At 49.7% G+C, this 144,179-nt stretch overlaps 2 protein-coding genes across 2 annotated transcripts; one reads left to right on the forward strand and one right to left on the reverse strand.

Annotated features, from left to right (window-relative positions):
- The first annotated feature begins 34,994 nt into the window (after positions 1-34,994).
- Positions 34,995-73,892, forward strand: LOC138504945 (uncharacterized). The gene is made up of 3 exons (XM_069625333.1): positions 34,995-35,048; positions 73,108-73,320; positions 73,431-73,892. Exons 1-3 carry the CDS (start codon positions 34,995-34,997, stop codon positions 73,890-73,892), a joined length of 729 nt encoding a protein of 242 aa, XP_069481434.1.
- An 848-nt stretch (positions 73,893-74,740) lies between these two features.
- LOC138504679 (fatty acid-binding protein 2, liver) lies at positions 74,741-100,816 on the reverse strand. Its single transcript, XM_069625253.1, has 4 exons — positions 100,666-100,816; positions 83,050-83,222; positions 78,446-78,535; positions 74,741-74,861 (listed from the first exon to the last, which is right to left on the reverse strand). The coding sequence occupies exons 1-4, from the start codon at positions 100,730-100,732 to the stop codon at positions 74,811-74,813; spliced, it is 381 nt and encodes a 126-aa protein (XP_069481354.1). The 5' UTR covers positions 100,733-100,816; the 3' UTR covers positions 74,741-74,810.
- Between the last annotated feature and the right edge of the window lie 43,363 nt (positions 100,817-144,179).

Genomic DNA, 144,179 nt, shown 5'->3' on the forward strand with positions numbered 1-144,179 from the left:
TGCCACATCGGACCTCCGCTCTGCTCCTGCTCATTCCACTGTCGCTGCCCGGCACCAGCCCAATTAGCTGCCATCCTTCCTTGTATTGCAATTTGCCCCTCCTCCTCTTCATCCCCCTCCCTGCCGTGTGGGAGCGCGGCTACTGCTGCTGCGACCTTCACCAACTTTGTCTGTACTAGCTTCGCCTCGTCTGCCAATCTTTTCTGAGCCACCTCCTTCTCCCTCTCTTTTATTCTCTTACAATTGTGCACAATTATGCTCTGGATCTCTGGCCACCCCTTTGCCTCAATGCCTGCTATCTTATCGAGCGCCTTTTGCACCTCTTTTGGGAGCCCTCTTTTGATAATGAAATAAAATAATGATGTCGATTGATACCAGGGCGTACCCGTTTCCGCTCTCCACATCTCTTGAACCCTAAATTGTAATCCATAGCATCTTCCCCGTCATTCATGGTACACTGCATTACTGACTGTAAATCTGGAGTATCTGGGAACGTTTCTCGCAGAGCATCCCACACCCTGGCACGTACTGTATTAAATGACGCCCCATCATGGCGGTCACAATCCACTGTTACGCCTGGAAAACCAGCTTTTACCCACACTCTGTCGGCCTGGTCTCCCACCGCTGACACAAGCAAACTCTTCACATCACCTATTGCTAGGGGCACCCCAGCAGTGTGTTTCTCAAACGCATATATCCACTTGCTTGCCCCTCTGGATAACGGGGGTAGTAGTTTTAACAAATGTGCCTTGTCCATCTGCGCCCATGGGATATAATTTGGTCTCCCCCCCCCCTCTATGTATCAATGGGAGTTGTAACTTTCCTTTTGTGGTCGTGTCTGCTCCCAATTTGGCCGCTGCTGTCCCTAATGACGCCATCTTCCCCACCCTATTTCTTAGCCGTCCCGTCCATTCGTCATCCAGCGTTCCTAGCGAGCCTGCACCATCCAACCCTTCACTTTCCCCTCCTATCGCCATACTCAACCTGTCACTCTCCTCCATTTCACCCCTGATATCACATAGTAGTTCTTCTCTGCTCTCTGTGGGCCGTCCTTCATCCCCAGTACTCCCTTCTGATGCTCCCACTTCTATTATTCGTGTTGGCTCCTCCTCAATTCTAAACAGTATTTCACCTTTCTTCCAACCATCTTCAATTGTTCTACTCTCGCTCAGTGCTCTAGATGTGCGTCCTGATCTTGCTGGAGTGAGTGCTGTGCGTTCGCATATGTCTTTTATTCTTGTCAGCTCATCCTTTGCTATTGAGAGCCTGGATTCTACATCGTCTGCCAATTTCTCTATATCCACCCTATGTGTACTTGTTTGTGCTCGTTCTCTCATGTTTTCATACGGCGGGGGTGCCGTTGGTCGTTGGCGTGTAGTTGCTGTCGGGGGAGGCACATAAGTGGGATCGCTGTACCCTTGCGCGGGCATGGGTTTATTTAATATTGGGTATAAACTTATCACCTCTACTTGTGGTTCTTCAATTGGCGGTACCTTACCGTCTCTTGGTATCATTAGTGGATTATCAGTGGTGGATGGTAGGTCAGGGTTTCCTGCTGGGACTTTGGGTGGTGGTATCTCTTCAAATAACCTCCAGAGGTCTAGTATTTCTCTCCTATTATGCAATTTTTTCCCCTTATATTTGATACAAATGCACGTCACTACCATGTCCAAAACGCTTTTATCAAATGATCCCCCTTCTGGCCATATCTGGGGCAACCCCTCCCCCTTTAACTCTGTGACCCACTGATCATGGTATTTCTTAATCCGCTCTGCATACCCTGGCAGGTTGTTACAAATATGTGATAAGGGTGTTTCTGCCCCCATGCTTTCTACCCTTCTGGTATGGGGGTACCTGTGGGTGTTTCAAGATCGTAATGCGAGCGTGTCACCAATATGCTTTTAGTCTTTACCACAACAATAGCTGCACATATACTCTATTATGATCTCGGTGGGGGCCCATACAAAAGCAAACCAATCAGTGATCTCGACAATACTACGCCAAAAATTTAAGGGGTACACACACATTCCTCTTATCATTTATCTCTTCATGAAGCTTCAACCCGTTACAAGTGTGACAACCATTAAATTATTACACATGTATGATCACCTTACACACTCACAACACCAAAATATCTCCTTACGCGCACGGCGTGCACACACCTCTTTGCAACACTCTCTCCACACTTCACTTTACCCTCCCTGTCCTCCCTGGCCGGCTGTCCCTATCTGTTTTATTCAGTTGTATTCATACACATATACATATATGCATCTATTTTTAATCTCTACTTCTGCAGTGAACCTCTCTGTCTCTCATTTTATCTCTATTGTCTGTATTACTCTTCACTTGTTACTCTTCTCCCCCACCCCTAAAGAAAAAGAGGATAGAAAAAATAGCAGTCACTAATATATTCTCCGTGTCCCCCTTTGCCAGACACTTTTGTCTTATTTATTCACTTCTTCATATATTCCCAGTACTAGTCAAGATAGCACTATGCGGCGCCGCCTTCTACCCCCACGAGGAGCAAGGTTCCCTTCAATTCTATCGCTTGTTCACCTCTTGATCCTAATGGCTAGGTTCCCGTCACTTCTATCTCTTGTTCACCTCTTGATCCTAATGGCCATATGCAAAAGAATAAAGCAAAGAAAGTTCAAGATGGTCTTTAGTAGACCTACGTTATTCCCCCCTTTCTACCTGTCCTCGTCCCCCTTCTCTAAATCTCCTCTCCCACTCCCTTTTATGATCACTCGCACTCAGTACTCACGTACCCGTCTTGAACCGATAGTCTCCGAAACTGGGTCCGTCCAGGCAGTGTTACCGTCCGCTCAACAGTCAGCCCCGGCTCCGGCGAGCGGTACTCAAAGGGGATTTTTCAACCGGGATCCCGTACCCTTTCTCTGTTGAGTGCACACTTCTTAGTGTACCGGTCGCCGTTGGCGGGCAGCCGCCCGGAGCCGGCGCACCGTGCGTATCCCTTTTCGACCGGAGATTCTCGTGCCAAAAGGGGACGGTAATGTTGGGATTTAGGAGAAAAAATGCAAAAGAGATCACGTCGGGGTCACCACTGAAAGCAAGCGTCCCCAGCCAGCACGATCCTCCCCGCAATGAGAGAAATAATGGACACTCCCAACGTGGGAATAAAGCCAAGACAGAGTGCGGGTGAGCTTAAGTGGGAGTTTATCAATCAAATAGGGCATGCAAAGAACTCTGCAAACTCTGAGAGCGCTCTGCCTGACAATAGCAAAGACAGGCGTATATATTTACAGAAAACGTCATCAAAACCTACATACTATAGGGGGCACAAACTCAAGGGGATTGGGTGCCGTCGGCTAACTATAGGTGCTGCTGCGGTGTGGTTGGTCTTGGCTGGACGACGTCACTGGTCAGCCTCGTGGGTTGGGCTGGGCCTGGCGGGTTGGCTTGAGTTCATCCGGACGGTGTTGTTGTGGCACTGCGGCCTGTAGCAGAGATGAATGCCTTCCTTGACCTGTTTGCCCTGGGCCATGCACACCGCAGTCATTCAAGCATTGTAGTATCATTCTCTTGAGTAAATCTTTCAATAGGTTATTCTACAGGTTAATGCAACACAGGAGGAATGCACCTTGTCAGTGGTCTGGTGGTCGTTTGTCAGGGCATGGTTACCTGTGTCCTGTTGACCGGTATCATAGGTCGAGGGGCCAGGTCTAGGGGCATGGGATGGGCAGTATATGTCTTCCTGTCTTGTTAGAAGTTATTATGAATGGGCCGCTGAATGTTACCATAGTGTTAGATGTCTTGGTCACCCCGAGCCATAAGTCTTAAGGTGGTCTGGTGGACTGTGGGGTTTACGATGGGCCGCTGGTGGGTCTGTGTATTCAAGCAGAGGTTTACTGCCGTGTTGTAAATAACGCAGGTGGCGGCTAGTGGCCTTGGGGGATACAGAGGGGGCTACAAATCTTTGAAGCGGCTCCAGTCTGGTCGGGGGAGGTGGAGGAGTGCGGCGCAGGCCTCTGCTTTCTTGCTGGGCAGCCTTCGTACCGTGGGAGGGGGAATGACCTTGCACGCAGTCTCAAAGGCATTTTCCTCGTGTGCTGCCTACTTTTCAGGCGAGAAATCTACAAATGTTTAAACATTTTATAACAACGTTCTATAACACTTATTGAAATCATTTATCACTATTCATTTCATTGTACTACATGTGTTTTGCAGGCGCCCAATTTGAGCAACTTATTCATACGCTATGTTGAAACAACTACAGCATTTGGCGATATGTATATGCAGTTACAATTAGTGAGGTAGTCCTGAGGTTGGTGGAGTACATGAGAGATTACTCGCCACTGCGCGTGACGGTAGTGGCACACAAGGAGCATTGGCATGCACACGTGAAACATACATTCTCGCATGAGCCCTTTGTACTGTTATATTCATTCTCTCTTGTACTCTAGCAGCATTAATACGATTATAGCGCAGGGTTATGGAGTGTTGGTTTTTCAGTGACACACCTAGCAAACAGCCCTTGATCATTTCTTTCAAATGTTCACATCCCACTGTAAGGGTGTGGGTTCTTGTATCGTTCAGAACCATGGGGGAGTGTATTTTACCATGGTTATGCGGTTGGCAGGGTCTCATGATAGCGGAGGGGTTATGGGGAAGCATGCATGTTTTGTAGATGGTCTTGTCATTAATATTTTGGGGGTTTTCAGCCACCTGGTGATCATTTTGCAGTTCTTTCTCATCATTTAGGCCTTCAGGCTGGGTTAAGCTGGGAGCAATGGCACACTGTGGAGGGAAGAATGCTACAGTGTAAGTATCGTGCGCTACCTCATGTCCGCCTTGTTCGTGGGAACGGGCTCTCAGCGGATCTGCCAGGGTGTTGCAGCACCAGGGATAGTTGAAACTTTCCAAGGGTGGGGGCCGCGCTGCAGTGCGCGGAGCTCACACCATCTTTGCTAGACAAAATTCGTTTCTGAGGCCTTTCTAAATTCAACGTGTGAGCAATGTCTTCAGTAGGCGAGCCCCCCACCGTCTGGGCCCTGGCGGTCTGGAGGAGCGCCCAATGAGCCATGGCTTTCACCTGGGGAGGGATGTAGGTAAGGGGGGTCTTTTTAGACCTTCCCTCCCCTACATTTCCCCCCTTTCGTTACTTAAGTAACGAATACTTCAAATCCTCTATCCTCCTACACTCTGCCTCGTCCAATTCTGCCTCCTCCCATGCTGGTGTTCCTTTTATAGGCATCCATGCTCTGCACACCCCCCCCAAGCTCTCACCTCTCCATAAGCATAGTGTGTGCTCACAGGTGGATCTGACAACTTGGGACTGTAGAGGATTCTCACATCTGCTCCAGCCTGGAAGTGTGGATCTGTTTAAGTATGACTTGTTCGCCCTCCAAGAGTACTGGTTGTTAGAGGCACCCGTCATAGATGGGTACGCTGTCGTTATAACTCCAGCCATTAGAGGAGATAGTGGGATCCTTGCAACAGGGCTGTTGATAGGCGTTTCTAAAAAGGTATGGACAGAGGTAGAGAGCTTGGCCAGCCCAAATACTTAAGTCCAGGGAATAAAACGTATTCAGAACAAGGATAGCTTCCCGGGTAGAACTGATACCTTGTTAATAAATATATATTGGCACAACATAAGAATTAGCCAACAGGGTATGTTGGAAGCAGTTGAAGAGATCCAGTTTAGTTCGGTTAGCAGAGGCCTAAATTCTACCATAATATGTGGTGACTTAAACTGCAGGTGTGTGGACTGGCCAGCGGGTAAAAGTGACTCCAGCCCAGAAAAGCTAAGTATAGGCAGGGGGATGGCCTAGGGGGACCTCATGGAGGAATGGGGTTTAAGGAACATTAAGGGTGATGAAGTGCCAGGGTTGGGAGGCTCTCAAAGTAATATTCTAGTTTATGTGTATGTCTTGGAGGACATATACTCAGAGTTTAAATCACTAGCCATGTTGGAAACCACGGCAAGCAACCATATTTATCTCTTTAGGATTTATAAAGCGCAAACTGTGGCCCGAAAGCAACATGGCACTGCCACTTAGTATGGAATGGTCAGTGCCCTCTATGCAGCAGAACCAGGGATGTTACACCTTTGAACTAGAGGTGAGTACGGGAGGGAACAAAATAAAATGTAATGAATACAAAATGACAGCCTTTAACACAATCCTGCCCTCTGGGGAATTTAATTGCTATTTTGAGGAATGGGTTGTTGGGTAGCGTATGCGTGCTATTTGGCAGCAGATCTATAAACGGCTGCCCCACAGACATACATTTGAACGGGTTAACTTACTTAAAAAGAGAGAGCTACGGAAATCGCTTAAGGAGACAGCCAAAGAAGATATGTGCAGCAGGCTACGTCTGAAGGTGACTTACAAGGGTTGTCTACTATACTATGGCCATCAAATGATCCTGAGGGACAACCGTAAAATGTTGGTGGTCATTGCTAGTAAAAACTCACATGACTTCTGGAATCTAATTAAAGATGATGACATGGTCCAAACAGGGTCCCAAATAAACCTGATATCGGAAGCAATGTGGGGAGCCCACTTCACAGAGATTTACAAACCAGTTGGCGACAGTGAGCAAGTGTGGAATGGGGATAGGATAAAAAAGGTTGATTGGGGGTTAACTTGGGACTTAGATGACTTGCTTTATCTAATCTCTATGAGCATAAAATCTATGGCCCTGGGTCCAGATGGACTGGCTATGTGTTTCCTGAAGAATAGCCTAGATACTTGGGTAGGTGTCCTAGACAGGATGTTTAGAACCATACTCGGGGAGAAAGCAGTACCAGTGTCTTGGCTAACAGCTATTGTCGTTCCAATTTTTAAAAAGGGGTTTCGTTAAGTCCTTCAAATGATATATCCAATCTCCCTTTTGGACTTCACAGGTCTAGTACAAAGAGACCTGCGAAAATGGGCAAAGGAGAATGGAAGAATGGACATCTTCCAAACAGGGTTCTGTCAGGGAGTGGGGACTGAGATGAATGGCTGTGTACTGGAACTGTAAAAGAAGGGGGTGATGAAAGACAATAAACCACTTTTGGCCGCATTCATAGATTTTTCTATGGCTTTTGATACTGTCCTGCGGAACAGGCTATGGCGAAAATGAATACATGGGGTTGTCCTCCTGTTCTTCTGGCAATCCCAATTGCGCTACACACGGATACCAGTTTGTGCATCCGTTTGGACAGAGAGTGTAGCCTATCTGCTCCAATCAATTCGGCAAGAGGTCTGAAGCAAGCGTGTCTATTGGCCCCACATCTATTCCTTCTTTTTTTGTCTGATTTGGGTGAAGCCACCTCTGATGTTAAACCTTCCCCCTAAATTAAACCCTAAATTAAATGACAGAATGATCAATTACCTACTGTACACTGATTACCTGATTTTAATGGGCCATATGCCAAAAGGGTTGCAGCGGCAGTTGGAGTCTCTGGAGACATATACAAAAATGAACATGCTAATGATAAGTGCCTCTAAATCGAAAATTATAATCTTGCACAAATGTCCGGGAAAAGCAGGAGGACAATTCAAGTGATCCATAGGAGGTAATCCCGTAGAGAAAGTCGATTGTTTTGTGTACTCGGTTTCTCAATATTCCCGAAGGATACCAGAGCGCAGCGGCTTGCAACAAAAAAACTAAAGGTCAAGGCATTGGCCACTCAGGGAAGTTGTTTAAACAAGAAATTCAGGTGCTTCTCGATAATTCCCATATGAGAGTTCTATTGCAAAAAGGTGGTCCCAGTGACGACATATGGTGCTGGGACATCATTCTTTGCCCTCAAAGGGCAATGGTTTAAGCTTGAGGGAGCTTTCTGGAGGAAAGTTTTAGGTTTGCCAGTTAGTGTTCCCGCTCCCATGCTAAGGTATGTATTGGGTCTGGTGTCGTTGGAATCGTTGGTCAAATGGAAACATTTAAATTTCCTACGAAAGATTTGTTTGGCGGAGGAGGGTTTGACCTGGGGGATGCTAAAGTGTGGGTTAGAGTCCAACTTCCCGGCCGGTCTCACAGAATGGTTCCGCAGTGTCTTGAAATATTAAGTGCCGCTGATTACTCGGTGGAGTACCTAGTAATGTATCCATTGAAAGTAAAAAAGAGGCTATGGGAGGTCGACTGGATTGACAAAATCGATCGTGTCAGGAAGTACCATTTATTTACAGGTTTGTTGTTAGACGCCAGAACCTATAACACCATGCCACATTACTTGTGGAAATGTCCTGGCAATACTGGCATAGTCAGTGTCTATGCCTTTGCATGAATTTGCTCCCCACCAATGAACATTCGGGTGCGCGAGGCGGTGTAGCTCGCTATTTAAGATGTTGTAGATTCTGAAAAATTGAGAATTCTATAGAAACCCTAAAGCACCTGTTGGTAAATTGCAGTGAATTGACTATGATATGGCAGACACATTTTTTGCACCTTTTAAAGGACTTTAAGGTCGTACACCTGGGCTGGGTTTGGCAACATATTTTTATGGATAAATCTTTTAAATGGTCGTTGGCTGCAATATGCTTTATGAAAGAGGTCCTAGCATCCAAATCAGAATGCCTCCTGGAGAGTTGTGCCTCAGATGTTTACTGATTAATTTAGATGAAGCCTTTTAGTACCATTTACTGTAAGTCACTTTCAACTAATTCTCATTTTTATATATATATATATATATGTGTTTTAAATATTATTTCTGCATTGGAAAGATAAATTGGAAGGTTTTGTAAAGACTCCTTGTTTTTGTATGTATGTATTGTATAGCGCCGGTAGCCCGCGGGCATCAGGGCGCTTTGAGATAAAAAACACAATGAACATAACACAAAACGCAGCCTAGCCTAACCCAAGTATAAGATGCGCCCTTGGCATCCTTGCACGCTGTAAGAGAGGAAGTCTGAGAATTCCTACTGATAGATGAGTGTCTTGAGGCGTTTCCTGAAGGTCAGGTGGTTTTCCTCCATTCTCAAGGTCTCAGGAAGTCTGTTCCACATTTGAGGGGCCAGTACCACGAAGGCTCTGCCCAGCCCTGATTTTCGTCTGTGTTTGGGAATGACCAGCAGTCCAGTGCCCATTGATCTCAGACTTCTTTGTGGCGCGTATGGAACTATACAGTTCTTTAGATACCCAGGCGCCTTCCCATATATGCACTTATGAACGAGCGTAAGAGATTTAAAACGTATCCGCTCGCCCATTTTTAGCCAATGCAGTGTACCAGCAAAGTGCAAAAAAGTGTTTTTACCTTGCCTGAAATAGGTTTGCTTATGCAATACTGTTAAAGTGCTAAAGCAGGTTTTAACTCTGCCTGTGATAGTTTCTTTTATGTGATTTCTCTTGTGTGTATATGTGAAAGGTTCCTTGAGAAATATAACACATCAATAACATTTTGTATCTCCCCCTGAGCATTGATCTGGATTCAGAGATCATGGATATTTCACACCCAAAGGATGGGTGACTGGAGAAGGAGGGGACAGTTTGTGGTCTGATTATCCAGTTAGACTTAAGGGAACAGATCCTACTGATGACAGACTGTGCAGGTGAGAAGATTTAAGGATGTCTCCAGGCATTTGCTAATAATGGCACTCCCACATCAAGACCGTGCCAAACATAAAGGTTGGAGACAAGGATCCATTAACAAGAAGGGATATTAAGGACATACTTGGAGAAAGTATGGTGATGAGGGTGGAAATCCAACCATTGATAAGAGAGCTGAAGAGTAGACTGGAGAAAGTGGAAGATAGGGTGAACACAGACAGGGTTGAAGCAGATAGGGTGGAAGCGTTGGAGAATAATCAGCTGTCAACAGATTCTCATAGGATTAAATAATGAAAAGAGGCTGGAAGAAAAGGACAAACAGACCAAGGAATTAGTGCTCAAACTGGGTGATGCAGAGAACAGGAAAATGAGGTGTAACCTTTGCATTTCTGGAGGGCCAGAGACTCAGTGCGAATTCCCAGAACAGGCAACGACGATAGTGGTACATCATCAAATGGGTGCTCTGTTCAAGGATGCTGAAGGGGTACCATTGAAATTGGATTGATTCCACCAAATGAGGGGTTGCACGCAATTGTCTTGTGCTGTCAGAAATTCAAGGAAATTTGAAAAGTACTGAAGAGAGCTAGGGAGGTAGGTCCGCTCGAGTATGTCAGGATCCTTTTTATTCAAGACTTTTGAGCTCTCGCCCTAAGCAATATGAGAGAGTGTAGATTATTGACAGCCAATTCTGGAATCTGCAAGGATTTTGCAGCTACCAATCATGGGCAGATTCCATAGGAATCCACGTAAAATGCTGCCTGCAAAGCATTATTTGAAGTAGAGCTTTGCAAAGGCTGTTTTACTCTTCACCTTTCCCCTCCATTTTGGAAATGACCACAGAGCAGGACCTTCGGCGCATAAGTGCAAACAGACACAGTCTCGTTCCGTGCAATTCCGGTGCTCTATAAAGTCACCCACAATATCGCTACCTTAGATAGCTCTTTAGCCGCCTTGTTTAATATCTCCTACATGACTTCTTTCTTACCATAACAGTTGAAAAAGACTTGCATTCTGCCCTTGCACCCTCTGATGAGTCCTTGCAAATCACCACCCCATTGAAATCACCCCGTTCATTGCCAAGATCCTGGAGAAGATGGCCATGGCACAAGTCCTGGGATTCAGTGACACAAACAACTTTTTCCACGACCATCGACATGTGTTTCGGCTGGGCCAGAGGAACTGAGTCGGCTCTCTTCATCATTAAGGGTGAGATTTCTCAGACCCTGGGCAGTAGGTGGCTAGCGGTTCCCACCCTCCTGGACTTGTCTGGCACTTTTGTGAGGGTTAACCATACTGACAAATCTTTTGCCATTGAAGACGGTGCCCTTAAATCTCCATCTTCTCCACTGGGCTCTTTAACACCTACTAACATCGGCTGGTCAAACTGATTACACAATTATCCTGCCCATTGTAGATGTATGCTGATGATACACAGACTGCTTTCAAGCTGGTTGGTGACTCCGCTCTAGCCCATTGCTTGACCGTACTTGTCTTTCCTGTGTCCAGGACTGGTTGTTTGAAAAGGACCTATGCACTAATGTATCTCAAACTTGGATCATTTACATGAGTTTCACCATCCCTGATCTGCCGTTTATCTCACCCACTTCTGTGGACACGCCTTTCCTTTGCCCAGCAAGTCAAGACTTAAACAATAAACTGCTCTTCCAACTGCACTTGCCCAAGCATATGCTTCTGTTCCTCACCTTTACTCACAAGTTAGAAGTAACAGGGGCCTTAGTTGTCTCCAGGATAGACTACTGCAACTGCCAGTAACTTGGTCTCCCTAAGACTCTTCTCCACCAGTTGCAGGTTCGTTAAAGCAATGCAGCCAAACATGTTATCGGGGGTAGACCGTGAGACCAAGGACCCTGGGCTTAAACTGACTTCTGTGACTCCCATCATACGTCCGGATCTCCTTCAATGCTCTTTGTTTTATTCACCAGGTCTATTGAAGCAAGGACCATGGGCCCCTCCAGTGCAAGGTGACTAAGTGCAGTCCTCCCAGGCCTTTAGGATCTGCCTCTTCCACATCCCAGAGAAATAGGTTTGGTGGTAGGACTCTTAGCGCTGCGGAGGCATGCCTCTGAAACAACCTACTCACATCTCTAAGAGATGAAGGAAAACACGTACCTTTCGGAAAAGGCCTCATGGCTCTCCTCTTCACAATGGCCTTTGGCCTCTTATTCTCTCCCTCCTGAGGGGGCTGGCCTACTCTTCTTGGGCCTAACTGCTCACGTCTCTCACTTGATGGGATCTTTATCTGAGCTGAATGTTCCAAAGCTGTGAAGGTCAGTACTACTCGCTGCCCCCTTTCCTCTTGGGGCGCTAAAAAGTGACTGTGTTCGCAGCTGGCTAGCTTGTAAATCACCAATAAATAACTAAATTAAAAACAAATCAATTACTGAGGTCTTTGAAGCTGGCATATGATGATACCACATGCAGGTGGTGAGGCTGTGTCTTACCTGTGATGACTCTGCCAGGCAATGACTGGCAATAGATGCCATTACTGTAGTGTAGACGAAGTTGTCAAATGATGGCAGCATCTGCACATGTGAGGCTGTATTATTTTATTGTTGGCTTTAGATTGCTTTTATTTTGGATTTTTATCCACATTTCCAGACCTCTTTCATTGTCACTTCTTATGATATCAATAGTGTCAAAGGTCAAGTGACATCACTTCCTGCAATTTCATTGGTGTCACATGTAAGATGGCGTCACTTTCAGTGTTTATCTGAGAACCCATCTGTTTCCATATCCACTGGGGCCGGGATGGTTAATTTTCTGCGTCACTCCTTCATGTCATCTGATTTCATCACGTTTTTTAAAAAAAATGGACTCAACTGAGCATGGGCCCAACAAATCACACACTCTTTAACCTTTGCCATATTGTCTGCTATTTTTAACAGCAAATGTGCAAATGCTGCCCTTCTAGCAACGTAAGTGGATTTGCTGTCTGATAAGTTGTTTCCAAGGTCAGTTGCCTGTTACATTTCAATTCCAGCTTATAAAACTAGTATTTTAATTTTGTTGCTTCTTCTCTTCTTAGAATGCATGGTAAAATTTGCTCACATTAATTATATTGCCTAACTCTAATTAGCACATGGAAATCCTCTCAGCCAATCGGAATGTTTACAGTGCGGTCAATACTATAACTACGGGTATTGACCGCATTGTGAACTTTCTGGGCCCGATTCATGGACTTTTTTGCACGGTTCAATGTGACTTTGCACTGCTGAAAAGTGACTTTGCACTGCTGACACAAACCCTGATTCATGGAACTTTGCAAAGTGTATTTTTGCAGTGCAAAGTCAGTACAAAGTCATGTTTGCAGAACAAAATGACTTTGAACTCCAATAATACATTTTGCACAGTTCCATGATTAAGGATTTGCGATAGCAGTGCAAAGTCACTTTGAACCATGCAAAAAATTCCATGAATCGGGCAGCCTCTGTCTTCAGAAGCAGACAGGGAAACAACAGTGCAATTTCCAGGTAAGATTTTGTTTCAATAAGAAAATCCTCTTGTCTATGCAAGGACCTGTTTTGGCTGGAGAATGCTAATTAGCACAGGAAAGAGAAAGAGAAAACATTGGAACATGCTTTTACTTTCTTATAGAGAAACATTTTACTTTTACATGATACCTAATGCATGCTCATGTTAACCCTGTTGCAGTTCAACCAAGTTGCAAACGTACAGAGACAGCAATGTTATTTAAATACTAAAAAATAAAACCATATTTACCAAGTAAGTTTTTCTGTTTACTTTACTCACTCTTAAAGCACTATTTTTAACTTCATCATGGAAACTCCAAAGCATGTTTTGCTGCTACTGCCATGTGCTAAAAGCCTTATAGAAGTCTGGAGGGGTCATTATCGCTTTGGATAACAACTCTTCCCCCAGCTTATTGCCCTTAGCGTGCTGGCGGCTCATTATCCCACAATAACAATCCCTCCCCCAGTATATAAGGCTATAATAGGATTTTTAGTTTCAATCCTACATTGCAATTAATCTTTTTTTAATTATGGAAAAATTTGCTAAAATAGTACACAGCCAAAAATAAAAAAAGAGCAAACAGACTGAAGGCCAGGTTGGTTCTAGGTGTGGGCAGTCTGTGGGACCCACACCCCCTCTATTCTAGCTGCTTCCTTTATTCTTTCCTGCAGCAAACAGCCGCTTCGCGGGCTCCCTACTACTCAGTCACGCACCTTGCGCATTCTAATTGGTCCATGTGAGGAGCTCTGAGGCTTCATTAACTGTGTCCTTGACAGTACACAACAGCCCTGTACTTCCTTTTGTACAGAGTGAGTGATTTACGGGTTATTAACCATTGTTGAAGAGCGATTCCCACATGGTTTGCATTGAAGCCAAAATGTGTTATGTATAGCACGAAATTGGTGTCACTGGTGGTGGGTGCATACACAAGATTTAATAGACACAGTGACATGAGATCATGGGGAGAATCAAGAGTTGGCAGAAGACACAACTTAGTGGGGTTTCTTGTTTAACACACCTTAGTTGCATATTAATTATACATTTATGACTGTAGTGTTAATGCACTTTAATATAAAGTGATACCAACGTCAACTTATTTTATGTTCGCTGCTACTTGGTGTTCACTTTATTAAAAGTTCCTGCTTGATTTGAGATCCACAACACCCCATGCTTCCCCTTTCCTCTGTTACCTATTCTGACATGGTTTTCAAAGATACATCAGTGTAATTGATTTCTAAATCCGGCAAGTACTTTGGCCATAGGGCGTAACAACAGCTGTGAAGTCTGGAAACTGAGAATGCTCTGGAGAGCGTGACAGGTGCACAGAGAGGTAGCTGATCTCTCTCCCTTGCAACTTGAGCTGTTGGTGTCTGACAATGGCCTCACGGAGTGCACCTACATTGCAATGCACAGCTGTTAAGCTTGTCTGCTGAGGGCTATGTGTGACAGGAATGTCTGTTAAACGTGAGACTTAAGAAACGCGCGGCTGAATTACTGAATCTTTGCACAGGTGCAAGGACAATTTTGCATGGAATTAGGCCTAGCGTAAAAATGGTCTTAGTGCAAAAATTGTATTCTTTCTCTGCATGATTGAACCATGGTAAGGCTTCCATTGCCCTAACAGCGTTCCATATCAGCACTAGTGCAACCATAACCCTGCTCAAAAAATATAATGAAAGAATACTTTTATAACTCTAGGGACATTTCTGCCTAGTACCGCTACCATGCAGAATTGCATCCATCTGTACCGTTGCAAAGTTTCTGTTATGAAATGGGTAAGATAACGTTTGCACACAGTATCTTACTATAGGTGACCTATGAGAAGGCAGGTAGGTGCCTTATAAAAATGTATAGGAATCTTATGCCATATTGTCTGCATTGTCGGCAGGGGTGTTGCTAGGTCTGGAAAAGACCCGGGGTTATGCTGATGTTGGAACTGTCGGGACTCGGGGCTAGCTAGTCTTTTGGCTGTATCTCCTGAGAATCTATCCGGGGCTACAACCAAAAGACCAGGGGCTATAACCCCCTTAGCCACCCCCTAGCAACGCCTCTGATTGTCAGACCTGGGGAAGGACCATCAGCCAATCAGGTGGTTGAAACAGAGGGTGAGAATACACAATCCCTGCCCACTGTTCCAGCCATTCAAGGCCCTTCACTGAGTGGCGCCATTTTAAAAACAATTTTTAACTTGGGGAGGCAACAGGGTCTCTCACCCTGTTGCCTCCCCACCCCACCCCTCCACCCCCCAAACAATCTAATCCTCTTCTCCACCTCATCCCTCCACACTTACCTGCTGGGGTCCCGGCGCTCCTCCCATCTGGCTGCCATGGAAATGGAAAAGGTACTTAGTGCCTTTTCCATACAGCGGCAGCCATCTTTTTTTTCCTTCGAGATCGGCTGGGCAAGCAGCCTGCATCTTCAGAGGAAAGAAAAGAAAGCCATTCACACCCCAGAGGAACCCTCGGGTGTGAATGGCTTTCATGCCCGTTGTGGGGGGTGGACATGTGTGAGGGCGGACATGGCCTGTTTAACGGCCCACATCCTGAACAGAGCCCCTTGCATCGCCCGGACCTTCCATGGCTTGTGCTGGCTTGCCGTTAAAGGCCATGCCCACCCCCCACAGCAGGCATGAAAGCCAAATAATAGTTTCAAACCATCAAAGCAATGCATATCCTATGTTAATATGGCCACTTTTTAATTTTTTCGGAATGTTCAGCATGTGCAGTGTGGAACCATGTCAAGATTTTACTTTTCAATTCAACTACACCTTTATATCAATTTATAAATATTTCATCCCCGAATGTCGTTAGGATTAATTTGTAAACTGATCAAATTTTGCATGCCATGTTTTTGTATATTAGCCTTAAGGACCGGGGAAAGGAGTAATTGCCTTATAGAACAAGGGATGGGTTATTATTGCTGGATAATGACCCACCCCTATGTTATTGCCAAAGGCGATAATTTAGTGTCGGGTCATGGAATTGTGCAAAGAAAAAGGAAAGCACATACAAATATCAATTTGATGGACATGAAACCAATAGCAATAAGCTTTACACATATACAGGGTAATTCATAGAATTTCGCACAAAAGTGGCGCACGCGGCTGGCGCACAGTGTGCACGTGCGAATGTCTGCGCCAACCGCGTGCGCTAAAATCGATTTCTGCGCACAGCGTATTAATGGATTTTAGCCTCCAAAACCAGCCGTGGCAAAGAGTGGCGCAGCGACCCTGCAGCAATGCAGTTACGCCCCCAAGAACGCCCTCGCGCAAGGAAAAGCCATCAAAATCCCCAATCCAACGCAAAGGGCTGCGCTAACCCTAGACCAGTTTACAGGGCTGCCAAACAGCAAAGCCAAGCGGGGAACGTGTATTACTGGGGTTCGCGTGAAGTTTCACACACGATTGGAGCAGAGTGCGTGTATTTCAGGGGTGCACGGGAAGTCTCACACGCGAAAGGGCCTGTGCGAGTGGGATACGTGTATAACTGGGGTTTGCGGGAAGTTTCACATGCCATTTCTGCAGGGTACGTGTATTACGGGGGTTCGCGGGAAGTCACACACGCGATTGGATCTGGGTACATGTATTTCGGGGGTGCACGGGAAGTTTCACACGCGAAAGGGCCTGTGCGAGTGGGGTACGTGTATAACTGGGGTTCGCGGGAAGTTTCACATGCCATTTCAGCAGGGTACGTGTATTACGGGGGTTCGCGGGAAGTCACACACGCGATTGGATCCGGGTATGTGTATTTCGGGGGTGCGTGGGAAGTTTCACACGCGAAAGGGCCTGTGCGAGTGGGGTACGTGTATTCCTGGGGTTCGCGTGAAGTTTTAGACGCGAAAGGGCAACGCCCGTGCGCGATACATCACAGACGCGCTTACGCACTAAGGGCCTTTGGTCCAATGAAATCGCGCCTACGTGTGCTGACCCGCTTACACGCTAAGGGCCTTTCCTCGAATCACATTTTTCACGTGCCAAATCACTCCGTATCAAGCTGGCCACACATACACACACGGAAGACCATGCTCCTGCCCTGAAGGCCATTTTCCTGCCCCACCAGAGCCCCGAGCACGCTCCCACCTGCCATCTGCTGCTGCCTGACTGTCTGCTGCCCACGTGCCCTGCTATTTGGTGCCTGCACATCAGCCATCTGCAGGGGTCCAGTTGCTGTATCCACCCCTGCTGGAACAGAAGACTCCCGACTGGGATACCATCGCTCCACAGCCCAGCCCCAGGACCCAGTTGCCCACCCACTCCTGCCTCTGGGGTTGCCATGTCGGGCACATCTCCATCTGGCACCACTGGCAACCCCCAGCCAGAGAGGCAGAGGGCCACCAGATTCACTGCCACCGAAGTTGGTGTCCTGGTGGAGCATGTCCTTGGGCATTATGATGCCCGCTTCGGAACATTACGCACCAACAAGGAAGGACGGGAGAGGATCTGGGACGACGTAGTGGTTGCCATCAACGCAGAGGAAGTGGCAACCCATGACATCAAGCACGTCAAGAGGCGCTGGGAGGACTTCAGGGACAGGACCCTCCACAAGGCCCGGTGCCTCGCGGAGGGGGGCCGGGCACGCATGAGTAACATCCAGATGAGGGTCCTGGAACGCGTAGGCCCAGCGCTCCACGCCCAGATCCTTCGGAGGCAGACCCGTCCGGAGTTGAGCGGTAAGTGGCCAAGCATTGCTGTATGAGACAGGGCATGTTGCAGTGTGCTGCTAGTCTGATGCTTGTCTGTATGTGTGACATAGGCCATGTATGGATGTGTGTGTGCAGGGACATCATGGTCATGCATGTGAGACCAGTTATGTGTGAACCACATGGTTGGTGCATGTGTTTTAATGCATCATGGGAAGCTCTATGCGGAATGCACACATGAAAGCATGGCTGTCTGTGTTCCTGGACATGAAGGGGGGGTGAGGAATGGGTGCTGATGTCATGTACATTTATGGTGCACATGTGTGTGTGTGTGTGCCAGAGAAGTGTGTGTGTGACTTTGAAACGCCATGGCTGCATGTGACTTTGAAGGCAACATCTTGGTTTACAGGGGCCCTTCTACATGGATGTTGATGTTGATTGCAGGCGCCAGGACTGTTTCTGCATGTGTGTTGTGTGCATTCACCCATGTGTTGTGGAATGACAGGATGGAAGTGACATTTCACAGTGCCACTCATGTGTAATTGCTTCCAGTCTAGGGTATTTTGTACTGTACCCTGATGCTTGTGTTCTATGTCTCCCTCTACGCAGCGTCAAGTGAAGAAGAGGGCGGAGACGGCGCTGTTAGCCAAGCGGCGGGGATGCCTCCACTGGGCGGCGACGCAAAGCCCAGCCACCCTCCCAGGAATTACCATCATCCGGGACCGAGGGGGCTGGTGCTGCGTCTGCCACAACGGCTGTGGCGGAAGGGTCGGGTGAGCCCCCACAGGGGCTTCCAATGGCGGAAGATGGTGTGGAGACATCCAGGTTGGTGGTCTCCACAGAGGAGGAGGAGCCCGCTACTGAGCCGCACATGGGGCCTGGTGGGGGTAGTACCACTGGTGCAAGTGGTGCAGTCCAGGGCCAAGGTCAGGAGGCAGCACAGGTCACCGCGGAGGGGCCTGTGCATGTCGCTGTCCCTGACCCTGTGACTGCACCACCATGCACCAGCAGGGAGGCCCCGTCCCAGGCCCGTCCGCAGTTAGAGGAGAGTGCCATGTCATATACCTCTCCACTACCTGCGGACGAGGGGTCCCACGAAGGTATGGGCTCCGTCCTGGTTGTTGGGTCCCTACATGTGTCGTGCACTCTGGCGGATCTCTCCTCCTCTGTGGAGATTATGCGCCAGTCGTTCTCCACACCGTCTTCCGGCCCAGATTCCACCAGGGCCCCCTGTGGACCTGGCCTGACCAACACAGCCAGCTTGGTGGAGCTCACATCCCTGCCACAGTCGGGAGTCGGCGGCCCAGCAGGGGTGGACACCACAACTGGAGACCAGCTGATGGAGGATGTGCAGGCACCATCAGACATGGCACATGGACAGCAGCAGCAGGAGCAGGCTCTAGGTGGGAGCCACCATGGCTCGGGGCCTTCGACATCGGAGGGGCAGGCATCGGCCAGAGGGCAGGAGGACCCAGGACTGGAAGTGTCTTCCGTGTGGTAGCGGTTAGGCCATGCCATAGATGCGGGGCGGCAGTGGGCAGAAGAGGCCCGGCTCATGATGGTCAGGGCGGAGAACTCCATGCGGAGGGCCCTGAGGCGGGCCGAGTGCCTCGAGGCAATTCGCAGGGAGTTGGAGGAGAACATGTCGTCATCCCTGCGAACCCTCGGGCCATGGAAGAGGACCGCCTCCAGGACATGAGCTGCACTACTGATCAACAACGCATGACCCCCCTGCACCCCCCTCCCCCAGCAGTGCAGGGCCCCTGCCAGCAGACCCCCACTCATGTCCCACTCATGTCCCCCTGCACCCTCACCCCCCAGCAGTGCAGGGCACCTGCCAGCAGGCCCCCACTCATGTCCCACTCATGTCCCCCTGCACCCCTACCCCCCAGCAGTGCAGAGCACCTGCCAGCAGGCCCCCACTCATGTCCCAATCATGTCCCCCTGCACCACCACCCCCAGCAGTCAGGGGCCCCTGGCAGCAGGCCCCCACTCATGTCCCACTGCACCCCCACCCCCCAGCAGTGCAGGGCACCTGCCAGCAGACCCTCACTCATGTCCCCCTTCACCCTCACCCCCCAGCAGTACAGGGCACCTGCCAGCAGGCCCCCACTCATGTCCCACTCATGTCCCCCTGCACCCCTACCCCCCAGCAGTACAGGGTACCTGCCAGCAGGCCCCCACTCATGTCCCACTCATGTCCCCCTGCACCCCCACCCGCAGCAGTCAGGGGCACCTGCCAGCAGGCTCCCACTCATGTCCCCCAGGCACCCCCATCCCCCAGGAGTGCAGGGCACCTGCCAGTAGGCCCTCACTCATGTCTCACTCATGTCCCCCTGCACCCCCACCCCCACCTCCAGCAGTCAGGGGCACCTGCCAGCAGGCCCCCACTCATGTCACACTCATGTCCCCTTGCACCCCCACCCCCCAGCAGTGAAATGCTGATCTCATGACACAAACCAAAAGTCAACTATGTACATCAACACATGTCCGTCACACACATACACTGGTTGGCATTGCTTGTGTAAACCCACATTTTCACATGCATCAACCCAATGAGCGAATCCCAAACATGGAACTAAAAAATGAAAATGTATTATGTACATGAAATCAAAAATGAAATGAAAGCATACCAAAATATGAAACATGAAATGAAAAGCATGTGAAAATGATGACTGAATGAAAATGCTAACCAATCCATATACATTTGAAAGACAAACAGTCCAATGTCAGCCTCCAACAACGCAAATCCAAAGGAAATGTTAAAAAAAAAAGAAATCCATTAATTCATGTTCATAACCAAAAAAAAGAGAAAAATCAATCCATAGTCAAACTATTTGCAATCCATTGTCCGGGAAAAAATAATTCCATTGCTCCATGTCCGTAATGCAAAAAAAAATAAAAAAGGATACATGATGAAACTATATACAATCCATTCTCCAAGGATGTAAAGGGTCCATGATCCCAACCAAACAAATGAAACCTACCTACCTAACTACCTAAAAATATGACTATATACAAATTTGGGTGGCATTGTCCATTTACCACAAATAAAAGAAAAACATAAAGGAAACCTAACTCTAAAAACTATTTACAGGGGCAGCGGGCTAGTCCGACGGCTCACTTTTGGATGTCCCGGGCCAGGGCATCATCGAACTCCTGCTCAATGTCCTGGAGGCGGTCCTCTTCCATGGCCCCGAGGGTGCACAGGGACGACGACATTTTCTCCTCCAACTCCCTGCGAATTGCCTCAAGGCACTCGGCCCGCCTCAGGGCACTCCGCATGGAGTTCTCTGCCCTGACCATCATGAGCCGTGCCTCTTCTGCCCACTGCCGCTCCGCATCTATAGCATGGCCTAACCGCTGCCACACGGAAGACACTTCCAGGCCTGGGTCCTCCTGCCCTCTGGCCGATGCCTGCCCCTCCGATGTCGAAGGCCCCGAGCCATGATGGCTCCCACCTCTTTGCTGCTGCTGCTGTGCCTCTGCCTGTGCCCTGGCTCTTGCTGCCTGCACATCCTCCTCCGGCTGGGGTGCAGTTGTTGAGGTGGCCACCCCTGCTGGACGTCCGACTCCCGACTGTGGCAGGGATGTGTCCTCCACCAGCCTGGCCGCAGGGTCAGAGGCAGCTCCACAGGGTACCCAGGTGATACATGGGTGGGAAGATGGCATGGAGGACGACTGGGGCATAGGGGGTTCAGTTGAGGAGGGGGTCGGAACAAGGTCCAGAAAACTGAGGAATCTGGCCCTGGTGAGCTGTCCCAGTAGGTCAACGCGGTCAACGAGCCATCCGAGAAGACGTGCAGTCTCCTCATGAAAATACTGCAGGTCAGCTCGCATGGCCCGTTGACGCAACGCCACCCCACCCAGGACAGGCTCAACCCGGTCCCGGATAGCCACGTCCGCAGGGAGAGGAAGGCCAGTTGTTGTAAGCGGATCCCCTCCCTGAAAACGGGTGTGGACGTAGGCATCCCTGCTGGTGCGGGATGATGCAGTCACAGGATCGGGGACAGGATTACACACAGGCACCTCCGCGGTGGCCTGTGCTGCCTCCTGTCCCTGCCCATGCACTGCACCACTAGCACCAGCGGAATCCCCACCTCCAGACCCCGTGTCTGTCCCTTGCACGGCCTCCTCCTCCACCAAACCCCCCACCAACCTGGATGACTCCGTTCCATCTTCCACCGTCGGACCCTGTGGGGTCTCAGCTGCCCCATCTGCTGCCGAGGAGTCCAACTCTGACCTCCGCCTCTTGGACCTACCCTCGGCAGCTGCGGCCTGGGACGCGGCACCGGACTCCTCACTCCCCGACGAGATCACAACCTGGGAGGGGAGCCGGGCCTTGCGTCTCCGGCTGGCGGTGCGATCCCTGCCGCTGTGCTCCACAGCACACTCTCCGCCCTCTTCATCAGTTGACGCTGCAGACAGGGAGAGATAGGAGACAAGCATCAGGTCACTGTACAATGGACTGATACACACATGACATTTCCACATGAGTGGCAGGGTCAAACTTCAGACATGGCATCGCAATCCCCAACACACATGTCATTTCAACTCACACACATGAGCTATTCCACAGCCATATTACAACAGCCAGCAACATCCATACACATACAATAGCATGAGCAGCCAAAGGTGAGCCAGACATCACATGAAACACAGGGAGCGCACTAGACATGCACACACGCCACCACACTTACATGCATGTCTACATCTCCTGCAACTGTTTCAGTGAAGAGATCGCCATACATGTCTGCCATTCATCCTTCTCCATATCAGTGTCACGTGCATCCATGATGCATTACATTTGCACACTTGTGAAATACACATGCATGCACATGTACACAGTGAAGATACATGAATTATGAACCACCATCTGTGCCACAACCATGCCAATGTACATACGGAGAGATTGAAACCTGTGTGCTCCCACACCTGCATATGCCCAGCATGCTTATCAACACATACACCATCAATGTGTCTCACACCTGAGAGGACTCACATGTGGCAGCCACACGCCCATGTTCATACACATCCCTACATGGCCCTACATAAACACATGTGCAACCTGCACACTACTGGCACAACACGACACGCACAGCATACCATCAATATGAATGTTAGCTTACCGCTCGACTCCAGGCGGGTCTGCCTCTCAAGGATTTGGACATAGAGCACTGGGCATATGTGTTCCAGGACCCTCATTTGATGGTCTGACAGCTGGCCCCGTCGCCCCTTGGAATCCGCTGCCTTAGCGAGGCGCCGGGCCGTGTTGATGGTCCTGGACCTGAAGCGCTTCTTGACATGTTGTAAGTCGCGGACTGCCACCACCTCCGCGTTGATGGCAGTCACAATGTCCATCCAGATCCTGGTCCGTCCTTCCTTGTCGGCGCGCAATCTTCCAAAGAGGGCATCATACTGCCCCAGGACTTGCTCCACCAGGACACCAACTTCGGTGGCACTGAAGCTGGTGGCCCTCTGCCTCTCTGGCTGGGGGTTGCCAGTGCTGCCAGATGGTGTAGTGCTGGACATGGCAACCCCAGAGGCAGGAGTGGGTGGGCAACTGGGTCCTGGGGCTGGGCTGTGGAGCGATGGAATCCCAGTCGGGAGTCTTCGTTTCCAGCAGGGGTGGTCACAGCAACTACACCCCTGGCTGCCGTGCAGGCAGCAAATGGCAGGGCACATGAGCAGCAGGCAGTCAGGCAGCAGCAGATGGCAGGTGGGAGAGTGCTCGGGTCTCTGGTGGGGCAGTAATTCGGCCTTTTGGGCAGGAGTGTGGTCTTCCGTGTGTTTTCGTGTGGCCAGCTTGATACGGAGTGTTTTGGCACGTGAAAATCTTGCACGTCAGCGTGTAATTCGAGGAAAGGGCCTTAGCGCGTAAGTGCGTCAGCACACGCACGCGATTTCGTTGGACCAAAGGCCCTTAGCGCGTAAGCGCGTAAGTTACATTACGCACGCGGGCGTTCCCCTCATAGCATGTGATGACAGAGCACACATGGAAAAACTGCACGTCCGAGTGTCATCACATGTAAATGGAGGAAAGCGCCCGCGTACACGCGTCTCTGACGTGTACATGTGGGCCGGTTTAAAAGCTGCGTCTAGGACGCCATTTCCTTGTACGTGCTTTTCGTGGAGAGCGAGTGGGTGAAATCTGTACTTCTTGTCGCTTCACACGCGATTACTTCACAGCGTATCTAGTTCGTACTCCCTGTTACCTCTGACAGCTCTTTTCTGATTTTTTGTTGGGCCTGTTTCCTCAAACAGAGTTCACTTCTCCTTTTGTCCTGTCTCCTCAGACAGCGCACAATTCTTCTTTTGGCGGGGGTGTTGCCAATGCGCACACGCGTGTATTTTTCACATTCTTTTTCCAGGCAGACTTTGAGTTCCGCACATACTTAGCAACTGTGCTTGCCCCGTGTGTCGCGTTCCCCTTCAGAGGTCATTGTAGGCTGTGTGTATTACGCGTATGCTTATTTCTGTGTTTCTGGGTGCCACAGCGTAGTGCGGGTTCATTTTGTCACGCATCTGGTCTACGAGGGGTTGCGTGCACGTTTATTTTTGATTTTGGGCTGCCTGTGCATTGCGTGACCCGTCATCTTCCCCCAGGGGTCACAGACAACCTTGTTAGAGCACTAGGGTACGAATTCCATCTGGTATCCTACCCCTTTGACCCCCAATTGCCCAGGACAATAGTTTACTGCAACTCCCATACGCACAACAACATCATTGCCATGGTTGGGAGGCGACCAAGCGGTAAGTGAGGCAAAGGTGGCCGACCCTCAAGAGGTGGGCGTGGTGGGTGCGGTAGGGGACGTGGCCAGGATTTGCACGGTGGACCTATGCCCCCATGTGTGGAGGAACAATCAGGGACACCCATGTCCCCCCCATGGTTGAGGGAAACGTGGCTGACACCATCCAAGCTCAGCCCCTGTGGAGCAGCCCATTGTGGCACCTGACCTGGCACAGGATGACTCCCTGACTGACTTCCAGGTCAGCAAGTCTAGGCCACGTGTGGTGGTGCAAGTTGTTGTCACCAATCCACATGGATCTGGGGCAGCTATGTCATCTGCTGCCCCAAGTATGCAGGGTGGGGAGGCTGCAGGGGCAGCTGCAGCTCCATCCGCCCCAGCTCTGACTCTCCCAGCCAGGACAGTGTCAGTCCCAGTCCATCAAACTGACGTTCCCCCTGCCAACATTACCCTCCAACCAATGCCTGCATCAAGACCTATGGTCATTGTGCATTCCCACACTCCTAATACCCAGTCTACTGGTAATTCTGCCCCTACTGACCAGAGCGGCGTAAGCCACTCTGGCTCTGCTCCACCTTTAAAGAAGAGGAAGAAGGGTGCTCCGGCATGACAGGCTGAGACCCCAGACATGGCTACACATTCCGGTACCTCAAGGAAGCCTTGCTTCAATGATCCGGAACTTGATGCACTTGTGGGCTATGTGTCGGCACATAGCCACTAAATGCTGGTGACTGCAGGGTGCAAGACCACACCTGGTCAACGTAAGGCACACTGGCAGACCATCGCCGACCGCATAAGTGCCCTTGGATTTGTGAGGCGCACAGCTGATGATTGCTACAAGCGGTGGAATGACCTGAAACGCAGAGCAAAGAACAAGCTGGCCTCAAATCATGCCGCTACTCTGGTGACTGCCGGTGGGTCTCCACAAGAGGACAATGAACTCGCTGAACATGAGTCTGTTGCTGGGGCCTTTGTCACAGAGGAACAGATCCAAGGTGTGGGAGGACTACCTGATTATGATGCATTGTCCGGTGAGTGCCCATGCATGTGTGTGTAATGCATGTGTATGTTGTTTGGGTGACAGGTTCTGATTGAGTGCCAGGTGAGGGTGTGTGTGCCTGAATGGTATGGGTCACCCATGTGCTTAATACAAAACATTCAGCGGCCTTGGATTTGGGTGTGACAATATCCCTTCAGCCCACATTAGTAATTTAGAGCAACATTACGGCAGTAGCCCTTGAAGTGGCATCTTGCAACAACATTGTTTGTATTTTTCAGTGTTCGTTCAGGCTGATTGATTCAATTCTCCCACTTTTGCTATGCATTCCTCAGCCCTATTGTCACATGCTTCTGTCATTGAAGAACCCCACATTGGCCCACATGTGTTACCCTGTTAGGTGAATGATTTGACCATTCAGGCTAATTGAGTATTGGCCTGCTCACAGGAATTTTTGGGGCCTGTTTGAATGTGTAATATGATAGTTCTTTCCTGTGATGTTGAAGTGCACAACCATTGATGTGTACATCGGCCTGCAATCACTGTATTTTTGTACACTGGATGTGTTGCAGTGTGTGGCACATGCCTATTTTGTCACACTATGTAGCATTTTTCATCTCATCATGTCCATCTCACATGGATGGCTGGCAGTATTCATTCACTGACATCTGGATGTACTTGTGGAATGTACCATGGCTATGGTACATTCCATCTGTGTGGTGGCATGTGTCATGTATGTGTATTGGACATGCCACTCACAGGCCAATGTGTGATGGCAGTGCTACCCAGCATGCAGAAAATGTGTTGCTCTTCCATCTTGGTGTCATCAGTGTCTGCCTTTTGCCTCCCCTTCCAACTCTGTGACAGTGCATGCATGGGAGGGTTATAGTCATGTTGGACATGTGTAAATCATGTACTGGTTCTGTAGCTTGTCAGGCCTATTTGTTTGCTATGGTGCTAATGCCTGTTTCCATTTTTGTCTTTCATGTTTTTGCAGGGAATGACGCACTTGATGCTGTTGAGGTTGAGGAGATGGTGCAGACTCGGAAGGAATCTCAGGCACGACCGGGCACCAGTGGGGGACGTGGTGTGGTGGTGGGTGAGAACCCAATCTTGTTGCAGAACTTTCTGTCGAGGGGTGCCTCTGGGTGCACCTCCCCAGTCCTCTATTCAGGTGCTGATTCGGATGATGTGACCTATGTGGCATCGCAGGTGTTTCTGGCAGGGATTCTGTTCTGTCCAACCCACCTGTACCAGGGGTAGAACCCTCTATGGGGATGCCAGTGTTGGTAAGTCCACCTTTGGCGGTTACGGATGCAGGGTCACACTCCACAACATATGATCCTGTTCCTGGGCCAACAGATCAGAGGGGGAATGCAGTCCTGCAGCCTCAGGCAGTGCCGGCACAGCAAGGCGCAGATCGCCTTGCCCCAAACAGGTGTGGTGCCCGCCGACGCGGTGGCCGTACGCCACCAGGCAATACCGCATGGGAACAATCCATGTACGGTATGGCAACCCAACAGGCAGCATCAGTTGAGATGATGGCTCAAGCAATGGAGAGGGTGGCCACTTCCATTGTCCCCCATGAAAGGCAGATGGAGCAACTACAGCAGGCAACAGACTCCATTTGCCAATCACACAGGGAGGACATGTTGGCGTCCAACAGGGACAGACGGGCGGCACTGGAGACTCTACACCAATCGATATCAATAGAGTCCCAGGGCCACAGGGAAGCCCTGAGGGTAGAACTCCATCACCTCAGGGAGACTCTTGTTGACCTTGAGGCTTCCACCTACTTGAGGACAGAACAGCAGCTGGAGCGGCTCACACCTTCGCTCTCAGCTGAGATGCAGGCAACTCGGGAGGAGATCGGGCATCACGTCAGGTGCTGCATGGGGATCTCCGCACTATAATCCTCCAGAACGAGACCTTCCACACCCGGATGCTTGCTGCCATGGAGGACCATACCAGGGCTTTGCGTGGGCTGCTTTCCATAGCACCACCACCTCCTGTGGCAGCAGCAGAGGGTGATGAGAGTGACAGCAGCAGTTCTCCCACATTGGCATAGCCGTGCAGGCCATGAGCCCATGAAGGTGTTTTTTTTCCCAACATCCACACAGGTGGGTGTTGGTGCGCACCCTGTCCTCGGAGCTCCTGGGTGCCCCCCCCCCCTACATGGCCATTTTTGATTTTTGATTTTTTTTTACAGTGTGTTGCCTTGTGTGGATCCCGTGGCCATCCACTGTATTCCAGGTGGGCACATGCAGGCTTGTCCTGAGTTTGGGTTAGATGCTTGGGTTCGTGAGACACACACCCCTCCTGCTTCCCGTTACCATGGGCTTGCAAAGGGTGTGCCCAAGTGACAGTGACTTACACTGTGACGTTGGACTCCCATGAGCTGTGTGGGCAGTCTGTAGTCAATACTGTGTATACATTCCTAGTGGATATTGTTGTTGAATTGTACACTGCATGGTGTATTGCTATGTGCTTGTGCATCCATGTCTTTCGCCTAATTTGCAGGTTAATTCCTCATGTGTTCACAAGGCCGTCTACTTTGGAGATGGAGTTCATGTTGTAAGCAGTGCACTTAGACATTTGCGTGGCAGCAGCACTGTACAGTTGGAAGTGGCTGATGTGCTGGCATGATCAGGTTGTAAGACTACCACTACTTTAACTTAGTACTGTCATGTTTATGCTATGTTTGAGGTTGTGTAGGTGCATTGTATTGTTGGTAAGTATTTGGTCATGTGTGTTGTTAGTTCTACATTACTGGGAGCATATTGTGTGTGGGCAGTTTCCATTAGGGACACTGTACTTTGACACTTGTGTCATGTTTTGGGGATTGCTTTGTTTGCTCTCACATAGCATGACATGCCATGGTGTGTTGGGTGGCAGTGCTGGGGAGGGGTTGGGTGACATGGCACTGTTGTCATGTATTTTGCAAGGGGGTAATGATTTTAGCAGCATAGAAGTGTGTCTTTTGATGACACAGCATTGGTGGTTTTTGTGTAGGTAGGGATGCACACAATGTAACACTTCCATGTGACCAATCTCAGGCTGGTATGGTTGTGACAGTTGACTGTCCCTTATGTCATCATCATTGATTGTCAGATGGTATGTGCCAGGGCTGTGTGTACTCCACAGGGGTGTGATTTTAGGTGAAGTAATTAGCCACCAGCTGAGTACGGGCTGCCTCACCACGTGCCCTTTCCCCTCCCATGCGCAGCGGCCGTGCATGTGGTTGGGGATGTGGGGGCACCACCATGTCCACCGGCAGACCCCGGCGTGTTGCAACGTTGTGCAGGACACATGCTGCCACTATGATCCTGCACACTACTGGGGGAGCGTATAACAGCTGCCCGCCAGAACGGTCAAGGGAGCGAAAGCGTGATCTGAGCACTCCGAATGTGCGCTCCACTATGCCCCGGGTTGCAATATGGGCTGTGTTGTATTTTACCTCGGGTGGCGTGGTGGGGTTCCGAATTGGCGTCATCATGTGGGTGCTCAGAGGGTAGGCACTGTCCCCTGGGGAGGTGGTGATGGGTATCATTAGTGGGGTTGTGACATTACTCAGTATGTGACATGCATACATGTGCTGTGGCATTTATACTCACCGAGCAGCCATGTATCGCCATGCCGCCCAGCTTCTAGGTACCGGTTTAGGGTTGACATTCCGTAAATAAAACTGTCGTGGGTGGACCCTGGATAGTTGGCATATACTGAAGTGATGATACCCTTGGCATCACATACTACCTGGACGTTGATGGAATGCCAGTGCTTGCGGTTTCTATAGATGTGCTCAGATGCCATGGGAGGACGTAGAGCCACATGGGTGCAGTCAATGGCACCTAGCACTTTGGGGAAGTGTGCCACCCCGTAAAAATCCTGGACGACAGCCTGCCTTTCTGCAGGTGTTCTGGGAAGGTATATGTGCCTGCAGACTGATGGGCGTGCAGTCATGATGGCCAAGACCTGGTGTAGGCAGCGTGACTGCGTGGCCTGTGACACCCCCCGCCCCACTATGGCACTTGTCCGCTGAAATGATCCAGTGACCAAGAAGTGCAGTACATTGAGGACCTTATGCAGGGGGCTGAGTGCTTGGGAGCACAGGGTGGGTGATGTGAGGTCATCCTCCCACTCACTGACCAGGTTGAGTATTATGTGAGGTGGAAACCTGTACCTCCCATACACCTGGTCATCAGGCATCCCAAATAGGCTGGTTCTGGGTGTAAAAATTCTGGGCCTGACTATCCTCCTCCTCCTCCTGCGGTTTCCCACGACCACTGCTGCTAGGAACGGTATATTCATCCTGGCGTCTGTGCTTGTTTGTTGTTTGCACGCACTTTTATGCTGTGCGGGTCCACGTACACCTGCTTCCTGCTGGCGTATGTGTTTCCTGATTAGCGTGTCTTTTTTGGCGCACACCTTAGCCCCGTTAGTTTCCATGAATACGTGTTTTGAACGTGCGTGTGGGCGTTCCGCGCACTTGCCTCCTGTACTTCCCCCGTGATGCCCACATTTTCATGAGTTGTTCCCCATTCCGCGTGTCACGCCCCCTGTTCCTCCTACTTTTGTTGTGTGCGCCGTGCTATGTGCGATTTCGCTGTGTGCGTAGCGCATGCTGTTTGGAGACGTGTGCGCCAGCGTGCGCCACGCAGAATTTTGGAGCACATCCTGGAATTTCCACGCGCACAGACTTCCATGAATCGCTGTGCGCGGGTTTCGCTGCGATTTTCTCACTGGCACTGCGATTCGCACGCTTTCGCACGCTTGCGCTGAAAATTTCAGTGCACATTAATTCCATGAATCGGCCTCTTTGTGTTTCAGCGCAGTGTGTTAGTGTGCTGGATTAAACTGCACATGCTCTTCTGCCTTCTGCATGGCGGAAGACAGTCCTTTTGTGCTGCTTCTGGAATGAAGTCTATACCAGAGATCCTAGACTGGATTCCGAGCATTCCGATTGGCTCAGAGGAGGACTATAATGGAATCCAGGTGCTAAGTCAATTGGCTCAGAGGAGGACTATAATGGAATCCAGGTGCTAAGTCAATGTGTAGAGACTCTGGCCTGCTGTGGGTGGGGCTTGAATTCTAGAAAAACGTAGTAAATAAACAAATAAATGATATGCAGGAGATAGTTCACTCTCTCTTCTGGTTTGCCCCCTAGCTCCCTGACTCCCACCTAACAATTATGTCGATTTCATTGCCCCCCTCCTTCTAACATCTACTCATCTACTCTAACCATCCCTTCCACACCATACACTCCTCTTTCCCCTTCCACTTTTCGCATCTGGAGTGCCTGCGTGTCTTGCCTGAGTTTGTTATAAAACACCAATAATTAACAGGTTTAGTGGTATACCAAGCAGGAGGGGTGGGTGGGTGGCAGCTTGCCCCCCTAAATCTCCCCGCCAGTGGCTCATTCAGTAGCCAGACCGGAGGAAAATGAATCATTTTGCCCAGCGGCCAGCCCAAATGTCCTGGCAGCAGGACACCTCCCGTTCGGCACCGTCCCTCATTGACAAGGACGGCGTCCGGCTGCCAAGACCTGGACGGTGAGCAGGAGCACACCACATGGCAAATAGGTGTCCGTGTCCCACCCTCTTCTGCGGCACTGCAGCAGCGGAAGCCTGGAGCAGTGCAGGACACGGACACCAGACAGTGCTCCTGTGTGGCCCTCCTGCTCCAGCCCTAAGTGCACTCACTACTCCGACTTAAGAAAGAAGTCAGATCATTTCTTTGTGGAGTCAGAAAGAAATGATTTGACTTCTTTCTGAAGTCGGACGAGTGAATGCACTCAGGACTGGAGCTGGACAGGCACACAGGAGCACTGTCTGGTGATTTATCATACATGCCAATAAAAAAAAGAAATCATGCTACAGTAAGAAAGGGCTAGACTGGCTACCCCCAAATGCCAGTCTAGCCAAGTAATAACGCATAGCATACTTGGTTTAAAACCAAGTATTATTTGTGTTACTACTTGGCTAGACTGCATTTGGAGGCAGCCCAGGGATGGCATCAGGGCATTCTAACCTTTTCAAATAAAAGAGGCATGAGTCTCTGCACCCTCCATTCACAATGCAGGACATTGTGAGTAAAAAGCTCTGTGCCCCACTCCAGGCTGTTGACTGCACTGCAGGCCCAATAAGGTGCAGACCAGGAGCACACAGCTCCATGTCCCACTCTTGTCTGAATGTTGTAGGGAGAGGGTACAGGGTCAAGTCATCATATGGGGGGCAGGAACAATTGTGTGTCAGTTTAGCATTGATTTTCTAAGGTGCATTTTGGTGGGAAAAGTAGCAGGACATTTGTCGTGGCTCGTCCCCCACTCTTGTAATGCTCGAAACATCCCTGCAAGTGTTTATACACAATATTATTCTGAGAGCAGTACTAGCTTGCTATGCATGTTGGTCAACAACGCAAGAGTTTGGGGGAAGTGCTTCCTGGGCATAAATCCCAAACTTTGGAAACCCCCCCCCCCCCCCCCCGCCCCCCCACTTCCAATGCACCGTTGCTACCAGTTATCTTAAATGCCCTTTCCTAATGGATTTCTTCCTTCTGGCCTTTAATGAGACTGATATTCTTTCAAGCATGTGTTTTTGTTTGAAATTTATTTTTCTAAAATAATTCTTTTTGAAAGTGTTAGACTTTCCCTTTAAACGGTATTGAATGTTTTACTGTAAAACAAAACAACTGAAACTCACCATTCATTCCCATTTAATGTACAATGCATTGTATTTGTTTAGTACACGTATCCCCTTGTAGGCACTTCAGAGCACTTGCTCCAAAGCTTTAGTTAACATTTTGGAGAGGAAGTCATAACATTTTGTGCCCGAACAGGTGGAAGCCATTGCATGGTTATGAAATGATAATACTTCATTGTTGGTTGTTGGGTTGGCATGGGATAGTCATTTTCCAGGCACTGTCATAATGGAACTACCTGGGCACAAGATGGCAACAGCTGGCAAATGGTGTTAGTACCTGGGCATATTATGGCGGTGCCTTGCAAAGGCCTTTATATTGCCTATGCAAGAGCCAAAACTGTTTGCTATGCATAATATTCGTTTTAACCAGAATTCAGTGCCTGGCGTCTATGCATGGATGCATATATTGCTTATACATCTTGTGGCTTAAGGAACCCTTGGTTAAGACATTCTAATTAAACCCGGAGCTAGCTGGGTTATAGCTGTAATTAGGTCATTGCATTTCAGAAGACTGCTTACAAATGAAACTAGATCTCTGGACTTAAAGCACAGAGCTAGCTGAGAGAGATCCTGGGCAGTGTGGGGTGCAGGGGCAGAAGGGTTGGACAGGGAAGGTAAGGCACTGGGTGGGAATGGATCTGAGCAACACCCACAGGCTCTGTGCCCATCCTCACATACCATATCTCTCATATTTGGCTATCATGCCAATAGTTTTGGCCTGTAGGCAGTGCTAACAAATCCTAGTAATAGACACAAATAGAAATGGAAATCAATCGTTAAGCAAAAAGACAGACCTGATTCTCGTGTCTTCTGTTTTTCAAGCCTGGGAACAAAATGGAAGACAAAGTGGCAATCAGAACTATTAGGGGGGCAATCTGGCAACAGTGTATTTGTATTTGGTTTATTTATACTGCGCCCCCTGCCCTTGGGCATCTGGGCGCATATCTTATAAGGTTACAAGGTAGACAAACTCAAGTTATAATACTTGACGTACAAGGTACAAATCATCATGACAAAGATGTCACATATATGTCAATGAATACACAGGAAATGAGATAAGGCGTACATAAGCAGTTATACTATATAGCTAATACTATCTGCATAAAAGGTCTTGGCGAGCAGGCATAGCTATGGCGGGCATGTGCATACAATTATGCCCCAATGGTGGCAAGCTCTTGCTCGAAGAACCAGGATTTTTCTTATTTCTTGAAAGTGGTGTATCGGGGTTCAGATCTCCGAGTGTTGGGGAGTGTGTTCCAAAGTTTGGAAGCAAGAACTGGGAAACTGGATCTGCCAGCATTCTGTAGTTTAAATCTGTGCAGGTGAGTGAATGAGCTTGGGCAGATCTGAGTGGTCGGGTAGCTGTGTGTGCGCTGTGAAGCGGTTAGCCACGTATTCAGGTGCTTGATGGCATTATTCTGGGTTACTTGGAGCTTATTGATGTCCTTTTAGCTAGTACCCAAGTAAAGGGCATTGCAATAATCAATTTTGGACAAGGGTTCTTGCCAAAATGATGCAGTTGGGGGTGGTGATGAATGGTCTGCACGCTGTCACCAGCTTGCAGGTGTATGCTGATGCTGAGACTACTGCATTGATTTGTTTAGTCAGCGATAGGGTTGAGTCTAAGTGGAAGCCGAGGGTTTTGGTGTTGTTAGAAACCTTAATGGTGTTTCCATCGATGATGAAGGTTTGGAAAGCAGTGTCCAATTTGCTAAGTCATGGGACAGAGTCTAGGATGAGTAGCTCGGTCTTATTGTCGTTTAAACAGAGACCGTGATGTGCCATCCACGCTTGGATAACTGAGTAGACCTTATTGAGAGCGTTTGAGTCCATTGTGTAGTCCCCTGTGATGGGGATGAGTATCTGGGTGTCATCCGCATAGTTAGTGTAGGTGACACCCAGATAGTCAAGAATATCAAAAAGAGGTTTGGTAAACACATTGTATAATGTGGGGGATACACAAGACCCTTGTGGGACTCCACAGGTAACAGGTAGAGGATCAGCTGAGGCGGTTGGAGAGAAAACACGCATGGTTCTGTTTGCAAGGAGAGACCTGATCCACGATGTGGCCTCGACTGAGAAATGGGCAGTGGTTTTTAGGCTGTGGCATAGAATTTGATGATCGACTAAATCGAACGCTGCCGATAGGTAAAGTAGTAATAGTAGAGCCATCTTACCTTTGTCTTTAATATCCTGTATTTTAATTTTAGGGTCTAGGAGGGCTGACTCAGTACCATGTTTATGGCGGAAGCCTGATTGACGGAGCTCGAGGAGTCTATTGGATTTAAGATACTCCTGAATTTTTAAGTAGGCTGCTCTGTCTTGAATTTTCAAGAGGAAAGGACAGTGGTGATTGGTCTGTAGTTAGAAGGGTTACAATGAGCGGATGGATGGGCTCTGGGAGTTGATGAAATAAAATAAAAGGACAACCAGCATATTCAAAACCAACCCTGAGACTCCACAACTAGAAGTCAGAATTCAAACACAATATATAAAAGCCCTTGACAGCCTTGCTCCCCTTGTCCTGGATTAAAAAGGTGGAAAAAGGGTTAAACTGCATTACTGCATTCCTCCATTGTGGGTGGTGTCGGGGTAAAGGCACAAGTCCCACGTTGATTACTCATTTTGTTTGTAGACACACAAGCAGATGTTTTCACCAGAAAACCTCAAATACATTCCTAATGCACCTTTCAGAACAATTCTCTTTTATTAATGAATCAGGTAAAAGGCACATTGTCACTCTAGATAAACCACTTTCTTACATATTCTGAATATTTGTAATGAAATGAGTGTGGTCTAGTATATAGTGCAGCTTCTGCCGTTCCTGCTTTAAGTGGCATGCAAAATCAAGCCAGGCTCTTACGCGGGTGTGGCCAAAAAGGAGGGGCATGGGTTTGGCACTGAAGGCCATGCCCCTTTTTGGCCATGCAAGCCACAGCTCGATTTAGCAAAATGCTTTGTCAAACATGCAGCATTCAGGTAAGTGTTGCCACTTAATTGGGTGCTGATCCCTTGCCTGGCATCCCTTTGCATCGATCATCACCCCTTCACTTGGGGTGCGAGGGTGATGACACCACATCAAAGGGGTGCCCGGAGGGGTCAGTACACAAGGAATGTATATCTATTTTATTTACAACTGCATTTTGCCATTTGATAGCCAAGCTATGGAACTCGATACTGAAGGAAATAAGTATGACAGAAGATCTCCTAACCTTCAGAAAACGACTGACTACTCGTCTATTCCATACACTGAGACAAGCTTAAAAACTTGCACCCCACAACGCACACCCCAGACCCAAGGCAATCATGGGACAGTACAGATCATGGAACAGACAATACAACAACCACACGCCCTAAGCCAAACTCTACTAAGCTACTAACCACCCCTGCTCCTTTCTCCTCTCCAGCATACCCCCCGTGTACCACACATGCCCAAAAGGCCAGCCATACGACATACACAAACATACAAGCCACACATCCACCATAAGAACTAACAGCCACAAACAACAAACAATCCAGACACTGGACGTTTACCCATGCTGACACAAGCCCAGTGCTCACAATCAAAGCACCCTCAGAAAGTCAACACACACAGACGCCAGTTTCTCTTGGATCTGCGAGCATCAACAGAAGAGCGCAGCGTCTATCCTATCCCTCTGCCCTCACTAAGCAACCCCGCCCACTTTCTTGCAGAGCCATGTGAGCGCCTGGAGTTCATGCACATGGCAGCGCTGTGCAGTATAAATCAACATAACAAAACATACATCCTGCTGAGTATATACACCTGACCTAGACAAGTTTTGCGATTTTAAAGAAGGAACATAAGATGTGTCAGTCTTGAGAGATTGTATAGTACCAATAGGGAAGCCAGCAGACTTGCCATACAACCATTGAGCTGTACTGGGAAAAAGTACCTTCCTTCCTTCCTTTTTAGGTTTTTGAGACCTATTTCCATTCCTTTCCACCATTTTCTCCTGCAACACAGGTTAGAACTTTATCCAAACACTGCAGCCCCTACACCACCATCTACTGTTTTGAAATGGATGACCCTCCATTTCAGGATACAATGTCACAATATAACTCTGAATAGATACTTGGGCCTGTGGAGTGGAGAAACATAATGCCCCTCAGCTACTGCCTTGTTCCAAATAAGGCGGGTGGAGAAAATGACCGAGCAAAACGTATCCTGAACCTTTCTTCCTGTCCACCAAATTCTCTTTCGATTCACCACATGGAGGGTAATCTTGTGAGGAAAGTCCAAACCAGATGGATTCATTGCACAATGCCGTGCCGGCCATGGGGGCCCACCCGCCTCCCATATTCCTTTGCCAATCACTGCTGCATGCAAAGAATTATGGGAATCCAGCAGAGTCTCACTGGCACAAGAAAGTGTAATGCTGTTGAGCTCTTTCTACCAGATGTTCCTGCACATCGAGAATGAGCCGCCTTGTAGGTAGGGGACTAGCATTGGTTGGAATGTGTGAAATCCAGCTGCTCCACTGTGGCTGCAGGAGGAAGAGTTGGTCAGCAGTTCCATGTGACCTGTGGACTCTGGCGCATTATAAACAAATAAACATAAACATAAACTTGTCTTTACATCAAGCAACTTCTGCATCGTCGCGCAATTCCATCAGTGCATTTGCATCATTTTTTTTTTCAGAAGTGGACACACTCTTCTGTACCCCTCTATTTTTATTACAACCCATACTTTCCCCCTTTCATACTATACCCCATACCCTTAAAAACATGCTTTGCTTGTTCCCTTGTCGGAATAGAAACAATATTATGCCTCCTATTGTAATAATTGCATGTGTATTGGCCTACGCCAAGTTGTCTAAACATCATGTGCGAACAAACTCCACGACAAGGTCTTGAAATTAGAAAAATGAATGTAGGCCGCCATCTTGGATTAAACCGCCATTTTAGGTTCTTTTGTTATGTAGAAGTCACCCTGAACATCACAATGGAGGCCAAATCACATCCTGAATAAGATTCTGGCCGTTGTGACCTCCGTACAACTGAATAATTAATATGCCTGCAGGCCACTTGTCGGGGTCGCGAACAGAGACCTTGTCCTACTGTTGACCTATATGTAAATGTACTACTTATATCAGCGAAACTAATCGAAATGCATATATTAAAGGATTGACCTGGCAAGGAACCCTAAGACCAGAATTATATTTCGCAGAATGGTTAACCCGCAAGAGGGTTGGCCAAGGGCTGGACAAATTGTATAAAAGGCCCGGGTATTCCAATATGCAGTCTCTCACTAACACATCGAACCCTTGTTGAAGTTCGTTATGTTATACTGAGAGCCGAATAGCTATCCGTTTGTCAATTGACTTGGTAACTGTTCTAGCTTGAAATAAAGCACTTGTATGTTTCTTTGTAACCTGTGTTGGTGTGTTTCTTTTTGGGCTTCCCGGCCTCATATTATTGTTCTGTTTTCACAGTTGGCGCCCGAATAGGGACCCTCAAGATTGATGCCGGATCATTGAAGGTTGACGCAGACTATCGAACCGGGATCGGACGGTGTGATACTGCGGGCCCGACCGAACGAGACGCGATACATCGGCAGCGCTGCACGATCCGATCGTTGGACGATAGTCGTGTGGTCTGACACGGCATCTTGACGAGGGTCCATTTTTGAGGCGGGCAGATTTGTCGAAACCACCAAACACAAGGTAAAATTTGTTAGGTAAGTTCTTTGGTAAACTGTACGGTCCTCTTTAGGTTTGGTCAGGTGTAGTCGTGACCCGACTCTTAATTTAACCCTGACAATTTGAATTTGGCATATTGTATCTGCAGACACAATTATTGACCAGGTAACACCAATTTTTTGTGAAATGCCTGGGAAATTGTCTAGCTGCTTTAGGGCTCTGTTCCGCAGCGATCGACAATCTTTGGAATTTAGTCGCCCGGCACTACAGGAGGGGTCGCCGGCGTGTACTATATACTGTAAGCATGGCATTGGAAATATAGTATTTAATGATATTTGGCACAGACAAACCAGACATGCCTCCGAATTTCAGTGGCCAATCAATGGTAGTTTAGAGATCCCCGTATTGAATACCTAGAATCGGTCTTGTTAAAGAAAAAGGCCAGACCTGCAGCATTTGATGTTTTGCAGAATTGGAAAAAAGAAGCGTTGCAGCAGCTTAAAAGTAGGGATAAACATGCACGCCGTCATAGAACGAATGCTGAAAAGGCGTTGTTATATGATAAAGAAAAACATTCAGAGTCCGTCAGGAGTATGGATAGGGCTTTCTCACTCGGTATCCAGAAAATCTATCCCTCTAAAGATTTTCATGTTTCCGAAGAATTTATTGATAAATTGTTAAATGAGCGAAGGCCTGGTGCCTCTGCGCCACCTCCGTATGCTCCTCTCCCTGGTGCTTTGCCCATTCCTGCTGTTATTCCTGCCGTTATTCCTGTTCCCCCTGTACAACCTATTGTTCCTGTTCCTCTAGTTGTTGGTCCTCCACCTACTCTACCACCCCTTCCCCTTGCGCCGATAGTCGCACCTCCATTGAATTTGCCCGCACCTCCGCTCCCGAGTGGTTCTGTACTGACTGAAGTTGATCAGGGTGCGGTGTTGGGGGGAAATTCTCCCGGGGTCGGCTGGGCCGTCCGCGGACCTCCGGGCAGGGAGGCCCCAACTCCTCCCGTATATCCCAAAAAATTGAGTATGAGACACACGCAAGAAGCAAGGTGGTTCTGCTGTTTATTAAACAAAACGGCAGGGATGGGTCAAGGATCGTACGCGTCCGTCCTGACATTCTCTCTCAATCGTGGGGCTCGCAGGCCCTTTTTACCTTAGTATGACGCGCTACTTGCGTCACCTGGGAAAGTTTAGCAAAAAACCTATCGCCACCCTGGATTGGCTCCTCGAGTGGTAGGGTTAGTATAGCATACGTATAGAGAGCATTATTAGTGGTCGAGGGTTAGTCAGGTGGTATACTTGGGTTGTCCCTTCAAATTGATACATGAAAATTGTTACATGAAGACCCCTGAGGATTGGTCAATGTTAATGGCGTCAGTGATAAGAGCCCCATGTTCTGATTGGTCCACACACGAGCCCCCCAGTCTGGGACTATCGCTGTTTCCAGCTCGCGGTGCACCTGTCATTTGCAACAATGTTTCACTATGTGAAGATTTATTCATATGCTGGAAGGCCGACTACTCCCACCGCCGCAGATGTCCATTGAGTCACTTAATTGTATCTGCCTGTGTCTTGAAACGTGGGATCCAGGCGCCCCCCTCCTCCTGGGCCTGGCACCCTGTCAGGTTCGGCTTGGTCACGTGAGGTGGGACCGTGGTTGAGGCAGAATTCTGCACAATTAATATTGCATTTTCCACTGTGTGCCTGGTTTAATTTGCAGGTGTGACCTTGGCGTCGGCTTGCGGCATGCGAGTTTGCAGCATTGTGCCCTTGACTGTCTGCTTTCACCGGGCTCATTCTGCAGGGTCAGCAACTGTACTCTTGCTCATTCAATGTTCCTGGAAGCTCTTGCTTGCAGCCTACTTGGGCCTGGTGTATAGGTGGAGCCGTTCATGGAAGCTCTTGTTTGCGGCCTACTTGGGCCTGGTGTATAGGTGGAGCCGTTTGGTACACAGGCGCTTTAGGTTATGATATCATCTTGCTTTATCCCCAGTATCGTGTCTTCGTTATATTTCTCATTATGGCGCATGGGTTTAGGAGAAGCGTGAGCAAGCTTTTTAGATGAGTTCATTGTGCGCCTTGCGTTTCTGCATTTTGGAAAAGCCTATGTGAAAAATAATAAAGGTGCGCGTCTGTGGGTATGTCCGTCACCTACGTCATAGCACTGAGTATGTTCTTCGTGTGGATTGGTGTGGGAGTGTCCAGTGTGTGTTTGCGCGGGTGTGCTGACCGTTGGCTAGGTCGTCATGGCATCTCTAACGATGTGTTGATTTAGTGCTGGATGGTTCAGTCGAGTCCATCCATGCCGCAGGCGTCGGCATGGGCATGGCAGGCTGGTGGGCAGGCGGGTGGGCACGCGGGTGGGCACATCCGTATGTTCCTGTACCAGGGTATTTGGTCATCTGGTAGATGGGCAAACTCCTCTCGTGGCGGGTGCCTGGGCCGTGATCCTCTAGGCCAGGGGTGAGAGGGGATTGGTGGGAGCCTTTTGTTCCATTCTCCCACTTCAGTCCCCCCTCTGGTCGACTTGTCGACCACAAACATATCCTTTTCCTTATCTCCTCTCACTCTCCATATTTGAGTTACTCCTCCCAAATGTCCATAGTGGTTAACATGGTCTTCAAATGACCAATACATATATACACAGGTTCCTCCAGGTGTGCAGTATACCCACTTCCCTATGTAGCTCCTTGGGTTTCTTATGTTTTCGAGCTTCACAGATGGTGGGTCCAGGTGGTTGGTGATGATATGGTTGCGCAACTTCTCTCTCTCTTTTATTATTGTGCCTGTGTGTTGGCCGTCATCTGCTGGCATCAAGGGGTGCATACCAACCATTTCGATCATCTCGTCTGTGGTGCGTGCCTTTCGGGCCTTCCAAAATCTTATTATGATCAGTGCAGCTCCAGCCAAGATAATGCATCCAACTATAATCTTCAGTCCATCTGACAGCCAAGATGGCATCCACGACCATAATATTGAAAACCAGCTGTCGTCCTTTTTCACACCTTTACTTTCATCCATCATTTTGGAGTGCATCTGGGCCAATTGTGATACTGCCTCTGTCAGTGTACCATTGTCAGCATCGTTAGCAGGAATGAATGTGCAGCATGATTGTCCTATCTTTGCTCAAACTCCTCCTTCCATTGCTGTGAGGAGGTCCAGTACATATCTGTTCTGTAGTGCTACCATCCGCACTGCTCGCAGTTCCTCTTTTATTGCGTTGAATCCATTTACTGTAGAATTAATTGTCATCATTAGTTCCCACCTAGTTATCTGGAGCCATTTTGCGTTTGCGTAAGCCTGTAGTCCCGGATGTATTATTGAGGAGAAGAACATTGCTGCTCTGCTGAATAGTCTGTGTTCTGGCGGGATTGAAGTGAGTGCTGTTTCCGACCTTCCCCATAGGTAATTTCCTGTCAGAGGTTCTCCTTGTCTTTTCTTTCTATTCAGGACAGTGTTGTTGCCGTTGTTTTGGTTCTCTGGCTCCTTCTGAGGGTGTACAGATCTTTTCTTCCTCTTGTTCCCTTCATCCATTTTGGGAAAGTTCGCCACATTCACATGTTTCTGGGGCACCACTAGTGATGGTACATTGACGTGTACCATTGTGCATATACCATTCCACAGAGGGGGCAGTGTGTGGTATGCCTTGTCTCCGCAGGCCCAATAATGGTCCATCACCACTGCTGTTCCTGCTCCCCCCTCAGGTAACTCCGTCACGCTTGCACAGTTGGTGTTGTATCCCACGTCCACTTCTCCTTTATGTTGGTAGCATACTTTAGGCGCAGTCAGTGGCAGTATTGTTATTGGGTCTTCATCCTTCTCTATCCACGTTAGCATGGGTACGTACTTTACCCAAATCATCCAACATCTGTCGTTGTGTTCAGCAATAGTTTTAGTATCCTCTCTCGTTACCATGTTGCTGCCAACCACTCCTATGTCCCATTTGTCACCCAGGTACACCTTCCCTGTTATTATTATCAGTGGTCTTTCCCAACATCCTTGTTTACCAGGAACTTCAGTGGCGTACCAATCACATGGTAGGTACTGTAGTGTTACTTTCTTTGTTTCTCCTTTTTCAGGGCCGCTTGTTATGTATCGGAATGCTTCAGCATGCAAACTGGCCTTGTGGTAACTCAAATAAACCTTGAGGAAGTTGTTTTCATACGGGTACGTGTCTCGCGTTTTCCATACCAGGTGCACCGTGTTCCCTTGAAATCTCCCTTTCGTTTGGAACAGTGCCAGGTATATTATACATCGTGCTGTCTTTTCATCAATTTCCGTGGCAACGAAAGTTCGGGAAGCGCTCATGGCGTATGGGATCAATGAGCAGACGTAGCAGCTGTCTTCTGTTGTCTGCTTACCTATTTGAGTCATGTGTTGGTACCACTTGTTGTTCGAGACGTGTGCTGAATCTTGTATGTAGTTGTCAATACCTTTATGGTCTGAGTATGTGCTGCGTTTAACTCTACTTCCCTTGTGTGGGATTTTGCTAGTACCACCTGACGTAACACCTGTTGCAGCCGGGGGTGGGGGTATGTTAGGTTTGGGTACAGCCAAAATATTGATAGCATAACTGTTCTGCCATACAGAGGCAGCCAAGAACCCGGTGATCATCAAAATCCCTATCATCTTTATTACAGAGGCTAATCTCACCGGCATTTTGCTCTTACCTTGCTGCAGTCCGGCAGCTAATTCTTGCGACGTTAAAGTTGCCCGCCTGAAAATTCTCAATATGCTTGTTATTAGTGTTAGTTGTTGCTTTCAAGCTCTCCCTATCAAGTAGTCGTTCAGTGCCCAGGCGAAGAGCTGTTCCCACGCCAATCTAAGTGATCTATCTCTTAGGACAGGCAAGTATGGGTGGAGGTGGGGCATTGATTGTTCTATGGCCAAGAGAAATGCTGTGTAGTAGACACGTACCCTCCTCCTTTTCAGGTACTTTGGTCTTTTTATGTGATAGACAAATTGGTGTGATAATTCTTCAGGGTAGTTATCGTCTGAGGGTAGCATCTACTCCTGGGCAGTGAACCTTGTTAGTTATCTGTTTTCTTTAGCAGTACAATAATACACGGTGCCTGCATGTGCGAGAGAAAAAAAGAGAACATTCAAGTGTTTACATGTGTATATGTGCAAAATAATGTCCTTCAGTTGGGCTATTGCTGCAGTGGGAGGGACGTCGATAGGCAGGGGGTTTAGGGCTCAGCTGGCGGAAGTCTCTTTACTCTTTGATCGTGTGACAATGGGGTGGGCGGTATGGGAATTACCCTTCTCTATTTCAGTAGTTGTCTCTGGGGAATCTGGGGGGTGGTAGCGTAGGGAAACACTTAGGCCGTTAGCTGTGGTAGAAGTCTCTTCCTCCGTTGATGACGCTGTTGCTGTTCTTCCAATGGCCCTGTCGGTGACGCTAGGGCGGGTCTGGCGTTTGCAGATCTTTACGTCGTGTAAGTGGTTCCAGGTTCCAGGTGGTGGTCGGAGCCTGGTCTATTCCTCAGCTCAAATAGGGCTAGCGGAAGGCAATATAACCAACTCTTCTTTGTTGTTTGCTGTATTTTTGCAATTGCCTCTTTTAGTAGGCCATTCAGGCGTTCACATATACCGCTGGCCTGCGGGTGATATGCACATGCAAATTTATGCTTGATGTTCAGTAAGGATGTAATGTGCTGCAACATTTCATTGGCGAAATGCGGGCCATTATCTGACCGCAGTACCTCGCACACTCCCCACCTGGGGAAGACCTCCTGCACTAGAAATGTAGCTGCTCTGAATGCATCTGGGTGTGAGCAGGGTCCTGCTTCAATCCACCTGGAGAATGGGCATACTACTACAATCATATACCTATTTCCTTGACATACGTTGATCATATCAACATAGTCAATATGGATGTGTAGGAAGGGTCCCTCTGGCCGGGGTATAGTACCTTTATCACCTTCAGCGTGTGACCAGCCGTGAACTGTTGACATGTGAGACAATTGCTGATAAAATTTGTCACATGGGAATTTAACTCGGGGCACAACCAGTCTTCCCTAATTCGTGCTGCAATGACCTCCTTGCCTGTGTGGGCTGGGTGGTGTAATTAGCTCAGGGCGGTGTTTAATAGTGCCAATGGCATTACCATCTTTCCAGTGTTACCCTGGCGCCATAGTGCGTCAGTTGGTGACATTGTACATCCTCTTTTTACCCATATTTCTTTTTCTGCCATTGGTGCAGCCGCTTGTAGTTCCATTATCTGTGTGGCTGGGAGATGGGTATACCCTTCTCTTATCAACATCTCTTTAGCTATCCCCCTCCCTCTCCCTCTCTCTGGCTCTGGGGGGTTCCATATCTCACCAAAATATGCAGCATACTTCGCATGTGCGTCTGCTGCTGCATTTCCTTTTGAGATATGATCTTCTCCATTAGTGTGTGCGGTGCATTTGACCAAGGCTAACTCTTGGGGGTCATTTATTACTTCAATTAGTTCAGCCAATAAGAGAGCATGTTGCACTGGAGTGCCGTCAGCTCTCCTAAACCCTCTTCTCCTCCATTTGGACAATCCTGAGTGGACAGTAGACGTGACATATGCGTTGTCAGAATCTATGGTCACTCGTTTGTCAAAGCTTTCCTTCAACGCCAAGATCAGTGCAACTAATTCAGCTGCTTGAGCAGAGTAATGCTGTGGTAATTGTACACATTTCATTGCCACACACACCAGTACCTCCGTCATTTTTACCACTGCCGCCCAAGTTCTCCTTATCCCATCACTTTGGTCAATTGTTGATGACCCATCAATGAACAAGAGCTCACCTCCATCTAGTGCGTTCTCTTCAACCTTGCTAGTACATGCGTACAGTTCAGTAGTCTGCGTACAATCGTGTGCATAGTCTCCTTCCTCAATTACTTCTGCTATAAACCTTGCAGGGTTAACCGTGCTGCATCTAACAATTGATAGTTCTGGTCTAGATAAGATGATCTCATAACCTGATGCCCTCTGCGTGGTTAGTGTGGACTTAGGCTTGTTCAATATTGCAAATAGTGCATGTTCCACAAATAGTGTGGTTGGGCACCCCATGGTTATTGCTGATGATTTCTCTACCGCAAAGGCAGCTGCGGCGAGACCTTGTTCGCAGGGGAAATGTCCTAACATCACAGGATCCAAGTGGCTGCTGTAAAACGCTACTGGTTTGTAGCCCATGCTTGTTTTTTGAGCCAGCACTGCTTTCATCAATGCTGAGTCGCAATGTGAAAATATAAAGAATTGTCGTTCATAATCTGGGGTGGCCAGTACCGGAGCAGTTGATATTGCATCTTTCAGTTCATTAAAAGCCTCTTTCATTTCCATTGTCCACACCAACTTTTTCTCCCCTTTGTTAGCTTCTTTTAATGCCTCAAGTAGGGGTCCTATGTACGAGCTGTAGTCAAATACCCAGGCTCTACAGTAGTTGCACAGTCCCAGGAACTGCTGTAGTTCCCTCACTGTTTGTGGCAGTGGCGTTTTTGAAATGGCCTGTGCTCTTTGTGGTGAAATCTTTCTTTCGTATTGGGATATGAGCTGACAATGTAAAGTACCTGTTCCTGACAGTACTGTAACTTTTCCTTGTCTACCTTGTAACCTTTCTCGGCCAATATTGTCAGCATCTTTAATGAGTCCTCTCTGCATCTTCCTTCGTTTGTGCTGCAGATTATTATGTCATCAACATACTGCAACACTGTGCTCTCCACTTCAATGTTACCCAAATCCATCTGTATTACTCTGTTGAATATTGAGGGTGACTCACAGTACCCTTGTGGCAATCTGGTGTGTTTCCACTTTGTGTTTCTGTAAGTGAAGCTTGTCAGATCTTGTGAGTCTGGGTGCAGGGGTATTGAGAAAAAGGCATTTTTGAGGTCTATCACTGTAAATCGTGATGCCTCTGATGGAATGCCGCACAATATTGTGGCCGGGTTTGCTGCTATAGGGTATTCTGCTTCCACTATGTTGTTCAAAGGCCTGAGGTCCTGTATGAAGCGCCAAGACCCCCCTTTAGCCTTGCGCACTGGGTATACAGCTGTGTTGCATGGTGATTCTGATGGGACCAATATGCCATTATTTATAAGGGCCGTTATTGTTTCATATATGCCCTCATCTGCCTCTTTTGATAGTGGGTATTGTTTCACCCTGGGGAGTATTGCACCCTTTTTCAATTGTATTCTTACTCCCCCTATGCTTTTTATGCACCCCACGTCATAGGTACTAGTAGTCCATAATGATGTGGGTACTTTTGCCATATCCTCCTCAAAGAAGGGAACTGGGGTGGATGTGGGTGCCTCAAGTGCCACTGCAATTTTCTGTGCCACTTGTTTGTACGTCACTCTTAGCCATATTTCTACACTCATCATAAACACCATTTCACCTTCTTCCTTTTCTTCTGAGAAGAGCTCCTCATCTGACACCTGGGTGAGTCTACATCCCTCTGCTAGGGCTATCACTGCCCTCCATGCTCTTCCTTCTCTGTCTTGGGCATGTACTGCGATATAATCAGCAGTTGCTATTATGCTCTCTATGTTCACTGAAATTACCTTTCCTTCTGGTTCATTTGCTGGCGTTTCTGGTCTAAACAAATAGGCTGCTGGCCTCCTCCAAATCTTTCCTTCTATCCCTGGCATCCATGCAAATGCCATGTCTGTCCCGTACTGGAACAGTTCACCATCTACTGGCTCAGCCCTAATCACTGTCTGTCCACAGTATGCTTGCATAATTTGTCGTGCAGTAAGCATGTTAATTCCTGGAGTGGAGCAAATTATGCCGTCCTCCGTAAAGGAGATCGTCATATTCAGCCTGCTCATTATGTCTCTCCCCAGTATATTTACTGGTGAGGCCCTAGAATACAAAAGTGGGACTGACATGTCATAATCCCCTATTGATAAGGGAATGTTATCAGTAAAGGGAACCAACCCCCTACCCCCAGAGAATCCTTGGGTGTTCATGGCTTCACCTGACATCTTAAATTTACCTTCCCTTATGCAAGACCGGGTCGCCCCGGTGTCAACAAGGAATGATAATTTTTTGTCACCTATCGTTACCGCTATGCGTGGTTCCTCCGCACTATTAGGTGTTACCGACAGGATGGGACACACCAAGGCCGTCTGTGGGCTGTCATATTGGGGGTATAATGATTGACCACTTCCTGTGTAAGGGTTGTGTCCCAAGACCGTCACCCTACCCAGTTGTGTTTGCTGTAGTTGTGTATTGGTAGAGGATATGTTATTGTCTTGGATTTGTGCAGGTTGCTGTACTTGCTGTACTTGGGGTTGTTGTGCTATCGCTACCTGTTGTTGTGGTAGTGGATATGTCTCTGGCTGTTGTTGTGTTACTAGTTGTTGCTGTCCATTTCCCTGTTGCAATGTCTGCTGTTGCTGGATGCCCTGCTGTTCCTGTGTGTGCCCTTGTTGTCCCTGTTCACTCCATGATGGTGTGCCTGGTCTCACTCTGCATGTGCGTGACATGTGCCCTACTAATCCACAAATCCAACACACCGGTGGTTCCCTGTTCTGCCATGGAAAGTTTCCTGTGTTGTCCTGGTATACTGGTTGCCCGGTGGGGTAGTAATTTCTAAGTCCTCCCACCTGCTGTTGTGTGTTATATCCGTATCCTCTCCCTCTCATTATTCCTCCCCTCCCCCTGTTGTAATTATAATACCCAGCTCCTGGCGTTGAGTATCCTCCTCCCATGTTAGTCGTGTATGGTTGGAGTGGCGGCAGTTGTTGTGTTACAGTCTGTGATGATTGTATTTGGGAGGGATCTTGTGCAGCCACTACTTGTGTGGGGCTTTGAGTCACTGTTGCAGGTGTGGTTATTAGTGCGCCTTCCATCGTATATTTAGTAAGTTTTTTCTGTACTAATTTAGCCTCTTCTGTTTTTCTATCCTCTTCCTTTTGTTTCATCTTTTCTTGCCATGTCCTACAATGATGCACTATTGTCAGTTGTATTTCTGGCCATGCTTTTGCTTCCATCCCCACTACTTTCTTCAGTTGTTTCTGAACTGCTTCTGGGAGCCCTTGTACTAGTATATGGTAGAATATTGCTGGTGTCTTGTCCCATTGTTCTCTAGTTTCCATGCGCCACTTCTCTTGAATTTCCTGGATATAATCAACAGGATCTTTGTTCTCACGCATCTTGCACGAGGTAATTGCTCCTATGTCTGATGTGTCTGGGTACTGTACCCTCAGTGCCTGCCATAATGCATGTCTGCAGTTTGCGAATGGTGCCCCATCGTGTGATGTGTTTGTTATTGTGACCCCGGGGAAGCCCGCTCTCTTCCAGATGTCATCCGCTGCATCCCCTAATATTGATATTAGAAGGCCCTTTACATCCCCACTGCCAATTTCTGTCCTGCGGTGTGCTTTTCCATTTCATATATCCATTTACCCGCACCTCCACTTAATGATGGGAGTCTGCAATTTATATTTTCCTTGTCTGCATGCTTCCAGGGAGCGTATTGTGGTCTAACCCCTCCCCTCTCCAGAAGTGGCATTAGGTTGTGTCCTTGTTGGCCCTTTGGGTCCCACACAATCGAATCCGTACACCCCTCCTCTTCTTCTCTGTCTTCTACGCCGTCAATGGGGTCCATATTGCTTGTAACTTTTTCTCCTCCCTCTCTTCCCTTTCTTTTATCGTTTCCTCTATTTAATGTGGGCGTGTGTATTCGTTCTCCCTGCCTGCGTCCAGGGAGGTCTCTAAGCCTACCTACATAGGGTGTCAGTTCGTTTGGGAAGGGCGCGAGTTTAGATGGGCATGTTGCACGTAATGAGCGTGAGGTAGTGGAGCATGTAGGACGGGATGGTGACGGTGTGGCTGCACGTCTCTGCCTTTCTGCTATTCCTTGCTCTTCCTCCTCACTTCCCTCCAGTTCTTCCTTTCTCCTGCAGATCCATGGTGATTCTCCGTTTGTCCGGGTGATGTATAATTTATCTAAGCTTTCCCTTTCACTGTCTCTCCCTTCCTTCTCTATCCCTTCTCCTTCCTCACTGCAGAAGTCCTCCATTAATGGCAACCCCCAATCTGTCTTTTTCCCCCTAATCGTTACTGTTTTTAAGTCTTTTAGATCCGTTCCTCCATTGTCTTCTTTGCCAATTGCTCCCCTTTGTGCTGATGTTGTTGCTACTTCTGTGTCTCTGTTTACATACCTCCTTAATTCACTCCCCCCTCTCCTTCCTTCTCTTTCCCCTTCATTTTTCTCCGCTATTTCTCTACCAACTTCCTCTCTTTCCTTTTTCAATTCCTCCATTACTTCAATACTCATCCTTTCCATTATCCTTTCTTCTTCTTTCTTCCTTTCCCATTTCGCTCTTTCCCGCTCTAATATACCCTCTATCATCCTTCTTTCTTCGTATTTCCTTGTCGTTTCTGATAGTAATCTCCTTCTCCATATTTCCATTTCCTTTTCTTCCTCTTCTTCTTCCCTTTTCTTGTCACGCAGTGCTGCTCTGGATACCCTTTCTGCTACTGCCTTCACCCTTTCTGCTTCTCTCTTTTTCTCCTCAGTTCGTTCCCTCATTTTGTCCAACTCATCCTTGCTTTCTTTCCTTTTCCGTGCTCTCTCTCTTTCCTCTCTCTCGAGCTGCTTGATCAGTGTATTCTGCTCATCCCTTAATTCTGCTAATCGTTCTTCCAAAATCTCTTCATTCTGTCGTAACAGCTCTTCCCTCTTTCTTTTCCCTTCTTCCCCTTTCCTGTCACTCCTCCTGGTGTTATCCTCGTCCATTTTCCTTACTACCTCCTCCTCTTCTTCTGTTAATGAACCTCGTAATTTTAATAATACCTGCGCAGCTACCCACTCATCCTGTCCTATTCCTGCGATCCGTTCCTCGCCAATCCCCCCTTCCCCTGCGGGCATTTTCGTGCAGGTTGATCCCGTCGTGCTACTCAGCTCCCTTCCTGTGTGGCTACCTGTGGCTGTATATGGTGGCGGGCTGTATGCCGGGTTCGAGTACCCCTCAGCCGCCCTTAATTGAACCATGCCTCGTAGTTCTGTTAAAGGGTATAACCCCCCTTCCTCCTTTTTCACCACCTTCGCTAGGGGTATATCGCCGTTCTGTTCCTTTTTTATTTCCTTTTCGCTTATGTTGTTACTCTTCTCTCCCTCTTCTCCGTTCCCCGTGTTCTGTGTGCTTTCACTCTCTTTCTCCCCATTCTCTCCTTCCTCCTTAATCTTCTCTTCCTCCGTTGTTCCACCCATAATAAACATTCCGTTTGGTCCTGGTCGGGACCCTTGGAACATCCTCCATAAGTTAAACACCTCCACGTGGTGCGCCAACTTCTTCCCCTTGTATGTATTATGCAGATGGTTTAATAGTGAATGTTGGATATATGGATCGAAACTACTATTAGGCGGCCATGGTGTTGTCATTTTGTTGTCCGTCCCCTGTGTCCATTCTATGCTATCCTTGATTCGTTTCTCCCTATGGGGTGACAATGTTTTACATATGTGCTGTAGCGGGGTAGTGAGGGTGTTCCCCCACCGTCCCGATCCTGCCCCGTATGACATAGTAGCGCTTCACTTGTTATCCTTCCCCTATTGGGTAGCGGTTATCTTACTGACAGTTTACAATATACAGCCTTATATCTTTTACCTGGCCCCGTAAGTTTGGGGACTTGCGATAGTCCGCTAAGGGAAATTAGTAAAATATAGCATTTATATTTGTATATTCTTTTCTTTCTTTTCCTCCTTTGCAGAACACCCTTACGGCCCCCTGCGGCCGAGGCGCACGTAGCCCCCTGCGACTGCGTGCCCCTTGTGATGTTTTTATACAGCCGTCCCACTTTCACTTGCTCCTCCTCCCTCCTTTACACTTGCCGTGGCCGGCGTTCTCCGTGCGCAGCCACGTCCCCCTTTTCGCCTTCCCCCCGGTCAATTCACTACCATTCACCTCCGTTTCCACTCCCTTACCACAACTCTCTTCCCCACCACTCTCGAAAATAAAGATGCCTTGTGCTCGAGATATCCTATGAAAAGCCCTACTGGTGACGTCACCGATCTCTTCAAACTACTGGTAAGTTTGTCATATGTTTTCAAAGTTCAAAATACACTTGCAATCTACCCCCGTTAACCCCACAGCTATCTTCCTGTCACGCCTGGAACAAGGTAATCAACAATATAATCGGACTGCGCACGGTGCGTCATCTCACGTGTGATATGCCCCTCGACAGGAGGGCTTAACCAGCCAATTATCTTCCGTATCGGGCAACCAGCTAGCTACCGCCTACAGGGAAACGTCATCTATCTATCGAGTTTCCTGCTCGATCAATAGGGATCCTCATCTACTCGTAGGAAACCGCGCACGCACACACCCTTACACGTGGTCGCGACCTAGGCCAATCAGTGTCTCCGAGCGGCCACACGTGATGTTTTCGTGCTCCGCCCCTTCTCTCCCGTAACGTAGCGGACTGCTCTCGCACTTGTCCGGCTACCATTCATTTCATTGCCAACACTAATTTGTCAAACCTTCAAACCTTCGCCGCGCACCTGTGCAACACCTCCCGCCTCCCGCATTCAATTCCTCCCCCCTCCCTCACAATTTCACATTGCTTGTTGTGCGTGGCATACTCACCAAGTGCTCTTGATGCGGGGCCGCTCGACTGCGTGCACCCCTCCAAGCGGCTCCAAGCGGCTTGCCACCTCCCCTCGTCTGGACCACGTCTGGACACTCGCCAACCGCGGGCGGGATACTTCTCAACTGGCTCCCGAAGGCCAATATCCGGATTGCGCTGTCCGGTCTTCTCGCAGTTCCGCGATGGTCCTGTAGTCCTCAAAAGGGGGCAGAGGCAGAGGGGGCCGCGCTGCTGGGCCTCCTCGCAACAGGAGTACTCGGAAAAATAAAATAAAAGCAGACCTCAAACAGATCTCAGCCGTGCCTCCAACTTGTCGGGGGGAAATTCTCCCGGGGTCGGCTGGGCCGTCCGCGGATCTCCGGGCAGGGAGGCCCCAACTCCTCCCGTATATCCCAAAAAATTGAGTATGAGACACACGCAAGAAGCAAGGTGGTTCTGCTGTTTATTAAACAAAACGGCAGGGTTGGGTCAAGGATCGTACGCGTCCGTCCTGACACTCTCTCTCAATCGTGGGGCTCGCAGGCCCTTTTTACCTTAGTATGACGCGCTACTTGCGTCACCTGGGAAAGTTTAGCAAAAAACCTATCACCACTCTGGATTGGCTCCTCGAGTGGTAGGGTTAGAATAGCATACGTATAGAGAGCATTATTAGTGGTCGAGGGTTAGTCAGGTGGTATACTTGGGTTGTCCCTTCAAATTGATACATGAAAATTGTTACATGAAGACCCCTGAGGATTGGTCAATGTTAATGGCGTCAGTGATAAGAGCCCCATGTTCTGATTGGTCCACACACTAGCCCCCCCAGTCTGGGACTATCGCTGTTCCCAGCTCGCGGTGCACCTGTCATTTGCAACAATGTTTCACTATGGGTATGTGCAGACAATGTGAAGATTTATTCATATGCTGGAAGGCCGACTACTCCCACCGCCGCAGATGTCCATTGAGTCGCTTAATTGTATCTGCCTGTGTCTTGAAACGTGGGATCCAGGCGCCCCCCTCCTCCTGGGCCTGGCACCCTGTCAGGTTTGGCTTGGTCACGTGAGGTGGGACCGTGGTTGAGGCAGAATTCTGCACAATTAATATTGCATTTTCCACTGTGTGCCTGGTTTAATTTGCAGGTGTGACCTTGGCGTCGGTTTGCGGCATGCGAGTTTGCAACATTGTGCCCTTGACTGTCTGCTTTCACCGGGCTCATTCTGCAGGGTCAGCAACTGTACTCTTGCTCATTCAATGTTCATGGAAGCTCTTGCTTGCGGCCTACTTGGGCCTGGTGTATAGGTGGAGCCGTTCATGGAAGCTCTTGTTTGCGGCCTACTTGGGCCTGGTGTATAGGTGGAGCCGTTTGGTACACAGGCGCTTTAGGTTATGATATCATGTTGCTTTATCCCCAGTATCGTGTCTTCGTTATATTTCTCATTATGGCGCATGGGTTTAGGAGAAGCGTGAGCAAGCTTTTTAGATGAGTTCATTGTGCGCCTTGCGTTTCTGCATTTTGGAAAAGCCTATGTGAAAAATAATAAAGGTGCGCGTCTGTGGGTGTGTCCGTCACCTACGTCATAGCACTGAGTATGTTCTTCGTGTGGATTGGTGTGGGAGTGTCCAGTGTGTATGTTTGCGCAGGTGTGCTGACCGTTGGCTAGGTCGTCATGGCATCTCTAACGATGTGTTGATTTAGTGCTGGATGGTTCAGTCGAGTCCATCCATGCCGCAGGCGTCGGCATGGGCATGGCAGGCTGGTGGGCAGGCGGGTGGGCACGCGGGTGGGCACATCCGTATGTTTCTGTACCAGGTCATGGTCATGTTGAGAGGTTATTTGAGTATAGGATGGACTTAGAAAGATTACGGGATGAGGATGATGAAGACGACAGTATGTATATACAGAAACGGTTCCTTCCGTGTCGTAAATCGGCATCTGAGGAAGTACGAATCTGTACCAAAGATGCGATTCGATGGATCTCGGATTCATCGATACCGCCAGATGGAAGCGTATGACACGTATAGTCAGTATACGTTAGAAATGCAGAGGAAGGTGATTCAGGTAATGGTACAGTACCTGCAGGATGGATGTGTAAGGAAGAAGGTTAGTTGTCCTACAGAGTTATTGGGTATTTGTAAGAGGGCTTTTTCGCCCGACACTTCTTCGACTGCCTTAGCGCTCGACCTGGCTCTGTTGCTTAGTAAGCGATCGGAATTACCTATATCTCAGTTGCCTATGAGAGAGGTTCCTCCAACATTTGTCCCAAAGGTTGAGATTCCTGCTAACGTTGGGACAGGTGCACCCGCTGTGGACATTCCCGCACATTATGTATCACAATTTGTTCACGTCCCGTTTTCACGACAGGAAGTGAACACTATTAGACAATCAATTCCTGATATTAGGAAAAATCCGACAGGATTCTACAAAGAGATAGAGTCCGTTTTGCAGTCCTCTGTGTTCACCTTAAGTGATATTGACTTGCTATTCCCTGTACTCCTGCCCGTAGATTTATGGAAGCAGGTTCGAACAATAGACGATGTGCCTGGGTTGGGAGATACGTGGGCTAACATAACTAGGTTTGATGGGGAAACACCAGCTGGTGAGAAACCACCTCAGGTAATACTCACTTTGCCTGATAGAATTGTTGCAAAATTGAAAACCATAATTCCTGAGAAAATAATTATTTGGGACAAGCTTACGGCCTGTGTTCAAGGAAAATCTGAAGGTGCCACCGAATTCTTTAATCGATTCAAACAGGTATTCTCTGACTTCAGTGGACAGGACTTGGGCACAGAGTGTGGGAAAAGGTTGTTTGTGGACGAATTTGTGCGTGGATTGCTGCCCGACATCCAGTCACAGATTATGTCCTCTGAGAGCGCTTGGCAGGCGAAATCCCAATCTGAAGTTTTGCACATGGCTCAGTATTATGAGAACCGTGTTAATAATGAAAAAGAGAGAATAGAGAAGAGGAAAGGGGATTTGAAGACTAAAGTATTGTTACAACAAATTGTTAGAAATCCCAGAGGAGGTAAGTCACAGACCAGAGGTCAGTATGTTCCGCAAGGGAACGTCCCCTTGGGTCCTGTGAATATCAATCAATGTGCCTATTGCCGCCAGGAAGGTCATTGGCGTGCACAGTGCCCCGTCCTTCGACAGAGGTCAAACAACACATTTGGGAGTATGGGTAGACGACATAGAGGTCGCCCCGGAGTGGGGGGCCCTGATACAGGTCAGTTCTCACAAGATCCCCAGCAACCTTTTTCACGGGATAATCAGACTCCGAGTGTATACACAAGAAACATATTTGATCACCCTTCTGCTGCCTACCTTTCTGAAGAGCTTCCTTTCGACGATATCTTGTTTCGTTAGGATTGCCCGAAGCAGGGTTTGGAACCTTCACCTATTCCTGTTAGTCAAAAAGGTCCCTACGTTGAACTGTTAGTGGGGAATAGGAAACATCAGTTCTTGATAGACACTAGAGCACAGAAGTGCTCGATTGATCATTCTCGGGTTCCAAACATTCCACTGTCAGTGCAAACTAATGTTTCTGTAGGGTTTTCTGGCATACCAGTTGCTTGTCCGGTTTCTTCGCCGGTGCCTGTTTCTTTGGGTCCCTTTACGGACCACTGTCCATTCCTCTTGACTTCAAACTGTGGAGAGAATTTGCTGGGGTTAAATCTGTTGAAGAAATTAAATGCAGTAATTCATTGTTCCTCTGATGGAGTGCGACTGACGATTTCACCACAGCAACTTCCCAGTTCTCAGTTTCTGACTCGACCATTGCCTCCTGAGTTTAGTGTTGTCCCGGAATGTTTGTGGGCGGTTGACGACAATGATGTTGGGGTACTACAGGTTGAACCCGTTAAAATAGTTTTGAAACATGGAGTTAAACTACCACGCATTCCGCAATATAAAATATCAGTTGAGGGCGAGCGTGCTTTGAAGTGCATTGTCTCCGATTTTGTGCATCGAGGAGTGATCGAAGAGATTGCAGGTAGTTTATGTAACAGCCCGATTTTACCCGTGTACAAGAAAGGCAACAATGCAATCCCATTCCGTTTCATAATTGATCTATGTGCTATTAATAAAGTTGTCGCCCCCCAATTTCCAATTGTGCCTGATGTGACAACGATACTAGCGATGATCCCTGCTACAGCTACTCACTTTAGTGTTGTGGATCTGAAGAATGCTTTCTTCAGTATTCCTATACACAAGGATAGTAGATATTTGTTCACATTCACCTTGGGGGGACGTTCGTTCACATTTACTCGTGCACCTCAATGTTATAATGAAAGTCCAAGCATTTATAGTACGGCTTTGAAAGAGCAGCTTGACACCCTTGAATTTCCATCTACTTGTACACTGCTTCAGTATGTCGATGACTTGCTTTTAGCTGCAGATTCTGAAAGTGATTGTAAAGAAGGCACTGTATTGTTGCTTATTCATTTGGTTGAACATGGTCATAAAGCTTCGCTTAAGAAATTTCAATATTGTTGTCAGGAGGTCGCCTATTTAGGCTATCTCCTGTCAAAGGAGGGGAGAAGATTGACACCTGAAAGAATAAAACACATTTCTGGTATGTCTGTTCCAAATACACAGAAGGAAGTCAGAGCCTTAATAGGTATGGCTTCTTACTGTAGGCTGTGGATCCTGAACTTCTCACTAGTGATAAAACCGATGTTGACCTTGACGAAGAAGGGCATTTCTTCGCCGCTGCCATGGAAATCGGAACATCAACGATCATTTGAGCTTCTCAAAGCCGCGTTATGCTCTGCACCGGTTCTGGTTACTCTAAATTACAATAAGGCCTTTGTGTTGTTTGTGCATGAATGTGATGGATGTGCTTTGGCTGTGTTAACACAGGAACACGGAGGGAAGAATAGACTGTGTGGCTACTACTCTTCCGCCCTTGATCCTGTCGCATGCGCTTTGCTAAGATGTTTGCAAGCTGTCGCTGCTGCTGTCGCGTTTGTAAAACAGAGTGAAGGAATGGTCCTAGGCCATGATTTAACCCTGATGGTACCTCACTCTGTAGATGTCCTATTGAATAAAACCCAAACACAGCACCTCACCTCTGCACGGCTGACGAGGTATGAATTAACTTTGTTTGCCCCTCACATTCAAATTAAGAGGTGTTGTGTTCTTAATCCGGCTTAACTCCTACCTTTCCCGCAAAATACTGTTTGCGGTGACGAAGAATCACATGACTGCCTCTATACTACTGAACAGGAAACAAAGGGCAGGATAGACCTTATAGATACTCCTTTGGATAATGCGGAAGGGGAGCTGTTTTGTGATGGCTCCTGCTTCAAACATCCGGATGGTACATCTACAGCTGCTTATTCAGTCACTACATTGAGTACGGTTTTTGAAACTACGAGAATTCTGCATACCTCCGCGCAGGCCGCAGAGATTATAGCGTTGACCCGAGCATGTGAACTCTCCGAAGGGCGTACAGTAAATATATATACTGATAGCCAGTATGCCTTTGGGGTGGCTCACAACTTTGGGAGTCTCTGGTCGGAAAGAGGGTTCCTAACCTCACATGGGACCAAGATTCAGCATGGCCCCCTGATAGTGCAATTGCTCTCGGCACTCGCGCTCCCTAGTCAGTTAGCAATCATGAAATGTGCAGCGCATCGTAAGGTCATAGATGATGTGGGGAAAGGGAACGCTTTTGCTGACCAGATAGCCAGGCAAACGGCCACAGACCTTAATTCAGACATGTATGCTCTAAGACAAACAAGAGATGCCTATGTAATGGATGAGGGTATTGGGTCTGTACGAGATATCCAAGCTGATGCCACAATGGAAGAGTCTAAAAAGTGGGCCGAAGGGTTGGGGAAACTAGACGAAGATGGGTGTTGGGTGGATACATCTGAAAGGAAATGGTTGCTCCCTGATTCATATGTGCTGGCGATGGTTACGATGGCACACGGTCCTACGCATGTGTGTGCTCAGCAGATCACGAAAATGTTAGAACAAGTCTGGGTAAATGATAACATTTTGAAAATCGCGCAGCGCTATGTCCAAAATTGGATGATTTGCTTACAGCACAATGTGGGGAAGGGGACAGTAACTCCAAGGGGTAGTTTTGGGCCTCCTTCTGTTCCCTACGAGGTCATCCACTTTGATTTTATTGAGATGGAACGGTGTAACAATCTAAAATATGTCCTTGTGATCATTTGTGCTTTTAGTAAATGGGTTGAGGCTTTCCCCGTTAAGAATGCTACTGCCATAACCACTGCGAAGACTATGGTAAAGGAGTTCTTCCCACGATTTGGGCTGTCAAGAGTAATTTGGTCGGACAACGGTCCCCATTTTGTTGCAGAAGTAATTTTGCAGATATGCACAGCATTACACATTGAAAAGCGATTTCACTCGGCTAGACATCCTCAAAGTGCTGGGTTGGTAGAGAGACATAACGGTATCCTAAAGAATAAACTTGCTAAAACATGTGCCGGCACCAAACTGAAATGGCCGGACGCCTTACCTATTGTATTGTTAGCCATGCGTGCCACACCTCAAACTAAGACTGGGCTTTCTCCATTTGAGGTAGTGATGGGGAGACCTGCTAATATTTGGGGTCTTCCGAAGCCTAAAGCATTGAGAGAAGTTGAAAATGTATTGCTTGTGGACTACTGTAACCAGTTGACTAAAATCTGTATCTCATTTATCATCAGGTTCGATCAGCTTTACCTGTATGGTTTACGGGCCCAGGACACAATATTCCGCCTGGAAGTTGGGTCCTGGTGAAGGCCTACGAAAAGGTCTTCCTGCCTCGCGCCTCGCTGGCGGGGACCCTACCAGGTGCTGTTGGTCACCCAGACAGCAGTGCGGGTGGCTGGAAAGAAGCATTGAATCCACGCGACGCATGTCAAGAAACGTCCTCACCCGACGCCACACGTTACAGAAGAAGCAGAACCCCTCGCTGATGCTACAATCTCAGATCCTGGAGTAGCAAATAGCGCTGTGAGTATGTCGGAGAATCTCCCTGAGCCCGTGGAGCTTGGGGAACAGTCCATTTTGTCTCCACACTCTTTGGAAAGGTCACTTCCGGAAAACGTTGTTTCAAGTTCTGCGACTTCCGTCACCTCTGATACGTTGCTTCTCTCAGGAAGTGACGTTACCTTATTTCCGGATCAAACAGTACCGGGAACCACCAGGTACGACTTTCGACGACGAAAATAGAACTACGGCACGGGTTTTGCCTGTGCATCTGGAAAAGAAAAGAGTTATTGAGAGTTTTGTTCTTGCAAAAGAAAGTTTTGGAAAAGAAAGGGATTCTGCTGGCTAGGGTTGGGGAAGGACTAAGAAGTTGCGCGACCGTAGTGTCGCCAGCAACGAACATTGGGGTCGTCGATTGAGAAACTACGATGTCTGCCACCTCCACCGCTGCTGCTCGCATTGGACTTGTAAATAAGGGGGTGACCAACTCGGACAATGAACAATGTGCCTGGGCCCCGAAAAACGTATTGCTGTGTTGTGATGATAGTAATTGGAATTTGTATAGTTACTGCCGTGGGGCTCTGGTACTTTGAAGAAATGTATCCTCTAGAGCCTCTTCTGCCAATTGAAATTGTACCTACTGCTCTGACTCCCTCTGTACACCTTCATACTCTGTCACCTAGGGACTCCCAGCATAGACGAAAGTATCATAATAACACTTTAATGATAATAATGAATTCAACGCATGCCATTTTTAATAAGAGTAATTGCTGGATCTGCACCCATTTACCGCAGCATGGGAACAAGGGGCTAGGATGGTATATTCACCCTTTACCTTTAACGACTGCTTGCTATGCCTCTCTTAGAGCACTATTCTTTGGCCGTTGGAATGACAGCATCTCAGGGAACTTTGATGGAACTAATTTAAATTATTTTGAGAAACGTGAATTGACTCCCCTGGGATGGTCGCTTTTTGCAAATAGAAGTAAGCCTAATGTTGCTTCTATTAGGCCATCTGATAAACTGTCTCTTCCTTTCCAAACTCTAATTTCCTTTAAAATGGCTCCGATAGGGAATAAGGACGCCGTGCCTCCTTCCTACTCCATTAACCATAGCCCCGTTTCAGTCCCCTTCTGTGTACAAAGAAATGGCACTCGGTCAATGGGAGATTTTGAAGGTTGTGTGAACATTGTAAATTTGACCGGAGAGAACAGGCCTCTGTATGTAGGGGGGCCTGTCTATTTCGTTTGCGGTAATACAGCATTTCCCTGGTTGCCCAAGTATTGGCAGGGAACCTGTTCTTTAGGAATCCTGTTACCTGGGGTATTCATAGCTAGCACATTGGAAGTTTCTAAGGCTCGCCCACGGCGGGACGAGATTGGAGATACCCCTGGGCAAATATTGGGAGATATAACAAAATCAGTTTGCCATTTTGGGGACAGATAGCTAATTCTGAAAATATTAGGGGGCTAGCAAGAGTACTGGAGAGAACCATCAACCGGACCACGGATATACTCTACAATATGACACTGGAACAGAAAGCAATAAGATTGGTAGCGCTCCAAAACCGGATGGCATTAGATGTCATTCTGGCAGAACGTGGTGGACAATGTAAATTAGTGGGGTCCGCTTGTTGTGTTTTCGTACCAGATTCCTCACTGACAATTTTCAAAGCAATACAGAACTTGCACATCCTTAGTTCAGAAGTGCATGTCCCTGTGGGAGATTGGAGTCTTAGTACTTGGTTCTGGGATTCCCTACGATCCTGGGGTTGGAAGGTGCTTTCTGTCATACTGGTTATTTTGGGAATTCTGCTATTCCTTTGTTGCTGTATCCAATGTCTACCTAGTATATGTGCAATGCTAGGGGGATGTTGCGCTCAGGCGGTGAGCACGATAGGACATAAAGTGTATGCCCCAGATACAGCATCTAAAGAGTTTGTGTTGCAAGAGGTTCTGGTGAACGACCTAATGGCTATAGATATTACAGATAATGATTCAGGATGTATGGACGACAATGCATGGAGTTATTTACAAAGACATTAGAAATGGCATTAGCACTTGGCATAGGCCAAAAGGAGGGTTTGTCGGAATAGAAACAATATAATGCTTCCGATTGTAATAATTGCATGTGTATTGGCCTACGCCAAGTTGTCTAAACATCATGTGCGAACAAACTCCACGACAAGGTCTTGACCTTAGATAAATTAATGTAAGCCGCCATCTTGGATTAAACTGCCATTTTAGGTTCTTTTGTTATGTAGAAGTCACCCTGAACATCAAAATGGAGGCCAAATGACATTCTGAATAAGATTCTGACCGTTGTGACCTCCGTACAACTGAATAATTAATATGCCTGCAGGCCACTTGTCGGGGTCGCGAACAGAGACCTTGTCCTACTGTTGACCTATATGTAAATGTACTACTTATATCAGCGAAACTAATCGAAATGCATATATTAAAGGATTGACCTGGCAAGGAACCCTAAGACCAGATTTATATTTCGCAGAATGGTTAACCCGCAAGAGGGTTGGCCAAGGGCTGGACAAATTGTATAAAAGGCCCGGGTATTCCAATATGCGGTCTCTCACTAACACATCGAACCCTCGTTGAAGTTCGTTATGTTATACTGGGAGCCGAATAGCTATCCGTTTGTCAATTGACTTGGTAACTGTTGTAGCTTGAAATAAAGCACGTGTATGTTTCTTTGTAACCTGTGTTGGTGTGTTTCTTTTTGGGCTTCCCGGCCTCATATTATTGTTCTGTTTTCACACCCTGAATAATTAGCAAAACCAATGTAAATGTGCATTTGCTACTTTCACAGTTTGCACAAGAATCACTTCCAGTCTCAGAAGTAGTTCAAAGGTTTTAATTGAAAATAATTGTGGGGGCTAAGACCAGTCCTCTCACTATCTCATCTTACGTTGCATCGCCACCCTATCCCAGGGAGTCTCTTACCCCAGGTTAGTAAATACAGAAGATCGACTCCTACTGCGTATTTCTATCTTCTGGTAGTGGGGAGGATCTATAGGCAAAAAGCCTCATAAAGGTTAGCTCCCTCAGGGACTTCCTAACTCTCCCTACATTATGCAGAGGTAGGTGCACTACCGGGATTTGGGGAGTGTGCCTTACAAATAGCTTGTTGGATTCGATCTTCTTGCCTCCACCCCTGATGATACTTCCTCTTCCAGCACTCTACTGCTGCATTCTCCACACTCCTACTCCCCTCATTCACACCACTACTCTCACCTCCACACTACTAATCCCTCCTCCACACTACTACCCCCTCCACACTACTAATCCTTCCTACACACTACTACTCCCTCCACACTTCTAATCCTTCCTACACACTACTACCCCTCCACACTACTAATCCCTCCTCCACACTAGTACCCCCTCCACACTACTAATCCCTCCTCCACACTACTACCCCCTCCACACTACTAATCCTTCCTACACACTACTACCCCCTCCACACTACTAATCCTTCCTACACACTACTACCCCTCCACACTACAACTCCCTCCTCTACACTACTACTCCCTCCTCCACAGTACTACTCCCTTCTCCACACTACTACCCCCAGCTTATCCCTACAACTCCCAAACACCCTCATTTCACTCAATACCATAAACCTCACAGTCACTCCCTACACTTAGCTTTCTAAACACACTCACCCCATCAACACAGCCACACTCAGAGTAGTACCACTTTCACTCTCTAGCCAATACCTTCTCCAATAATTGCCTCCATAATCTTCTGCTCCTTCCTCCCTTCTGCTCGTCTCTTGGTCGCCCCCCACCTCCACATCTGCCTTCACCTGAATAACCCACTTTCTTCTGATTGCTTCCTGCTTATAACCCCCTCTCTCTGCTGGGATTGGCTCTCTCTCCCTGGCCAATCTGGCCGTGTGTTCCCCACCCGGGAGGTGTGTTTAAAGAAAAAGTCATAAGTATTGGGCTAAGCCCTGCCCACTTTTTCTGTGCAGGCCTGCTGCCTACTGGAGATGGCAGCCCAGAAAGACAAATAGTTGTGTTCATGTTCTGGGACCCTGTTCTGGGTCTCTCTAAAATAAGATTTCTGGGGGAGGGCAGGTACTTCTCCCCTTTTGATCCCCGGTGGTCTTGGTGGCTTGTGGGTTGTTGTGCGGGCTTGCTGGTATCGCTCGACTGCTCTACAAGGTCCTCTTGTCTGCCGCGTATGGAGGTGGCCTTGCCATGCGGCTTCCTCGTTCCATGTCGTGGAGCTCCCCAACCTTCTGTGCGCATCTGCATCAGTGTCTCCACTTCCCTCATTTTGTATGTATTTCTCTCTGCAGTCAATCGCTATTGCGGTCTGTCGCAATTCAGTTCTCTTCTCTGGGTTTGCACCTCGATGGGTTTTCTTGCTTTCTGGCTTGGGTGCTGAGCCTCTGAAAGCGACAGAAAGAAACTGGCAAACATCTGATTGTGGAGGCAAGTCTTGAGATAAGCGCGGTCAGCATATAAACATGCTGTATAAGGGTTGAGGGGGCAGTAATTGGGTCCCTCTCAACAGATCCTGCCCTAAGTTTAGGAGCTGCCTCTTGCAAAGGGTGGCTTTTATTCGTCCTCGACAAGGCCAGGGCATTGGCCATATAACACCCTCTTTTAAAAAAAGAAAATGAGGGGCAAGCAACCCCAACCACTTTTTTTTACTGTACTATTTTTGTTGTAAAAAAATGGGGCAAGCACCCCTTTTATGACTGTACCCCATACTCTTTTCAAATCGGTTTTGCCTTTTCCCCCGAAAAACTAAATTATATAAATGCAGCAATGCAAATGCATACCGATACAAATGGGCCAATGTAAAGGCTTTAGACTGGCCAAGAAGAAGCTAAAGAGGGTGATTAACTTTGTAGGCCAAGCAGGATCAGTGGGGGCTGTTAGGGAGAATTCTCTCTTTAGGCTGAATTTCCTAACCTAGTGAGTCCCCCAGCAGCTTTGCTGGATTTCTGGAGTTTGTTTTTTTCCATCCTGCCAAGAGTGAGACTCTTTTTCTCCCACTCTTGGACATGAATGTGTGTAATTCCTTTGAATGTCAATGTGTTCTATGGGCTATGGGGTCTTTTACTCCATAGGGTCTCATATGTTTTTCTATGTGTGTTACACCACACCCTACGTGCCGTAACCCTGGGGCGTCCTAGCGGACCTCCGTCATAGACTCCATACCCGGGGACTGACTACTGTCTCCCCGGGCATGTAAAGTCACCATTGGCTTTACTAGACCTACATTTACTAACAGAACTAGTACAAACCATCCTATTGTGGACGTACTAGTAGGGGTAATTCGATTACTCCTGGGTCTGTTATTCGAGGGGGAACTGTCCCGTCCCCCCTCGTCGAGTTTTGGCTGGTGGCAGTGGAAACTACTTGTTATGTTCGACCTCGAATATAACCCTATGGGATTCTTCCCATTGTTGGAGATTGATACTTTTTCTCGTTAGTCTCTAACATACCACCGGTCTACTTATCTTAAATAAGTCTATCGGATGGTATTTTCTGCCAGAACTCGGTTTTTAAAATGGCGTCTGTGTTCGTCTCTGTGACTCCTAAACCAAAGGTTGGGCCCTTTGTTCCACTTTTGGCAGGCCTCTGTACAGAGACCCTCCAAAGTGGTGCCATTCTGTCTGGGTTACCACAGAGGTGTGGGAGGGGGTTTAGGCACCCTGGACCGAGTTGCCTTGCCAACTCCGGTCGCACTCTGGTGTGATTGGCCCAAGTAGTGAGCCTCCCCGCTCACCACTTAGCGTGTGTTGATTGACAGCTAGGCTGAATGAATGGGGGTTTTCTGCATAAAAGCAGGGCTTTTGGGACTGGATCTTCAGAAGTCGCCACAGGACCTAAGAATCCAACGAGGGTAAAGCTGAGCCGACCTGCAACGACGACACCTCCGGTGGAGCCCTGCTGAACCGACTCACCACTTCCCGACGACAGAGGAGATCTCCCTGCCGGAGAGTCTCTACCCCTGACTGGTGGGAACAACCAGTCCCCTTTGCTTTTTCTTCGCCCAGGACGCAGTGGTCGAATTGCCCGTGCAGAGCACCTCGGCAACCGGATAGCAACTATCCCTGTACCGCAACCAAAAGGTGGTGCCTTGTGACGGAGCACTCCGCGGCTGGTCTCTTCCCTGGTGGTGCACCGGACTTCACTTTTCTTCGACGACGAGATCCTCTCTACTCTTGGCAAAGACCCGATGTGCATCCACCACCAGGAACAACTGCCCCCGCCAGAGCTGTCTCTCCACAATCAAGGTACTGTGTCCGCCTGGCTTCCCTTGTTGCCGGATAGAGTGAGGTGTCTTAATCCTCGCCTCTCCATAGGGTCGCCTCCAAGCTTTCTCTAGCGTACTGTTCTGAACTGGTTCAATCTTCCAATAACAATTTGCTACACAGACTCGAACGCATTTCCACAAAGAGACTTTTTGGGACATATCGCCTTGCCTCTCTCCGAGTGGGCCTGGCCTCTGAACTTTATGATCTATTGTGGTTCTTGTCTTCTTGCCTTGCATTTGTCCCGTGAAGTATTGAACTGTGTTGATTTCGTAACCTACTTATTTTTCTCTCCCATCCTAACGAATACTAGAGTGCCATCTAGGTGGCAGCATACACCTCTGTCTGCAAATAAGTGATGCTGGTAAAACCTAGACTTGTCGAACTATTGTTAGGGGGATTGATCTTTTGATTCGTAGAGTAATTGTAATTGAATTATTTGCCGTGATAGTGTCAGAGTGTTTTCTATAGATGTTCCGTTATAAATAAATACATTTATATCTTTACACTGAAGCCTTGTACGTGTTTGCTTGTCTTACTGTGAAGAATTGCCCTATATTGGATACTCCACATACTGCTTAACTCTTCTTGAGAGAAGTCTGACTGCTCAGCCACAGCTACCAAGTGAATCTGTGTGGTACAGACTGCTACCAAGTGGGTTTACTGCCAAACACCTGTAGTCCTAAATCTTTTGCAGTGGTCCCAGAGGGAACTGCACAGGTTTCCGCCTAACACTGGTGTACAGCAGTGGGATTTGTATCGAGTATACAGTTTAGAGTGCTTTTCGACACTTTAGGATAACTAACCGCAAAGCTTAGCACTAAAAAGCAACTTTCAAAAACATGTCTATGATAGAAGCTTACAGTCAAGAATCCTTGTCAGGTGAAAATACTGAGAGTTTGCGAGCTCTCTGTAGGCAAGAGGATCTTTCTGTAAGAGGCAAGAAATTAGAACTAATAGAGAGATTGCTGGCGAACCAAAGTCTGGGTACTGGTTCAGAGGAACCAATTTCTCCAGCAAATGTAGATAACAGTGATGGTGTTGATCTAAATCATAATTGTGATGATAGTGATGAAGAGGCTGAAGAGGAAGGAGAGTCTAACGAAACTGACTCCCCTGCTCCTCTACCTACCTTACCCGCTGTACCTACGGGGCCCATACCAGGTCCCACAAGTAACCCTGCTTATTTTGAACTCGAAAAAATGAAGCTCGAATTAGAATACAAACGGTTCTTGGCTCAATCTGAACGAAACCAAGAGCTCGAGTTCAGACGGATGAATGCCCAGGCTGAGCAGAAGCAAGCTGCGTTAAGACTCAGGGAAATAGAACTTAATCACGAGTTAGAGATTAAAAAGTTGTCTATGGAAAATGCTTCTCTCTCCTCTGGTTCCTCTAGGAGCTCCAGTCCCAAAAGACCCCGGATGCCGAAGGAATTAGTGGGTATGTATGAATTGAGATTGGATGTGTTGGATTGGTTAAAACTGTTTGAGTACAATCATGGGCTCCAGGACATCACCGGGAACGATTTACTTCCCTGGTTGTTCTCTAGGCTCCCTCCTGTTGCGACTGATGTGGTAATGGAATTGGGGGAGGCGGATAAGATGGATTACGAAAGTGTGAAACTAGCTTTGATAGCTAGATTCGGGAAGACCCCTTCCCAGTATCTTAAGAGGTTTAGAACCCTCAAAAAGCATGATGGTACCCCTTGGGCTACCTGGGTGAGTGAAGGGTTGAAATACTTAGAGGGATGGATTAAGGGTTACAAAGTGAACACTTTTGAGGGTATGAAGAATCTTTTTATGTTGGAGTCGATTTATGATGCCTGTTCTCCTGAGCTCAGACAGCACTTGGCTGATTCGAAGGAATTAGATTCCCGGAAGCTGGCGAAGGCTGCTGACTTGTGGGTTGCCAACAGGGCTACTCACAAGGATTCTGGGGCAACTCAGAAAAAGGACGAGGGAAAACAGCCTAAAAAAGACTCAAAAGAGAATTCTAATAACTCAAATTCCAAAGAGGGCCCCAAACAAAACCAGAAGGGTAAACCACAAGGAAAACCGCAGCAGAATAGTGTTTCTTCTGGTGTAAAACCGGAAGGAGGCCAGAACAAGCCACCATTCCAGAAAGCATTCGGTAAATGCTTTGTTTGTTGCTCGTTTGACCACGTGAAAGGAGATCCCAGATGTAAGGGTAAACCTTCAGGGGTCCAGCTTGTCTCCTTAGCCTTCGCTCCAGAGGAGGAAGTCCAAATGGCAAGTGGAAACTTTCTACTGCTAGCTGACGAACCCATTGGAGTCTCAGCCAGCATTTCTTTAGTATCTCTGGGGTTGTGGGAACAACAGAATTTAGATGTCTATAATTCTATCCCCGATAATACTAAAGAGTATTATAAGGACAGTGTCCAGGTGAATGGTCAGGAGACGCCTGCCATTAGGGACACTGGGGCCAGCATAACTGTGGTGGATAAATCGTTTTTTCAGGCTGAGGATGTTGCTAAAGCACCCAAACGCCTCACCAAGTTAGCTGGAGGGCCTGTGCAGATGCTTCCCCAATTACCAGTTCTCATCCAGTGTAACGACATGATTGTAAAGATACCTGTCAGCATACAGAGTGAGGTACCAGGACGCGTACTGTTGGGTAACGATTTGAAAACTCTCGGAGTTGTATCGCATACTCCCAGACCTCCTAGTAAACGGTTACAGGAGCTAACCAGACCCGCAAGAGAGAGGACCATGCGCGGTACTCTCCAGGAGATGATGAAGAGAGAAATCACTCCTGCTCCACTGGAATTATCGGCTGCTGTCTCAAAGAAAACAGAAGCGAAAGGGAAACCTAAGACTTCTACCCCGAAACCCGCAGCCGGCATTTCAGTGCAGCCAACACGGACTTCCCCGCGGTTGTCCAAAGTTACACCCGTAACTCCACCTCCAGCTGAGGCTGAGAGGGAGGTACAACCCTGTGTGGTAGAATTAGACTCTGAGGAAGAGCTAATAGAAGGCCAGGAACTCATTGGAGATCTGGATCCTGTTGACCATCCTGAGCTGCAGTCTTTACTGGCAGAAGGTGGACCCAGCAGGGCAGACTTCAGTAAGGGACAGAGAGAATGTCCAACTCTGGAAGGTCTTCGCCACCAGGCAGAAGCTCAGGCTGAAGGGCAAGAGCCTGGGAAATACAGGTTGCACTGGGAAGATGGCCTCTTCTACAGTGAACCGACCGAGTCTGCACCTGGAGACTACAAGCGACTTGTAGTACCCCAAGAGAACAGACCACAGTTCTTGCAGTTAGCCCACGAGATTCCTTTGGCTGGTCACTTGAGTTTCAAGAAGACTAAGGAAAGGCTCTCGCTCTACTTCTATTGGCCAAAGAGGGGGGCCGAAGTGGAAAAACACTGCAGGAGCTGCCAGACCTCTGGTAAGGTTGGCTCCAAGAATGTGGCACCTTTAGTGCCTCTCCCAGTTGTGGGAGTCCCATTTGAGAGAGTAGGGATTGACATTGTTGGTCCCCTTGATCCTCCAACCTCCTCAGGCAACAGGTTTATACTTGTTGTAGTAGACCATGCTACTAGGTATCGTGAGGCAATTCCTATGAGGACTGTTACAGCTCCGGCTGTGGCTAAGGCCCTCCTTGGTATTTTTACTAGGGTCGGGTTTCCTAAGGAAGTAATCTCTGACAGGGGGTCAAACTTTATGTCCCACTACATGAAAGCCATGTGGAAAACCTGTGGAGTTACTTACAAGTTCTCAACAGCTTACCACCCACAAACCAATGGGTTGGTAGAACGGTTCAACCAAACCATGAAGAGCATGATAGGTGCTTTAGAAGAACCCCTTAAGCGTAAGTGGGACCTTCTACTGCCATGCCTTCTCTTTGCTTATAGAGAAGTCCCTCAGGAGGGAGTAGGTTACTCTCCCTTCGAACTTCTCTATGGTCATCCCGTCAGAGGTCCATTGGCCCTGATTAAGGAGGGGTTGGAGAGTGCTCCTTCCCCCAAGCCAGTCAGAGTGACTGACTACGTGATAGGTCTCCCGAGGAGAATGTCACACATGATGACGGAAGCAAGCGATAACTTGAAAGCGGGACAAGCATTGGTCAAGCACTGGCATGATCAAAAGGCTATCATGGTTGAGTTCGCTCAAGACCAGCTCATTCTCGTTATGATCCCAACAAGGCAGAGGGCCTTGCAAGACAAGTGGATGGGACCCTTCAGAGTTGTGGGTAAACTCGGAGAGGTCAACTATCTGGTGGACTTGGGCAATCCCAAGGAGGCTCCGACAGTCTTCCACACCAACCGACTCAATGCGTATGTCTCAAGACCCGATGTAGGAGTGTTGCTTCTAGCATCATCGGAGGAAGAAGAAGAGAGTGAAGCTCTTCCGGATCTCCTCAGAGGCTTACCTTTAGACGAAAAAATGGAAGGAGTAAATCTCTCCTCCAATCTGACACCCGAGCAACAAGAAGAGTGCAAATCTATGTTGAATCAGTTTGCCTCTCTGTTCTTGCTTTCGCCAGGCTTGACCCCTTGGGGCCAGCACGACATACTCACTGGTGACTGTCTGCCGGTCAAAAGCAGAGGATACAGAATGTCAGAAAACGTACAAACCCACATCAAAGGTGAGGTCAGCAAGATGCTCGATCTCGGGGTAATAGAGCCCTCTACTAGTCCATGGTCTAGCCCAGTTGTGTTAGTACCAAAGGCCGGATCTAAAGAGCTTAGATTCTGCGTGGATTATAGAGCTCTTAATGCAGTCACCAAGACTGATGCCCACCCTTTGCCAAGAACAGATGAGTTGGTGGATAAACTTGGCGCCGCCAAGTTCCTCAGCACATTTGACTTGACGTCAGGCTATTGGCAAATAGCCCTGACAGACCATGCCAAGGAGAAAACTGCATTTTCTACCCCCTTTGGCTTATACCAGTTTAAGGTAATGCCTTTCGGATTGAAGAATGCACCTGCTACGTTTCAACGGATGGTAAACCAGGTTCTGAACGGGATGGAGGACTTCTGCATGGCATACTTGGATGACATCGCAGTGTTCAGCAATTCCTGGGAAGAACATGTAACCAACCTGCGAGATGTTTTGCAGGCTCTTGGACGAGCCAATCTGACCATCGAGGCGAGTAAATGCCAAATTGGACAGAGTAAGGTAGTCTATCTTGGACATGAGGTAGGAGGTGGAGAAATAAGGCCTTTGCTCAGTAAGATTGAAGCTGTGCAAAATTGGACAACACCTACTACTCAAACCCAAGTGAGAGCCTTCCTAGGCCTCACTGGGTACTACAGGAATTTCATAGAGAACTATGGGACCATAGCTTCTCCACTGAATGTCATCTCCTCGCCCCAATTTCCTAAGAAGGTTAGATGGAACGAGGAGTGCAATCAGGCTTTTGAAAACCTGAAAAAGGCTCTTTGCCAAGCCCCAGTACTCAGAGCTCCTGATTACCGCCAACACTTCATTGTGCAGACAGATGCTTCAAATGTAGGAATAGGTGGCGTACTCAGTCAACTGGATGGGAAAGGTAGGGAGCACCCTGTTTGCTTCATCAGCCGCAAGCTGAAGGATCCTGAAACAAGGTGGGCAACAATCGAAAGAGAGTGCTTTGCTATCGTGTGGGCTCTGAAGAAGTTTAGGCCGTACTTGTATGGTTCTACTTTTGTCATTCAGACTGACCACCAACCCTTGAGATGGTTAATGCAAATGAAAGGGGAAAACCCAAAACTATTGAGATGGTCGATCTGCCTGCAAGGGTTTGATTTCACCATTGAGCACAGGTCAGGGTGTCACCACCAAAATGCTGATGGTCTCTCTAGGATGTATGTCATCGACTAGAGGTATGAGATTCATCCAGGAGGGGATTAAATCCTCCTGTCCCTTAGTCTGGGGGGGGGTGGCGAGTGTTAGGGTGAATTCTCTGTTTAGGCTGAATTTCCTCACCTAGTGAGTCCCCCAGCAGCTTTGCTGGATTTCTGGAGTTTGTTTTTTTCCATCCTGCCAAGAGTGAGACTCTTTTTCTCCCACTCTTGGACATGAATGTGTGTAATTCCTTTGAATGTCAATGTGTTCTATGGGCTATGGGGTCTTTTACTCCATAGGGTCTCATATGTTTTTCTATGTGTGTTACACCACACCCTACGTGCCGTAACCCTGGGGCGTCCTAGCGGACCTCCGTCATAGACTCCATACCCGGGGACTGACTACTGTCTCCCCGGGCATGTAAAGTCACCATTGGCTTTACTAGACCTACATTTACTAACAGAACTAGTACAAACCATCCTATTGTGGACGTACTAGTAGGGGTAATTCGATTACTCCTGGGTCTGTTATTCGAGGGGGAACTGTCCCGTCCCCCCTCGTCGAGTTTTGGCTGGTGGCAGTGGAAACTACTTGTTATGTTCGACCTCGAATATAACCCTATGGGATTCTTCCCATTGTTGGAGATTGATACTTTTTCTCGTTAGTCTCTAACATACCACCGGTCTACTTATCTTAAATAAGTCTATCGGATGGTATTTTCTGCCAGAACTCGGTTTTTAAAATGGCGTCTGTGTTCGTCTCTGTGACTCCTAAACCAAAGGTTGAGCCCTTTGTTCCACTTTTGGCGGGCCTCTGTACAGAGACCCTCCAAAGTGGTGCCATTCTGTCTGGGTTACCATAGGGGTGTGGGAGGGGGTTTAGGCACCCTGGACCGAGTTGCCTTGCCAACTCCGGTCGCACTCTGGTGTGATTGGCCCAAGTGGTGAGCCTCCCTGCTCACGACTTAGCGTGTGTTGATTGACAGCTAGGCTGAATGAATGGGGGTTTTCTGCATAAAAGCAGGGCTTTTGGGACTGGATCTTCAGAAGTCGCCACAGGACCTAAGAATCCGACGAGGGTAAAGCTGAGCTGACCTGCAACGACGACACCTCCGGTGGAGCCCTGCTGAACCGACTCACCACTTCCCGACGACAGAGGAGATCTCCCTGCCGGAGAGTCTCTTCCCCTGACTGGTGGGAACAACCAGTCCCCTTTGCTTTTTCTTCGCCCAGGACGCAGTGGTCGAATTGCCCGTGCAGAGCACCTCGGCAACCGGATAGCCACTACCCCTGTACTGTGACCAAAAGGTGGTGCTTTGAGACGGAGCACTCCGCGGCTGGTCTCTTCCCTGGTGGTGCACCGGACTTCACTTTTCTTCGACGACGAGATCATCTCTACTCTTGGCAAAGACCCGACGTGCATCCACCACCAGGAACAACTGCCCCCGCCGGAGCTGTCTCTCCACAATCAAGGTACTGTGTCCGCCTGGCTTCCCTTGTTGCCGGATAGAGTGAGGTGTCTTAATCCTCGCCTCTCCATAGGGTCGCCTCCAAGCTTTCTCTAGCGTACTGTTCTGAACTGGTTCAATCTTCCAATAACAATTTGCTACACAGACTCGAACGCATTTCCACAAAGAGACTTTTTGGGACATATCACCTTGCCTCTCTCCGAGTGGGCCTGGCCTCTGAACTTTATGATCTATTGTGGTTCTTGTCTTCTTGCCTTGCATTTGTCCCGTGAAGTATTGAACTGTGTTGATTTCGTAACCTACTTATTTTTCTCTCCCGTCCTAACGAATACTAGAGTGCCATCTAGGTGGCAGCATACACCTCTGTCTGCAAATAAGTGATGCTGGTAAAACCTAGACTTGTCGAACTATTGTTAGGGGGATTGATCTTTTGATTCGTAGAGTAATTGTAATTGAATTATTTGCCGTGACAGTGTCAGAGTGTTTTCTATAGATGTTCCGTTATAAATAAATACCTTTATATCTTTACACTGAAGCCTTGTACGTGTGTGCTTGTCTTACTGTGAAGAATTGCCCTATATTGTATACTCCACATACTGCTTAACTCTTCTTGAGAGAAGTCTGACTGCTCAGCCACAGCTACCAAGTGAATCGGTGTGGTACAGACTGCTACCAAGTGGGTTTACTGCCAAACACCTGTAGTCTTAAATCTTTTGCAGTGGTCCCAGAGGGAACTGCACAGGTTTCCGCCTAACAGGGGCAGTTCATGGAAGTCGAGGAGGTGCATCCATCCCCCCGCCCCACTAAAGAACGTTTTCATTCTGTCTAATTAGGTCATAGTATTTATGGAAAAGGAAAAGAGAAAAAGGACCCAACAATGTTTGTTTAAAAGGCATTTAAAACATATTTGCCTATTCCTTAACGGCATCAGCCTTTAGCATGTATGTACAGGTGCAGGGAATCAAGCTTGTTCGGAAACATTAGGGGTGTGGCAGACGAAGGTCGGAGGGTGGAGCCAGGCGGATATGATGACCCCAAGGAGCTGTAATCATTGATTAGGTCCGTGACAGAAGACAGCGGTGGAGCAAAGCTGCATAATGGAGAACCTGAGCACAGAGTAATGTAGGGCGCTGGTCTTTTGGGGAGTGGGGTCCAATTTGGCTCCAGCAAAATCACAAAGGTAGGCATTCTTGTACTTATCCCTAGCTTATTAGGACTGGCAAAAATTGAGATATGTTGTGCCTAAGCTCTACTGGTCTTTATCAGGTGACTACTGCGCCTTGACTTCTCATGGTAGCCACATCCTTTGTTCAAAGCCAGTCTAATCCTTTGAACCCTTAAGCTGCACAGTGTTCCTCCTAAGCTGCACAGTGTCTCTCCTAAACTGCACAGTGTTTCTCCTAAACTGCACAGTGCTCCTCCTAAGCTGCACAGTGTTTCTCCTAAGCTGCACAGTGTTCCTCCGAAGCTGCACAGTGTTCCTCCGAAGCTGCACAGTGTTCCTCCGAAGCTGCACAGTGTTCCTCCGAAGCTGCACAGTGTTCCTCCTAAGCTGGTAAGTGTTCCTCCTAAGCTGGTAAGTGTTCCTCCTAAGCTGGCAAGTGTTCCTCCTAAGCTGCCCAGTCTTCCTCCTAAACTGCACAGTGTTCCTCCTAAACTGCCCAGCTGCCCAGTGTTCCTCCTACGCTGCCCTGTGTTCCTCCTACGCTGCCCTGTGTTCCTCCTACGCTGCCCTGTGTTCCTCCTAAGCTGTGCAGTGTTCCTCCTAAGCTGTGCAGTGTTCCTCCTAAGCAGTGCAGTGTTCCTCCTAAGCTGCCCAGTGTTCCTCCTAAGCTGCACAGTGTTCCTTATAAACTGCACAGTGTTCTTCCTAAACAGCACAGTGTTCCTCCTAAGCTGCCCAGTGTTCCTCCTAAGCTGCCCAGTGTTCCTCCTAAACTGCACAGTGTTCCTCCTAAACTGCACAGTGTTCCTTATAAGCTGCGCAGTGTTCTTCCTAAACTACACAGTGTTCCTTATGAGCTGCACAGTGTTTCTCCTAAGCTGCCCAGTGTTTTTCCTAAACTGCCCAGTGTTCCTCCTAAGCGGCCCAGTGTTCCTCCTAAGCTGCCCAGTGTTCCGCCTTAGTAGTGCAGTGCTCCTCCTAAGCTGCCCAGTGTTCCTCCTAAGCTGCCCAGTGTTCCTCCTTAGTAGTGCAGTGTTCCCCCTAAGCTGCAGTGTTCCTCCTAAGCTGCACACTGTTCTTCCTATTTCCTTTGTTCAGGTGTCCCCATTCATGTTCATACCCAGCTTGATGTTTCCTCAGTATAAATAGCCAGTTGACCTCCTAAGCTGCCCCGTGTTCCTCCTAAACTGCACAGTGTTCCTCATAAGCTGCACAGTGTTCTTCCTAAACTACACAGTGTTCCTTATAAGCTGCACAGTGTTTCTCCTAAGCTGCCCAGTGTTTTTCCTAAACTGCCCAGTGTTCCTCCTAAGCGGCCCATGTTCCTCCTAAGCTGCCCAGTGTTCCTCCTTAGTAGTGCAGTGCTCCTCCTAAGCTGCCCAGTGTTCCTCCTAAGCTGCACAGTGTTCCTCCTAAGCTGCCCAGTGTTCCTCCTTAGTAGTGCAGTGTTCCCCCTAAGCTGCAGTGTTCCTCCTAAGCTGCACACTGTTCTTCCTATTTCCTTTGTCCAGGTGTCCCCATTCATGTTCACACCCAGCTTGATGTTTCCTCAGTATAAATAGCCAGTTGACCTAAAGCTAATTTCAGGTGGACAATACCTGCCATAATGTTCGTTTCCCTTACTTTATGTTTTCTCAACATAACCCATAGTAAAACAGAAACCATCCAGCGATCCAAGTAATGCCAACACGTTCAGTGGTGGCTCATTGTAAACACATTTGCAGCCCTCTGACGTACAATGGCTCCAACATGGCTCGTACACTGAGACTGTATTTTCATAACAAACTGGACCACTCAAAAAGGCAGAATATATTGTTTATCTCTTTATTACGTTATGGCTGATATTGTGTGTCTTAGTTGAACCGGGGCGTTCTTTCTGTTCAAACTCTTTTGCTCCTCCTGATTAGCGTTGCGCCGCCTACGGTCAAAGTCTGAAAGACAAAAAGTTGATATTTGAGTGGCATTGAATCTTTGGTGTGTCTCGGATCTCTTGAAGTGCCAGAGGCAGGTCATGCCCCACTCCCACACCTTGCTCCCCCTTCTCCCCCACAGCACCAGCATCATTAGAACCATCCCTGGAGAAGAAAGAGATGCTCCCCTGAGTGCGTTAGAGAACCGGCTCTACCTTGAAGCTTCAGGTTGGAGCTAGTTCACGGTTGCAATAAGTGCCGAAAGTGGCCCTCCTATCGCTCTGTCCGGTACCCCTCTGTCCATAAGAATCGTCTTCTGACCAATATTTATGGAATATATTTATTTACACTGCATGAAACATTATAACAGTGGGTATTTGGTAAGCAGTTTTGGCAGAAGATGGCAGCTAGGATGAGGCGGGGTGGAATCACCAAATATAATTGGGGTAATTTCCACGTCCGTGAGCGGATATGCCTGAAACTAGGCGGATATATCTGGCCTGTATATTAGCGAAGCGCCGAATGCCCATGGCATGGAAGTCCCCCAACAGTCTGCAGATAGAATGCTGGTGGAACCACCGGAGGCGATGGTCCCTGGTCTGTGGTATGGTATTGAGCAGTGAGTAGAGGGATGAGAGAGGGGAGCGATAATGGGACAGCCTGGAATGCACTGCTGCAGAGGATGTTTTACCCGTCGGACGATACTCCCCCATGAAGTACTGGAATTTTGGCTATGACCCCGGTGGAATAGGGAATGCATGCCTCGAATAGAGGGAAGTGGACATCGAGGAGAGATAAGGTAACCAGCAGTAATGAGGGCCAGAACCCTCAATGGCTCTGTTGAAGATGATTTTACGGTGCCCCATGGAGGATGTGAAGCAAGCTGTTGTTTAAATTGTTAGTTGGTTGGAGCTATGTCGAGGGTGATCTGTCGCATGAAGCCAGGAAATGTGAATGGTGATATGATACTGTAATTTATACTGAGGTTAAATGTGAAATAAAAAGAGACTTAATAATAAAAATTAAAAATTAAAAAAAGTGGGCATTTGGTGAGCCATTATAAACAATGGGTCAGCAGAGGGCCCTAACCACTGTAACAAAGGATTGATGTTTCGCACACAGTATTCGGCTTGAACTTGAATGCTCAGCGTCTCTCTAAGCCAACATTCCATCAGAGCAAGCATTTCTCACTGCAAGGGTCTGAACACCATCTCCAACTGTTTTCTGTTGTTTCAGAGTTTTTTCCACCCATTGTTATGATGTGCCATATTACAATGGCATCACAGTCCAGGGGAGGGCTGTTCCATGTGTTATCGTCCCTTACCCTCGTTATGCACCCCTGGCGTCTCCTGGGGCCCATAACTCGGGTGTGGGATTATAACACCTGTTGCAGCCCTCCTCCCCTGGGCTGCTATGCCTCACTGTAATACTACAATAACTTCAGCTACCTAACTCTCTTGGGTTAGGATACTCCTGATGTGAGTCCTAGCCTGATGAAAGAAATCACATCAGACGTTACCTCATAATTTATGACTGTCAATTTCTGGCATCACAATGGTTGCTCTGGTTCCTTCCCTTCACTGAGATGCTATTAGATGGTTTGACCCGGGAGGATAGCTAAGGGGCAACGTGCTCGCCTTGGAAGCAAGACGACACGGAGCAACACTGGTTCAATCCCGGGGTCCACACTTAGAAACCTCTGGGTATTAAGCGCGTTATAAATACCCTATCTTATCATATCATATCACACGCGCAATCTAGTGCTTTGTGTGGCAGCACCCCAGGGTAGCCCATTGTTAAGAGTGCTCATCCACACCCTAAGAGTGTTGGGTGGGAGCTCTGAACTTAATGCGGGCTGCACGAGGAACACATTGGTTGGCTTTGGAAGAGGCGTGGCACCAGATATTTTCAGTCGGAGGGTTAAGCATCAATTGAAGAATTTGGAGGAAGGGGCGAAGCATGACACCAGAAAATGTGTGGGAGTAGGACTAAGCATGTGATCAATAATTTGGTGCATGGGTTAAAGAATGGAATCAGGGAATTTGCAAGAGTGGGGTTTGCGCATGCCACCAAATACAGAGAACGCGGATAAGGCGAGGATTTAGTTAGTTGAGTTGAGTACATACATCAAGAATTAAGTATAACACAATGGACTTTTGAGGGGGGCTAATAAAGGATCGCACTAACATTAAAGCATGTAGGGGGTAGGGCTGGGGTGAGCATGAGACCGAATATTTCTGGGGTGGGGAATGATGACATCAGGCATTTATTGGGGCTGGGTGAAGCATGACAGCCGGTACCCTTTGGCAGCATCGAACAAGGTATTGTGGGATGGGTGGAGGCTGGCTCCATTGGTTTAGATAGAAGGTGAGAGCACGGCGCAAGACATTGTGGTCTGGAAAGGGTAATGCAGAGGGAGCGGAAGAATGGGATCTATGCGTTTTCACCGCTAACAAACATCATTGGGTGAACGACATTTGATTTTACCCACTAAATATCCTTCCCAACATATTTTAGACCTGGTGGCATTATAACAACAAACTCCAGTCCTAGAATACGTGGGGAAAGTGTTGGATAAAGGCTGGAAAAAAATATTGGTTACCAAACAATGTTTGTTTCAGCGCTCAAAACACTGCATACCGGAAGCATGAGATCAGAGATTTGGGAAAGGGCCATCTAGTGCAAACTGGACAGAGACCTAAAATCAATGGAACATGGACACGAAAAGTTTGAAAGTCAACTCAGGTCTCTATGAATGTGTTAAAGCAGGCAGGCGTGGAGGAGTTTCAGTTCAGTTGGTTGGGTGCGTGGAAAGAGAAGATTAACTAGAGGTTTCTGAATAGGAGCCATAGGAAGACAAGACAAACAATCTTACTAGGCCTTGTGTCATTCATATCGTGCAAGTGCGACAGCACAAAAAGCAGGGGAAGGGAGAGGGAGACGTGCAGGGGAGAGCTGGGGAGAAGTGCAGTCAGGGCAGCAATGCTCTGAGTAAGTGCTGCCAGTGCAGCACGGCTCTGGGTAAGTGCAGGGACGCAGGTGACTGTAGAGGTCACAGTTACAGCCCCTAAGTGCACGGTAGGCCAGGAGGCAGTGCAGGAGAGACTGATCATGGAGGAGCCTGGCACCCAGTGAGACTCTGAGGGTAGCCAGCAACCAGCCGGCGTAGCAAACAGGTAGGTCAGCAGTGGAGGGAGAGAGAGAAAGTGGAGGAGAAAAGGAAGGTCTTGAGCTGTTTCCGGAACTTCAGGTGGTCCGTCTCAATTTTGAGAGGGGCAGGGAGGCTATTCCAGTAGGAGGCACCTGCAGAGGAGAGAGATCTTCCCCCACTCTCTGCCTGAATAAGCATCTGACCCTTCGAGAGTCGGAGGTAGCTGAGCAAAGGGCTCAAGAATGAAGGTATTTGGGAAGCGAGAGTTGGATATAGTGTGGGCCCCGGATCCAGAAAGCCTTGTGGATGATGCAGAGGGTGTTGAACCACTGGTTTGCCACCGGTTTGCCATGAAAGTCCTTAATTCCCCTATTGATTATTTTACCTTTAATTCTTTGTAATCTAGAGATCCGTGAGTTGTACATGTGTGTACCTGAATAGACAGATCACTCACCTCCACCATTTCGTTGCCTTTAACTTCTTGGATATGAGAAAATTGGTCCGTCTTTGACACTAGCTTCCCACCTTCCAAGACAACCGTACACTGGAAGCAGAGACAAGAAGACATTGGTATATTCAGAGGGTGGGCTTATCATATTGATTTCTTAGATCATTTGCTATTTTGTGAGTTTTTTTCAAAATGTCACATGCCAACTTTGGAAGCGGATTAGTTTTCAAATCACTGAACTACAGCTGTCTTGTCACCCCTAAATCTGCCCAACTCTGTGCCCACAAACTAAGCAATGTAGCTTGATTTCTAAATGTGGTGTATAATATCTTGCCAAACAGGCACCCTAAGTCTGCTAGTCATCTACCAGCCGAATTACAAAAGGCAGATCCCCACAAGATCATTGCCTCTCCCTCTCGAGCTCTGTCCCACCCTCCTTTGCTTCAAACCTGACAGAGCAATGGGTGGTGCTTCTCCAGGAGCCATGCCATCCCTAGCTCGAGACGAAACTGGCAGGCAAGTATAAAACTATGAAGCTGGTCTTCTCTTGCTTTGCTGCTGTCTACTGCAACAGCATCCCGGTGTCAATCTGGACTGTGCCGTTGCTCATGCAGTTTAGGAAGGAATTCAGGACGTTACTCTTCACTCAATACGTAGGTGCCACCTAGGCTCTTTGCATTCCTGCTTCATATCTCCACTCCATAGCTGGAACATTCCATGCCAATTATTGAAACTCCTCCCCCGTTGCCTCATATGTTACCCTCAATGATGTGTACAGTGCTCTGTTGGTTCCAAGCTAGGTTTGTGCTATATATAAGCCCACATCCAAAAACAAATGGTGGCTTATCTTCTCCAATACATCAATGGCTCTTAATACATAGTTCTCATCTTCAGACTATGCTCTTTTCCCCCATACCTCTCCCACTTCTACTGTTAAACTCTCAATAATAAAATAACTAATTGATTCATAAGGGCCATGAGTATAAACGTAAGCCTTACAGTCCCTGCCACCACCTCAGACTCTTTTCCCTCAATCAATTACTTTTCCTGGTTTAACTAAGATCAGAACTAGCACATTAATTCATAGTTCAAGCAATTACTCTGGAACGTTCTTGATCTAAAGAGTCTGGGTCTAGCTAACAAGGAACACTTTAAGGAACAGCTGAAGAATAGGCTATTCAGACAACAACAGAGATGTTTCTGGTCCATTGATATTACCAAGAAATGTATGGTAGTTACATTCTTTGGAAATGCCAAAATGTAGCATAACATCATATTTCCTGAACTTGCTCGATGTAGCAATATAGTTTTGAATCAATTAGAATTAGTTGTTCCCCTGAACAGCTGACTCCTGAATGGATTCCGATCCAGACTTAAATTAACCCATTCATGAACTGAATCGATTCAAGCCAATTCATATAACAATAAACTATTGGTTTGATTCCTTTCAAATTGATTTGAATCTGAATAAAACCAACACATTTCTACAATCGGAAATCAAATCAAACAATTGAAACAAAACCAAAATAAAAAGGAAATCAAAATAAGTGAAGAGAAAGCAGAAAAAGCTGCCAAAGGTTCGAGGTGTTGGCGAGGCCAGTCTCTAGTCAGTGCCCACATATTTTCAATTACTTCAGGAATGAGCTTCAATTGGTTTGGATTGTGTGTGTCAATTTGAAGGCCCATTGCTTATATAGGTTAGAATTTGCTACTTCCATGCTTATCGGTGTTCTATTACCCGTTACCCTAGTGAAAGCGATCTTTCAGATTTTGGGGCCTTACCAGCTTAATTCCTTTGACATATCTCTTTTCCAGGGAGAATTTCCTAACGCACTGAAAATCAGCTAAGAGCACTTTCCAAACAATCCCTGTTTTATTGTGTAAAATCGTAGAGAATGGTGTAACATTACAATTGAATATATTCACATCCCAAAATAACTTACTAGAACACTGCAGAGAAATCGCTATTTTCCTTGTTGTAGACCATGCATTGCACATTTTTGATAATGTCTCCAGGTCCTACTGGACCTCTCTTCAGCTTTTGGTGTAGCTGATCATCAGAAGTTTCTCCACACTATCACGCTTTGGCATAGACATAACTTTCCTCATATGGTTTTCCTCATTCCTCCCCAAACAAAATTCTACAATTAAACATTGAAAACTAAATCTCCTTTCTCGTTCACATTTTCGTTTGTCCAAGGGCACAGTCTGTCTCTCCTTATTGCTTACCAATATACAAGGAACATTTAAGTGCTTTGACCAAAAACAAAAAGCTATGCATTCACCAGTATTTGGAAAATACTAAGAGCAACCTCGAAATAAGTGCAGAAGAAGACACCCTGCAAATCAGAGTCTGCCTCAGAGAAATCCACCAATGGATGACCAAGCACTTTCTTAGACTTAACCCTCAAAAAAATAGGTTTACTTCTCGCAGTGTCACCCTCCAAATTCCCCAACCAGAAATGGATGTCTGTCATCTTGGAAATGGCTTGCACATTAGTATCCAATGCTAAAACAAATATGGCTTAATGCTAGCCAATAAACCTAATATTGACATTAAGCTTACCTACTCTGTGAAAGGCTCTCAGTTACAACTTTGTATGCTGAAGAACATTAACCACTTATTTCTTTCCTAATGTACACCTTTGATCTTTGGTACGAGCCTTCATTATCTCTAGGAAAATGTAAATGTCCTGCAAGGGGGCCTTCCTAAAAATGCCTGGATCCCTAGAACACTGTTCGGCATATGGCAGCCCCCCTGATCTCAAGCCCTCATCATTTTGATAACCTAATTCAGCCCCTCATTTTCTTTCATTGGGTCCCGATTGAAGCCTGATTCACAGTCAAACTGGTACATATGATATACAAGGCCCCTGATATAAATCCCCAAATTTACTTGTCTAGCAAAATCACAATCTGGGAAGGGAGCGAAGTTCTCCAGACCAAAGAGAACATTTGCATTGAAACCTCACTGTAAAGATACAGACGTGTTATCATTCCTTCTCGGATGGAACCACAAAGATTTGCAATTCCCTACCCCGCATCATCACCAAGAAACCTGCTTCTCGTCCTACCAAAATAACCCTCTTGACCTTTTTGTAGTCCTAAAACTATTTTTTAACTGAATCACCTTTATCTTTCCTCCTCACTCAAGCTGTACTTTCATGAGTGTAATCTTACAATAATCGTCCAGAGGTCCTGTGATCCCCCACTTCCCTACCACTTTTGTTGAATACCACAATTTCTAATCATAATATTCAATAACAGACTTACACAGTCAGTATATTTGCCATTGTAATTATATTCCTCCTTTTACAACGCTCCTTAATATCCTCTATTCCCTCCCGGATGTTGTTAGACCCTAACTTACATTCTGTCAACCCACCTTTATCTGCCATCATTCATATGGAGTTCTACACAACACCTCATTCCTTTAACACTACTTCCCTACCATTCCCCATCCATGTTGATTCCCTCCTAATGCTGGTCCTGACTGCCAATGAAAGCAGTTAACCGGCAGCCTTTTACTGGACATTTGCCCTTCTCCTGAAGTCTACTAACTTCAGTAATATTGAACATTTGGCTTCCTCTCACTGACCCCAGTCCCTCTTTCTCTAGATGAGGTGCATATGCTCACCCACCTCTCTCATTCCTCTTCCCTTTGTCATGTTAGATCTCCACTTTCCGGCCCCCCCCATCTACACTACCCCAACCCATTCATGTCCTTTCTTAATTGACTGTTTTCATTTTGTTTTTTAACGTTGTTAAATGCGTCGTAAAATGATCAGTGTCTAGTCAGTGATTTATAAAACAACATAAATACATAGAAGGGGCGTTTCCTTTCTATACAAATAAAACATGTTGTTCCTAGTGTTATTGTTTTAGCTTCTGGCCTATTTCACAATGCACACCTCTTTCCATCAATTTTATCTTAAGTTCGCCTTCCATTTTGTGACTTGTCTTCCATCCCTGAAAAATGAAGTGTTTCAAGATCCCAAGAGGATAGGAAGTCACCGTTTTAGTCGCTATTAAACAAAATACGACAAGCATAATTATTTGTGTGCTTGCACAATTCTGCGTAGGGTTGTTCTCTTTCATATGATGCCTTCTTCAGGCTTTTGATGGATTATGTGAGACTTGCCCCATGCAGCTAATGCATTTGGTATCACATAAAGTTGTCCAGAGGCCTTATGCCAACCAATTCTTAGGTTCCTGCCCTACCACATTAAGGCAGTAGTTTAATATAGGGGTCACCAGTCTGCGATTTCACCACAAGTAATATTGCGAATGGTGCATTTTTTCCATCCTTCAGTGAATCAATAGTGGACATATCCAGGGAAAATGGAACTGCTTAGTGATGAGGATAACTTTCATACAGTGAATGCAAATATTCAAATATTTCGATTTAAATACAAGTATGGATCAAAAGAGGCTGGACTCTTTTTAGGTTTGTGTATGTGATGCAAATCATATCTCTACTTCGTCATAGATTTCATAATACTCTTTTTCTGTGATCCAAATACTGCCACATAGGGTAATTGAGACAGAAAGATAAACGTTATTTTCCCCCATCACACAACTTTAGTAAATCTTTCAAGGAGATACCATACCTTGATTTTCTTTCCACCCATGGATGTGATTTCAGCCTCTTTTCCGATAGTAAATGAGTTTGTTACAGACTGTTTTGGTGTTTTGGATGTGACGACAAAGTTGTCTCCATTCTGCTGGATTTCGATAATGGGGTTAATGTCTTTGGCCACATTGATGATGTCCTCTGGCAAGCCTACGGAGAAGGTAGAAAGCGGATCATTGGGTTGCGTGTATAGTTACACTTTATTCCTCCATGGCATTTCATTACGTGTAAAAAGTTGAAGCACAGATTCATATGTGTATTAGTTGAAAAATATGTTGAATTCATCCAAAAGCCAATTGGGAAGATTTGGACTTAAAATGTATACTACTGGCAAATGGTGAACTGCTCTGATTAGCCAAATATAATCACAGTGAAAAAAAGACAGAAACAAAATCAATTTTTTACAAAAGGAAACCAATTAGAGTTTTTAAAAGGGATTCTCAAATAAAAAACAATCAAACTGTATATTTGAAAATATATTCTTCAACAAATTAATCAGTTTGTTAAAATAAATCAAATCAATTGCTGACAAAATACATTGATTAGGTGTATAAATGATCTTGTCATGTAACTTAATAAAGTCACAAAAAAAGATTCAATTTGTCAATCACAATCCACAGTTTGCTTTCTGGAGAGACAGTGACATTATTGACTTTCCAAACCGATTTTATTTTTTGCCATTCATGGGATAAGCGTTTTCCCATTCCTACTGAATTCCAATTGTTGGAAGAAAAAATGTGTAAATATATCAAAGTTTGTTTGTAAATTATACAAAGCTTGTATACAAAACAATTTTGGAAACATTTTTATGCATCCAGTTTAGTTTATGTTAATTTGAAACCTGCGATCTGCAGAAGAAAGAAATACCAACAGAGATAGTGCTTGGACACCAAATCTTGGCACTTAGCACTACAGAATTAATTTTTTTGTCCATGTATTTTTATTGCATACTTTCATTTAAACAATTCAGTACAAATATCAGACTAACAATAACTATACAAAACATAAAAAATAATAAGAATATTTACATTGATCATAACCTCTTCATCTTCTCTCACCATGTTGGCTCCCTAAAATATAATATCCTACTTTTTTCGGGCATAACATGCCATCTCTGACATTCAGACTCCTTAATTTATATCCCTCATTGGCCATTTCAGGTATTAGAGTAGAGACAGACCAAAATTCCCTCATTGTTTCCCCATCACGTTCCCTTTTCTTCTATATCTTGCTCCATTTTTAGGGCTTTTCAACATAAACAGGCTTCTCCCACTAATAACTGCATGTTATCATTGCACATTGTTCTGGTGGTATGAATACCTCTAAGACTATTGTCCCAACATATTTCAGTGATGTCTTTAACCCATTTCATCCCTCTACCTCTCTCCTCTCCTCTGGGCATTATGTAAACATTTCTTTCATGAACGTAATTGTGGTGGGGTCCCGATGAAGTGGCAAGAAGGAAATGACATAGATGGAAGAAAGAGAGTAATAGGAAGAAGAATAAAGGGTGTGGTTGTTCTACTAGTACATCCCTCTCTTGTGTCCTTGTCTCCTGTTTCTCGTACTGTCCTCTCCAACCATTTTTGTGCTACCGCTATTACCCCCGCTCTGAGCATTGCCGCCCACATCCTAGGAAGTCTGTAGTGCCCATATTGCAAGGGGGGTATCGAACATTGTTAACAGGGGTTCTTTTTCCAGGCACTCTCCTGTGATTTCTTTAATCCAGCTCAGGAACCCAGTCCAGTATATCTGGATATACAGGAATTCCCACCACTTGTGGAAATAAGTTCCCAAGCTACCACAACCCCTTGGACATTTGGTGGAGCACCCAAGGGATATTCTAGATATTTTAACTGCAGCAAAACACCATCTTTTCAGTATTTTAAAAATGTATGTGATTCTTTTGGTGGACAGGTCCCCATGAAATGTAATGTTGTAGATCTTTGTCCATAGTTTCTCTGGTAAGGCATCCTCTAGGTCTTTCTCTCATTATTCCTTGAATCTGAGAACTTCCCGGGGGCTACTAGGTAGGATTGCCTTATAGAATTTTGATACTATAACACTCCTGCTTTCCTGGTTCTCCTTGGCCTCTCAGCAACATTGGACTCTCTAGACCACCAGACACTAACTGACAATCTACATGGCTGCATGGGTATCATTGTTAGCTGGATTAAACCATACCTTGCTAATCACCACAAAATTGTACATGTTGGTGGAGTCCCACAAGGATCCATCCTCTCCCTGTGATGTTCAATCTTTACATGGAGCTGCTTAGAACCCTCCTCGCTCCACACAACATCCACATCTACCAATACGCAGATGACACACATATCTACCTCAAGATATCCTCCATAGAAGACACCCACAGGCTCATGACTGCCTCCCATTGATCCAGTCATGGATGTCCAGTACTTACCTGAAATACAACCCCTCCAAGACTGAATTCCTACTACTGACCAACAACACTGAACAACCGGACATCCAGAAATAAATGGCTTTCTGCCATGCACCTTGATGGCTTCACGCCCCAGCTGGCCACCTGCACCAAGTACCTCGGTTTCGATATCGACAGACACCTCTTCTTAAAAGAGTACATAGCAAGGATTATACAAACGGCTTGGTACCAACTTTGTCTCCTGCAGAAAATATCAAACCCTTCAATCCAGAAAACCACTTCAGATCTGCTGTGCAAGTCTTGGACCTCTCCCACCTGAATGGTGCCAATGCACGTTTGGAAGGCCTTCTGGCCACTAGCCTGGCTCCCCTGAGATGTGTCCTGCATGCTGCAACATGTCTCATCAAAATGATTCCGCAAATTTGACGTCACTCCAATCCCCATCGAACTGCAATGGCACTTGCCACAAGCCTGTATCATCTTCAAATCCTGCTGCATCATCTACAAGGCTGTCACACTGAAGTCCCCAAGCAACCTCATGGAGAAACTCAGCATCTCTGGAGGCCTACGATTATTCAAAAGAACATGTGCAGGCTTGAACTCCACCAGTGCAGGGAGGAAAGAAACAGAAGATAGGCCTTCTCCATCTACGCCCCAAGACTCTGGAACCTCCTCCCCATCAACATCTGACATTACTCCTCATTTCAAAAGTTCAGGAAGGAGTTCAAGCCCCTCCTCTTCAAGGAATGGCTCCTCCATAACACCTAGGTCCATAGGCCAACCACTCCCCACCATATCTGACAATGGATGATCTGATCCCCATTGTTCCCTCCCCTGGGTACTTGCAGATCCATTGCTGACAATTGCCCTCCCTCCCCTTTTGTTAGATTCCCACTCCCTTGTTTCTCTGCTCCCTAACCATCTTCTTCCCCCTATTATTGTAAAGCACTCTGTTGCTTCACAAAGGTAGGTACATCCTCAATAAATACCCTAATGATAATATGCTCTCCACCTGTGTGAGCTTGTATGCTACCCTATCTTTCATTCACCTTTTACGATAGTCCCTTTAATTCTTAAGTACTAAGACATTGAATTTTCTAACATCTCCAAGCAAGTCCATGACTTGTTCATATTCCCTGAATTTAGCCTCTATGAATAGCTGATCTACTTGCTCTAATCCGGTGTCTGGCCATTTATGAGCTGCCACTCCCCCTTCCATTCCCAAGTCTATTGGGCACCCCAAGAGAGAGCTCATAGGTGATGGCCAAGAGGACAAATACTTATTTCTACTGTGCTCCTTGCAAATGTCCCAAATAATTCGCAGCACTGGGTGCTTCTAAGTGTTAACAGCACTTTTCTAACCGGAGTCCATAGGTAAATTAACTTTTTTCGGGTATGAAACACAGTCTTCCAAAAATGTGTGATATGTTATAAACTTGTCTGTCATGTGCTCCAGAAATATTCTGGGTTGAATAGCTCTAAAATATGCCTCCAGATCGGGGAGTCCATGGCCTCCTTTCTCCTTAGGTAGTGAGAGCAATTCTCTACATACCTGAGCCTTCTTTCGACTGCATGTAAATGTGTTTATTTCCTAATTGATTACTCTGATGAAGCTGTCTGGGACCTTCACCTAGAGCATTGTGAAGAGAATTACCAAACTTGGTAACCAATTCATTTGTACACCTTTAATCATTACCATGTTACTGTTAGCTTGTTCATCCTGTCAAAGCGTCCATCACTGATCTCAAAATGGATTCATAATTGTGGTCATAGAGTTGTATAAGGCTTTTTGGTATCAATATCACTAGATATCTTATCTTTTCTTTCTCCAACTTCATTCTTCCAAGTCTCCCTTGTATCCTTAATCCACCTATTCACCTGCCACCAGGTACACATATGACGCTGCCCGATTGATCTTAAGCTCTGCCAGCTTTCCATACTCCAGTAACTCCTCTCGTAGGTGTCTGAGAGAGCTTTCTGCATTTTTTAGGTAGAGCAAGATATCATCCGCAAATAGAGACATCTTAAATTCCACTTCTTCACTCACTCAACCTTTTATTTCCCTATTTTTACTGATTGCCACTACCAAGGGTTCTATCACCAGCATGAATTTCTATCACTAGCATGAAAAGTAGCCGCAAGAGGCTGCAACCCTGGCATGTCCATCCGAACAATTGAAATTTGCCTAATGTCATACCATTTACTTGGACTTTGGCCTTTGGTTCTTTGTAAATGGCCCTAATCAAGTCCTTAAATTACTTCATATACCTACGCTTTCCAGGACTACTCTCAGGAAGGGCCATTCAACCCAATTGAAGGCCTTTTCCACATTCAGAGAGGCCAGGCAGGGTCCAAATTCATCTCCTGGGCCAGGATAATGATATTCAAAGTTTTCCTAATTTTATCCACCCCTTGCCTCCACTGAATAAAACCTTCCTTGTCTCCATGGACCAACGAGGGGAGCAATCTTTTGAATCTATTACATGTTTAGGGCCACATTTAATAGGGAAATTGGTCTATGTGACTCACATACCTGGAAATCTTTACCCTCCTGGGGTATCCTGGTAATCCGCATGTTTAAAATCATCTTTGGAAGGGCATGTCCATCTAGGATCTCTTTAAACAGACTTACGAGGAAAGGGGTTAAGAAGGTCTGGAAAACTTTGTAAAATCGTATTGTATACGAATCTTCTCATGGATCATTTCCGCTAGGCATATGCTGTATTTCCCTGATGATCCCCTCCAGAGAGATAAGGCTATCCATGCTTAAGCTTTCCACTAGGTTCAGGGGGTACAGGTTTATATATGGCTGACCTCCCTGGAGGTCTGATTTGTATAGCTGTTCAAAGAAGCACTTATACTCACTAACTATCTCCTGTTTATTTCATAACACTTGCTCCCCCAGTCTTCACAGGCTCCCAATTGCCCTCAAGCTTCTTTCTTTTCTGAACCTGCAAAGCTAAAAGTGTGCTAGGTTTCCCCCCTTTTTCCTATTTTTCCCTTATGAATCTGAGGTTGCATTACATCTCTTGGAACATAAGGTCATTTAACTTTGCCTGTCTTTCAGCATGGATTGTATTCCACTAATCACCCCTCTCATCTCCGATGCTCTGAACTTCCATGCCCTATTTCTGGTTGAACCCAATGAAATCAACTTCCCCTTACTGCAGCCTTCAGAGTTTCCCATACTGTGGCTGCATACACCCCTCAATTATTGTTGAATTCTATTTATTCTCGTAATTTATTTCCAATAATATCTACCGTTCCTCTTTCCTTTAGAAGAACATTGTTACAAATGTATCTACGCTTCTGATTGCGATTCATCATGTCACCGAAGCCTGCACTTACTAAATTATTAGCCGCCCAAACCATATCATGCATTCACATTTCCACTAGTCGGGGCGTAGGCATGGATTCCACGAGTATGAGGTCAACGCGAGCGATGGAATCATGGACCTGTGAGTGGAAGGTAAACTCTGTATCCTCTAGCCTACGTAGTATCCATGCCCGCCTTCAGACCATACCAATGGTACCTAAGGCGCTATATAAATGCAAAGTAACATAACATAACATATATCATGCCTGGGCATTTATTCACTTCATTAAACGTTGCTGCTTTCACGGCTGTCCCACTACACCACTGAATCTATCTTTTGCGGATTCTAACACTATATTGAAGTCCAAACATACAATCAGAGCCCCCTCTTCAAAGCGGCCCAGAACATGGTTCACCTCTACCCAATACTGGACTTACCCCATGTTTGGAGAGTAGATAGAGGCCTGTGATTGATCATGCCGGACATTGCCCCTTCAAGAAGATGCCCCTTCCCCCCGCATCCCTTTCCACCTGGCTTGTCACAAACGCACATCCGGCTTCTATAAATATGGCTACTTCTGCCTACCTGCTGTCCCCAGATGCCAAGTATACTTTGCTAAATTCTTTCTGCCTGATGGCGGGTTCATTCCCTGTCTCCCGGACACACAAGATATCTCATTTCTGTTTCTTGAAATCTCTTTTTAATAGGGAGAGTTTTGTTGGGGAGTTTAAAGTGACTGTACCCCCAGTTGAATTGTATCTCCTTCCTCCATCTCCCCTTGGTGCAATCTACTCCCCCCCTGTTATGATCCCCATAGCTGGCTTTTCTTTTAACCTGGTTGGCAGGACTGAGGACACCAACGTGGACACCAAAAGACACTTAACCATACATAACAACGAAGAAAACGAAGAAAGAAATACATAAACGGATACTCGTGATAGAGATCCTAATCGTATACGCCCAGCTCGTTCCAACTTCCCCCAATTGGCCCTACTGCTTGTACTAAAATAATGATCGACGCCGCCTATCTCCGGGAACCTACTCCCTTATATAGACACCTTTGGGCCCACTGTCCAGGGTCCAGCAAACCTGTACAAAAGTTCTTTCATATTTACATCCTGAATAGATCAATCAGCTCAATCCTTACATATTTTACTGACTCCTCCAAACTTTGCAAACTTTGCAACCCTTGCAACTTTCTGAAACCCCCCACCCTCCTTCGCAAGTTTATATGTCTCACTAGGCTCCTTCCCCTTTTCTTGCTCCCTTCTTGTATGTCTCTATTACAATTATTTTTACACTTCATTTTTGCCCCTTTTTTCTTTTCCCCTTCTTCTGTTCTTTTTTCCTCTCTGTATAGCTTGGACTCCCTTTCCTCTTCTTTTCTTTTTCTCTCCCACTTTATTTCCCTTTTCCCACCTCCCCCTATTTTCCTTTCCTTTCTTGTTTTTATCCCCTCTGCCTTCCTTCCCAGCCCTTTCTATTTCTCTATTTCCCCTCCTAACCCTCCTCTTTTTCTGTACCTCTACCCTCCTCTTTACTTTTTCCCGTCCCCTCTTTACTTTTTCCCCTCTTTTTCTCCTTCTCTCCCCTCTTTTTTCACTCGTTCCCTGTCTTCTCTCTTTTGCCACTTGTTTCCTTTTCTTCCCCCTCTTCCTCTCCCTTTTCCCTCCTCTTGCCCACTCATTCCCTTTCTCTCCCACCTCTCCCCTTCCTCATTCCACCTCTTTCTTTCTTCGCCATCCCGATATTTCCTTTTTCCTTTTTCCTCACTTACCACATTTCATCTCCTTCTCCACACCCTCGGGTGTCTAGCCGGACACAGGCAGCGGCTCCTGCCACGTGGCCCGAATCCTGGGGGACGGGACCACAATTAGGGATGTAACGGTATTACGGTATACCGTTAAAGATACCGTGAACCAATGAATTGAACAATAATAACCGTCACATTGTTTATACCGGTATACCGTTCATACCGTTAAGTGTGCTTTTCAATCTGATTTGGAAAGGCTGCAGTAAGCAAGTGCTGCACAGTCTTGGTCTTGCACTGTTGGATGTGCCGTCTGCCAAGTAGTTTCAGTTTGAGCAGTTTTTAATGCCATTCCATAAACCACACGTGCCTGACACAAAATCAATATGTTAGCAATAGGAAGAAAATATACACTGCCAAGAAGGAAAACAGTTTGCTTTTTTTTTAATTTATATTTTTTTTTTTAAGCGCTCACACAGCCCGCGGGCATCGCGGCGCTGTTAAAGAAATTGTTTTTGTTTATTTAGTTGCGTAATTGTTTTTGTCTTATTTGCATATTTATAATGCGCTTAAACACCCAGAGGTTTCTAAGTGCGAACCCGGGGATCGAACCTGTGTTGCTTCGTGTCGTCTTGCTTTCAAGGCGCGCACGTTGCCGCTGAGCTATCCTCCCGGGACTTTGGGTTGGTGGCTTTGGGGTTTATATATTTACAATGGATAATGTTTTCTAAACATATGACAATGGGGGATTTCCCTGGTTCTATCATTGAATTTCCATATAATAAGTCACACTGCGAAATTTACTAATCTCTGTGGGTATTCCCTGCTGCCATACCAAAGGGTAACATGTCCGTGATTACTGAACACCTTTTGGGCCGGAAGTAAACTAAAGGCTGTAATGTAAAGAGAGAGTGCGTGTGCATGCGCACAAGCGTATACTACAATCAGACTCCATTGATCTGTGGCATGCAGGTTATCAAGATGGCAACATGTTCATCTTCACCAGTAGCCAGTGGGGGAGCTAAAAGCCTAAATGACCACTTAAGAAAAGCTATTCAGTTTGCTTTGCCAGTCGCAGCAGGGCTCGCCCCCCCTCCTCCTCCTCTCCACACGTGTGTTTGTGTTTGGTGGAAGCAAGGGGTGGCATTTCAGTGGAAAGTATGTTGAAAAGCCCAATTCTGGCCCTGGGTGCCTGGTTTTGTTTGTGATGAATAATCTGACAATTTATGACCTTTTAGAAAATATTTGTTAAGATTAGTTAACTCCACCTGCTATACCGCGATAACCATAATATACCGTCATTTGGCAAGAAGGTTATTGTACCGTCATAAAACTAATACCGTGACACCCCTAACCACAATAGGGCTTTCACTAGGTTTCCCTACTTGCTCCACCTCTGGGGCTGCTCTCCCACATCCTCACGAGGGCCCGCCCTCTGGTGCGCTGGCTCTCTGAACTGGGGGCTCGGTCCTGGATGTGGGCGGGGCTTCTGTGATGTGGTATGTCTCTGGGTTTCTGATTTTGAAATGTAGGCAGGTATACCCAGAGCTCAGGGTTGAAGCCATGCCCGCAGGCCTCACCCATGGGCCAGCTCGGCGATAGGAGGCTGGTGGTCTCTTTCCTTTGGCTAGTCGCGTGGTTCCAAGGTGATGGACACCAAGTCATGCTTTTTTCCCCTCCTTTCCGGGGTTCTCTTTTCGGGCTCTTGGTGGTGGCAGTGTGCATTTAGCACACCGTGGTCATATTGGGGTTCATGGGGGGAGGTGGTTTATTACCACCCTTCATGCAGTTTACTAGGCCACGGGACTCCAGAGATCTCCTATCGAGCTGCCATCTACTTAGTCCCCCAAGAATTCTATTTTTAAAGATATTCCCACAAAATGACCCACTTTCCTCATGTCATGTGGAATATCCATATACGGAAAGTATGTTTTTGCATTCAAATCAAGTTTAACTGATTGATGTGAATGCCCTGGCACAAATGAATGTGAGTACAATTGTGCTGGTAGTAACTTACTGCTCTTCCAACATTTAGCACTTTGCCAGGCATTACTGCTGGTGGTATTGCTATTACGTGTCAGAGACATGGAAATACTACTGCTGGTAAAGTCTCTGAGTTACTCATCACTCTTACACGGATTTAGGGACCTCGTCTGATGTACACTACAGGTAGTGGGGGGTAGTTTTGTTTTTACCCTATTTTGGAACTGCTAATAACTGATCTTATTTCCGATGCAAACTACCACCATTTTGAGGTTTTATTGGGATTACTAATGTCAGTAATCTGATTTCTCTTTCCATAAAGGGCATTATTTGACCTCTCATGGTAAATTTAATTTTATTCAATTGTTTTTTTTAAAACGCGCCCAATACCATACCTGAGTTTGGTTTCTAAGCGGGTGTCCATACCTGAGTTCGGGTTTCTAAGGGTTCCTAAGCGTGTGTCCATACGGTTTCTAAGCTGCTTCCGAGAGCGGTGCCTCTGTGCTATCCTCCATTCATACAACTTATCAACAACATTAATGAGAAAGCCTTTTCTGTAATTGAGCTTCTGGAGTTTAACTGCCTGACCCAAACAAGTGCTCTTATTTCTTAGCCTAATCTTATTGAGCGATGTCAACATGAATTCTAGTGATAATGTCGCCTGGAAAAAGTCGCCAGGTAGGCAAGTTTTTCTCATGACCCCTAACATACTTTCCTCAAATATTGTAGGAGGGGTATAATGTTATTTTATAAGCTCCCCTTGTAGAATATTTGGGGAAAGTGTTTGATTTTAATGAGGGTGCATTTTTGGGGAAATGTCGCCCCCCCTAGCGCCCATTTCCCAGGCCACTTAATCACTGGACACCGTCAAATTCTGTTAATTTGCTGATAAAATTGAATGGAGGTTGTGCCCTTCCATTGAAGTGGAATAGACAGATCAGCGTTGTCATCCTCACGTTATTTTTCCCAAACATGGCTTGAACTACGACTCCCATGATCCCTCACCATCTATGTTGGCTAGGTCTAATGGGAGTTGTAGGCCAAAACGTGGTGAGCCAAACTTTAGAGACCCTTTTCCTAAAGCTGGAAAGCTGCCTCAAACAGAAAAGCCTCCTTAATTCTGTACATATACTGAATTTCTGATCCTTCTATATATCCTGTTGGCCAAATCGTGGATCAGAGTGGCAGTAAAGTTTGGGGGTTATGGAATACTGCTTCCATAAGACATGCATTGGAAATTCAGGGCTCGAAATTGAGCTTGGATAAGCAGGAGCTAAAAGCAGCTCCTGGGTATCCAGCATTAACCAGTGACCAGGAGCTACCACTGGGTAACGATGAGCTAGTACATAGCGTTCCGCAAATGTAACTTCCAGATAAGATGCAAACATATAATTGTGTCCTTTATTTATGAACCCTTATGCTTTAAATAGTGTATAGATATGTCCTAATGTTTACTTTTAGATTGTCCCAAATGCACGTAGTTATATTCACATAGGTGTGTTTGTTCAGCGTCCATTGGCCTGGGGAAGTAGCTCCTGGTATCTATTGCTGTCAAACGAATCAGGCTAAATAGCTCCCTGCTCCCCTCAATTTCGAACCATGAAATCAGATATTAACAAAATAATAAGGGCCATTCCAATGTTTATGCCCTGTATCACCTGTCTCAGAGGAAAGGGAAACGATTAAATAAGATGGCCGCTGGATTTCTCTTTCACACCCCACCTAAGCCACTGGATGGGATCACTCTGAGTATGGAAACGCATGCTGCAGGGAATTCTAGGCAGTAATTGCTCATTGGGAGGGTCTCTAGTTCTCATTGCCCTCAGCACAGTGAGAACTCCAATTCCCATTGCCATTATTGCTACACTGTTAGCAGGTATTCATACACACACACACATGATGTTCTCTGGTTCCCATTGGCCACAATGCTGCACTTGTATCCATACTGACAAGATTGAAGAACTACATTTCCCACTGTCCTCATTGCTAGACTATGTATGTATTTATTTGGCTTTTTATAACGCATCTAATACCGTACCTGAGTTTGGTTTCTAAGTGCAGAAGTGCAGATCTGAGAATCGAACCTCTGTTGCTGTGCGTGCTTCCAACATCAGTGCGTTGCCCCTGTGCTATCCTCCATTCACATATTCATACATGCGCACAAGGTGGTTTCTGGTTCCAGTTGCCCTCAATGCTGGGCTGTTTGCGGGTATTCGTACATGCACACAGTATGGTCTCTGGTTTCCATTGCCCACGAAGCTGCACTCATATAATACTGACACACTTGGAGAACTACAGTTCAATTGCCCTCAATGCTGGACTGTTCGCAGGTATTCCCACATGTGCACAAGGGGGTCTCTGGTTCCAATTGCCCTCAATGATGGACTGTTTGCAGGTATTCATAGATACGCGCAAGGTGCTTTCTGGTTCCAATGAACCTCAATGCTGGACTGTATGTAAAAATTCATACATGTGCACTGCACACAAGGTGGCCTTTGGTTCCAATTGCCTTCAATGCTGGACTGTTTGCAGGTATTCATACATGCACACAGGATGGTCTCTGCTTTCCATTACCCTCAATCCTGGACTGTTTGCAGGTATTCATAGATGCGCACAAGCTGGTCTCTGTTTTCCATTACCCTCAATCCTGGACTGTTTGCAGGTATTCATAGATGCGCACAAGCTGGTCTCTGTTTTCCATTACCCTCAATGCTGGACTGTTTTCAGGTATTCATACATGCACACAGGATGGTCTCTGTTTTCCATTACCCTCAATGCTGGACTGTTTTCAGGTATTCACACATGCGCACAAGGTGGTCTTTGGTTCCAATTGCCCTCAATGCTGGACTGTTTTCAGGTATTCATACATGCACACAGGATGGTCTCTGGTTTCTATTGCCCACAATGCAGCACTCGTGTTGGTACTGCCACACTTCAAGAACTAACATTCCCCTTGCACTCAATGCTGGACTGTTTCCAGATATTCATACATGTGCACAAGGTGGTCTTTGGTTCCAATTGCCCTCAATGCTGGACTGTTTGCAGGCATTCATACATGCGCACAAGGTGCTTTCTGGTTGCAATCACTGTCAATGCTGGACTGTTTCCAGATATTCATACATGTGCACAAGGTGGTCTTTGGTTCCAATTGCCCTCAATGCTGGACTGTTTGCAGGCATTCATACATGCGCACAAGGTGCTTTCTGGTTGCAATCACTGTCAATGCTGGACTGTTTACAGGTATTCACACATGCGCACAGGATGGTCTCTGGTTCCCATTGCCCACAATGCTGCACTTATATCGATGAGGACACGCTTGGAGAACCACAATTCCTATTGCCCTCATTGCTGGACTGTTTGCAGGTATTCATAGATGCGCACACAGTGGTTTCTGGTTCCACTTGCACACAATGCTGCACTCATATTGATACTGACACGCTTGGAGAACCACAATTCCTATTGCCCTCATTGCTGGACTGTTTGCAGGTATTCATAGATGCGCACACAGTCGTTTCTGGTTCCACTTGCACACAATGCTGCACTCATATTGATACTGACATGCTTGGAGAACTACAGTTCCCATTGCCATCAATGCTGGACTGTTTGCAGGCATTCATACATGCGCACAAGGTGCTTTCTGGTTGCAATTACTGTCAATGCTGGACTGTTTGCAGGTATTCACACATGCGCACAAGGTGGTCTTTGGTTCCAATTACTCTCAATGCTGGACTGTTTACAGGTATTCATACATGCACACAGGATGGTCTCTGGTTCCCATTGCCCTGAATGCTCCACTCATATCGAAGCTGACATGCTTGGAGATCTACAGTTCCCATTTCCCTGAATGCTGGACTGTTTGGAGGCATTCATACATGCGCACAAGGTGCTTTCTGGTTCCTATTACTGTCAATGCTGGGCTGTTTGCAGGCATTGATACATGCGCACAAGGTGGTCTCTGGTTCCCATTGCCCTGAAGTGTGAGCGTGTGGCAAAGTTTAATACTTTGATAATGTGAGGAGGCTGGGGCCACAGTAAAGACTGCCGAGGACTGTAGAAGAAGGAAGGCTTTTGGCATAGTTCAAGGTGGTACAAGGGCTGATGTTGCGGCTATTTGGTTGACCTAACCTGGCTGTCATGGCAATCGTGTAGATAAACAGTTGAAGATTGAGGTCACTATGAAAATGTACCCCATGAGTGTGAGCTGTAGTATATGGGTTGAGAAGGTCAGGTGGAATTAAATAGGAGGAGAGCAATTGAGTGAGGCATTGGTAGCCAGGAGTACTTGCATTTTGGAAGCGATGAGCATCAGGGAGTGAAGTCCCTGTTAGTGGTGGGTGGCAGGTCGTAGTTGGAGAAGCAAGTCGATAGCTCTGGGGTGAAGGAGGGGAAAGGGAAAAAAGATGCTGATGTCATCAGTAAGTAGGTGGTAAGAAAAGCCAAAGGAGTAGACCCGTTTGCCAAGAGAGAGAAGGTGTAGAGCAGTATTGGGCAACCAGTAGACATCCAGAAACGTTGGCCTACAGCTCCCATAGGCCCTAGCCAGCATAGTCAATGGTGAAGAATCATGGGTGTCATAGGCCAAAATACCTGCAGTGCGCAGGTTACCCACCATTAGTATAGAGTTGGAAGAGGAGGGGACAAAGGACTGATCCTTGGGGAACCTCAGGTTTAAATCAAAGGAGCAACTGGATGCTAAAGGTTCACTGCAAAATGAACTCTTAAGTGTGCAGCAAAATGTGTATGGAGGTGGTCATACGCACACAAATAGATAACTTATGATCCACAGAGCAAGTATTACAAACAATGGTATGCCGAGTATAAACCAAGTGGGTGATTTAGAAAAACTCCATCTTATTCACCACGGTGACCTACGCGTTGAGTTTGGACCAGGCATAAGCTGCCTCTAGCCCTTTCATAATCGGGGGCAATGCCAAATGACAAGCCATAAAGTGACCATTAGAGCCCTGGGCAGGAACAGGATCCAATTAGCTTGCTCGGCTCTCAGGCTGAAACTCAGACATCAAGCTTGCACTCCACGTGTGCTGAGCGCTCATGCACCCGCTCCGCACCAGTTCCCGTGCCTCCCACACCATTTCCCTTTGCCCCCATTCAAGCCCCACATTCCCCACACTGCCTTCTCCTTACACGAGAGGTCGCCTTCCATAAGTCCGTGCCCTGCGGATTTCTGCCTCGTGCGGGCTCTGCCTCCTCTTGCCATGGAAATGGAAGAAGGACCCATTCCCTTGGCGGCCATTTACTCAACGCCCCGCCCACTTACTGCAGCTTGTGTTTTGTGGCATATACACTCTTAGCAGCTTCGGGGTTGATCCCACGGTGCTAACAGCAACAGGGTCGGACCCTTGTCTCGGGCGTAACATTGTCTCGGGCAGCAATGGAAAAGTGGCCCACAGTTGGAAAAGGCAATTCATTCCTTTTGTGACACTGTTTGAATAGCACCCAAGGGGGAGGTGTTTGATAAAGTGTGATGCAAATTGTGCAATTTAAAGAATATTTATTCAGCAACACTGCTCAAAACTACTAGCCGCAGAGTGAATGAACACATCAGACTCGACCACATTGCCCAAAAATGTGGCCCACTTGTACCTTAAATACTGGCCCACACTAGCATTTTGCGTTTTCAGTTCGGGCATTGCCCTATTGGCCTATAGGCCAGTCCGAGTCTGCATAGTAATAATATCCATGGCATCGGGTGGGTCCAGTACAGGCCCTGACGCACCGTGGTAAATTAGGCCCTAGGCTGTTGCCAGCCAAACATAAAATCAGTTTTATTTGTACATCTCTGCATCACCAACAGCCTCCAACAAGAAGGCTTTCAGAATATCCCTTCAAAGAGCCAGTCCTCTGCTTTTACAATTCAGAAATAGAGTTGTACCCCTGGCGGATGTCCCAAGCTAAGGCAATGTTCATGGGTTTATCCCTGTGTGCATTGCGCTGTCCCCTGCAGGTTATTCACACAGCCCCAGGGGAATGGCAAGCTGTGCGTTTCTGGGAGGTACTCACACATTTATCAGGGCACTCACGCCACCAATAACACCTCCCATTACCAGTTTGGTGCAATTCCACGCTGGTTCCCAAAGACGCACACATTCCAGTGCATTTTTCCAGTATCACATGCACAGGTGCACTCGCACGCAACCAGACGTTTATGTGTGGATATGAGTTCATCGGAAGTCATTCATAAATACTGCATGCTTTTTCTAAAGAAAATCTCGGGAGGATAGCTCAGGGCGATGCTTGGCTTGGAAGTAAGACGACACTGAGCAACACAGGTTCGATCCCCGGGTCCGCCCTTAGAACTCTGGCTATTAAGCGCGTTATAAAGAACAATTATAATTATTTGTTTCGTATTAAAAAATATAAAATTAGCTTTTTTTCTAGATTCATTGACACATGTCACTACATGTTATATAATAAGTAGGTTTCAGAATCCGGTGTTTATATAATCCTTCTGGAGCACCTCAATTACAAGTTTTGTGAAAACATGCACTATTTCGTCTTAGAAAAGTGGCTGGCCACAGCTCCCCGCTGAAATGCTTGACGGCCGAGGTGCAGTGGGTGTTAATTTGCATAGGACTTTGCAGGAATGCATAGCGCCATGTGCCTCGTTGGGGCGGCATGTGGGTTAGTACATGGTGTATTGTGGTGTGTTACGTTTAAAAGGTTCATAGTCCCCACTGACTTTCAGTACCTTCCTTGGGTTTCGCTTCAGAGGCACGAGGAACAAACTGTAATAAGTGTTCGCCATTGTGCGCCTTCTATAGCAGGTTGAAGCTGGATGTTTCAGTTGAGACGCTTTCCATTTTCCTAGTTGCAGCAATGTAGAGTAAAGGGCCTGAATTGGATGCTGGTTATAGAGAACACTGTGCTACCTCCTTGGCGGAGGGGGAATGATCTCAGTGCTGCCGCCTGGGCAGTGCCCCCTTGATTTGGGCAATGTGGCCACCTTGATGCTGGTATTAACGATGGGACTGGGCCGGGGTAAGCACATCTGAACGGTCGGAGCATGTTGAAGAGAACATGCTCGTTATGCAACTCCCTGATGTGTACAGATGCTTTTTGAATTACTGTTAGTCTTTCCTACACATGGTTATTCCTGCCGCAGCCCTACCTGCCTCTCGCGGCGAGTGCCCTCCCATGTTGGGCTGCTGGAAGATGGGGTATCCTTTCTAAAAAAGTAGGTTGATGGATCCCACTCAACTCACATGTACAGTCGATTGGTGTCCTGTTAAGGGGAGAAATACATTTATACATGTCATTGGACATTTATGTAGTTTCAGGAGGATAGCTCAAGGGCAACGTGCTCGCCTTGGAGGCAAGCCTATGCAGAGCAACACAGGTTCGATCCCCGGGTCCACGCTTAGAAACATCTGGGTATTAGCATGTTATAGATGATCAATTATAATTTATACATGTCATTATACATTTTTGTCGTCTTGGGAGGATAGCTCAGGGGCAATGCGCTCGCCTTGGAGGCAAGACTACGCAGAGCAACATAGGTTCAACCCCCTGGTCCACGCTTAGAAACATCTGGGTATTAGCGTGTTATAAATGATCAATTATAAATATTCGGACTGTAGGGAAAGTTCATAACACACTTTCCACCTGAACTATCGTGTGTCTGGCAAGACATCGCACTGTGTGCCATTCACAATGGCAATTGTACATTTTATTATCATGTTTGTTCACTGCAACCGAGCACTTTGCATTTGTAAGCCTGCCACTTTGAGTTGCACTCACTTTACATATACACCATCCTTCCATACATTTGGCCCCTGCTTTTATGTTAAACTGATCTTGCATTACTAGTATACTGTAAATAAGGGAGAAAGGTTGATTAAAGTGAAGAGAAATAAAGAAACACGGGCCCACATTTAGAGCATCGTATCATGTTTTTAAAAAAGTGTGTGTTTTCAAGTTTGGAGCAAGGTTTATTAAATAAAACAACTATTTTGCTCTATATTCGGCACTGGCCAAATACTCGACAAACTATTCGGTTTTGGCCGAATACTTAATGCGGTATTCAGTCTCCCCGGGTGCAAATGCATGCGTCTCACTACGTACATTTTACTGGGCATGTAAAATGACCCCCTTCGTATTCATGCCCAAAACTCGAATTGTACTTACCTACAGCCCGCAGGAAGGCTTCGTAGTTCTCCTGGGAGTACACTTGCCAGGTTCCGTTGAAGGGCATGGCGGTGGTCAAGCAGCGAGTGGAGCGCAGTCACTGTTGGAAGGAGACGGGTGGAAGAAGTGGGCAGAGTCCGCCACTCACGCGTTATTTATACCATCCAGAGGGCATGGACGACAGGCATTTCACTTTTGGTGGAGGTAAGGAGACACGGCCAATAATTTGCAATGCGTTGGTTACTCATTAATCACTTCTGGGTCCTTGACCCAGAGAACCCCAGGTTCACCTGATCCATATCATGTGGATAGTGCCGGTTGGGTAACCAGTACTCACTCAAATGGAGTTTAGAAATCAAAGCATTGTCAGTGCACCACAGTGTTCCACCTTATAACGCTCCTGCTTTTTACATTAGTCTGATGTTAACTACATACATACCTATTCGCTGAAGAAATGTTTAGTTCATTGATGGTAAGGTCCGTCTCAAACACACACCAAGCTACATAAATATAACATAAATATAAAATTATATTTTATATAAATATAAAAATATATTTCGGGAACTCGGGAGGATAGCTCAGGGACAACGCACTCGCCTTGGAGGCAAGACGACGCGGAACAACACAAGTTCGATCTCTGGGTCCACGCTTAGAAACCTCTGGGTATTAGCGCGTTATAAATAACCAATTATAATTATATGAAAAAACTTTCAATGAACCAAAATTGTATGCTTCCCGATTCCTGGATAGATTCTGGGCACCTCAGTACACAACATGCTTATCAAGAAAAGGGCACACAGCTTCATTACGAGTTAGGCGGCGTGGGGAAAAAATGCCTGTAATGGAATTTCTGCTGCTGTACCGCTACTTTCATGCACAAATGAATTCCGAGATTGGAGTTGAAAGGGAGGTTTTACCACCAGCATGTACCTAGGGGTAAATCCTCCACATTACCGCTAAAGATTAGATTTTCGGCATCTTTATTACTGCTCGCGCTAATTCCGATGATGAAATCGCTATGGAGGCCTATGGACTCCAAAAATGGGGATTAACACTTGTTTGCCACCACTCCTAATCAAAAAATCCAAGGAACCAAGTGGCTGTAACGATAAAAGAATCTGGCGAGCGGTACTTCCAATGGAATTAACCCAAAACTCATGTTGAGGTCCATTCACCTGCTTTTCAGACATCCCAGACACATGTATAGATGTGAGGAAAATGTCCACTTAGGTGCCATTTCTAAGTCAGGCACCAGCCACCATTATAGATATTGTGCCGCGTATATATACGCCCTAATTTACATGCGTAAACAAGAAAGCTCAAGCAATCAAGATGCTAATGATGTAACTGCATGCAGTCAATGTTTTAAGACAGATCTGTGTGTTACATGTTTTAAAAACACTGCCTATCCATGCAGTGCATTGACGCAGGCAACTGGCAACTTTAAGTTGAATGACTACTTGTGTGCCCTCTGTTTGTATCTGTGAGAAGGAAGATAATGCTTCAGCCATGTAGCAGGCCCTGCCGTTTCATTGCTGGGTGCTCTCAGTGCTTCATTTGTAAGAAAATAAGTACCAGGGCTGAAATATTTTCTAGCATGCTTGCGACTCTGATGGCCAGCAGTGCCCCACCATTGCTGCCACCACCCGCAGCTCCACCACACAGTGTCAACACATTCGGGATTAAAATACATCTTGCACCTGCTCATTTGGGTTGCTGGATGCTCTGGCTATCATTACTTCATAATCAATGTGAGTCTGAGACAATAAGTGCCGGGGCTCAGAAATGAGTGCCAGGGCTGAGCCCCAGCAAACAGCCCCACTAATTGACCACTGGGTGCTTTACAAATATAGAACATAAGCACTGAGTAGTTTACAGGCCTCGCGCTGAAGGCGGAGCGCTGGTCACATACAGGGATGTAAGCATGGTCACATATTGGGAACACCAAGAACACATGTTCAGTATTTTGAATACTTAGGCCCAGATTCGCAAACTATTTTTCTTGCGCAATCATTGCGATGTGCGAGATCAATGTGCATCTCAAGTTCAAAAAGCATAGGCAATGGCAACAGTTTGAGCTTTTGAGTGGGCATGGGAAAGACACTGATGCCGTAGTGGTATTAACTACGTGGTATTAACTAGCCATTGGCGGTAGCAGGTGCAAAATGTTGCTAGTACCTGCCCATCTAATGGCAGTGCCTGGCAAATGCCTAATACATATCCGCAAGTCACAACTGTTGGCTTTGCCAATGCTTGTTTTTAACAAGACTTTAGTGAAGGACACACATAGTGCTTATAAACTGAGTGGCTAAAGGCAGACCTGGTTTAGACATTTTTATTACACCATTAGTGTATTTACGGCTTCAATTAAGTCATTAACTTTGAGCACAAAGTTAGATGGTAAGGCTTGATTAAAGCAAAATCAAAAGGTTCACATGAGGAGGTGTTTTGGGCGGGGAGGGGAAGGAACTGGTTGGGAATGGCCATAGGGATTAGCAGGGCCATGGGCAGTCAATAGGTGGTTAAATACCCAAAGAACACCTTCAAGCTTTGTGTCCCTCCTCACATGCTATTTCTCCCTATCTGTACTCTTTATGCAATAGCTTCAGTTTATAGGTGGCACTCCACCTAATAGCCCAAACTAATAACGATTGTGTTATGTAAAAAAAGAGTTTTGCAGTGCCACTTTTACTGTGCTCCAAAGCTAATATAAACCTTGCCGTATGTGCCTCCTTGTGCTACCCGCTAGCCCCAACCCCAAATCTATTCAGCTCTTGAAGCCGCCATCTTAGCAGCTGTTGCCGTACATCGTGTCTGATGTGGGGCGCCTTGAAAAGCAGGGCTGCAAACATCCCCACAGAATCTAGGTCTGCTTAATAGTTGGCAGCCTTAAAAAGGGCTGAAAAGGGATCTTGCAAGATGCCTTGAAAACTGCAGTTAATAAACGGAATCCGCCTCTGTCCTTTAAATAATAGACATTTGAAGCATCTTAATGAAGAATGAAGGTGACGACGGAGGAGAAAATGGAGGAGGCACCCCGATAACCCGGGCAAGGGCCTCCTCCTCCCTCCCCCCTGGGTAAGGGGGAGGGTCACTGGAAAGCGCGCCAAAGCGCTACCAAAGCCTGCGAAGGGCAACAAAAGAACGGGGCGTGGCGAGCACAATATATACCGGCGGGCGTCCTGCTGCAGGAAGCATCCAGCCCCCACCAGAAGGACGCCCGCCGCAGCCAAGGAAAGGATTTTCGTTTTCCACGCACCCACCATACATAAGGAATAGTGGTATGGCAAGGCTTGGCCGTTGATGTAGCGGGACGGCGAGGCAGTATTTGGGCGACCAATGACAAGAGACAGACTCCGAATGAGCCATGGGAAAGACGGAAGGGTCTTCGCTCTTCTCGGGACCAGTGCCTCTTGGGAGCCTAAACAGCGGGGGTGTCTGGTGGTAGCAATAAGGGCTCCGCTTCCCCCGAATAACAGCGCTCTCCCAGCCCAAGAACACCTGCAAGGGCAGGCGGGGCTCACCGACGAAGGGTTGGGGGAGTTGTGCTTACTGTGAACTTTGTTGGGAAAAGGGGGAAGCAGGTATTTGGACACAGAGCAGTCGCTGCACCTTCGGAACTATTTTCACTAATTGGTGTGCAGTGTTTTGAATCTATGATGTTGTGAAAATAAATCTGCAGCCTTTTTATGCCAAAAAGAGGACATGTCTCATTCTGCTCCTTACTGGGGGGAGAGGAAAGGGGCAAAAGAGGAATGAGCAAGTATAATGTATGTTGGTACAAAGATGGGCAAATGCCCAGGTTATGAATGGGTCATGCAGTGCCCATTATCAAATGTTTGGGGTTTCGCACGGACAAGAAAGCCGAGTTCCTCAAGCCTATTAACCTGAATGCTTTTAACAGTGGTAACAAAAGGCAATTTTCATCAAGCAGCAGCTGACAATATTGAGCAACAACGCTGTGGCTCTTTCACAAAACCACAAGGAGGGGATGCGTGTGAAGGACACGGCTCTGAAAGATGGGGGCACTTCTAAAACCAGTAAATAAATATATAGTAGCTTTGTTGAAAAGCAACATAAACCTTTCCCAAAGCCTGCTCCCAGTCGACCTCAGGGCCTGGGCGTAAGTGACTAACCGAGCAACGCAAGCTACTCTAGGCAGAGACCTTGGTTTGGATTGCTGTTTCAAAAAGAAGCACGCGAAAAATGAAACATGTGCTGCAGCCACGTCAAATTACACAAATGAATCAAAGAGTTAGCAAAACAAGCAGGCAGAATTAGTTTTAACAATTTAACACGTTCCAAATGTTCAATACACACAAACTTTGCAATGATAAATATATACTTTTTATTAATATGTGTGTAATGGATTGCTTTTATACAACGAAATCAAAATGACACTAAAAGACTGTGCAATTCTATAAGTTACTGTTATCAAAACATAACATTGTAAATTGGTGTGTGATATACCAACATAAAACTGTCAACAACTACATTTCAAGATGACGGCTCTGTAGAAAAAACAAGATGGCTACCTCCATGGAAGAGCACACTCAAAATCAAAGAGTTCCGAGATGGGCAGGAATGGGTGAGATTAGCTATAAGGATTACATTGCATAGGGGCAGGGAATGGGAGGGTTTACAAACAACTGTGTAGCCCTCCTCAAATGTCGTCTCCATTCGAAAAGCATTACAGACCCTCATTCAAAGCCCATATTTGAAGCTCTTATGGTATTGACAATAGTTTTGGCTTTTAAGGTAGCGCTTTCAGCGCCACCTACTAGTGAAAACTAAAATTGGGATGCATTTGGAAATGTGAAAACATTCAATGACCTTCCCAGTGCCTGTTTGGACCAGGCACAGGGAAAGGCACAATGTGTGAGAGGCTCATTTACGAACCTTTCATGCATTATCTTTGAAGTGAGAGATCAGTGGAGGGAACTGCTGCATTTTGACTTGCATTTCTATTTTTCAAACAAGGATTTTTATTTTTTGCTTTATTTTTTACTGCATTTCAGAGTGGGTTCTGGGAGCCTGTTAGTGTTGGGGATGCGCTTCCGACAATAATGTACTTACAGGGGATGATGGCGCATTGTTGCGCAACTGTTCATCCCTCCGGAAATGTGCCGGCCACCTTTGAGAATAAGGCGAGCTGCCCTTTTTTAAAAGTGACGCAAAGGAAATGAGCACCTCCTCTGCACTCTTTTCATTTGCGTTATTTTTTGTGAATCAGGCCCTTTGCAATCTAAAGTGCAGCTTAGCACTGGACAAGGGAGAATGCGAGTCCTTCCTGGCCTACAACCTACCTTTTCAGAGGGGATGTGCTTTATTTCAGAGGGCAGGAAGAGTTAGTGAGGGGGCGTCAGGTGGGTGACTAGAAGGAGGATGAGCCACTGGGAGCGTGGTGGACAGCAAGGGTTATACGCACATGGGATCAGCGAGGTCGGGCCGAGGAGAAGCGGTGTTTCTAAAATGGGGGCAGGAGAACAGATTGAAATTCCCCACAGCTCCAAAACAGTGACACTATGGATTCCTATGTAATCTGCATGTGTTTGGGCATGCAAAAAGCTGGCAGATTCCACAGGAATCCCTGTAAATGCCGCCCGTCAGGTACATAGATGGCAGGCAGCATTTATGATCTGTTTGGTAATTGGTGTAAACTGGCAAGGACGACCAGGTCCGTCCAGATTTCTGTGCCAAAATCACATCATTTAAGGAAAGGAATCAAAATAGTATGGCGGTGATGCCATGGTGTAACGGGGGCACCAGTAACACCCGCGGTGCAGGGACCCCATGCTGCCCATGCTCAGCAAGGGGGGCCAGTGGCGATGGGGGCTTGCGTGTCAGTGCAAATTATGGGGGTAACAGGGGAAACAGGTCTCAGAAAAAGAGCGATGCAGGGAATTTTCATGGAACTGCGGGGAAGAGAAAGATATATTTCGCCTTTGACAAGATATCAGTAGTCTATCAAAAAGGGACCATCACTCATGCTACCTGTGCATGTTACATTGCTCTTAGATGCATTTACATTGAATCCCATTCGAATTTTTTGGAAGTCCCGGCGGGCAATTGCTACCTGTGCATTCTGCAATGTAGAGGTGTTTCCTTTTGCACTGACCAACATTAGGATTCAGGCAAAGAAAAGGCCCGAATCTCTACCTATTCTTGACATTTGTAGTCAGAGGTTCATCCTTTCACACTGAAACATATTAAGATACCGATGCATGCTACACAGGTGACATCTTTCGTAGTTCTGCAGATGGGAGATATAACTACAACAGAAACATTAGCAGCTATGTATTGCCACAAGGTCACAAGAGGCAAGGCAGCTGCGGAGACCATTGCAACTCTGTGGGCTTGGGGTGCCTGCAAGAAGCACCAAGAGCTAGGCAAGGCAGCTGCAGAGAACATTGCAACTCTGTGGGCTGGGGGTGCCTGCAAGAAGCACCAAGAGCTAGGCAAGGCAGCTGCAGAGAACATTGCAACTTTGTGGGCTGGGGTGCCTGCAAGAAGCACCAAGAGCTAGGCAAGGCAACTGCAGAGAACATTGCAACTCTGTGGGCAGGGAGTGCCTGCAAAAAGCACCAAGAGCTAGCCAAGGAAGCTGCGGAGGCCATTGCTACTCTGTGGGCTTGGGGTCCCTGCAAGAAGCACCAAGAGCTAGGCAAGGCAGCTGCGGAGAACATTGCAACTCTGTGGGCTGGGGGTGCCTGCAAGAAGCACCAAGAGCTAGGGAAGGCAACTGCGGAGAACATTGCAACTCTGTGGGCAGGGAATGCCTGCAGAAAGCACCAAGAGCTAGCCAAGGAAGCTGCGAAGGCCAAGGAGCACCAAGAGCTAGGCAAGGCAGCTGTGGAGAACATTGCAACTCTGTGGGCTGGGGGTGCCTGCAAGAAACGCCAAAAGCTAGGCAAGGCAGTTGTGGAGAACATAGCAACTCTGTGGGCTGGGGGTGCCTGGAAGAAGCATCAAGAGCTAGGCAAGGCAGCTGCGGAGAACATTGCAACTCTGTGGGCTGGGGGTGCCTGCAAGAAGCACCAAGAGCTAGGCAAGGCAGCTGCGGAGAACATTGCAACTCTGTGGGCAGGGAGTGCCTGCAAAAAGCACCAAGAGCTGGCCAAGGAAGCCGCGGAGGCCATTGCAACTCTGTGGGCTAGGGGTGGGCTGGGGGTGCCTGCAAGAAGCACCAAGAGCTAGGCAAGGCAGCTGTGGAGAACATTGCAACTCTGTGGTCTGGGGGTGCCTGCAAGAAGCACCAAGAGCTAGGCAAGGAAGCTGCAGAGGCCATTGCAACACTGTGGGCTGGGGTGCCTGCAAGAAGCAGCAAGAGCTAGGCAAGGAAGCTGTGGAGAACATTGCAACTCTGTGGGCTGGGGGAGCCTGAAAGAAGCCCCAAGAGCTAGGCAAGGAAGCTGCGGAGGCCATTGCAACTCTGTGGGCTGGGGGTGCCTGCAAGAAATGCCAACATCTAGGCAAGGCAGCTGTGGAGAACATTGCAACTCTGTGGGCTGGGGGAGCCTGCAAGAAGCCCCAAGAGCTAGGCAAGGAAGCTGCGGAGGCCTTTGCAACTCTGTGGGCTGGGGGTGCCTGCAAGAAGCACCAAGAGCTAGACAAGGCAGCTGCGGAGAACATTGCAACTCTGTGGGCTGGGGGTGCCTGCAGGAAATGCCAAAAGCTAGGCAAGGCAGCTGCGGAGGCCATTGCAACTATGTGGGCTGGGGGTGCCTGCAAGAAGCACCAAGAGCTAGGCAAGGAAGCTGCGGAGGCCATTGCAACTCTGTGGGCTGGGGGTGGGCTGGGCGTGCCTCCAAGAAGCACCAAGAGCTAGGCAAGGAAGCTGCCGAGGCCATTGCAACTCTGTGGGCTGGGGGTGCCTGCAAGAAGCACCAAGAGCTAGCCAAGGCAGCTGCGGAGAACGTTGCAATTCCGAGGGTTGGGGGTGCCTGCAAGAAGCACCAAGTGCTAGCCAAGGAAGCTGCAGAGGCCATTGCAACTCTGTGGGCTTGGGGTGCCTGCAAGAAGCACCAAGTGCTAGCCAAGGCAGCTGCGGAGAACATTGCAACTCTGTGGGCTGGGGGTGCCTGCAAGAAGCACCAAGTGCTAGCCAAGGCAGCTGCAGAGAACATTGCAACTCTGTGGGCTGGGGGTGCCTGCAAGAAGCACCAAGTGCTAGCCAAGGCAGCTGCGGAGAACATTGCAACTCTGTGGGCTGGGGGTGCCTGCAAGAAGCACCAAGAGCTAGGCAAGGCAGCTGCGGAGAACATTGCAACTCTGTGGGCAGGGAGTGCCTGCAAAAAGCACCAAGAGCTGGCCAAGGAAGCCGCGGAGGCCATTGCAACTCTGTGGGCTAGGGGTGGGCTGGGGGTGCCTGCAAGAAGCACCAAGAGCTAGGCAAGGCAGCTGTGGAGAACATTGCAACTCTGTGGTCTGGGGGTGCCTGCAAGAAGCACCAAGAGCTAGGCAAGGAAGCTGCAGAGGCCATTGCAACACTGTGGGCTGGGGGTGCCTGCAAGAAGCAGCAAGAGCTAGGCAAGGAAGCTGTGGAGAACATTGCAACTCTGTGGGCTGGGGGAGCCTGAAAGAAGCCCCAAGAGCTAGGCAAGGAAGCTGCGGAGGCCATTGCAACTCTGTGGGCTGGGGGTGCCTGCAAGAAATGCCAACATCTAGGCAAGGCAGCTGTGGAGAACATTGCAACTCTGTGGGCTGGGGGAGCCTGCAAGAAGCCCCAAGAGCTAGGCAAGGAAGCTGCGGAGGCCTTTGCAACTCTGTGGGCTGGGGGTGCCTGCAAGAAGCACCAAGAGCTAGACAAGGCAGCTGCGGAGAACATTGCAACTCTGTGGGCTGGGGGTGCCTGCAGGAAATGCCAAAAGCTAGGCAAGGCAGCTGCGGAGGCCATTGCAACTATGTGGGCTGGGGGTGCCTGCAAGAAGCACCAAGAGCTAGGCAAGGAAGCTGCGGAGGCCATTGCAACTCTGTGGGCTGGGGGTGGGCTGGGCGTGCCTCCAAGAAGCACCAAGAGCTAGGCAAGGAAGCTGCCGAGGCCATTGCAACTCTGTGGGCTGGGGGTGCCTGCAAGAAGCACCAAGAGCTAGCCAAGGCAGCTGCGGAGAACGTTGCAATTCCGAGGGTTGGGGGTGCCTGCAAGAAGCACCAAGTGCTAGCCAAGGAAGCTGCAGAGGCCATTGCAACTCTGTGGGCTTGGGGTGCCTGCAAGAAGCACCAAGTGCTAGCCAAGGCAGCTGCGGAGAACATTGCAACTCTGTGGGCTGGGGGTGCCTGCAAGAAGCACCAAGTGCTAGCCAAGGCAGCTGCGGAGAACATTGCAACTCTGTGGGCTGGGGGTGCCTGCAAGAAGCACCAAGTGCTAGCCAAGGCAGCTGCGGAGAACATTGCAACTCTGTGGGCTGGGGGTGTCTGCAAGAAGCACCAAGAGCTGGGCAAGGCAGCTGCGGAGAACATTGCAGCTCTGTGGGCTGGGGGTGCCTGCAAGAAGCACCAAGAGCTAGGCAAGGCAGCTGCGGAGAACATGGCAACTCATTGGGCTGGGGGTGCCTCCCAGAAGCACCAAGTGCTAGGCAAGGCAGCTGCGGAGAACATTGCAACTCCATGGGCTGGGGGTGCCTGCAAGAAGCACCAAAAGGATGTGGATGATAGACAGAGAATCTCCTAGAATCTATAACTATCTAACTGCCTCCACCTGAAGGACCTAGGGTGCATTTCTGGTACCATGCCATCGCATTTGCCATTCTCCAGAGCCTGCAGACTACCAGGTTCCCTCCTCTTGATAGATACACGATTTGCCTGTTTACACAAAGGGGCACTGACCCGTCCCTTAGTACAGCCAGAGGCAAGCAAAAGCAGGGCACTGCTCTGCTAGTGAGTCACTAGCCAAGGAATGCTTACTGCTCAGCCAGGCACGTAAGGAGTGTCTGAGCCAGCCCTCACAGCACATATTAAAACAGATGAGCTCACCAAGGTCTCAGGGAAGCAGGTCAACTTGGAAACTCGTACATGCAGTGTCCCCGTGTGTGCAAACCATAATCGCCAAGTGCCTATTATCGGGGCCAGACCAAAGAGCTGCACAGAAGCAATGAGAGTTCTCCCTAACCCCAATCAGTTAATTTTTGTTAAATTGTTGTATGCATTGTTATTTGGCTAAGATCCTTAACCTTTAACAAATAGTACAAAAACATTAATAAGAAAATAGAGAAAGAAAATGAAACAACAAATTAATTTACAAAAAAGAAAATAAAACAGAAAAAGAAAAAGAAAGAAAGAAAAAAAAGAAAGCAATCACTTACGATCCTCTGCAGCATTATCCCAGTTAACATTGAAAAAGGTCCTGTGTCCTGTAAAAGGGTCATGGAGGATGGAAAAGGTTCTTGGTAAAGCGGAGACAGAGAGTTGGTGAGAAGGTGTCCCCAGAATGACAGAGAAGAAGGGATAGTTGAAGCCACAGCTTGCTGAGACCCATAGCTCAGTCCCTAACCCAAGGCAGCGTGCAAGGGGTACAAGTTGTTAATAATGTACTGGGGACTCAGCCTCATCCCCTGGCGGAGACCTGATCAAGCATCAGGAGAACACCTAGCCTGCTGGGGAAAGAGCCAGAGATCAGAAATAGAAGCCAAGCAGAGTCAAGTTCAGCGTTGAGCCCTCAAGGGTGATCTCTGCCTGGGGGCGGGAGTGGGGGTGATAATAACTGCCATCTCACAATGACCCTGCCAAGGGGGAAACATACCTGATGTTAACATTCCTTGTAATGCCCTGTCTGGAAGGTCAGGGGCGAAGCTGTTGAATGTCCTGGTGGCAATTTAAGCCCCTAGGACCAGGGGGAAGTGATAAGTCCTGACTGGTTGTTGGCTGCTTCATGCATACCAAGAATGCTAGGAAGGTGACCAGCAGCCAGAACGTGATCATTTCTAGGGCAGGACGCAACCGGGGAGGAACCAAAGAAGCGTGCTCTGCGCTATCTATCCCTGGGTCTATTAAAGAGCCAAGAAATTTGCAGTGCGCAATTATTATTTTTATCCTTATTGTATTTAATGAGCGTGTGCCTAGCTTTGGGAAGCTTTACAGTCGTAGGAGAAAGAACACAGCGAGGGAAGCAGAGAAAGAGACACCGGGGAGCTAACAACAGGTGAGGACAGGCAATTGACAGCAAGGGATCTACAAGCAACCAGGAGAGGAAACAGTGAGGAGCACATCACTGAGTCTCAGGTAGGGTGGGGAGTGTTGGGTCCGTGGACCTAGGTGTTAGGGAGGAGCCATTCCTTGAAGAGCTCTTTCCTGAACTGTAGAAGTGATGGGGCGAGTCTGATGTTGATGGGAAGTGGTTCCAAAGTCTTGGGGTGTAGACAGTGAAGGCCTGTCTTCAGGTTCTTTGCTTCCTGCACCGGCAGATTTCAAGTCTGCACATGTCCTTATGTCTGATGGATCGCAGGCCCCTAGAGATACTGAGTTTCTCATTGAGGTAGCTCGGGGACTTTAGGGTGACATCCTTGTAGATGATGCAACAGGGTGTGAAGATGATATGGGCTTGCAGCGTTAGCCACTGCAGTTTGATGAGGGTCAGGGTGATGTAGTGGGAAAGTGGGATCCAATTGGCAGAGTCCTTTGATGAGTCGTGCTGCAGCATGCAGGGCACATCTCAGGGGTGCCAGGGTGGTTGCCAGGAGGCCTTCCAAAAGGGCATTGCCACCATCCAGGTGGGAGAGGACCAAGGCTTGGACAATGGATCAGAAGTTTTTTCTGGGATGGAGGGCTTGATATTCCGCCAGAGAGAAAGTTGGTATCAGGACCTTTGTGTCTTCCTTGGTATGTGCTGTTTGAATGTGAGGTGCCTGTCGATGTTGAACCCAAGGGTTAAATATGGAAGTAAAAATGACCTAATCATTTGCATAGAGACATTTTTTTTTAATGAGTACATTCTAGCAATTTGGTGTTTCCAAGAGTCATTTGTCATTTCTTCTTGTAGAAAACAAAAAGCAGTGGAGTAAAAAAAATCGTATTTCCTTGTCATGACTGACATGGGCTGCGAGTGGTGGGCTTCCATTGGCTGACTGCAGCTTTGAGCCCTTTCACTGCAGTACAGCTTTATATTCCTGTACCAGTGGTGCCATGGCCTTATTCCTTGACACCTGGGCTTCTGCCCACCTTATTCCTTGACACCTGAGCTTCTGTCCACTCTGCAAACTGTGACGAATCCAGAGAAATCGACCTCTCCCCCCAATGGAGAGCCACCCCCTTTGGGACTAGGGAAATGAGCCCGCTAAGCCTAACACCACCTGGGGACAGGGAAAGTGGGATCCCATTGGGGTGACCGCCCGTAGAAGACAGTGCATCCCTTAACAGGGATATTTGCTATCCTCCCTTGCCCCATGCAGGTAATGTCTTTATGGCTTTTGCGGGAATTGCACAAGACAACTCTGTGAATATTCATACTGACGTAGATGATGGGGTTTCTGACTCTGTACTGTCTCCAATTTTGAGTGAAGCCCCAGACCAATGGTATCCTTCCTCTCCTTACAAGGAGGGAAAAACAGGCCCATGAATACGACACAGAGCGGGAGAGCAGGAGAGGCAATACGAAGTCTACCAAGTCAAATAGTGGAAGGCTTGTCCACCTTTGAGGCAGAGACAGGAAGTAGTCCCATGCAGACGGCATAGTGCGAGGAGGTGCGAGAAAGCCCATGGAGTGCTTATCCTGGAAGGACCATGGCAGCTGGAAAAGCTGGGGCCTGCCATTAAACAAAGAGAAGCGACCACAAGGAGGGTGGTCCACCAACACCTGCAGAAATTCCTTGTCCAACTGGTGGGAAACTCTGAAACCAACACAACAACACAGAGAACCGAGGAGAACCTGGATCCATGCGGATGCCTCTGCTGAGGGGACCGCTTTCCCTGAAGGACCCAGCTACGGCAAATCAGGGATGTGGTATGTCCTGGGAAGTAGGAGGAAGACGAACAGGCCCGACAATAGCTCAAGATGGTCTGAGAAATTGAATAACCCAAGAGGCACTGAGAGACTGAATTGCCAAAGAGGGGCTGAGAGAGCAAATACCACAAGAGGGGGTGTGAAACCCAGGGCCCCAGTGTGCAGTGAGAATCAGTGGGGCCCAGGATGGAGCCGGCAACCAACTGACCCCAGGAGGTGGTGTGAATACCAAGACCCCAGGGAGCGGTAGGATCCAGAAGAGACTCGGTCATATAGGGACATTGACAGACACATTTGGCATGCCGGACTTGAACTAAACAAGTGGCCAGGAGGCCAAGAGACATTTCCTATTGTTTTGCACATCGGGCTGGAAAGCCCTGGTAAGAGTTTATGAACTTTCTTACTGAACGGCAGAGAGGGTGAAACTCCAGAGACATTTGCTGGTGATCAGTCAAAGTGGACTCTCACTGGGGGCGAGCAGTCTTGTCCAATCCAGAGACAGTACAGTGGGGGTCAGAAACCAGCCGAGAGCCTGTCATGCAGCAGAAATCTTTTTGTATTCACGTTAGGTAGGCTTTTCAGTGGTAGAAAAGATGAGCTCCTTAGCTAAGGTTTTGAGACGGCAGACAGACTTTATGTTCTACAACATCCTGATGCGCACCCTTTTGAACTCTTTTCTTTCTTTTGCCATAGGGACCAGAAGGGCAAGGTTAGTCTGTGGTTTTGACACAAAATAAAACAATTACTTTGCAAACCACGAGTTGTCCGTCTCCTGATTCTGACTTACTGCAAAGCACTGGGATACATAATCCTTCTTTGCAGTTCTCTCTAGAGAGCCTTTTTGCTTGATGCCAGAACTCATGAAGATACATTTTAGAGATGCACCCACGTCCCTGCCAGCTGCTCCGTCATACAAAACCAGTGCATCCTGAAGAAAGTTCTGTTAGAGCAGTGACCATTTTAAAGGAGCAAGTGGAGCTGTCTATGTTGGGGAGGGATTGGCTAAATATTGCTTTTAAGTGCTTGTTTGTTTTCCTGCTGCGTGGTATATTGATGTATTTGACACTTTTGTGGTGGAAATGGAAAAAAAATGGTGGGGGATTCCACAAGGGCCGGGGTGGGGCGGAGTTTGGGAGGGGTGGTACCTGGGGAAGGCAGGGTTTAGGGGGCGGGGCTGGCAGTTGACCTCCGATCAAAGCAAATGTCCAAAATAATTGTTTTAAACTGTGCTATTTCTTTCATGCTGCTTCTTTTCCAAACTATATATCAATTCCATTTTAAACTCCTTCCATGGCAATGGCGATGAGTTACTTCACTATGCAGATAATAGTTTTGACCAGTGTTGCTGAGTAAATATTCTTTAAGATGCACAATTTGCATCCAATTTTATTTTAAAAAAAACTCCCCCTGGGTACTATTCAAACAGGGTGATTTCTGTTTGCCATAAGCAACGTTTTCTTTTACTTGAACCACACCCGGCACAGCTCCTGCAGCTCCCCTCTTACAGCAGTTGGGTGGCTGCATCGTGTGTTATAGTTTCAATGTTAATAGGGGTATTTATTTATTCATGCAATGTTTGTCGGATATCTGTATATTTATTTATGCAATGTTTGTCGGATATTGGTATCCAACAAACATTGCATAAATAAATAAATAATCCGGGTCCAAGTATCCAGCAAACATTGCATAAATAAATAAATAAACTGGGTCGTGGCTGAGGACTGTAACTTCCTCTTGTGACCCTTGCAAGGGGTCACCGAGAGGAAGTTACAGTTTGCTCGCAGGCAGTTACAGTTTGTTCGCAGGCGCTTTCTTTTTTCTTTTTTCCCCCAGCCCGAGATCCGGCTACACATCTGGTGCCGGATCTCGGATCCGGCGAGAGCCGGCCCAATCGCCAGCGCTGATAATAGCCTTAATCCCTTGTTCCAGGGGAGGGAAAGGGGGGTAATGGCCCAGAGCCTTCGTTATACACCCTCGCTTCGCTTGGGCCTGATGGCATGTGTTTCCGGGCCATTACACCCGTTCCAGCCCTTGGAACGGGGGATTAACGCCATATTGTGAAATCTGCTTATCATGCGTGCATGACAAGCTGCATTCACAATTACAAGTAAAGGCAACCTGGCATGTACTCATTTGCATGACGGAGTGCAAATGTGCAGGGCAAAAGATGGTGAACACGTGTGTACATCACCTTTTACCCTGCACAGTTACATTCTTCCGTGCAAAGGACAAACATTTGATGGCAGGGACCGGGCCTACACCTGAATACAAACGCACCAGGTCCCCGCAATCAAATTATGTTTTGGAGCAACGTGAGCTCCGTGGTGTTTCCTTGTTTATAAATTGGATGATATGACAAGGGGAAGAGGAGACATTCAGCCTCATTACGAGTTAGTCGGTCCGGAAAGAACGGTGGTGGTAAATCCGTCACCACCGTTCTTTCCGGACCAGCTGATTAAGAGCCCTGCAGGCGGGAGGTGTCATTCCTGCAAGGTCTGACCTGGAGGGTTTACCACCACTCGCCTGGAGGCGGACATGGAAACACCAGCACCATTACAGCATGGTGTCGGTGTTTCCACTTCCCCATTCCCATGGAGTCCTAGGACTCCATGGGAATGGGGATTAACAGAATTCCGCCTCAGGAATTACCGGGTCACCGGGGTTGTAATGCCCCGGTGATTCCGGCAATCACAGAGGCGGAATGGTAATACGAGTCCAGCGGTAACCTGTCGGAATTTCCGGCACGGTTACTGCCGGACTCGTAATGAGGCCCATTTACTTTTCTGCTAAAAAGGCAATAACTGAAGGAATTTGGTTGCAACAGTTGGGTAAAACTCCCCCCTTTTCATTCTGGTTCTTTCTGCACATGAAGCAGGCTTTGACTCGAGGAAGGCTATTGACCAGTGAGTGAATGTCCTGGATCAAACGATCAAAGAGGCCTTTTATCGCCGAGCTCCCGCAGATAAGATTTCCACTATGGCTAGTTAAATGTTAATCCGTGATAGACAATACAAACACAACCAGTGAAGCCATGGCTTGTTCCTTCCCCTGATTGACTCAGTTAAACTATTCAATGAACATGGAAAGGGCCAGGCTCAGGCCAGGCATTTCAATGGTAATATTTTGCGTTTCATTTCAGAATGCTACAATTAGCAGCAATGCCACAAAAGACAACACGCAAATTCTCTGTATGAAGTTAGCAAATAAATTGATAACTAGAGACCAAAACGAATTCAGATGTATTTAGGAAGTTGTCAGATGTGGCTTTTGCAGAACCCGCAACAATATTGCGTAACCGCGCTTCACAGGGTTCATCAACTGGTAGAACAGACAGAATACAGGTAGACATAGGGAAAGCGTGCAACGGAGAGGGCAAATGAGGTGTTACGATGACTGAAGTCCAGTGAGGCAGATTGGCCAGATATTGCTTGCGGTGTCTAGTCAAAGGATCGCAAAAAAAAGGGTCGACAGGACAAAGGAACGACACCAAAGGGTCGACAGGACAAAGGATTGATTTTTTTTTAAATTATATATATTTTTTTAGGTTTTCGTTTTGGAAAAAAAGGGATTTTTAGCAAAAAAAGGGATTGGGGGGGACCCCCCAAAAAAAAAATATGTGAAAAAAAAAAATATGTGCAAAAAAAAAATTCGATCCTTTGTCCTGTCGACCCTTTGGTGTCGATCCTTTGACCTGTCGACCCTTTCACTCTTGATCCTTTGACTGGCAACCATTGCTTGCAGTGTCGGGGGAAGTCAGTCACCTTCCTCATAATCCAGACAGTACCCATGGTACCACGTATGGCGCCGTGGATAATCAGTGCGTCCACCTTCACGAGGCACTGATGGGTGATCTCGTGTGAAGTTCTATTGTCAGAGAAAGAGGAAGGATTTCATTGGTTTTGTGTGGAAAAGGCAGATTAGATGGAGCGGATGAGCAAAGTAATGGTATTCTAACACTTGGGGTTTGGACTGATAACCACTTTCGTCCGTGAGTTCAAAGGGAAGCAGAGAGCTGAGGAAAGTTAACAATTCTCTCAAGAGAGCACGGACACTCTAGCACCTACCCCCTCTTCCCTCTCCCTTGCTACACTTGCACGTTCGGAATACTCACAATGCATAGTAGGGTCGTCCTTTTTTCCTTTCCACTCCTATGCTGTGTATTCAATATGTATGACTCCCTTGTTCCTTCCCTTTGCCCTGTGGTCGCTTTGAAACAGTATGTACTTGCTGTATAAGCGCCTAACTAGCGAACAATAAATAAATACATAAATAACTCATTCTGAGGTCACCCGAAAATGGGGCAAATGGGTCAGCCATCTTGTATTGCCTGAACTTCACAAACTAATATAGCGTCATTTACAGCCATCAATGACACAATAATTGATGATAGAACCATGCAAAGAAAGAATACATAAAAAGATAACAATAGATGGAAATATGTTGATGGTTTGTTCATGGTTGTTTACCACTACGTCCTTTTATGTGGCAATCCGCTAGGTTTGGCAATGCACATTAGAGATTTTTCTTTCTCCCAATTTGTCATCTAGTTTGGGAGGTTTCATACTGCTTTTGGTTTTCTATGCCTGGTCACGTGTCCGGATATGAAACTGATGTGCAAAAGTGCTGACACCACTTAATATAACTGACCTCAGCACATTCATTGCGGCACAGAAACTGACAACAAAATAAGATCACCAGCTTCATTTTAGCAGCCCAATTCCCTATAAATTTCAGCACCGAGAGATTGTATTCAGTCTAAGGCTTTAAATTGCCTGTCCCACAAGTTTTATGGCCTTTTGTCAGTTGTGGACTTTCTGAAATGTTTGGCCATGTCACAAGTTTGGCAGTAAACTGGTGGTAAATTACTGCCAAACTCCATTACCATAAGCACCACTCAGTCCCATGGCATTTCCACAGGATCCTGAGTTGTGGTAAGGTGGTGTAAATCCCCATTTTTGGACTTTGTGGGGATTTTTTGTGGATTTACCACAAGCCATATTACCACACGTTAAATCCTCTCAGTATCAGTGGGAACGTGGAGGTAAAACATTTATTTACATTTTTGTAACACGCCACATGCCTGTAGGCCTCAGGGTGCACATGAAACAAACAACACAAACTACAGGTAAAGAAGTCAACATCCACTTTTCCTCCAAATAGGTAGTATGGCAATGCAGTAATGTGGCAGTAAAGTGACAGTAATCGAATTACCACGAATGTAGTGCTGTTTTTACTGCACTATTGAACTTTGTTTCTTTGCCGGCCCCCATTTTTCACATATTACTTTATTTAGTGTTGGCTACTCGGTGGTATAAACAGCACTTTCAAGCCTAAACTATTGTATTGGCGTACAGCTAGGAAGAAAATGACATTTGAGGAGGGACTCAAAGCTTGCAGGTGTTATTTGATTATTTATCCACCCACTGCCTGCCCATGGCCATGCTGATGCCTATGCTGATGCCTATGGCTATTCCCACCCACTAGTGACTCCATCCGGATCCAAAACACATCCTCCTGGGATCTCTTTGAGCAAGTTCTTTCAAGCTCTTGCATCACAATTTGACATGCCTTTTTAATTTCTGAGTAGTCTGCTGAGATTTAATGACTGAATTATGGCTGTAAATGTGCTACCGGTGTAATAGAAATGTCCAAATCAAGAGTTCCTTCAACCACCTGATGTATTTCTATTCCTTCCACTGAAGTCTGGTTAAAAACAAGCAGTGACACACTCAACAGTTTTGGCTTATGTATAGGTATTAGGCACTGTTGTCATATGCCCAAGTACTTACTCAATTTTCCAGCCATTGCCATCTTATGGCAAGGTTGTAGCATTATGGCAGTGCCTGGCACATGCCTATTCCATGCGTTCACAAAATCGCAAACTACTGGCCTTGCCAATACTTGTTTCATAGAGGTCCTCAGCGAGGGCACCTCTGTAAGGTGCCCCAATGTTTCCAGCTGAGATGGCATTTTGAAGATATGAGGCTCAGCCATGGCACCTTCCCTCGACCTTGGGAAAAAGATGACCACATGTTTCTTTGAGCAACCCAATCCCTGCTATTCAGCCTTACTTAGTTAAATATGTGACATGTGGTTTTAAAATTGTCACGTCATATATGGTACACCTACGATAGAAACTGTGTGAAGCGCTTTATCACATGTTAAGTACTATAGATAGCTGAACAGTGGGGAAAACCCAGTTCACAAACTAGACCAAACCATTACCCTAAAAATAAAATAATTCTACTTGCATAATTGAATTACCAATGATAAGGCAGTGATCAGAATCCTAGACCTACTGTAACTCTTCCTACAGAAGGAATACAAGTAGGGGCACAAAATGGCTATTGTGTGTGCCAAGCAATTCTGCATTCATTTGCTGTATCCGCCCCACTATGACTTACAAATCGCTCTACTGCTTCCCGAAGCTAGATCCACGCTCAATAAATATCTTAATAATAATAATAATAATAATATTAAAAATTGCACCGCCCATAGAGCTCTCTACAAGCACTTGTGTGGGATGGTCACAGTTGGTGACCGATAAAACATCCAGTGCTGAAGAATAAAACAGTTACTTATATGTTACATTAGTGTTAATGTAGTCTTCGTCATTTTATTTCATACCCTTGGCATGGGGTGTTGTAACTTGTAGCCTGTGACACAGGGCTCGTGCTGTCACATGGTGCATGACCATGCGACACTGTAAATAAAAAATGCTTGTCAGTCAATACCAACTGACCCTGACTGACGTGCATTGTGTGGTGCTGCACAAGTGCCATCATGCAGACCCAGGGCACAAGGCGTACATGGCGAATACACACATTTGTATAATGCAGGTCCCCTCATAGTGTTGTGTAGGCCGCAGAAACCTGGAGTGGCAAGATAAACTCTATGCAACCTGGGAAGCTGGTTGATCGAGAACAAAGGCTGGGGGAAAGCAGCTAACAGCCTTCAGACAGCTGCAATAACATCAAATGGTCAGTTGTGGCCAGGCAGGGTTTTACAACTTGGTGCTATTGTGGGGAGGAAATGTAATCTTTTTAAGTACATGGGAAATGTTATTCAGTGACCAAGGAAGTCTGACCACCTGGTAGGGTTGGTTTGGGGTCAGTCAATAAACCCAGTGCAAGATGTGTTTAAGGGCAGAGTGGACAAATGGTTTATGGGTTTCGATCTTGTTCGCAGGAATTACCAGGATGTGGCATGGGGCCATGCATGCTGAAACGGTAGTCATTAGAGTTTAGCATGAACTGAGGACGCCAGCAAGTCTGGGTGGATAAGATGCTTATCGTTGATTGTTTGGTTCTCTTTGTGGGGTACATTTACCAACCCAGCAGAATTCCCCTCCATCACCAAGCTGCAATACAGTACCAGCAGAATGGCTGCGCTGGCTCTATTGAGCACCCTTGCCTCGCATCAAAACTGCATTTTGGAGCAACAAAAAGGATGGCTGTGCTGTCTTTGCCAAGCAAATATGGGGCAAGAGGGAACATGGAACATATCGAAAATAGCTGCCAGTGTTTTTACCTTATGTGAACCAAAGAAAAGAATTGAAAAGCAGCACTGTTTTGCTGCTAACTCAAAATTTCCCCTTCAAAAAGGAAATATTTTACCTTTAAAATGACTGCGCCCTGATGCTCTTTTCCACCATTTTCAACAGTAAACAGTTGGTTCCAGTGAGACCCAGCTATGCCCAGCCATATTCAGGTTGTGCTCCAGTAAAAGAAAGCATTTATCACCGAATAACAGGCTGCGTCAGGCAAGATCTGCGAAATAACAAAGAAACTTCACTTCAAGCCGTGCGCAAAATGCTTTACTTTGCAACAAAATATCACAACTAAATTCTTTATAAAAAGCTCTCTCTCTCTCTCCTAGATCATGTCAGTTTCAAAGAATCTTTATCTGGACAGATGCCTGTGCATTCGAAACATGACTGGGGCTTTGGAAAGATTCAGAAAATGAATGTGAGAAGGCTGCATTTGAAAGTGACATTCCAGCATAATTAACCTACGTCTAAAATGTGCTTTTGACAAACAAAGAAAATGCTGTTTAAAAGTGAAATGTTGAGTTAAGGCCCTGTCTTTGCACAGAATGTGACAGGTGTTTTCTTGGGAAACATATATGGGATATTTAATTCCAACAGATTTGCTTTCTCGTTAAGAAAAAAATAAAAGAAATAAAAATAAATGCATTACCTGTGCTGAAGCCACAGAACAGGTTTTTCGTGGCATGGCTTTAAAGGCCATTTGCTTCCTGGTAACAGCATATTGCCTCCCCTCAAGGGGACCGGCATCTGGAAACTATGAATGGACCAAGAGGAAGAATGTAACACGCTCATCAGACTCTGTGGCAGTGTTTCAACCTGATACAATAGATTCTGGCACACATAGGTGTGAATTACTAACACCTGCCCTCTACTTAAACCGGGGAGCCTCAGAGACCACTCCAGAGCAACATTTGGAAGTATATCCTTATATGGGAGACAAAAGCTAGCCCATTTGGGGCAAAAGACTTTTCAGAATTAATAAACTTTAGATTTTTATTTCTGCAACCGGACAACAGTTTAACAGTTTAAATATGATTTTGGAGACGTTAAAACAGGACATTGTAGCTTTCCTTAGAATGTAGGGGACACAAACAGCAGAAAAAGGTAAATCATGGGAAAAGTATCCACGGTGGAATGGTAAACATTAATACAAACATTCTCTATGATAATATGTACACATGTATAAAGTTATAGAATTGTAGGTGAAATATTTCCTACCAAGAATAGTGAAAGATTATTAGAAGGACGAAACAATGTCATACAGACCTGGGAGTTGGAATGTTATGCTTTGTGTGGAATATGTCATTTGCCTATGTGATTTGCAAAAGTGCCACAACTGTAAAAATGTGTGATTTATGTCCTGATTTATTTTGCCAAATATTACTGTGGGATGGCTCTGTACCTCATAAAAACACAACCCCATAAAACTGAGTCCCCTTCTTCAGTCCAATCTGCTTCTAAGGAGGAGGCGACATAACATAGGCTGACCTATCCGATTCTTAGGGTTAGGTCTAGCTTAGTCCTTTCCCACAGTAAATCCTGTGATGTCACCCACCTTATAAAAGGGGGAAGCTCACAGAGACAAAGGACACACTCTTCTGAATTTTCCAGATCCTGCCTAGCCTGATATTCCATATTCATCCTGACAGATTCCAGATTCCACTGCCAGGCCAGAGCATAGCTGACCCTATCCAGGCAGGACCATTGATCCAAAAAGAAACCCCACAGAAAATCTGAATAATTCAGGGTGAAACGGGGAAAAGCTGTCCTACCCTTTTTGAGAGTATCCTGTGACCAGATCGGCTTCTTGCGCCACTACCTGCATGCCAGCTGTACCCTTGCTATCCAGTGTCCAGACAGGCCCAGCTGTTTCCTTCTAGGAGAGCCCCGCCACAGTGACCAGATATTGCCTCAGTGGCCTGAAACCCGGTTCGCTGTCCCAAATCCCAAACTCAAGTGCTCATTGCGTATCACCCCATCCCATAGCAACACATAACATACCCCATCTTGATACCTTGTCTTTGTTCCACTCTCTAAGTAATCCCATCAATACCCTGATAACTTGTTCAAAACTGTCAGATGTCAAGGGTTTTGACCCATGTTGAATCAATAGACTGGGTAGATGTGGGGATGAGCTGTTGCCGCCCATTATTCTATCCCAGAACAAACTAAATCAATAGACTGGGTAGATGTGGGGATGAGCTGTCGCCGCCCATTATTCTATCCCAGAACAAACTAAATCAATATACTGGGTGGATGTGGGGATGAGCTATCGCCGCCCACATTCACGCCAGAATCCAGGAGAACTGCGCAGTTGGCACAAGACCACTCTAAAGATTCAACCTTCTTGTGGGGGGGGTTCCACATAACCACTCTAATGTCAGGATGCCTATCAGGACAATAGCAAAAATCTCCTGTCAAATTCAAGACAACTCAAAAATTGAAGCAGTACCGACAAATTGTCCAAGGCGGCGCTAGCGGTCTAAACTCTGACAGGAGAAATGGCTGAAAAAGGGACCTGAGTTCCCAGAGGCCAAGAGGCTGGGAAACCTTAACACCTCAGAGATTCCCACACCAGAAGGCAGGATATCACATGACCCTGTTGATTGATTGAGGAGAGACTTCCAGGCAGCCTGCTGGAGCCCACACAAAAGGCTCTTTCAGTTGAATGGTGTATGTTAATTTTCAGTGTTTCCTGTCAACAGCCCTCTGCCAGCAAGGAGAGACATGTGATCACTGACCCACCCAGACTTCTGGAGGCGTACCCAAACACTTTGGGGAGTTGAATTGCAACAAATATATATTTTATAGAAACAGTGATAACTTATTGTAACCAAATGACAGGAATGTACAACTTTGAGAGTCTTACAGGGTAATTCATAGAATTTCGCAGAAAAGTGTCGCAAGCGGCTGGCGCAGAGTGTCCGCGTGCAATTGTCTGCGCGAGGCACGTGCGCTAAAACCGATTTCCGCGCACAGCGTATTCATGGATTTTAGGCTCCCAAACCAGCCGTGGCGCAGAGTATCGCAGCGACCCTGCAGCAGCGCCAGTAACGCCCCCAAGAACGCCCTCGCGCAAGGAAAAGCCATCAAAATCGCTAAATCATTGCAAAGGGCTGCGCTAACCCTGGACCAGTTTACAGGGCTGCCAAACAAGGAACGCAAAGCGGGTAACGTTCATATCAGGGGTACGCGGGAAGTTTTAAACGCGATTAGCCAGGGTACGTGTATTACAGGGGTACGCGGGAAGTTTAACACGCGATTGGCCAGGGTACGTGTATTACAGGGGTACGTGTGAAGCTTTACATGCGATTAGCCAGGGCACGTGTATTACAGGGGTACGCGGGAATTATCACACGCGATTTGGCTGGGTACGTGTATTACAGGGGTACACGGGAAGTTTTACACGCAATTTGGCTGGGTACGTGAATAACTGGGGTGCACGGGAATTATCACACGCGATTTGGCCAGGTACGTGTATTACAGGGGTGCGCAGGAATTATCACACGCGATTTGGCTGGGTACGTGTATTACAGGGGTGCGTGGGAAGTTACACACGCGATTAAGCTGGGTGGGTCCTCACAGGTGTTCCCTGTACACCCTCCACGGCCCCTGCAGGCAGCCCACAAAACAGGGGACTACCCTGCACACCTGCTCATGTCCCCCTGCACCCCCACCCCCCAGCCACCAGGGGCAGCCTCCACCAGGCCCCCACTCATGTCTCCCACCACCCCCACCCCCCAGCCACCAGGGGCAGCCTCCACCAGGCCCCCACTCATGCCCAAATCATGTCCCCCTGCACCCCCACCCCCCAGCAGTGCAGGGGCAGCCTCCACCAGGCCCCCACTCATGTCTCCCCCCAACCCCAGCCACCAGGGGCAGCCTCCACCAGGCCCCCACCCATGTCTCCCACCACCCCCACCCCCCAGCAGTGCAGGGGCACCCTCCACCAGGCCCCCACTTATGTCTCCCACCACCCCCACCCCCCAGCCACCAGGGACAGCCTCCACCAGGCCCCCACTCATGCCCAACTCATGGCCCCCTGCACCCCCACCCCCCAGCAGTGCAGGGGCAGCCTCCACCAGGCCCCCACTCATGTCTCCCACCACCCCCACCCCCCAGCCACCAGGGGCAGCCTCCACCAGGCCCCACCCATGTCTCCCACCACCCCCACCCCCCAGCAGTGCAGGGGCAGCCTCCACCAGGCCCCCACTCATGTCTCCCACCACCCCCACCCCCCAGCCACCAAGGGCAGCCTCCACCAGGCCCCCACCAATGTCTCCCACCACCCCCACCCCCAGCAGTGCAGGGGCACCCTCCACCAGGCCCCCACTCATGCCTCCCACCACCCCCACCCCCCAGCCACCAGGGGCAGCCTCCACCAGGCCCCCACTCATGTCTCCCACCACCCCCACCCCCCAGCCACCAGGGGCAGCCTCCACCAGGCCCCCACTCATGTCTCCCACCACCCCCACCCCCCAGCCACCAGGGGCAGCCTCCACCAGGCCCCCACTCATGCCCAACTCATGTCCCCCTGCACCCCCACCCCCCAGCAGTGCAGGGGCAGCCTCCACCAGGCCCCCACTCATGTCTCCCACCACCCCCACCCCCCAGCCACCAGGGGCAGCCTCCACCAGGCCCCCACCCATGTCTCCCACCACCCCCACCCCCCAGTAGTGCAGGGGCAGCCTCGACCAGGCCCCCACTCATGTCTCCCACCACCCCCACCCCCCAGCCACCAGGGGCAGTCTCCACCAGGCCCCCACCCATGTCTCCCACCACCCCCACCCCCAGCAGTGCAGGGGCACCCTCCACCAGGCCCCCACTCATGTCTCCCACCACCCCCACCCCCCAGCCACCAGGGGCAGCCTCCACCAGGCCCCCACTCATGTCTCCCACCACCCCCACCCCCCAGCCACCAGGGGCAGCCTCCACCAGGCCCCCACTCATGCCCAACTCATGTCCCCCTGCACCCCCACCCCCAGCAGTGCAGGGGCACCCTCCACCAGGCCCCCACTCATGTCTCCCACCACCCTCACCCCCCAGCCACCAGGGGCAGCCTCCACCAGGCCCCCACTCATGTCTCCCACCACCCCCACCCCCCAGCCACCAGGGGCAGCCTCCACCAGGCCCCCACTCATGTCTCCCACCACCCCCACCCCCCAGCCACCAGGGGCAGCCTCCACCAGGCCCCCACTCATGTCTCCCACCACCCCACCCCCCAGCCACCAGGGGCAGCCTCCACCAGGCACCCACCCATGTCTCCCACCACCCCCACCCCCCAGCAGTGCAGGGGCAGCCTCCACCAGGCCCCCACTCATGTCTCCCACCACCCCCACCCCCAGCCACCAGGGGCAGCCTCCACCAGGCCCCCACCCATGTCTCCCACCACCCCCACCCCCCAGCAGTGCAGGGGCACCCTCCACCAGGCCCCCACTCATGTCTCCCACCACCCCCACCCCCCAGCATCCAGGGGCACCCTCCACCAGGCCCCCACCCATGTCTACCACCACCCCACCCCCCAGCAGTGCAGGGGCAGACTCCACCAGGCCCCCACTCATGTCCCCTATCACCCCCACCCCCCAGCCACCAGGGGCAGCCTCCACCAGACCCCCACTCATGTCTCCCACCACCCCCACCCCCCAGCCACCAGGGGCAGCCTTCATCAGGCCCCCACTCATGTCTCCCACCACCCCACCCCCCAGCCACCAGGGGCAGCCTCCACCAGGCCCCCACTCATGTCTCCCACCACCCCCACCCCCCAGCCACCAGGGGCAGCCTCCACCAGGCCCCCACACATGTCTCCCACCACCCCCACCCCCCAGCCACCAGGGGCAGCCTCCACCAGGCCCCCACTCATGTCTCCCACCACCCCACCCCCCAGCCACCAGGGGCAGCCTCCTCCAGGCCCCCGCCCATGTCTCCCACCACCCCCACCCCCAGCAGTGCAGGGTCACCCTCCACCAGGCCCCCACTCATGTCTCCCACCACCCCCACCCCCCAGCCACCAGGGGCAGCCTCCACCAGGCCCCCACTCATGTCTCCCACCACCCCCACCCCCCAGCCACCAGGGGCAGCCTCCACCAGGCCCCCACTCATGCCCAACTCATGTCCCCCTGCACCCCCACCCCCCAGCAGTGCAGGGGCACCCTCCACCAGGCCCCCACTCATGTCTCCCACCACCCTCACCCCCCAGCCACCAGGGGCAGCCTCCACCAGGCCCCCACTCATGTCTCCCACCACGCCCACCCCCCAGCCACCAGGGGCAGCCTCCACCTGGCCCCCACTCATGTCTCCCACCACCCCCACCCCCCAGCCACCAGGGGCAGCCTCCACCAAGCCCCCACTCATGTCTCCCACCACCCCACCCCCCAGCCACCAGGGGCAGCCTCCACCAGGCACCCACCCATGTCTCCCACCACCCCCACCCCCCAGCAGTGCAGGGGCAGCCTCCACCAGGCCCCCACTCATGTCTCCCACCACCCCCACCCCCCAGCCACCAGGGGCAGCCTCCACCAGGCCCCCACCCATGTCTCCCACCACCCCCACCCCCCAGCAGTGCAGGGGCACCCTCCACCAGGCCCCCACTCATGTCTCCCACCACCCCCACCCCCCAGCATCCAGGGGCACCCTCCACCAGGCCCCCACCCATGTCTACCACCACCCCACCCCCCAGCAGTGCAGGGGCAGACTCCACCAGGCCCCCACTCATGTCCCCTATCACCCCCACCCCCCAGCCACCAGGGGCAGCCTCCACCAGGCCCCCACTCATGTCTCCCACCACCCCCACCCCCAGTCACCAGGGGCAGCCTCCACCAGGCCCCCACTCATGTCTCCCACCACCCCCACCCCCCAGCCACCAGGGGCAGCCTCCACCAGGCCCCCACTCATGTCTCCCACCACCCCCACCCCCCAGCCACCAGGGGCAGCCTCCACCAGGCCCCCACTCATGTCTCCCACCACCCCACCCCCCAGCCACCAGGGGCAGCCTCCACCAGGCACCCACCCATGTCTCCCACCACCCCCACCCCCCAGCAGTGCAGGGGCAGCCTCCACCAGGCCCCCACTCATGTCTCCCACCACCCCCACCCCCAGCCACCAGGGGCAGCCTCCACCAGGCCCCCACCCATGTCTCCCACCACCCCCACCCCCCAGCAGTGCAGGGGCACCCTCCACCAGGCCCCCACTCATGTCTCCCACCACCCCCACCCCCCAGCATCCAGGGGCACCCTCCACCAGGCCCCCACCCATGTCTACCACCACCCCACCCCCCAGCAGTGCAGGGGCAGACTCCACCAGGCCCCCACTCATGTCCCCTATCACCCCCACCCCCCAGCCACCAGGGGCAGCCTCCACCAGACCCCCACTCATGTCTCCCACCACCCCCACCCCCCAGCCACCAGGGGCAGCCTCCATCAGGCCCCCACTCATGTCTCCCACCACCCCACCCCCCAGCCACCAGGGGCAGCCTCCACCAGGCCCCCACTCATGTCTCCCACCACCCCCACCCCCCAGCCACCAGGGGCAGCCTCCACCAGGCCCCCACACATGTCTCCCACCACCCCCACCCCCCAGCCACCAGGGGCAGCCTCCACCAGGCCCCCACTCATGTCTCCCACCACCCCACCCCCCAGCCACCAGGGGCAGCCTCCACCAGGCCCCCGCCCATGTCTCCCACCACCCCCACCCCCAGCAGTGCAGGGTCACCCTCCACCAGGCCCCCACTCATGTCTCCCACCACCCCCACCCCCCAGCCACCAGGGGCAGCCTCCACCAGGCCCCCACTCATGTCTCCCACCACCCCCACCCCCCAGCCACCAGGGGCAGCCTCCACCAGGCCCCCACTCATGCCCAACTCATGTCCCCCTGCACCCCCACCCCCCAGCAGTGCAGGGGCACCCTCCACCAGGCCCCCACTCATGTCTCCCACCACCCTCACCCCCCAGCCACCAGGGGCAGCCTCCACCAGGCCCCCACTCATGTCTCCCACCACGCCCACCCCCCAGCCACCAGGGGCAGCCTCCACCTGGCCCCCACTCATGTCTCCCACCACCCCCACCCCCCAGCCACCAGGGGCAGCCTCCACCAAGCCCCCACTCATGTCTCCCACCACCCCACCCCCCAGCCACCAGGGGCAGCCTCCACCAGGCACCCACCCATGTCTCCCACCACCCCCACCCCCCAGCAGTGCAGGGGCAGCCTCCACCAGGCCCCCACTCATGTCTCCCACCACCCCCACCCCCCAGCCACCAGGGGCAGCCTCCACCAGGCCCCCACCCATGTCTCCCACCACCCCCACCCCCCAGCAGTGCAGGGGCACCCTCCACCAGGCCCCCACTCATGTCTCCCACCACCCCCACCCCCCAGCATCCAGGGGCACCCTCCACCAGGCCCCCACCCATGTCTACCACCACCCCACCCCCCAGCAGTGCAGGGGCAGACTCCACCAGGCCCCCACTCATGTCCCCTATCACCCCCACCCCCCAGCCACCAGGGGCAGCCTCCACCAGGCCCCCACTCATGTCTCCCACCACCCCCACCCCCAGCCACCAGGGGCAGCCTCCACCAGGCCCCCACTCATGTCTCCCACCACCCCACCCCCCAGCCACCAGGGGCAGCCTCCACCAGGCCCCCACTCATGTCTCCCACCACCCCCACCCCCCAGCCACCAGGGGCAGCATCCACCAGGCCCCCACTCATGTCTCCCACCACCCCCACCCCCCAGCCACCAGGGGCAGCCTCCACCAGGCCCCCACTCATGTCTCCCACCACCCCACCCCCCAGCCACCAGGGGCAGCCTCCACCAGGCCCCCACTCATGTCTCCCACCACCCCACCCCCCAGCCACCAGGGGCAGCCTCCACCAGGCCCCCACTCATGTCTCCAACCACCCCCCAGCCACCAGGGGCAGCCTCCACCAGGCCCCCACCCATGTCTCCCACCACCCCCACCCCCCAGCAGTGCAGGGGCAGCCTCCACCAGGCCCCCACTCATGTCTCCCACCACCCCCACCCCCCAGCCACCAGGGGCAGCCTCCACCAGGCCCCCACCCATGTCTCCCACCACCCCCACCCCCCAGCAGTGCAGGGGCAGCCTCCACCATGCCCCCACTCATGTCTCCCACCACCCCCACCCCCCAGCCACCAGGGGCAGCCTCCACCAGGCCCCCACCCATGTCTCCCACCACCCCCACCCCCCAGCAGTGCAGGGGCACCCTCCACCAGGCCCCCACTCATGTCTCCCACCACCCCCACCCCCCAGCCACCAGGGGCACCCTCCAACAGGCCCCCACTCATGTCTCCCACCACCCCCACCCCCCAGCCACCAGGGACAGCCTCCACCAGGCCCCCACTCATGCCCAACTCATGGCCCCCTGCACCCCCACCCCCCAGCAGTGCAGGGGCAGCCTCCACCAGGCCCCCACTCATGTCTCCCACCACCCCCACCCCCCAGCCACCAGGGGCAGCCTCCACCAGGCCCCACCCATGTCTCCCACCACCCCCACCCCCCAGCAGTGCAGGGGCAGCCTCCACCAGGCCCCCACTCATGTCTCCCACCACCCCCACCCCCCAGCCACCAAGGGCAGCCTCCACCAGGCCCCCACCAATGTCTCCCACCACCCCCACCCCCAGCAGTGCAGGGGCACCCTCCACCAGGCCCCCACTCATGCCTATCACCACCCCCACCCCCCAGCCACCAGGGGCAGCCTCCACCAGGCCCCCACTCATGTCTCCCACCACCCCCACCCCCCAGCCACCAGGGGCAGCCTCCACCAGGCCCCCACTCATGTCTCCCACCACCCCCACCCCCCAGCCACCAGGGGCAGCCTCCACCAGGCCCCCACTCATGCCCAACTCATGTCCCCCTGCACCCCCACCCCCCAGCAGTGCAGGGGCAGCCTCCACCAGGCCCCCACTCATGTCTCCCACCACCCCCACCCCCCAGCCACCAGGGGCAGCCTCCACCAGGCCCCCACCCATGTCTCCCACCACCCCCACCCCCCAGTAGTGCAGGGGCAGCCTCGACCAGGCCCCCACTCATGTCTCCCACCACCCCCACCCCCCAGCCACCAGGGGCAGTCTCCACCAGGCCCCCACCCATGTCTCCCACCACCCCCACCCCCAGCAGTGCAGGGGCACCCTCCACCAGGCCCCCACTCATGTCTCCCACCACCCCCACCCCCCAGCCACCAGGGGCAGCCTCCACCAGGCCCCCACTCATGTCTCCCACCACCCCCACCCCCCAGCCACCAGGGGCAGCCTCCACCAGGCCCCCACTCATGCCCAACTCATGTCCCCCTGCACCCCCACCCCCAGCAGTGCAGGGGCACCCTCCACCAGGCCCCCACTCATGTCTCCCACCACCCTCACCCCCCAGCCACCAGGGGCAGCCTCCACCAGGCCCCCACTCATGTCTCCCACCACCCCCACCCCCCAGCCACCAGGGGCAGCCTCCACCAGGCCCCCACTCATGTCTCCCACCACCCCCACCCCCCAGCCACCAGGGGCAGCCTCCACCAGGCCCCCACTCATGTCTCCCACCACCCCACCCCCCAGCCACCAGGGGCAGCCTCCACCAGGCACCCACCCATGTCTCCCACCACCCCCACCCCCCAGCAGTGCAGGGGCAGCCTCCACCAGGCCCCCACTCATGTCTCCCACCACCCCCACCCCCAGCCACCAGGGGCAGCCTCCACCAGGCCCCCACCCATGTCTCCCACCACCCCCACCCCCCAGCAGTGCAGGGGCACCCTCCACCAGGCCCCCACTCATGTCTCCCACCACCCCCACCCCCCAGCATCCAGGGGCACCCTCCACCAGGCCCCCACCCATGTCTACCACCACCCCACCCCCCAGCAGTGCAGGGGCAGACTCCACCAGGCCCCCACTCATGTCCCCTATCACCCCCACCCCCCAGCCACCAGGGGCAGCCTCCACCAGACCCCCACTCATGTCTCCCACCACCCCCACCCCCCAGCCACCAGGGGCAGCCTTCATCAGGCCCCCACTCATGTCTCCCACCACCCCACCCCCCAGCCACCAGGGGCAGCCTCCACCAGGCCCCCACTCATGTCTCCCACCACCCCCACCCCCCAGCCACCAGGGGCAGCCTCCACCAGGCCCCCACACATGTCTCCCACCACCCCCACCCCCCAGCCACCAGGGGCAGCCTCCACCAGGCCCCCACTCATGTCTCCCACCACCCCACCCCCCAGCCACCAGGGGCAGCCTCCTCCAGGCCCCCGCCCATGTCTCCCACCACCCCCACCCCCAGCAGTGCAGGGTCACCCTCCACCAGGCCCCCACTCATGTCTCCCACCACCCCCACCCCCCAGCCACCAGGGGCAGCCTCCACCAGGCCCCCACTCATGTCTCCCACCACCCCCACCCCCCAGCCACCAGGGGCAGCCTCCACCAGGCCCCCACTCATGCCCAACTCATGTCCCCCTGCACCCCCACCCCCCAGCAGTGCAGGGGCACCCTCCACCAGGCCCCCACTCATGTCTCCCACCACCCTCACCCCCCAGCCACCAGGGGCAGCCTCCACCAGGCCCCCACTCATGTCTCCCACCACGCCCACCCCCCAGCCACCAGGGGCAGCCTCCACCTGGCCCCCACTCATGTCTCCCACCACCCCCACCCCCCAGCCACCAGGGGCAGCCTCCACCAAGCCCCCACTCATGTCTCCCACCACCCCACCCCCCAGCCACCAGGGGCAGCCTCCACCAGGCACCCACCCATGTCTCCCACCACCCCCACCCCCCAGCAGTGCAGGGGCAGCCTCCACCAGGCCCCCACTCATGTCTCCCACCACCCCCACCCCCCAGCCACCAGGGGCAGCCTCCACCAGGCCCCCACCCATGTCTCCCACCACCCCCACCCCCCAGCAGTGCAGGGGCACCCTCCACCAGGCCCCCACTCATGTCTCCCACCACCCCCACCCCCCAGCATCCAGGGGCACCCTCCACCAGGCCCCCACCCATGTCTACCACCACCCCACCCCCCAGCAGTGCAGGGGCAGACTCCACCAGGCCCCCACTCATGTCCCCTATCACCCCCACCCCCCAGCCACCAGGGGCAGCCTCCACCAGGCCCCCACTCATGTCTCCCACCACCCCCACCCCCAGTCACCAGGGGCAGCCTCCACCAGGCCCCCACTCATGTCTCCCACCACCCCCACCCCCCAGCCACCAGGGGCAGCCTCCACCAGGCCCCCACTCATGTCTCCCACCACCCCCACCCCCCAGCCACCAGGGGCAGCCTCCACCAGGCCCCCACTCATGTCTCCCACCACCCCACCCCCCAGCCACCAGGGGCAGCCTCCACCAGGCACCCACCCATGTCTCCCACCACCCCCACCCCCCAGCAGTGCAGGGGCAGCCTCCACCAGGCCCCCACTCATGTCTCCCACCACCCCCACCCCCAGCCACCAGGGGCAGCCTCCACCAGGCCCCCACCCATGTCTCCCACCACCCCCACCCCCCAGCAGTGCAGGGGCACCCTCCACCAGGCCCCCACTCATGTCTCCCACCACCCCCACCCCCCAGCATCCAGGGGCACCCTCCACCAGGCCCCCACCCATGTCTACCACCACCCCACCCCCCAGCAGTGCAGGGGCAGACTCCACCAGGCCCCCACTCATGTCCCCTATCACCCCCACCCCCCAGCCACCAGGGGCAGCCTCCACCAGACCCCCACTCATGTCTCCCACCACCCCCACCCCCCAGCCACCAGGGGCAGCCTCCATCAGGCCCCCACTCATGTCTCCCACCACCCCACCCCCCAGCCACCAGGGGCAGCCTCCACCAGGCCCCCACTCATGTCTCCCACCACCCCCACCCCCCAGCCACCAGGGGCAGCCTCCACCAGGCCCCCACACATGTCTCCCACCACCCCCACCCCCCAGCCACCAGGGGCAGCCTCCACCAGGCCCCCACTCATGTCTCCCACCACCCCACCCCCCAGCCACCAGGGGCAGCCTCCACCAGGCCCCCGCCCATGTCTCCCACCACCCCCACCCCCAGCAGTGCAGGGTCACCCTCCACCAGGCCCCCACTCATGTCTCCCACCACCCCCACCCCCCAGCCACCAGGGGCAGCCTCCACCAGGCCCCCACTCATGTCTCCCACCACCCCCACCCCCCAGCCACCAGGGGCAGCCTCCACCAGGCCCCCACTCATGCCCAACTCATGTCCCCCTGCACCCCCACCCCCCAGCAGTGCAGGGGCACCCTCCACCAGGCCCCCACTCATGTCTCCCACCACCCTCACCCCCCAGCCACCAGGGGCAGCCTCCACCAGGCCCCCACTCATGTCTCCCACCACGCCCACCCCCCAGCCACCAGGGGCAGCCTCCACCTGGCCCCCACTCATGTCTCCCACCACCCCCACCCCCCAGCCACCAGGGGCAGCCTCCACCAAGCCCCCACTCATGTCTCCCACCACCCCACCCCCCAGCCACCAGGGGCAGCCTCCACCAGGCACCCACCCATGTCTCCCACCACCCCCACCCCCCAGCAGTGCAGGGGCAGCCTCCACCAGGCCCCCACTCATGTCTCCCACCACCCCCACCCCCCAGCCACCAGGGGCAGCCTCCACCAGGCCCCCACCCATGTCTCCCACCACCCCCACCCCCCAGCAGTGCAGGGGCACCCTCCACCAGGCCCCCACTCATGTCTCCCACCACCCCCACCCCCCAGCATCCAGGGGCACCCTCCACCAGGCCCCCACCCATGTCTACCACCACCCCACCCCCCAGCAGTGCAGGGGCAGACTCCACCAGGCCCCCACTCATGTCCCCTATCACCCCCACCCCCCAGCCACCAGGGGCAGCCTCCACCAGGCCCCCACTCATGTCTCCCACCACCCCCACCCCCAGCCACCAGGGGCAGCCTCCACCAGGCCCCCACTCATGTCTCCCACCACCCCACCCCCCAGCCACCAGGGGCAGCCTCCACCAGGCCCCCACTCATGTCTCCCACCACCCCCACCCCCCAGCCACCAGGGGCAGCATCCACCAGGCCCCCACTCATGTCTCCCACCACCCCCACCCCCCAGCCACCAGGGGCAGCCTCCACCAGGCCCCCACTCATGTCTCCCACCACCCCACCCCCCAGCCACCAGGGGCAGCCTCCACCAGGCCCCCACTCATGTCTCCCACCACCCCACCCCCCAGCCACCAGGGGCAGCCTCCACCAGGCCCCCACTCATGTCTCCAACCACCCCCCAGCCACCAGGGGCAGCCTCCACCAGGCCCCCACCCATGTCTCCCACCACCCCCACCCCCCAGCAGTGCAGGGGCAGCCTCCACCAGGCCCCCACTCATGTCTCCCACCACCCCCACCCCCCAGCCACCAGGGGCAGCCTCCACCAGGCCCCCACCCATGTCTCCCACCACCCCCACCCCCCAGCAGTGCAGGGGCAGCCTCCACCATGCCCCCACTCATGTCTCCCACCACCCCCACCCCCCAGCCACCAGGGGCAGCCTCCACCAGGCCCCCACCCATGTCTCCCACCACCCCCACCCCCCAGCAGTGCAGGGGCACCCTCCACCAGGCCCCCACTCATGTCTCCCACCACCCCCACCCCCCAGCCACCAGGGGCACCCTCCAACAGGCCCCCACTCATGTCTCCCACCACCCCACCCCCCCAGCCACCAGGGGCACCCTCCACCAGGCCCCCACCCATGTCTACCACCACCCCCACCCCTCCAGCAGTGCAGGGGCAGCCTCCACCAGGCCCCCACTCATGTCCCCTATCACCCCCACCCCCCAGGGGCAGCCTCCACCAGGCCCCCACTCATGTCTCCCACCACCCCCACCCCCCAGCCACCAGGGGCAGCCTCCACCAGGCCCCCACTCATGTCTCCCACCACCCCCACCCCCCAGCCACCAGGGGCAGCCTCCACCAGGCCCCCACTCATGCCCAACTCATGTCCCCCTGCACCCCCACCCCCCAGCAGTGCAGGGGCAGCCTCTACCAGGCCCCCACTCATGCCCAACTCATGTCCCCCTGCACCTCCACCCCCCAGCAGTGCAGGGGCAGCCTCCACCAGGCCCCCTCTCATGTCTCCCACCACCCCCACCCCCCAGCCACCAGGGACAGCCTCCACCAGGCCCCCACCCATGTCTCCCACCACCCCCACCACCCAGCAGTGCAGGGGCAGCCTCCACCAGGCCCCCACTCATGTCTCCCACCACCCCCACCGCCCAGCCACCAGGGGCAGCCTCCACCAGGCCCCCACCCATGTCTCCCACCACCCCCACCCCCCAGCAGTGCAGGGGCACCCTCCACCAGGCCCCCACTCATGTCTCCCACCATCCCCACCCCCCAGCCACCAGGGGCACCCTCCACCAGGCCCCCACTCATGTCTCCCACCACCCCCACCCCCCAGCCACCAGGAGCACCCTCCACCAGGCCCCCACTCATGTCTCCTACCACCCCCACCCCCCAGCCACCAGGGGCAGCCTCCACCAGGCCCCCACTCATGCCCAACTCATGTCCCCCTGCACCCCCACCCCCCAGAAGTCTAGGAGCACCCTCCACCAGGCCCCCACTCATGTCTCCCACCACCCCCACCCCCCAGCCACCAGGGGCAGCCTCCACCAGGCCCCCACTCATGCCCAACTCATGTCCCCCTGCACCCCCACCCCCCAGCAGTGCAGGGGCAGCCTCCACCAGGCCCCCACTCATGTCTCCCACCACCCCCACCCCCCAGCCACCAGGGGCAGCCTCTACCAGGCCCCCACCCATGTCTCCCACCACCCCCACCCCCCAGCAGTGCAGGGGCACCCTCCACCAGGCCCCCACTCATGTCTCCCACCACGCCCACCCCCCAGCCACCAGGGGCAGCCTCCACCAGGCCCCCACCCATGTCTCCCACCACCCCCACCCCCCAGCAGTGCAGGGGCAGCCTCCACCAGGCCCCCATTCATGTCTCCCACCACCCCCACCCCCACCGCCCAGCCACTAGGGGCAGCCTCCACCAGGCCCCCACCCATGTCTCCCACCACCCCCACCCCCCAGCAGTGCAGGGGCACCCTCCACCAGGCCCCCACTCATGTCACCCACCACCCCCACCCCCCAGCCACCAGGGGCACCCTCCACCAGGCCCCCACTCATGTCTCCCACCACCCCCACCCCCCAGCCACCAGGGGCAGCCTCCACCAGGCCCCCACTCATGTCTCCCACCACCCCCACCCCCCAGCCACCAGGGGCAGCCTCCACCAGGCACCCACTCATGCCCAACTCATGTCCCCCTGCACCCCCACCCCCCAGCAGTGTAGGGGCAGCCTCCACCAGGCCCCCACTCATGTCTCCCACCACCCCCACCCCCCAGCCACCAGGGGCAGCCTCCACCAGGCCCCCACCCATGTCTCCCACCACCCCCACCCCACAGCAGTGCAGGGGCAGCCTCCACCAGGCCCCCACTCATGTCTTCCACCACCCCCACCCCCCAGCCACCAGCCACCAGGGGGAGCCTCCACCAGGCCCCCACTCATGTCCCCCTGCCCACAGGCCCTGACAATCCTCAAGCATGTGCCTCATGGCTAGCCACCACAGGCCAAAGACACAACCAAGTATTACATGTGCCCATGATACTACTCCAATGGAAAAAATGTAAATCAACACGTGTCTCACACACACACAATGGTTGCAAGTGAACCTGAAAACCCATATCATGACATGCATGAAAACAATGAGATGAAACCACACATTGAAGAATGAAAAAATCAAAATAATGTATTAAAAACAACTGCAATGGCAATCAAAATCAACACAAATACACAAGTAAAAAAAGTAAAAAATTAAGCAGGCTGTCCCTTTTCAAAATGAAATCAAAAAATGACAATCAGAAAAAATATCTTCCAAAGTTCAAGTCCATGAAAAGTAAATGAAGGTAAAAAAAAAATAGAAAACCATTGCTCCATGGCTAAAAATATTAATATTCTAAAAAATATCAAAATCCAAACTACAACTATGTACAAAGTATTCAGGGTCCATGATCCCAAGAGAAGAAATGAAACCTACCAAAAAACCTATCTAAAATGGAACCATATACAAAAGGTGGAGCAGTGTCCGTCGACTCCAAAGAAAAATAAACTGCAAAGGAAACCTATCACTAAATAACTATATACAATGGCGGCAGGCCAGTCCAGCGACTCACTTAGTGGTGTTCCGGGCCAGGGCATCATCGAACTCCTCGTCTATGTCCCGGAGGCGGTCCTGTTCCATGGCCCCGAGGGTCCGCAGGGACGCCGACATGTTCACCTCCAACTCCCTGCGGATTGCCTCGAGGCACTCGGCCCGCCTCAGGGCCCTCCGCATGGAGTTCTCCGCCCTGACCATCGTGAGCCACGCCTCTTCCGCCTGCCGCCGCTCCGCATCTATGGCGTGGCCCAACCGCTGCCACACGGAAGACACTTCCCGTCCAGGGTCCTCCTGCCCTCCGGCCGATGCCTGCCCCTCCGATGTTCAAGGCCCCGAGCTATCGTGGCTCCCACCTACAGCCTCCTGCTGCTGCAGCTGCTGCTGTCCATGTGCCCTGTCCGATGGTGCCTGCACATCCTCCTCCAGCTGGGGTGCAGTCGTTGATGTGGCCACCCCTGCTGGACGTCCGACTCCCGACTGTGGCAGGGATCTGTTGTCCACCAGCCTGGCCGCACGGTCGGAGGCAGCTCCACAGGGTACCCAGGTGACACATGGGTGGGAAGATGGTATGGAGGACGACTGGGGCATAGGGGGTTCTGTGGAGAAGGGGGTCGGGACAAGGTTCAGGAAACGGAGGAATCCAGCCCTGGTGAGCTGTCCCAGTGGGTCAACGCGGTCAACGAGCCATGCGAGAAGACGTGCAGACTCATCATGAAAAGACTGCAGGTCATCTCGCATGGCCCGTTGACGCAACGCCACCCCACCCTGGACAGGCACAACCAGGTGCAGGATAGCCACATCCGCAGGGAGAGGAAGGCCAGGTGTCGTAAGCCAATACTCTCCCTGAGAACGGGTCTGGAGGTAGGCATTCCCGCTGGTGCAAGATGATGCAGTGACAGGAGCAGGGACAGGATTGCACACAGGCACCTCCGCGGCGGCCTGTGCTGCCTCCTGTCCCTGATCCTGCACTGCACTATAGCACCAGTGGAATCCCCACCTCCAGACCCCGCCACTGTCGCTTGCACGGCCTCCTCCTCCACCAAACCCCCCACCAACCTGGATGACTCCGTGCCATCTTCCTCCGTTGGGCCCTGTGGGGTCCCAGCTGCCCCTTCTGCTGCCGAGGAGTCCAACTCCAACCTCCGCCTCTTGGACCTCCCCTCGGCAGCTGCGGCCTGGGACGTGGCACCGGACTCCTCACTCCCCGACGAGATCACAACCTGGGAGGGGATCCGGGCCTTGCGTCTCCGGCTGGTGGTGCGACCCCTGCCGCTGTGGTCCACAGCACCTTCTCCGCCCTCTTCATCAGTTGACGCTGCAGACAGGGAGAAAGAAAACACAGGCATCAGGGCACTGTACAATGGACTCATACACACATGACAGCTATACATGAGTGGCATTGGTAAACCTCAGACATGGCATCACAATCCCCAACACACATGTCATTTCAACTTGCACACATGAGCCATACCATAGCCATAATGCAACAGGCAGCACCATCCATTCACATACAACAGCATGAGCAGCCAAAGGTCATCCACACATCACATGCAACATAGGGAGTACACTACACATGCACACGCAACACCAAACTTGCATGCATGTGTACACCTCCGCCAACTGTCGCAGTGTTTTCATCGACATCCATGTCACACCTGACAATCATTCCTCCACATCCTGTGCCATGCAAGCCCACACACACAAGCACCATCCATGTGTCACACATGAGACCCCTCGCATGTGTCACCCTCACGGCCCTGTACACCCCCCCTACTCAGCCACATAAAAACACATGTTCAACCTGCACACTCCTGGCACACCACCACACGCACTGCTTACAATCAGTATGCATGTACACTTACCGCTCGACTCCAGACGGGTCTGCTTCTCAAGGACCTGGATGTGGAGCGCTGGGGATATGCGTTCCAGGACCCTCATCTGATCTTCCGACAAGTGGCCCCGGCGCCCCTTAGCATCCGCTGCCTTCAGGAGGCGCCGGGCCTTGTTGAGGGTCCTGGACCTGAAATCCTCCCAGCGCTTCCTGACACGTTCGTAGTCGCGGACTGCCACCTCCTCCGCGTTGATGGCAGTCACGATGTCCATCCAGATCCGAGTCCGTCCTTCCTTGTCGGCGCGCAACCTTCCGAAGAGGGCATCATACTGCCCCAGGACATGCTCCACCAGGACACCAACTTCGGTGGCAGTGAAGCTGGTGCCCCTCTGCCTCCTTGGCCGGGGGTTGCCACTGGTGCCAGATGTTGCAGTGCCCGACATGGCAACCCCAGAGGCAGGAGTGGGTGGGCAACTGGGTCCTGGGGCTGGGCTGTGGGGCGATGGAAAAGTAGTCGGGAGTCTTCGGTTCCAGCAGGGGTGGTCACAGCAACAGCACCCCTGGCTGATGTGCAGGCAGAAAATGGCAGGGCACGTGGGCAGCAGGCAGTCAGGCAGCAGCAGATGGCAGGTGGGAGCGTGATCAGGGCTCTGGGGGGCAGTAATTTGGCCTTCTGGGCAGGAGCGTGGTCTTCCGTGTGTGAACGCGTGGCCAGCTTGATACAGAGTGATTAGGCATGTGAAAATCCAACACGTCTGCGTGTAATTCGAGGAAAGGCCCTTAGCGCGTAAACGCGTCACCAGCGTATGCGCGTCTATTAAGTCACGTGCACGTTGAATTGGGCACACGTAGGAAAAAGTTGCGTGTGAAAAAAATTAAAGACACGTCCGAGTGTCAAAGCGTGTAATTGGTGAAAATGGCCCTACACGCAGAAGTGACAAAGCGTGTAATTGGTGGGAATGGGCCTACACGCAGAAGTGACAAAGCGTGTAATTGGTGGGAATGGGCCTAGCGCGTACACGCGGCAGTGACAAAGCGTGTAATTGGTGAAAATGGACCTACACGCAGAAGTGACAAAGCGTGTAATTGGTGGAAATGGCCCTAGCGCGTACACGCCGTGTAAGTGACGCTGTACGTGTGGGCCTGCATAAAAGGTACGTGTTGAACACCATTTACTTGTACGTGCTTTTCGTGGAGAGCGAGTGGGTGAATTCTGTACTTCTTGTCGTTTCACACGCGATTTACTTCACCGCGTTTCAAGTTCGTACTCCCTGTTACCTCTGACAGCTTTTTCTCTTTTACTGGTTTACCTGGGCCTGTTCCCTCAAACAGTGTTCCCTTCTACTGTTGTCCTGTCTCCTCAGACAGCGTACAAATCTTCTTTTGGCGGGGGTGTTGCCAACCAAACGCGCTCCTTTTCACGCTCTTTTACCTGGCAGACGGTGAGTCACGCACGTATCTAACATCTGTGCTTGCCCCGTGTGTAGCCTACCCCTTCAGAGGTCATTCTAGGCTGCGTGTGACACGCATACGTTCATTCTTGTGTTACTGGGTGCCACAGCGTAGTGCAGGTTTTTCTTTCTGCACACGTGGTCTAGGAGGGGTTGCGTGCACGTCATCTCCCTTTTTTGGGCCTCCTGTGCGTTGCGTGACCCGTCATCTTTCCCCAGGGGTTACAATCAGCCTTGCTAGAGCACTAGGGTACAATTACCATCTGGTACCCAACCCCTTTGACCCCCAATTGCCCAGGACAATAGTTTACAGGCACTCCCATACGCACATTAACATCAGTGCCATGGCTGGGAGGCGAGGATTCCGTAAGGGTGGCAAAGGTGGAAGAGCCACAACTGGTGGCCGTGGTGGATCCGGTAGGGGATGTGGTCGTTACTTGCAGGGTGAGCCTGTCCCCCCATGTGTGGAGGACCAGTCAAGGGCACCCATAAACCCCCCCCCCTCCTGTTGAGGCTGATGTGGCTGACACCATCCCTTGTTGGACCAGCCCATTGTGGCACCAGACCTGGCTGACTCCATGGCTGACTTCCAGGTCAGCAGGCCTATGACACGTGCTCTGGTGCACGTTGATGTCATCATGCCACGTGGATCTGGGGCAGCAAGGTCATCTGCTGCCCCAAGTAGGCAGGGCGGAGAGGCTGCAGGCGCAGCTGCGGCTCCATCCACCCCAGCTCTCACACACCCAGCCAGGACAGTGTCGGTCCTAGTCCATCCTGCTGACATTCCTCCTGACACCATTACACTTGAGCCAATGCCTGCCCCAACTCCCATGCTGAGTGTGCAATCCCACACTCCTGATACAGAGTCCACCAGGGATCCTGCCCCTAGTGTCCAGAGCGGCGCAGGACACTCAGGATCACCACCACCTTCCAAGCGGAAGAGGAAGAGTGCTCGTCCGGCACAGGCTGATGCCCCAGACACGGCTACACAGTCCGGCCCGTCGAGGAAGCCCAGCTTCACGGATGACGAACTGAATGCACTTGTCGAGTATGTGTCCGGACATGATAACGAGATGGTCATTGTTGCAGGATCCAAGACCACACCTGCACAACGCCAGGCACACTGGCAGACCGTTGCGGACATCGTAAGTGCCCTTGAAATCGTGAGGCGCACAGCCAATGATTGCTATAAGCGCTGGAATGACCTAAAGCGCAGGGCAAAGAATAAGCTGGCCTCAAGTCTTGCCGCAACTCTAGTGACTGGAGGTGGGTCTCCAGTGGTAGACATGGAACTCACTCCAGATGAGTCAGTCGCTGGGACCTACGTCACGGAGGAACAGATACAAGGCGTGGGAGATATGCCTGATTACGAGGCATTGTCCGGTGAGTGCACATGCATGTGTGTGTCATCCATGTGCATGGTGTGTGTGTGAGGGCTTCTGTTTGTGTGCCAGGTGAGAGTGTGTGCTCCTGAGTCGTATGGGTCAGCCATGTGCTTCATGCAATACATCCTGCGCAGCTGCATTTGGCCATAGCAGTATCCCTTCTGCCAACAGTAGACATCTAGCCCAACAGCACGCCAGTTGCCCTTGAAGTGTCACCTTGCCACAACATTGTTGCTTATTTTTCTCTGTTCATTCAGGCAGATTGTTTGCATTCCACCACTTTTACTAGGCATTTCTCAGTCCTCTAGTCACATGTCTGACATGGCTATGGTAAAGTGGAGTGACTTTGTTACCTGGATATCATTTGTTCACACATGTCCGTGTGCAATTGGACCATTTTGGACTGGCAGCTCCAGGTGAAAAATCAGACCTGTTTGAATTAGAAAAACGATTACATGCGGGAACTGGACTGAAGGAATAAGTGCTGCCCTCCTCTCCATCTTCACTCAATAGCAATGGTACATGCCATCTGTGTGATGGCATGTGTGTTTCACCTGGCAATCACAGGCCAATGTGTGATGCCACTGCCAGGCAGCATGCAGAAAATGTGTTCATCTTCCATCTTTGTGTCATCAGTGTTTGCCATTTGCCTGCCCTTCATACGCAGTGAGGGTGCATGCATGGGAGGGTTTTAGTCATGTGGGACATGTGTCAATCAAGTACTGGTTCTCTTGCTTCTCAGCCCTCATTGTGTGCCATGGTGCTAATGCCTGTTTCCATTTCTTTGTTTTTATGTCTTTGCAGGGGAAGACGCACCTGATACTGCTGGGGTTGTGGAGATGGTGCAGACCCAGGAGGGGTCCGAGGGCCGACCAACCACCAGTGAGGGACGTGGTGTGCTGGTGGGTGAGAACCCACAAGTGCTGCAGGTCGTGTTCTCAAGGGGTGTCTCTGGCTGCACCTCCCCCGAGCTGTACTCAGCTGTTGATTCGGATGATGCGACCTACGTGCCGTCGCAGGTGAGTGTTCCAGGGAGGGATTCTGTTCTGTCCCACCCACCTGCACCAGGGTCAGAACCCTCAATGGGGATGTCAGTGTTGGCAGCTACGCCTTTGGTGGTTACGGATGCAGGGTCACACTCCGCGACATCTGATCCTGTTCCTGGGCCAGCAGATCAGAGGGGGAATGCAGTCCTGCAGCCTCAGGCAGTGCCGGC

This window comes from Ambystoma mexicanum, chromosome 11 (assembly GCF_040938575.1).
Source record: "Ambystoma mexicanum isolate Mex_15411 chromosome 11, UKY_AmexF1_1, whole genome shotgun sequence".
NCBI classification, from domain to species: domain Eukaryota; kingdom Metazoa; phylum Chordata; class Amphibia; order Caudata; family Ambystomatidae; genus Ambystoma; species Ambystoma mexicanum.

Excerpts from the sequence above, each read along its gene's own strand:
- LOC138504945 (XM_069625333.1), top strand. The coding sequence starts at position 34,995 with ATGCAAGCCACAGCTCGATTTAGCAAAATGCTTTGTCAAACATGCAGC. Across the intron at positions 35,049-73,107 it reads GTCAAACATGCAGCATTCAG|CTGCACAGTGTTCCTCCTAA; the intron begins GTAAGTGTTGCC and ends TGAACCCTTAAG. Across the intron at positions 73,321-73,430 it reads ACAGTGTTCCTCCTAAGCTG|CTGCCCAGTGTTCCTCCTAC; the intron begins GTAAGTGTTCCT and ends TAAACTGCCCAG.
- LOC138504679 (XM_069625253.1), bottom strand. The coding sequence starts at position 100,732 with ATGCCCTTCAACGGAACCTGGCAAGTGTACTCCCAGGAGAACTACGAA. Across the intron at positions 83,223-100,665 it reads AGCCTTCCTGCGGGCTGTAG|GCTTGCCAGAGGACATCATC; the intron begins GTAAGTACAATT and ends CCTTCTCCGTAG. Across the intron at positions 78,536-83,049 it reads TGGGTGGAAAGAAAATCAAG|TGTACGGTTGTCTTGGAAGG; the intron begins GTATGGTATCTC and ends CTCTGCTTCCAG.